Raw genomic sequence first — 143,533 nt, 5'->3', positions numbered from 1 at the left:
GCCCCAGAGGGACCTGCAGCCTAGGCTACATGCCTCCCAGTTGACCCCATCCTTTGCTTTCAGCTGACATTTATATGAGCCCCTTCCTGTGCCCAGACATGATGTCAGCCCCTCCACAGACACGAGCTCATTTCTTCCAGCAGTCAGCCCTGGCAGGTAGAGGTTCACATCCCCACCAGCTGGGGCCTGAAGAGCGTCACAAAGTGCCCAGAGTTAAAAGCCTAAGTATGTGACACAGCTGAGGTTCCAACCCAGACCCGCTTCTCTTCAAAATTGTGACATTACAGAGAAAGCTGGAGTCCTTCTGACTACCCCTTCCCATCCCTTCCCCTAGCAATTCCCCCTGAGGACACCACTGCTACCCAGTTGCCTGTGTGGCGTTCGGGTCAGTTTTGTTTGCTTCTCAACACAAATGTTATACTCTATGTACTGAACTCAGCAATGTGTCTTCAAGGTTCAACCCCATTAGCCCATAAAGGGCTCCTTCATTATTGCTAACCATCAGAGGATGTGCCGTGCTGTCCCCCGAGCCAGGAACATTTGAGCCATTTCTAATTTTTAGCTGTTTAAACAAGACTACGTTGATCATCTGACAATACTTCCTTGTGCACATATGCAAGTGGGTTTTGGTGGTGGTGGCGTGTGAATGTGTTTAGCATACCAACAAGTGTAATTCTGGAACTGGAGTGTACCTGTTGCCCAGCAGCCTTGCAGAGAGGCACAGATCCTCCAGGCTCTCAGCAGCAACCCTGGGGGTGGAGGGCCTGGCTCCCTACAGCCCCACCATCCCTTCTGTGTCTTTTCTATCATGCACTGTGGCTTCTTTCTTCCCCTAGAGGTTAGAATATTCTCCCCCAGAGATGTCCTACCTCAAGTGAGTACAGGACAGGACTTTTAACTAGAAGAAATTCTCAGAACGTTCCTTGGGTTCACCCCAGGCTTTCCATGAGCTCTACGAAGCCTTGCCTTCCTCCTGTGGGTCTCCATGGAAGAAGCCAACCTGTCCAAGTCACACAGCTAGTGAGAGACTGGATTCGATCAAGATGGCCACAGTAATGGTGCATAACAAGCATGCCCAAACTCTCTCAGAAAATGATAGTAAACATTTATTTAGCTCATGAATCTGCAGGCTGGCCAACCCAGGATGGGCTCTGCAGGGTGGCATAGCTTTGTTCCACATGCCTCCCATCCTCCGTCATCTCTTGGGACCAGCAGGCCCACCTAGGCATGTTCTTGTCATGGAAATGGCAGGGACACACAAGACTGTAAGCCCAGTGGTACAAGCACATTTCAAGTTCCTGAGCATCTTGCCCACAAGCACATTAGCCAAAGCGAGTCCCACAGCCAAGTCATGGGTAGAGAGAGTAAATCTACTCCTCCAATGGATTGGAGATCAAACCAAACTTGTCCAGATCTCAAGGGATCAGGATGCCCCAGGTGTCATTTTGGTTATACAGGGGTAACAAAATCTACCTTACAGGTTGAGGTTTAAGATTAAGGAATAAGGGGCGCCTGGGTGGCTCAGTGAGTTAAAGCCTCTGCCTTCGGCTCAGGTCATGATCCCAGGGTCCTGGGATCGAGCCCCACATCGGGCTCTCTGCCTGGCAGGGAGCCTGCTTCCTCCTCTCTCTCTCTGCCTGCCTCTCTGCCTACTTGTGAACTCTGTCAAATAAATAAATAAAATCTTTAAAAAAAAAAAGATTAAGGTTTAAGGTTTAAGAATTAAGGGACATGATCAAAAAAGGCATCTGATGACTACATAGAGACAACAATTATTTGAGTGAATTTTCCTCATGGTTACATCCTCAGAAAATGGCCCTCTCACAAATGCCTCACACAACCTGATAGGTTTTTCCAATGTGAAGATCACGTCTCACACGGCATAAAATGCTAAACACTGGGTGGGTCTAAGCAGGTTTTTCCAACAGTCTGAAACAGTTTTGACTCAGATCACAAATGAGAAGAGGAGGAAATGTATCTTCTCCATTCGCGGAGCTTACAGAGCTTACCTGTCCCTTGAAACATGATACTACAGATAAACTCAGCCCAAGGTAAACTGTGGTTTGAGCCAGCCAGCCAGAGCAGGAGCCCTGAAACAACATGAAGGCAACCACAAATATGTTAACTCAAGTTTCCACAGCCATTCTTCCATCGTAGCTAGCAAATCGTGCATTGACCCCAAACTCTCAACAAAGTAAATGACTCTCCGTTGTGGAATTTTGAAAAATACATTGCTGCGCTGATCCTTCTCTGGATTTTTATTATTATTATTATTAAGGTATAATTCACAGACCATCAAGTCATCCTTTAAAGTACACAATTTTTAGTATATCCACCAGGTCACGCAACCATCAGCACTGTCTGATTCCAGAACATTTCCATCATCCCAGAAAGAAACTTCATACCCATCGGCAATCACTGCCCCGGCCCTCGACAACAGCCAATCTCCTTTCTGTCTCTATGGATTTGACTATTGTGGACATTTTGCTCTATACACATGCCTTCAGAGCAAGCTTGTCGTCCACGGCGACAGCTGCTGAAATTTCAAAACCCAGTCGTTCCTGCTGCTTACCAATAAAAAAAAAAAAAAAAAGTATTATCTAAAATTTCTAAAATTAAAACTCTTTACTATGCCTCCCACTAGTTATTTGATTTGGATCCTCCCAAAGGCAGCCTAAGAAAGGAAAAATAACCACCAAAAAAAACCCACAGAAAATGTTTTGCTAAGTATTTTCAGAACGGAATTGCTGGGACCAGAGACATGAATGCGTGACTTTCTTTCTGTATCTAGTTTTTGTTACAGAAAAATCAGTTTTCCCTTGGTTCTACTGAGTAAGCGTTGAACAGAAATTGAGAGACAGAGACCTGGGGGGCTGCCAAACTGTTTATCTGCTCAGGGACCCACACATCTATATCCAGCCTTGACCCCAGCAAGGACTTGCCCCCAAAAAACCCTTGTCTGTTCTTAAGTAAATCTATCTAAGACTTGGAAATAGGGCTATGGTGATGGCATGTCCTCTGAGCGTCACATGGGAGTGTAACCAGCAGGCCCGACCAGTGTTACATGGTTCTCTAGAGGAAAGTACTTTTATTTTTTTGACTATCTATAATAATAAACAGATCGGGGACCAGACTCTGCAATTACATGTTAATTTGTACAAGATAGATAAGTTGCAGATGATTTTCTTATGGTTCAGTAGAAATGCTAATGATTTCTGTTCAGTGGAAAAGATATTGTCAAAGGTTACAGTTTATTGTCCTGTAGGACACTGACCAGTTTTATTTCTTGACAGTCTCATTTCAAGACTCTTCCTTTCCAGATGTATAGCTGCCTCCAGATCCTTCCTTGAGCCAGATCTACCATCTTTCTTGTTCCCCCACGAACAGGCTCAATTAAACTCCACCACCTGTTGACTATACCTTTGTACAAGTTATGTTTTTAATCTTTTGAAAATCCCACTTGGATAAAAATCTTGTTTTTCTAACCATGGCAGTGGGCAGGGGTGCCCCCTGCTGGCAGGGTTACTCTATCTTTTAGACACTAAACTACATGCTTTTTCATAGACTTCCCGAGCTTCCAAAATATAAGAAAAAGCAAGCTTTAAAAAAAATTAGTAAATGCTTGGTTAAATAACTATAAAATACAGCGTTTTAGAATCCCTCAAGAAAAGAGGAAGGTATATTCTTTTTCTTTTTTTTTATTCATTTGACACAGATCACAAGTAGGCAGAGAGGCAGGCAGAGAGAGAGGAGGGGGGAAGCAGGCTCCCTGCTGAGCAGAGAGCCTGATACAGGGCTCCATCCCAGGACTCCGGGATCATGACCCAAGCTGAAGGCAGAGGCCCTAACCCACTGAGCCACCCAGGTGCCCCAGGAAGTTATATTCTATGTGTCGGTTTCACCAAGTGTAAAATGGAAATAAAAACAGTTATGTACCTGGGGACACTCTCTTGGAGGGGCAGCCTCTCCTGCCTGCCCTATTTCTGAGATGGGATCATTTCTCTGTTACAGAAACCCAGATCCACCCACCAAACCCTTGTAGGCTCCCTCGGATCTGGTGTAAAGGGTGGGCAAAATTCTGGCCCTATAGTCCCAAGACTCTATGCCTCTGTGATCCCTTGTCATGCTTTAGGACCAGTAGACTGGGCTTGGGCCTTGATGCAAGTAGGCTATTGATCTGGCCAACCAGAGACCAATCACTCTTTCTGCACAATCCACCAAACTTCATGGGAAGGCACACTAATAGGAATGTCCTTCTCCCACCTGGTGACAACAGCCACCCAACCACTATGGTTTCATGGACTCCTTGCTGCAGGCTACAAGGACCTGGCACTAAGAAATGCTAAGAATGTTCTGGTTTGAGCTGCCTTTCCGGTAATCAATTCACCGGTTTGTATCCATGGTAACCCCTCCAGGCAAAGAAGAGGTCTCAACAGGGATTTCATGTCTCCATGTCCACAAGATACAAATGATCTTTTTAGCTATCCTAATTTTGATTTTCATGATCTAACAATATCGATTTTGGTCCACCAGGGACAGCAAGGGAGGCTACAAAATGGCATTACTAGCTGTTTCGAGCTCAAGAAACTCAACTCTTAACAGCCATGGGGTGGGGATTGAGCTCCTGTCCTCACTTCTCTGAAACTGTGGTCAGACCCACCACAACCTTGTTGACAAAGCTAGGTTCTATTTCGACCTAAAATAAGAGGAGAAAGCAAATAGGCACCCCGTGGGTCTCAAGGTTTTGAGACTTTTCCTAAGGACCATCATTCCTCTCTTGATCCCGGGACCCTGAGATCTGAATTCTGACTGCAGTCCAAGTTCTAAAGAAGCCTGGTGCTCATTCATTTGTACGTTGGTTTCCCATCTGTAAAATGGGAGTGACCATCAGTAGAAGGATCAAACCAGGATTGAATGAGATAATATATACAAAGTGCCCAGCACCCACTCGATACTTAGTAAATATTTGCTTTAAAAGCCCCACAATTTTAAAATAAATAACTGTTTCACATGTCACCAGATGAAGATAGTTAAGGTTCCAAGTTTTAAAAAAAAAAAATCCATGTAGTTTGAAATTTGATGAAGGTCCTTCCTGTATAGATATACTAATATGGGAGGATTTACCCCATATCTTAACACATTAAAATGTTTTCAGACCCCACCTCAAAGGGCTCTATTAGTGTTGAATTCAGCTGCAATTCACCAGCTGGCATAATATTACTGCTTGCTAAATATGTTTAAATATAAACATTGATTGGTTTTGATTTTGTAGTCTTATTTTTTTATTTTTATATCTGGAAATCAACTTTTTTTTTTCTTTTTGGCACTATGCACGCAACAGCTAAAGGGGGGGGGGGGGAGATGGTGACAACCTCGCAAGAAGAGGGAGGGAGTCCCAAGCTGGAGGTTATAAACTGCAACCACTGCCACAGCGAGCGTTCATTCGCAGGGTTGTTTAAATATTGACCCCAAATCGAAATAGAATATGACTTGCAAAAAAAAAAAAAAATTGCAAGGGATTGAATATCCTGTATTTGGCAAGATCAGATCCCTTCTTCTTCCTCCAACCAGGGCGCTCGGCTCGTTGCCAGGCAGGCAGCTGTCAATCACAGCTGCCCACGCGTGTGAGCGCCCGCCCACTTGTCCAGGGTTTCCTCTCCTGTGAATTCCTCCCACCCGATATAGAACGCAAACATCTGCATTTCCAGCCTCCATCGGCCTTCCGGTACAGACATGTGACTTGGAATTTCCCGATCAAAGGCAACAAGCACCTTCGATGGAAAAATGAGCTCACTGCAGAGAGTGATGGGCTCAGGCACCGGCGCATCAGGCCGGTGGGCAGAACCGGCTTCAGAGGGCTGCCAGTTCTGCCAAGGATCTCTACGCCTCCTAATAAGCCCTAACTAATAAAGCCGTCCTGCTTAATACCCAGCTCCTGGCATGTAGTAGTTACTCGATCCATTATAATTGAATGAAGGCCTGTAAGACAAAAAAAAAACCTCTCCTACGTATTGGTTTTCAAGAACCGGTATGCTTGGGGGAGAAGGACTGGGTCTGGTTTGAGGTATGCGCTCCCCCACTAACTGCAAAGGCCGAGGCTGGGTCTGTCAGATCCTTGGTTGCTAGAGCCTGGAAAGTGTTTGGCGCAGAGTGGGCCCCTGGTGAGCACTGAACTGGTATTATTTAATCCCCTCACCCGTTTCTGTCTCTCCAGAGTCATTTTTGTTCTGCCATGTCCCTAGGAGTACCTCACTCCTGCCTGAGAAGGTTGAAACAAGGGGCCCTCCCAAGGTGACCCTCAGACTCCAGCCAGAAGGGCCCCCGCTGTGGTCCCGGAGCTTCAGAGAGTCCTGCCCAGGACCTCCCAGGACCTCCAGCTGTACCTCACAGAGTCAGGAGTCTGTGGGGCCAAGAGGATGTGTCCTCCAGGACCTCAACCCTTCCTTTGAAACCACACTTGAGAGCCTGGATTTCCTCGGCTAAATACTGCTAAAGCCTAACTCTAGCACCTGCATGGGCCTCTTCCCTAGAGCCAACCTCTTTTTTTAAAGATTTATTTATTTATTTATTTGACAGAGAGAGACAGAGTGAGAGATGGAACACAGACAGAAGGAGTGGGAGAAGGAGAAGCAGGCTTCCTGCCCAGCAGGGAGCCTGGTGTGGGACTGGATCCCAAGACCCTGGTATCAGGACCTGAGCCGAAGGCAGATGCTTAACAACTGAGCCACCCAGGCACCCCTAGAGCCAACTTCTTCAGGCAGACTCTGCCTATGATGTGAGCACGGCGGGGCCAGAATTGGCTAGTTGTTAGGAGGGGCTGGTGTATGGAGTTTTAACCCTCACATGTGTACAAACTCTGGGGTGTACGGGACAGAGCGAAGGTGTGAAGAGAAACGGGGGGGTGGCCTCATACCACGGTCCAGCTCCCCCACTTCCACCATGTTCTGGTGCAGAAAGCCAAGGAGTCCAAAGATTCTAGATTTGAACCTGACCTCTCAGGTTCAAATCTACTTGACAAAGTAGGCTTTGTCAAGTTCAAAGGATAGAACATACTTGATTTAATAGTTTGTCCATGTACCATATACATGTGCTGAATAACAATTTAGACCAAAAATTAGCAGCTTAAGACAGCACACACTGATTTTCTCACAGTTTCTAGGGTCAGGAACCTAGGATCTGCTTCGCTGGGTTTTCCGTTTCATGGTCTCTCAAGAGCTTGTGATCCAGCCCAGGGCCTTGTGTCAGGCCAGGGTCTATGGTCTCATCCGAAGGCTCAGTTAGGGAAGGATTGACTGCTAGGTTCACTCGCTGGTTGTTGACAGAATTCAGTTCCTTCTTGCACTGGCCTCCCCCACACAGCAGCTGACTTCCTCGAAGCAAGCCGGCCAGAGGGAGTAAAGAAGGTCTGCTAGCAAACAGAAGTCACAGCCTTTTGTAACCTATTGTAAAAGTGACACCCATCACCTTTGTCATATTCTACTAGTTAGAAGCAAGTCACTAGGCCAACCCAAGGACAAAGCACCAAGCCCCCACTTGCTGTCCCCTGAATGTCCCACCCCAGCAGTCAGGTAGAACCCAAATGCTTCACTTTGAGGCTGTGTGCACACTGCTCCCAACCAAGAGCCCAGTGCTCCCCCAGAACTCTACCCTGCACCCTGGACAGACGAGCAAAGCTCAATGCAGAGGGAGCTGCCATGAAGGACAGAAATTACCACCTCCTGTTCCAAATACCAGCTGAGCTAATTGCAAAAGTAATTGCAATTGAAAGGTCTAATTACCAGGCTGGGCCAGACTAGGGCCTCCTCCCCGCCTTTGGGGAGCCTCCTGCTGCCTCCTGGGGGCTGCAGACATGATGGGAATTCTGTTCTGGAGGGAACAGGAAGTCTGACCTGTGTTCCAGAGACCAGACTGCCAGAGATAGGCCCCCATTTGCTCCCAACTCCCAGATAAGCCTCCGCCGCCCCACCAGTGGCCTCTCCCCTTGTGTTTCTGCCCAGTCCTGGACTCTTAGCCATGTGACCTACTCCAGAGCTACACACCAAGAGCCAGGAAATAGGAACCGAGGGTCCCTCACATTAGCATTGGGCCTCAGGCCTCTCTCGTGCCCTTCCCTCCCCCGCATATCACTGCATCAGACACACATTGGCCCTGCTGGGGGCCCGGCATTTGTCCTCAGCCTGGCTCCTCGAAGGACACACTCATGCCTGTGTGTGGCCACCAGCCTCTGGATTCCCACACAGAACCATTCCTGGCACCTCCTGCCGGCTGCACGCAGGCCTGCAGAGCACATATGGCTCAGGAAACTACCGGGCCCGACCTGGCAAGCCCAGCACACAGCACAACACAGGTGCTCCTCAGCCTCTGAGGAGGGAACAAAGGCAATGAAGAGAGACCACAGAGGCATGCCCTCCCCTACCCTGCAGCAGCTCCAGCTGCCTGCTGCCCTCCGTCAGGCACCCGCCAGCTCCCTCTCCACACCCCCCAAAACAGCTCTCTTTGGGCCTAGCCACGCACACAGCATGGCCCCCTGCCCAAAGGGGAGGCTGGAGCTGGGGCAGGTCTTGCATAATCCTGGAGTCAGGCCCCAGCCCCACAAGGTGGGCTCTGGGAAAGGGGCTGGTGGTGGTCTCCAGGGGGGCACATCCTCCTGGCCAGGGACTCCTGGGCTGTGCAGAGCAGCATGGCTGGAGAGCCAGGCCAGGGTCTGCCAAAGCACGGGAAGCACAGCAGGGGTCCCTCTGCCTGGGTCTCGGGGTTGCTCTGGGAGAGCTCTCTGTTCTGTCAAAAACTTTCTAAGTCAGGGGTGGCCTGGCCACTATCCTGCTCAGAACCTTTTAACAGGACCCCATTGCCTTCAGGAAGAACTGAATCTCTTATTTGAGCCAACAGGCTACTCCCTGCCTCTTATCATTTTATTCTCTGCAGTCCCCTGCTGCCCCAGGGCCCTCCCCAGGACTCTGGCCACACCACCTGCCGGGCTGACTGGGTCCACCTGCTCCTCAGTCTAGCGTACCCCTGCTTTGGCTCCTCCTTGATCTGGGGGCAAAGCCAGATAAAGTGGAGCCCCAGAAGTCCACGCAGTCTGGGGTGGGTCTCCAGAAGGGAAGGAACACTAAACGACCACTGCAGCACAAAGGCCGAGCTGTTCCCTTCACAGCGGACATACTGCTCTCTCTGTACCATCTTCCCTCGGCTGCCCCTCCAAACTTACCCAACCTGTTACCTTCTCTGAGCAACCTAGCCCTCGCCCCTCCCACCACTCCCCGTTCCTGCCCAGGCTAGGGTTTCCCAGCATGCCCTGTGCATGGCTTCACGGTGCCCACATCACCCCCATCATGGGCATCTACCTGTGGGCCTGACCCTGTCATGGGCGGGGGCCTCCCAGAGGGCAAGGGCGATGCCCAGTTCTCAACTTTGGGGCAGGGTTGTGCAGATATCTCTGGAGACAGGTTGAATGCATTCATAAATAAACAAACAAGCCAATACATAAACATCTGTTATCTCTTCTGGAACGTTTCAGCTGTCCAAAAGCAGAGGCTATTCCACCAGGTTTCCCCAAACCCACCCACAGTAGCTACAATCAGCTCAAACTCCCAGCTCAAACCCTCCAACTGCCTGGAGGCCAGGCTCACGCCGTCCACCAGGGGGCAGTGCAGGGACACGGATGTGCCCGCCGCGGCACCCGCCGGCAACTGCCCTTCCCGAAACCTTCTCCCTGCAGAAATCCTCTCCACACAGCCCCACCACTGCAGCTCCCAGAGTTCCAGCCACTCATCGGCACTGCTCACAGGAGAAAACCGGGGCTGAGGAGCCAGGCAGGTCCAAGACCAAACCCCAGCTCTACTTTTCCCATCTCGCTGTGTGAATTTGGGCAGGCTCCTTCCCGTCTCGGAGCTAGTCTTCTAACCTGCAGGGTGGCTGAGATGCCCACGAGAGCCTCTGAAAATGGTAACCTGCCAAACTCGGCTTGGTTATTGGTTACTTTAGCATAAGCAGTTGTCTCAGTCCACTGTCTGATTCCCAAATGATGTCACATTGATTTGATTTCAGCGTTTGGGGAAAACGTGGAAAATGCCAACCTTATAATAAGGTTATAAAAAGCTCTGATTTGGTCTTTATTAAAGACATTATAAGCAGTTTATTGATTTTTTTTGAGGGAAATGAGGAAGCAGGAGCAAACCCTTCTGGGTGCCAACTGAATTAGCAGCTGGGAGTTTATTACATGGGAGACAGCACAGCAGGGCGTTGACACTGGTTTCTGTCCCTTTGCCGTCCCCTGCCACAAACCACGAGCTCGTCCAGACTGTAAAGGAGATCTGTACCCCTCTGTAGCTCCGGTGCTCAGAACGGGGGCTGGCACAAAACTGGGGCTCAATAAATGCACACTGCTTTGCTCTAAAGAAGGCTTTAGAAAATATTTCCGTTCCTACTATGCACTTGGGTTTCTGTCTGCATCATCAAGAGTCCTTGGCTGCAAGCCCTAAACCCTGATGTGAGGGATTTTAATCTACTGGAAGAGTGTCAGGTAGCTCCCAAAAAGAAGGGAAACCCAGAGGATTGAACTCAGCAAATGCCAGAGCTGCTAGGGGTGGGGGGGGGGGAGGAAGCTCTTCTCTCTGCCAGGTTGCCTCCGCTGTGATGAATGACCTCTGGGGGTCTCTCCCTATCATTCAAAACCACGTCCCTGGCCTGGTCTGGAGAACACAGCCACCTTGATAGACAGCCCCAGGACAACTCCACCCACAGTGCCAGAGGGGAAAATTCCCCAGTGAAGGGGGCAGGGAGGCTGGGGGTGCAAAGGTCCACGACTCAATCCAATACAGCCAGTCCAGGCAGGGACTCCAGCCCCCGGAACTCTCCCTTAGTTCCCAGAGCCCAGCCTTGCAGCCCAGGGCATGGGAAGGTGGCAATGTTGGGGAGCAGGTGAGATTCCTCCTTCAGGGTGTGGGAGTGCCAGTCCAGGAGGCAAAGCCCATGGAGGGCAGGGCAGAGTGAGTGAGTGACACAGAGAGGCCTTCAGTGCAGGTATTAAGTCCTAGGTGCTCATCACAGCTTGTCTGGCTTCTCTGAGCTCAGATATATCATCAGGAAGGATTTTTCTGGGCAAGCATATTTGCCCTCCATGGTCCTTCTGTCCAGCAAAATCCCAGTACATGGGGTCCACGAGGCCTACAGAAATGCAAAGACTCCTTTGCTTCGAACACACACATACAAACACACACACACACACACACACACACACTCTCACCAGGCCTGTGATAAAGATGCCCTTCCACATCTCAGTCATTCAACAGCAAATTTCTAGAGAAGGGAAGCTGGCCTTGAATTAGCTTCCTCACTCATTAGCTGTATGACCCAGGGCAAGTGATTAATCTTGAAGCTTCAGTGTCCTTCCTCTGAAAAATCTAAGTAACACCTTCCTCACCGCTTTGGCACATCGCATGAGATCACAGATGAGGGAGTACTCCGTGAATCACGGAACTAAGCAAATACACGAGATTATTTCCAAGTTGTTAACCTGGCCCTTGCCTTTGGTGACCCAGGAACTAATTCTGGTTTTCAGTGGCAAAAGCCCAGGGCCTTTTATTAGGGGGTAGCAGAGCCCTTTCTGTCTGTCTGTCTGTCTATCTCTCTCTCTCTCTCTCTGCATTTTGCAGACTGGCTCGTTGGGAATCCTGTAGCCCCCTGAGTCCAGCCTCGTGCTGTGGATCCATGCCGGCCTGGGAGAGGAGAGTTCTGTGAGGCCCATTCCGGCCACCAGAGACTCAGCCAAAGTGCACGTTTACACCCAAAGTTGGTAGTTACCAAAGCCACATGTGTAGTTAGGGTCATGCTAACTGCTACAAAAATCACCCCAGAGGACGCCGAACACTTGAACCCAGTAGAAGTGTTATTTCTTGCTCAAGCAATAGTCCCATTCAGGAAAACCCAGCCCATGCAGAGAGGCCCTGCATTTCTTTTTCTTTTCTTTTCTTCTCTTTTTTTAAGATTTTATTTATTTATGTGACAGAGAGAGAGAGAGATCACAAGGAGACAGAGAGGCAGGCAGAAAGAGAGGGGGAAGCAGGCTCCCCGCCAAGTAGAGAGCCTGACGCGGGGCTCAATCCGAGGACCCTGAGATCATGACCTGAGCTGAAGGCAGAGACCTAACCCCTGAATCACCCAGGTGCCCCAGGCCCTGCGTTTCTGAGCTCTGTTGCCCTTCACGGCAGCCCATAGACTGGACAGTTCTTGCCTGAGCATGTGCCTTTCTCACACGGTCTTGCTGTGGGCAGCAAAAAGGAACAAAAAGCACACCAGCTTTCAGGCTCTTTCTCTCTTCCCCACCAAAAGGCTGCTTCCCTGGCCCACTGTAGGCAATGGTTCGTTAGATGTTCTCACCTGCAAAGCAAGAGGGCCCCGCTTTGTTGCCTGGGGCTGCAATGTCCTTCCCACCCCCGGCCCAGCCCCAGGCCACGCCGCGTACATTGTGATGGCAGCACCAACAGTTCAAGGCACCAATCTCCATATTAATCTGAGTAATACACTCTGCCGAAATGTAGCTCCACGATGAATAAGGCCTCAACACGTCTGAATCGGTTCTTCGCGCCATGGCGGTCCCGAGCCTGTACTCCTGCTCAGTGGGACCTCTTCCTCTTCGTCAGGAGCAGGCTGAGGCCTCCACCACTGGTCGTCTTGTCCCCATCTCCTGCCAGCCTTAGCCAGGGAAGAAAATGTGGACGGACACAGCTGAGCCTTAGCTCCAAAAGGGAGCTTATCGTTTCTGGCTGTATCTCCTGCGCCAGAATTCAGTACTCAGCCCATGGCCACCTCCAACTAAAAGGGAGGCAAGAACCAGGAAGAAGAGAAAATGGATTTGGGGGGACCAGCCAGGAGTCAAGTCCAATTCCATCTTTGGGCAGGAGTTCTCCCTGCCCCACCCCGCCTGCCTAGTACACCACCTACTGTCATTCATTCATTCAACAAATGCGTACTTAGCTCCTGCTCTGGGCAGGCCCTGCGAGGGAACAGCGACTGAGGAATCAGACACTGTCCGTGTCCTCAGTGAGCTCACAGCCTGATGGTGGAGAAGAGAAACATACATTCCACCCCGGCATGAGTCAAGCCGATGGAGAGTGTGCAGGGAAGGGGAGCCAATGAGCTGTTGAAGTCACGGAAGACTTCTCGGGGTGGAAGTGGTGTGTAAGCAGAGGCCAAGCCGCTGTGTGCATTCTCCCATGGGAGGAGGAAGGTTCTGAGTAAATCCCAGGCAGCGACAGATCTGTGAGCCCCAGGCAAGCTGCGCAGTGGAGCAGGGCTAGCTGAGGGGGGCAGACCTGACTCCCAGCCCTTCTCCAGCAGGGACCCCGGGGAGATGACTCTTTCTCTGGGGGATGGAGGGAGGGCGGGGCAGAGCAAGACAACCAGAAGGTGAGATGTCAAGTACTAAGGGGTGTGCCAGTTCCCTCTGGCCACGGCAACAAACTTGCCACCAACTTCATGGCTTAAAAACAACACAAATGTATTATTGATCCACCGCGGCTCTCAAGAAAGCTCCAGAGGAGAATCTGTTCCTTGCTTTACCAGCTTCTCAAGGCAGCCTGCATCCCGGGGCTCATGGCATCCCTCCAAACTCCACGTCTGCTCTCGCAGCCCCTCCTCCTGCCTCTCCTGCTCACAAGGATGCTTGTGATTACACAGAGCCCCTTCTGGACAATCCAGGACTGTCCCTTCGTCTCAGAGCTCTTAACTCCATCCCATCTGCAAAGTGCCCTTTGCCACAGAAGCGCACATATTCACAGGCTCTGGGGCTTAGGATGCGGACATCTGGCAGTCAGTCACCAAGACGGTGCTCAGACAAGAAAAGGAGCCTCTGGGCAGAGAGTCCAAGCATCATGACAAGGAAGCCAGGAGGGCTCAGAAGTTAGAAGGAAAGGTGGCAGCAGCTGGCGGCAGGAAACCCATCGGCAGGATCAGCCCCCAGACACAGACACGTTTCGCCTCACCTCCATCCACAGTCCCTCTTCTGGGAGCCTAATTTTCCTTATGGAAATACTTCTATACCGTCTTAACCCAGGAGGTGGGCCATGACCTAGCCGAAGCCAACCACAGTCTTCCATGCCTGGTCCAGGGCTGGGCATGGCCCAAGTCAGGAAGTGAGAGCAATGAGACTGTTCTCTGCAGAGCCAGCGGAGAGGTGCTGCCAGTGAGCATCTTTGGGAGAGCCCCTCTGAGACAGTACATGGGGGCAGCAGATGTGAATAACAGAAAGAGATATGACATTGTTCGAGAATCTGGATCTAGCTATGCCTGAAGCTGCCTCTGGACTTCTCAATTACATGAATCAAAAAAAAAAAAATCCATTTGGGTTTAATTCCATTTCTCTCAATTGCAACCAAACAGGTATTGATGAACCCAGCTTCTGGCTCTAGTCTCAGGTTTAGGGACTGCCTGCAATGTCTCTCCCTCTTTCTCCAGTATTCTCCATCTTTCAAGACTGTCACACCACCTCTGCAAGGAAGCCATCCCTGATTCTCCATGCTCCCAGCTCACCTGCCCCTACCTAAAAGGCTCCCCGTAGGATCCCAGACTGTCCAGATGGCCACCTCACCCAGGTGCCTTCTCATAGCCCCCTTGACCTTCCCTGTCCCTTCAGCCTTAGAGATGAGCTGCCTGTCTGTCCTCTGGTCACTTATATCTACTCAAACATGACCTTCCACCAGTCTGGAAGAACCAGATGCTAAGCTGCAGGATAGTCAACAGCTGCCATCCTGGAGATCAGGGAAAGAAAAGCAATCCTGGGCCCTCGCCAAGGGTTGCTGTGCCCTGCCCTTGACCGGGCCCCCAAAAGCCAGCTCAGAGCTTCTCACCCTGAAGTCTTCTCTGCAAGGCCAAGGTCATCCCCAACACAGGAGCAGTGAGTTCATCAGTCATTTCCCCCAGATAAAGAGAATCAGAGAAGGGTCTTTGGAGGTCTGGTGCCCTAATCCTTCCATATCTTTGCTTGAGTATCTACTTGAATATCTCCAGAGACAGGAGGCTCACCACTTCCTGGAAAATGATTCTCTTGCTGGACAGTGGATCCAAATCTGTCCTCTACACCTACTTTCCCCCAGCTCTCCCCCAGAGCACCTCTCTGCCTGGCCTTGACCCCCTGCTTTCCAGTGCTGCCCACAGCCCCAACACTCACTGGCTGTGCAGTAGGACAGTCTCTGAGGTCCCCCACCACTGGCGTCCCACTCACAAGCCCCTCCCTTCTACCCCAAGTATTTCTAGCTGTCTCCGGAGGGGTCTCTGACATGGAGTCTGTGTCACCTCACGCTGTGCCCCCTCAGCCCTTCCTTGATGGGAACATACTCTATAAATGTTGCAACCATTCTGGGCTGCCCCTGCAGAGAGCATAGGCGGCCACTCCAGCTCCTCCCGCAGAAGGAAGCCGTGCCCACTAAGAGGAAGACGCAGTGAAGGTGTGGAGCGCAGTGAAGGTGGGGTGGCGGAGGGGTGCCACCGGATACGAACATCAGACTTCGTGAGCCCAGATGCTTCTCAGGGAGGCTAGCCAAGACCTCTGTTCTTCCCTCAACCTCCCACCGTCCAGAAGCTGCCCCCAGACCTGGTGTGTAGAGCCCCGCTCTCCTCCCCAGCAAGCCGTGTGGGTACACAGCCCAGCCAAACTTGGCCTTTAACCAGGGCTGGCAGGGTGGACAAGGGGCAGTGTGGTTGGGGCGCCCCACCCCATCATTCCATGAATGTGTATTGTTACTACAGACTTCACTTAGGAGGTCCCTCTATGCAACTCGGGGCAAATCCATGCTTGCCTCTCAGTCTCTTTCTTGTCTGTAAAATGTGCAAGATTCTAGGCTCTGCCTTAAAAGATGGCTGGGAGAAATGAATGAAATGATGAAGTCCTCAAAGAGCAGAAGATTCTGTTGTCACACTATTTCTATCCTGACAACCACACAGCTAGGAGGTGTTCCCATTTCACAGAGGAAAAAACTGAGGCTCAGGGAGGCTCTTAGCACTGCTCAAGGACAGTGGGGAGGATTGCAGTGAAGCCGGAAGCTCCTCATACCAAGCCACTGAGTCCAAATTTACGGGCTACACCGTCAGTCCCAGCAGCACACTGGGGGTGAGGGGCTCTGAGTCACTTCGGGCCAGGTCCATGGTCCAGTGGAAGAAGACAGACACACAGACAGTAGCACCTCCAGGAGGAAGAGCTGTGATGGGGTCCTGGGGAGCTGGGGGAAACCATGGAGGGTCCTAACCCAGGCTAGGGAGTCCTGGGGAGACACACGAGAGGTGACTTCTTGACCAGGCCCTGAGGGATGAAGGCTATATGTGGAAGTAGCCCCCCAGTTCCTCAGGAAAGCAGCTGGAACAGTGGTAAGGACATGGGTTCAAAGCCTGGCTCTGGGGGCACCTGGGCTCAGTCAGATACGGGTCTGCCTTTGGTTCAGGTCATGATCTCGGGGTCCTGGGATTAAGTCCCACATCAGGCTCTGCACTTAGCAGGGAGCCTGCTTCTCCCTCTGCCACTCCCCCTGATTGTGCTCTTGGTCTATCTCTCTCTCTGACCAATAAATGAATAAAATCTTTAAAAAAAAAAAAAAAAAAAAAAAGCCTGACTCTGCCCCTCTGCTGTGTAAGGAGGAAGTTTGCCTTCCTGAGCCTCAGTTTCCTTATCTGAATAGCCAGGGACTTAGTAACAGCAAGGTCTTGTTGGTAAAGATGCCTGACATCCCATAGGAATGTATAGTCCACAAAGTCTTCTCTCCTCTACATCTCCAAATGCTCACAAAGTGCCTCCTGCCTGCCCAACCCTGGATGCGAGATTAGCATCACCTCACTGGGCGGACAGAGATGCTCGGCTCCAATGGTGGACGGACTTGCTTACGGTGGCATGGGTTCCCGACCAACCACGCTCTCATTGAGTGCGTACTAAGTGCTGGTCGCCACAGCACATCCTCCAAACGTCTCTGGGAGGATGGGGTTGTTTGTTTCCATTTCACAGATAAAGGAATGAAGATCCATGATGGGGACCTGCACAAGGTTGTCAGGGACGGGGGTCCGCGACAAGCGGCCATGACAAAGGCCACCTTCAACCTCTTTGAAGAGCACTCCTCGCAAGCTCCTCAGCAACCAGGCCCCGCAGACGGCCCTGGACATCTCTAGAAGTCGACAAAAGCCCTTTGGTTCCACAGTGGTCTTTTAAGTTGACGGTGTGAGAGCAAGGTCCTGTTTTTCTTTTTTATTTCTTTCTTTCTTTTTTTTTTTTAAGATTTTATTCATCCATTTAACAAAGATCACAAGTAGGCAGAGAGAGAGAGAGAAGCAGGCTCCCTGCTGAGCAGAGAGCGATGCGGGACTCAATCCCAGGATCCTGGGATCATGACCTGAGCTGAAGGCAGCAGCTTAACCCACTGAGCCAGCAGGCGCCCCGCAAGGTCCTATCTTTCTGAGGAAATAAGCTTCTTAGAGGGGGTTGAGTTAGCTGCTGCTAGAACAGTGGCAGACATAGGTTGTTTTTTCACCTGCGAGATAGAAATAATGATCCTCACTGATGTCTCCTGCCTCAGAGAGCCGAAACCACCCTGGTTTCCCTGTGGGACACACCCCCTGCCACTCGCAGCCAAGGAGGTTTGGAGGGGACCAAGCCCCCAGCCGTACCTCCAGGCATGGAGCCCAGCAGGGCTGGCCAGTCCTCCAGCTGCAGCATTTGGACCCAAGTCCCAAGATGCTCCGTGCATCTAATGGGAAGGGAAAGTGCTTTCAGTGCCAGGGTTGAGAGGAGACGACAGGAGCAAAGGCTGCCCCAGAGTGAGGGTGACACAGGAGAGCAGAGCCAAGAGCCAGACACCACATGCCTGACCGGCTGTCTGACTGCAGCCTTGTTTTGACTAAAGCAACCCCAACGATATTTAATTCCAGGAACCAGGAAATGTCCCCCTTTTCTGAAGTCTCCCTTCGAATCCGGTTTCTGATACTTGCAACAGCAGAAGGTTGACAAATAAAATAACCCCAAGTGGAGTTAAAATATCACATTTGCCATGAAAAAATACAAGAAAGCATTAACGTTTTAATGGTAGTAATTAAACAAACAGGAAAACAATCAAATTAAATAAGAGAGTTTTCTTTATCTAGAAGGCAGTACTTAAGGAGAAAATGATTTATTTAGAGCAGAATAAGGGAGGAAAAGCGGAGAATTCTAAAGAAGGCAGCTGGGCACTCGGAGGGAGAATCCGTCATGGACTGAGCGCTAGGTGCTGGGTGCTTCTCCAGCGGTGATCTAGTCCATCCTCCAAAATCTAGCCTACTTGGTGGTTTTACACCCACTTCTGCACACAAAGACACACAAAGACGTTCAGAAGAAATGGACACTTTGCCAGGGACACATACAATTTGCATTGAGCTCCATCTCACCCCGAGTCTGAGGCTGTTCATTCATCAAATAGTTCATTCGGCCAACACTTATTAAGCGCCTGTGGAATACCAGAACCTAGGAGAGTTCTGTGATCACAGTCTCTGTCGGCCACCATATGAACATTGTAGAAGGTATCCAGAAGTGGAAATCCATCATGAAAGTCATGGCCAGCTCCCATGAGGATGAGGCCCCAGAGGCTGTCCCCACCTCCACCCACTTCTGGGTCACCAAACACAAGGTGAACATTCAGGACCGTCTGACTGTAGAGTCTGCATGTGTCCCATAGGACAAACACACCCCTGGGCCCCAAGACCAGCACACCCTCTGTCTCCAGGACCCGCACACCTCCTATGCTTAGAACTCACATATCCTCTATTCTTGAGAAAAGCACCAACAGTTTGGCCTAGAAACCCTTCGACTCTTCCTTCTCCAAATAAGAACTCCCTTGCAGATAACCACACCACCTCTACCCCCTGGTTCAAATGAAATGCCTATGCTTTGTAAATCTTTTTTAAAGTTCCATCCAGAAACTCTGCCCCTGATGGGAGACTCCAGAAACTCAGAGCCACACAAGGTCAGGCTGGACCTAGTTGAGCCAGGACAGAGCATGTGAGTGCCTCAGTGATTACCTGCTAGATGCACCCCGTTCGCTGAAGACCCCCAGGCCCCTGGCAGAAGACTAGTGCTGGTCTCCACAGCACAGAGCAGAAAACAGCCTCCCACAGAGGGCGAAGTCTATAGTGACCCAGGGCAGAACAAAACTAGAACCCAGACCCCTCTGTCCCCAGAGGCTGTCCTGACCGGCCCTCATCTCGCCATCCTTGCCAGCACCTTGAGAAGCGGTAACCGAGTAGGAGCAAAACTGAGTTCCAAACCAGTTCTTCTTAGTTGCAAAAAGAAGCTAAGGGCCCCCCTCCCTGGCAGCGGCAGAGTAGGGCTGCAGGGACTGTAAGGAACAAAGTCACTCACATTCGGCCCTGACATCTTCAAAATATATCACAGCACTCCGGGAACGTGTCTCCTTAGGTCCATAAATAATTGAGAACCTGAGCGTCCCGTGGCATTTCTGCTGAAATCATCGCTCACCCACCCTCTCCCGGCTTCCTGCAGTGGCCAAAGATATTCCTCCTGATTTTTTAAAATGCGGGGTTTTGTTGAACTAGTTTTTGAATTTAGCCTCTAGTGAACCCCTACTCAGGCCATGCCCTGTCTTGGGCACTGGAGACATAGAGACAACCTGGACCTGGGCCTTCAAAGGAGCTCAGATCCCGCTGAGAAGGGAGAGGCGGTACAGACCACTGGAATCATCCCGATGTGAAGTATTCGCCAGCAGGAGCCCTCGGGAGCAGGGAAGAGTGGAAGGGGTGTGGTTAACTGCAGACCGGACTGGCAGATCTGTGCCTTGCAGGGGGGGACAGGCGGAGTCAAGGCTGGGCCCGGTGGGGGGGGGCACCCTGGGGAGAAGGGTGTTCTTAGAAAGGGGAGGGCTAAGTGGGGAGCCAACCTAACAGTGGAAGGCTCTGCCAGAGCCATGAGATTCCTCTGTCACCCCACCTCAGGTCTTCAGTCAGGCTATAACACTCACAAAAATCACACGTGTGACGAGATTTTGTGTTGCTGAGATGGCAAGGGTGTCGAGGCGTACACACCAGTGGTCAGCCTGAGGGGACGCACACAGACGGGGAAGCCAAGTGTCCTGCGGAGGAAAGCCAAGGACACGTGGAAATCGGGGAGGGTGTGTACTGACACAGGCTCTGAAACTGGGGAGTCTGGCCAAATTCACCACCATTTTCCAGAAGCAGGTGGCTCCAAGAGACCAGTGTAGCATAGCTCGAGTGATGGGAGGGACCCACTGAGAAAGGAGTGGCTTATCCTATCTTGGGGGAGGTGGGGGCTGAGGGTTCTACAAGAGGGATGGCACTGGAGGTGGAGCTAGGAGGATGAGTGAGGTTTGTCAGCAGAGAAAAGGGAGGCGTTCCAGACAGAGGAACCAGAGGGTGGGGACGTCTGTGGTCTTGGCTCCCCTGTCCTGCTCATTACTTGATTTGGTAACCGCCCCCTGATTCTCCCCCCAAAAATCCCCACTCTGGGTCCCTGTGGTTTAAGTGGAGCCAAGGCCACTCTTCTAGACACTGGAATGGCTAAAGGATCCAGGCCTGGGCAATCAGTACACTCCAGCTCCTGCCGCCATTGTTGGGTGGACGCATGACCCCAGGCAGCCAGTGAGAGTCAGCGCTGGGAACTTCACGGGAGAATCTAGAAAAAAGACTCTCTCCTCCTGAAGCTACTCCTGCAGATCACCACGAGGGGACTTCCTGCCCGGGGAATGGAGTAGATACAGAGGAAAGCGTATTCTAAACAACATGATTGAAGCGCTTCTGCATGGCCAAAGCTCCCTCTGCCATTGGGTATTCAATTATGAGCACCAACAATTTCTCTTTTCTTGTTGAAAAGTAGTCGAGATGCCTTATCACACTGGTGATCTCCAGGACTGTGACTGTGCAAAGGCCAAGAGGTGGAAGATGTCCAGTGAATCTAGAGGCTTATCGTGAGCAGGAAATGCAGTTATGGGCAGCTGTGGCCACATCACAAAGAGCCGTGAAGGGAAGCCAAGCTGGGCCAGGGGAACCAGGAAAGGACTTGAAGCAGGGGAAAGACAGTTTGATCTAGGTTTGTGGACTCACTCGGTTTCCTCAAATGTGTTTAAAACCTAGAAAGAATTCATAAGCAGCATGTGAACCAGACATTTTTCTTCTCCAGTTTCTCAGTGTGAAGGTGCTATTCAAGCTACTGAGATCCCCAAGAGGACTTGTCCAGGAAAGAGAGCTGGTTGAATGTTTGGCTGGAGACTAGCATGTCCCCTGGTACATTCAAAATGCCAGCTCATTGGAGTGTCCGCGCTGTCAGTCTCTCTGATACCGCAGAGGGGGAAGGAAGACCATTTGTGTATTGCTGACCCCAGAAATCAACCTGAGGACACACAGAAGTCTTTTGTCCTTGCCTCTGCCTGGGCTGATGGAACAAGGGACTAACAAAGCTTACAGACAACAGGACCAGATAATGAGTTCTTTGACACTAGAGGTGTGCAAACAGCCAGAATGATTAACACAGTGTAACAGAGTTGGTGAGACATGGCATTGCTGCCCCCATTTCATCACCTCTCCCCATATCCCAGCCCTTGGTCATGTGACATTAGAATCCCTCTCATTAAAAGAACAGAGTCTGTTGTCCTGACTTTGGGCTCAGCCATATGACCTCAGCCAACAGCAGGTGAGAAATGGTGACAATCAGCCCTTTCAGGCATAGACTTTAAGAGACTGTGGTGTTTCCATTTCACTTCTTGCACTTCTGAGAACGTGCTCCAGTGAGACCACTACTGGGCCATAATTTTCCATGTCTCTACACAGCTTAGGAGAAGACAACAGGGCTGGCTATGTAATTTGCAGGTCCCACTGCAAAATGAAAATGCAGGGCCCCTTATTTAAAAATTATCAATATTTTCAAGATGCTTGTAGCAGAGCATTCAACCAAGGTTGGGGGGAGGGGGCTTCTTGGTGTAGGACCACACACAGTCTAGCAGGTCCCACACCTAGGACGCCAGCTCTGGCAGAGGCAGGGATAGCTTCCATTTTAGGTCAGGGTGTACAAACTGTGGTTCTCAGATCAAATCTGGCCTACTGTTTGTTTTTGTATGGCCCTAGAGCTAAGAATGCTTTTGCATTTTTAAATGGTTGAAAAGAGGGTGTCTGAGTGGCACAGTTGGTTAAGCATCCGACTTTAGGCTCCAGTGGTGATCTTGGAGTCATGAGATCGAGCCCTGTGTCAGGCTCCACACTCAGCACAGTCTGCTTGAGATTCTCTTCTCCCCCTCTCCTCCCGCCCCTCTCCCCTGCTTGCTCACTCTCCCTCTCTCTCTCTCTCCCTCCCTCAAATAAATAAATAAATAAATAAATCTTGAAAAAATATTTAATTGGTTGAAAAAAATCAAAAGAAGAACACTATTCGTTGTTGTTTGCAAATTATATGAAATTAAAATTTCAGCATTCCTAAAGTTTTATGAAACACAGCCCTAATTATTCACTTACATCTTGTCTGAGCTACTGTCACACCACAACAGTCACTGCACCCAACACTGCGTGGTCCACAAAGCCTACAACAGTCACTTCCTGACTTGTTCCAGAAAGTCTGCCGACCTTGTTCCTTGTCCTAGACAGACAAGGGTCATCTGGTCAACCCTCACCCAGATTGCCTGAGTGCCAACAAAACCACAGATCTCTGGGAGGCATGCTTACTGCTGTACGCACACCCCTCCCCAAGATTGTGTTGTTATGTGCAATGCAGCAATCACAAAGTATTCAGGCTTAGATCCAAGTTAAGGTTTCTTCAAGAATGTATGTGGGATCATTTCAAGTGGACGTGGAGGAGGCTTACACGGCACCGAATTGCATCATAAGAAAGCCTGACTGCTTTCCCCCTTCTCTGTAAGTCCTTACCTTATCAAGGAGGGGGCTTGGTGCTGGTAAGTCTCTAATGCTTTCCACACTCTTGGTCATTCTTTGCAACAGAGATAGGTCACACGTTGGGTAATAGCATCCCTCTAAAAAGGAGAAGAGGGTTGTTTGCACTGTATTTCTTTTGAGGATTTATCTTCTACTTCTGTCAAGCAAGACTAATTTCCCATTTATGTCAGTGTTTTTGTCCTTTTTAAAAGCAATCGTTGATGCCAAAATCATGAGTTTATTTTAATAAAAATCATAAAGACCATCTTAGCTAAATAAAGTTTTTAGCAAATCGCCATGCAGGTATAAAGTCAATCTGAGGGGGGAAACCACAAAGGCAGCAGACAAATGGCTGAAGTTCGGGAGGCACTGACACAGAAAACTTCTGGAGCCCCTCCCTTCTCCAGTTGAAGAGTGGGAGGAAAAACGGGTTACATCAGGAATGACACCCCCTGGTTCTGGCTCTCTCTCTGCTGCTCACCGGCTGCTGAACCTTCAACAAGTTATTTCACCTCTCTGAGCTTCAATCCCCTCAATGCAAAATGGAGATGATACTTACCTATCAGCATGCTTCCTCTGTGGCCCTTACTAACAGAGTCCCAATTTTATTCAGGTATTTACTACTCCCCTAGGTAGCCACGAGCTTCCTAGAAGCTGATCCCAGCTCCAGAAGTGGCCTAATTGCCCTTCTCCCCTGCCAATGAGTTGTCCAGGAGTAGATGATAAACCAGCGCTGGCCACGGAGGCATGAAGAGACTATTCAGGACATTCTGTGACTTCTAAGAGAGAGTCACTAAAAATAATGCACCACTGTATTTGCCTGAATATTATTGGGTCCAGAGATGGTTCCTGGAACCACTGTAGCCACTTGCCTCTGATGCAACCAACACTAATACAAGAGAAATGATACATGGACAGACCCCAGGTTTGATGATGTCTTCGAGCTGCTGAATCAACCAACCCCAGAGCTAACCCCACCTCTGTAAGTGAAATATGTGGGATTATAAACATCCTTATTGTGCAAGCCAGTCAAAGATGTGGTTTCTATCACATGCCATCAAAAGAATCCTAACTGATACAGATACTGGTATTTTATGTTAAATAGCTAGATTAATACATCCACAAAATGGTCTACTTGGCTTGTGATTATGTATACAATCCTTGGCACATAAGCACCTGCAGTAGAGACTGCACTGGCTGGCCAGTGTTCCTCCCCCATTCTCCTTGCCAACAAAACCCACACTTCATCCAGGGAAGCCATGTGCCCGGTTAAAATACTGCATTTCCCACCTTCCCCTTCAGTTCTGGCCAGTGATGTGCAAATGGAAGCAGATTGTAAACATTCCGGGAAGACTGCCTAAGGGGGTTGACTCAGCCCTTCCTCTCTTCCTCTTGGGCCCCCAGTGGAATTGTGGAGTCTGGATGGGATTCCTGGAACCACTGGAGCCAGGGGCCTGTGATGAAGCCAATGTTCATAGAAGAGAATCGGAGCTCCAGGAGTCTTCTCGGGCCATGTGGTGAACTTGAGGACAGAAGCTAGAGCAGCAGAGCATAAAGATGGAAGAAGCCTGGATCCTTATTGAATTTGGGGAGCATCCATGCCAGCACTGAACTATTTTTATGCAGTAAAGTAAACCCTGTGTGTTCAAGCCTCTGTTACTTTGGGAATTCCATTACACACAGCAACATCTAATCCTGATAGTGTTTCTAATTGGAAATCCCTTGTTCTTTATTGAAAAGCTGATGTCTGTAAATACATAAAAGTGTGCCTGGAATAACTTTCAGAGACACAAAAGCCCTAAGATTTAATATGATCTTTATTGACGCTTGGATTCTCAAAAAAAAACTTAGAGTTGGGGAGAGAAGAAAAACAGGTCACTTATATGATATGCTTAATCAGAAACTAGTCCATGCAAAGCACCCAAATAACACTGACTTCCAGATTATTCTGATCAATTAGTCCAACCCTGTGATTTGACATGTGCAGAAATGGAGGCCCAGAGAAGAGAAGTCATGTAGCCACTCAGCAGTGCAGGCAAGACTAGAACTCTCATTTCTTCACTTTTGCCTGTGATCAAAATTTCCCATCTTCTGATCCCTTCTGCAAGGCAGTGAGGAAATGCTCAGGGAGCCCCTGGCTGACCACACCCCCTCCAGGACACCCTCATACCACCCCCTCCCGCCCCAGCAGTGATCCTTTGTCTTAGTCCATCTGGGCTGCTGTAACCAGATACCACAGACTGGGTGGCTTATAAACAACACAAATTTAATCCTCACAGTTCTGGTGCCTGAAAGTCCAAGTTCAGGGTGCCAGCATGGTCCACTGAGGACCCTTTTCTTGGTCACAGTGTTCTTGCTGTGTCCTCACTTGTCAGAAGAGAAGGAGGGAGCCCTCCGAGATCTCTTTTGCAAGAGCACTAATCCCCCAATCATGACAGCTGGGCCCTCACTGACCGAAACACTTTCCAGAGGCCCTCACCTTCCAGTAGGATCACATCGGGAATTAAGATTTCCCCCAAGACTTTAGGGTGGACCCACACCTTCAAACCATAGCATCCCTGTCCTGGGCAGTCAGCTCAGTCGAACAGTCTCTCAGTTCTCTTCCAAGTTCAGGATTCCCTAACTTGTTCAGGACCAGAGTGAAGGGAAAGGATTGAGAGTCCTATCCTTTTCCATCTGTGTGTCCCCCTGTCTCCGTTCCTGTGATGCCTGGGAGCATAATAATGTTTAATAGAAAGAAGGACAAAAGTGGGGAGAGGAAACAGGCTGAGCCTCTAAATAGTATTAAAACCTGGAACAGGAGTAGGGGGTGTACAGCTTCCTTCCTTCCTTCCTTCCTTCCTTCCTCCTTAAGGGTCTTCACAGTGCTTTCAGCTGCCCTATCTCCCATAGGGAAGGTGGGAGCTGTAAGACATCACGGTGACTAACACAACCATGGAAGAGGGTCTAGAGGGGTCTGACCCCACTGGAAGAGCAAAATGGAAGATTGGAAGTCTCCAGAAGCTGTTTTGATGCTGTTTCTCTGCCAGGGAAATATCTGTTATTGAAAGAATCTTATCAACATTTTCTTAGTGCTGTTATTAAAACAGCCAACTTGCCCTAAGCTGATGAATTTTGAAAGAAGCATAAGAAATTTTAAGAATTTAAAAAAAAAAAAAACACCCTTTGAAGCAGAAGGGTAATGAATGTTTAAAATCTTGGCTCATTTAAAGCTTCTCTCTGGAGCAGATTAACCCATTCACTGATCACAGTCCAAAAAAAAAAAAGATTATTAGCAGATTCCAAGAACCATGTTAGGTATTAAAATATCTCTGACCCTTTAATCCTTAGAAGAATCCCATGATACAGATCCTGGTGTCCCACCCCCAACCCAGCCACAACCAGAGGAGCTGGCCTGGGAGACGGCGGCAGCTCACACGCTGGTCTCCATGATGTGCCCTGGTCACGCTCTTATCCTCCATCACGGTCCACCCTGGGACTCGGCCAGAACAGATGGCCCACTTAACCTACCCAAGCACAACCTCTCATGCCTGCCTGCCAGCCTTCAAACCTTCCGGCCTGGCCAAAAAGGTCAAAAAGCTCTTTGTGGGGGGGAGCAGAGGGAGGGGATGCTGTTTGGGTCACCTCCTCCGTTCTGGTTCTCCTTGGCTCAGAGGAACAGGCTGCTAAGCAAGAAAGTGGAGGGGAAGCTGCTGCTGGTGGCCCTGAGGTAGACTTGGAGCACTCCAGGGAGGAAACCCACACTGAGAGAGGCAAGTGTGAGCTCCACAGAAGATCAGCAGCTCACAGAGCTTCCAACTCAACAGGAATGAGCTTCCTGTCACTAGAGGTATACAAGCTGAAGCCAAGCCACCACCTTCCAGGAATGCGGTGTGAAGAATACCTGCCTTGGGTGGTTCTGGCTCTCAGTGGCATGGAAATAACCCTTATTCCAGAAGTAGTTATCACAACTGACATCATGTCATCATGTCACCCCGCTCTAGGTGCCCACACAACCCCAACAGTTCTGCAGGTGGGGAACATTAGCTCCATTTTCCAGATGCTCAGAGAAGGTCAGTGGCCTTTCCCAGGGCCACACAGCTTGACCACATCCAGCTGCTCCCACACCTATGCTTTTGCCACTCTGAATCTTGCCTGAAGTCAATACAATTTTTGGAAAGCAATCTTTCCAGAAAGGATGATGTTCTCCTCTGCATAATACTGACAGTCACTAGGTACTGCAAGTTTGCTCTGTGCCAGGCACTCCTTTATCCACTTTTTTGCAGGTATTATCGAATTTAATCCATCCAGAGCAACTTTCCCCTTCACTGTATGAAGAAACTGACCTGCAAAGGGGAAGTCACTTATCCAGGGTAGCAGAACTGGTCAGAGGTGGGGGAAGCTTGCCCCCCTCCTTTGAGATGCTAACTGTCAGCAGGGGGCAGACCCAGCCTCAGTGCCTGTGGGAGAAGAGGACAATGAGAAAGGAGGCGGGTAGGGGGTGGGGGGAGTATAGGACAGCATCCATAAAGCTGATGGGAAGCTGAGGAGGACCCTTCTGGCAAAGGGGCCTGATGGCAGACGAGGGAGTCTATCCTAAGCCCCGGGGGGTTTCTATGGGCGTCTGTATGGCCTTAGTCAAGTCACTGCCCCTCTCTGAGCTTAGGATAGACCCTGGCTTAAAGCAGAGCTCTAAGTCCAGCAGGGATAAGAGGACAGTTGGGGAAACCGAGGCAAAAAGAGTTGGTCAAATCTATGATTCCTTAAGCCCAGACCCTGCAGGCCTACTCACCAGTTTCCCTGCTGGAAGTGCTCATTCCTGCTCTGGGGGCAACTGAGAATGGAGATCCCCCCAACTTACAAATTATTAGGTCCTTGCCGTTCAGAGAAGAAGCAGAGGTAGCCCTTGGCAGCTGCCAACCCAGCCTCTTGCGCTCTCAGATCCCATTCGCACCCTTTCCCTCTGCCAACCAGGACCTGCAAGGGGCCTGTCTCCAGCCAGCTTCCAGGGAGCTGACCCTATAGGTCTCCTTCATTCATTTGTTTATTCACTCAGCAAACGTTTATGGGGCACCAGCAATGTCCGATCCCAGAGCTGGGCACTTTCAGGCCCACACCCTTGCTGCTCTGCGGTGGGGCTAATGACCCACCGTGGGCTGGGAGAAAGGAAGAAGGTCAGCCGTAGTCACACAGCTAAGAAGGAGTCGGTCCATACTCCAGCCTACAGCCTTGCTGCCACGCCAGCCAGGCTTGGCCCACTGTGTCTGAGATAAACCTACAGCTCGGGCCCTGCTGCCTGCGCCATGTGTGTGCTTGTCTGAAGGTCCCGGATTTCCCACCGTCCTGGCACCTGTCACAGTTTAGCAGGTTACCATGGTATCGCTCCCTAGCACCCCGGGCAGCAGGGACCACCATCTGTTTACACGGCTGTCAGAGGAATTGATGTCATGCGAAATTGTCAGCTCAGCAGGATGGGAGGAGGAAGAGTGGGCGGCTCTGAAAGCTTCCAAGCCATCAACACTCATCTCGATCAAAGCCTGAGCAAGTCGCTGCTCCCCTGAGAGGAACGGAGAAGGGGGATAGGGAAAAGAATACCTCCCAAGAGGAAGAAGCAGGTGGCAATAGTAATAGTATTATTATTTCCATTTTTATCATCATTTACGAGTCACAGGCTCATTTCAGCCTCTCTCAGCCTGGAAGGTCAGCGTCACCATTCGCTCCATTTTACAGATGTTCCAAACTGTGAAACTGAGGCTCGGAAATGTGAAGAGCCTGTTCAAGTCAGAGGCAAACAAGATGGCAGGTCCTGCAGGAAGCAGTGGCTGGTCCTCAGGCTAGGAGGCAGGGAGCTGCTTTTGGCCAGAATGGGAGGCAGGTGTGCCCCCAGTGGCCGTCCCAGGGACGCCAGCACAGGGCAGTTTGCCCGCTGACCATGCCCACAGAAAGTGGGAGGGAAAGGATGTGAAGAGCACCAGGCTGAGAGCAGGGAGCCGTGGGTTCTAAATTACAGCTCTGACACAAACACTGAAGGGCCAAGCAGCTGGGCAAGAAGGGACAAGCCGCTGGCGTCTGCCATGGCCAGGGCACAACTAAGGGACACTTAAATATGCCTGGAACTGGAACTGGAATTACTTGTCAGCTCAGCACCCATCCCCTTTTCCGATAAGAGCCTAAACCCCTCTTGCCTCACTCCACTGGGGATTGGAGTCACCCAAAGACCGGTCATCCCCACTGGTCACCGCCAGATCACCAGGATCTAATCCAACCAGTGTATCTCAACTCCCAGCCATGATGATCGGCTCAGGCATGGGCACATGACCCAAAAGCAGCCAATGAGTCAGGAAAGAGAATCTCAGGGCGCCTGGGTGGCTCAGTCGGTTGAGTGTCTCAGGTCATGATCCCAGGGTCCAAGGATGGAGCCTCCACATGGGGCTCCCTGCTCAGTGGGGAGCTTACTTCTCCCTTTCCCTCTACCACTCTTTTGTTCTCTCTCTCTCTCTTCTCAAATAAATAAATAAATAAGCAAAAAGGAAAGAGAATGTTTCCTGCTGGTCTCATAATAGGAGACAATACAGGTCAGAATTTGGCCACTATCTTGTACCATGAGGGCAGAGCCTGCTGAGAAGGGAGCTGGTGGATCAGGGAAAGCAAGGCCAGGAAAGAGAGAACAAAAGATTTCCCCTGGATCCAGCCAGTCCTGAATCTATTGAACTCACATCAACCAATAGATTTCTCTTTTTGCTGAGGTAACTGAATTTTGTGTCAGTGCCACTTAAAATAGTCCCGGTTGGTTCACCCCCACTCATCTCAGCCAAAGAACCCCATGGGGTTGGGAGGAATCATTGAAGAAGATGCCTGGGTTAAAAGTGAGACACACACACCCAAGGGCAAACTGAATGACAACAGATGGTTGCCGAACTGCCCTCAAAGGAGAGTGGGTGGGCTAACTGCACGAGTTGTGCAAGTTGGGAACAGAACAGAATTTTGAGAATAGGGGCCAGGCTGAGACCGCCACAAGGGTCTCTTCTCTTCATTCTTCCCCCCGCAGTACCCATTTCACCTCTAAATAAACGTCGGCCAACTATTTAGAAAATACTGACTCAAGAGGACCCAGAGTATTAGCCTGCCTCAGTGACTCACTTGTCTCCAGCCAGCCCGTACACTATAAAACCTCATAACCTTGGACAAATCCTGCTCCTCTCTGGGCCTCAGTTTTCTCATCTCTGAAGTGGGGATCCCATTTGCATTAGCCATGAAGAAAGGGAAGCCGTGAGGGACCAAGCTTGCTTGACATCTGCCATGGAAGGGCCAGGAAGAGCTTGGATTCTCTCATCCCACGTTGTAAAGCCACAGTTCCCCCATTTTCAAATAAGCCAAAGTTTTCTCCATTCAAGAATCTGTCTCTCCTTACTTCTTAAAGACACAAACTGAAATATTTATGGATGAAGTGCTACGATGCCTGGGATTTGCTTCAAGATAATATGGAAGGGAGAGAGTAGGTGGAGGTATAGATTAAACAGAATTGGCTGGGAGCTGTCAGAACAGGGATCAGGGACACAGGAGGGTTTATTATATGATTTCTCCACTTCTGCATAAGTTTGAAATTTCCATCATAAAATGTTAAAAACAAGAAAACAAGACCCCTGGCTTGCTATCAGTGTGGGCTGCTCTGACATGTTTCAGTGCGCTACACCCACAGCCTGGGACCGTCTCAGCCCCAGGGCGGGTGAAGTGTTCCACGGTAATTGAGGAAGATAATATATTTGAGCTTTGCACTTGTTGGTTTTGTTTTGTTGTTGTTGTTGTTGTTTTCCTCTTCCTGCAGCTCAAACAAGATGGCAGCTTCATGCTCCCTGACTTGCAGGAAGGCTGAGGCCGGGCAGGAAGACAAAGATGCCTAAGTCTCCAGTAAGAGCTGGGAGAACTGAGAATAGGGTGGAAACCGCCAGTTCTACCAGAGCTGGGACTGGGAGCATCGCTGTGGTGACCAGAAGGCATGGCCCACGTCCAGCGACGGAGGGAACATCTCCGAGCCTTTGGGGAGGCCTGAGAACGAGCGGCCTTCGCCTTAAACCAGAGGGGAGGCTACTTCCATCATGGCTGACACTGCCCTTCTGGTCTGTCAGGTGTGGATTTTAATTTCAGCCAATTTAGAGAAATTGAAGAAACTGATACAGGTGGCCATGTGACAGGGATAGCAAGATAATGTCGGAGGTTCTAGAGTCCAAAGAGCCACAACCTGGGCCTAGTTTCGGTCCTTCCAAGGTGTGAGACCCTGGACATGTCATTTCCTCTCCTCAGACTCAGCTTCTCCGTTGGTCAGTTGAGGATGATGGAACATACCTGAGGGGCTCGCGGGGAGAGCGGGACGAGGGAATGTCCTGCAGGCGCGTGGCCCTTTGCGTCCTCCTCTCTCTTCCTCTCACCCACCCGCCACCACCCTGCCTTTTGGAAAAAGCTGTTTACATAGAACTGTAATTGATATGCAGTCAGCAGAGGCTAATTAAGAATTTATTTTTGCTCCTTGATTAAATGACAGTTTCAAGTCGGGTTTCTTATTTTCTTGGTTGGCTACACAGAGCCCCCTGGAGTCTTCTGCACGGAGCGAGGAGGCCCGTGTTAGAGCTACGGACAGGAGTAGGTCATCTCTGGAGCAGACAGCCCAGCACGGGCTCACCTGGCACGCCGGCCCCCTCTGGGCAGAGAGGCTGAGACTCCCACCCGCAGGTCTTGATGTCATCCACACTCGCTCCTCTCCTGGTCTACTCCAAACCGAGAAAGGGAGCCCCAACCCCCTGGACTATCCTTCATGGTCTCCATTCTTCACATCTCCCAGCCCATCCATCACCGAGGCTGCTGGCTCCCTCCCTACCCCCGCCCTCTGCCCACTTCCTCCACTTCCACAGGACCACCCAATTCAGAGCGCCATTTTCTCTTGCCTGGAGCTTCCTCCCTGGTCTCCCTGATTTCTTTGCCCCCCACTCCTCCCCTCTCCATGTGACGGCCTGAGATTTTCCAAATATAAACCAGAATATTTAAAATATTAATCAAAATCCTCCAATGGTTTTGTAATGGGCTCAGAAGAGAAATCCACTCCTTATCCTGGCATTGCGGTGTCATCCAGCCCGGCACCCACCGTGCCTCACCAATCCAGTCCCAGCTTTGCTCACTCCGCTCCAGCCCCTCTGGCCTCCTTCTGTCTCATGAACACACATGCTAAGCTTTCCTCACTGCCAAAGCCTTGATACTTTCCCACAGCTGCCCTCTTGTCATTCCTCAGGTGTCAGCTCAACTGTCGCCTCTTCAGAGAAGCTCTCCCTGATGGCTCCATCTAAAGTAGTTCCCTCCTGAACCCCCACAATTCTTTGTTATATCAATGACCCAATAATGCCCCTGTATATTGGCCCCTAGGTCATTTCTTCTGGGCAGGCTGAGATGCATTAGCCCCAAACCCTGCCAGAGTCAAACTTAGATTTTATAGTAGTCCCAACAGGCAGATTTCTTAAGTCACGTGGGGCCTGCCTGCTTTGCAAACCCCACAAAACTGCATGCAACATTTGCAGGACCTCCCTCTTTTGTGCAATCCTGGCACCACCCAATAAAACTTAAAAGTTATCACCTCTCGTGGTCATATTTTGTCCTTTGATAAACCCCAAATCCCTTGGTCCCCCTATACTCTAACCCACTGCTTTGTTTTATTTTCTTCAGAATACTTATCATTCTTTAAAATTCCTTGGCTAATTTATTCTCTTGGTTTTTGCCCCCTCTTCCTCATTAGAATGTAAAATCCATGCCATCAGTCAATAAGTCCATGGAAAGAATATTTGTCCTCACTGGCAATCAAAGAAATGGCAGCATTAAGCAATGAAATGTTATTTTTTTATTAAGTTGGTAAATTTTTTAAAATTTGACAATGGTACATATTCAAGAGTATGGTGAGGGGGAAGACTCACACATACCCTGCTAGTGGGAGTATAAACTGGCATTTTGGAGGGTAATTCAAAACTTAAAATACACATAGCCTGTGCCAGGGACATCACTGTTCAGTCTCTACCTTAGAGATCATTTCTAGGTCTGCCCAAGAAGGAATGTTCAATCAATCAGTAGAAGAGGATTTGCATCTCCAGGAAGATGAAGAACAAGCACTTTTCCCTTGGTGTCATATATATTTGTAAGATAACATACATTATATATATAATATATGTGTGTATATATACATTATATATGTGTGTGTTTTGTATATATATATATAACATATATAACATATGTTATATATAACATACAAGAAAAGATTCTGAAAGGTGGAGAGAAGAAAGCAGACTGGTGAGAGATCTCAGGACCAAGAAACAACAGAGTGGTGAGTTCCCAGGTTTTCTTTTAGCCTCGTATATCCCAGAGTTGGAGGTGAAGAACCCACCAAACCAAAATAAAAAATGTCCAACAAAAGCTTGCTTTTTCTATCCAAAGGATCGGGAAATGGAAATCCTAGAAAAACAGAGAACTTTTAGATAACAACCAGTCTATTCCAAAAACACTGTAGACCTACCCTCATCCACACCAGCAAAGGCCAAGTGGGGAGCCTGGATATCCATCTTACCAGTTTAGGAAAATGTGCTCAATTCTCCACCCCCCATCAACTCCACTTGCTGTCAGAGAAGGCCACACAGGGAGCAGATAGGAGCCCCTGTCTACCCATGGTTTGGTGGAGGTGTCAGAGGAGACCACATCAGGAGCCAGCAATCTCATACCCACCCAGCAGTAATGGGGAGTTGCCCCCACCTTGGGTATCAAGGGAAGCTGGAGGGGGAGTCTGAATTTCTACTCCCATCTGACAATAACAAGGCAGCACCCACTTCCCTTGCCAGAGAATCTTCAGAAGCCAGCTAAAATAGAAGGTTTAAATAAGATGCGGAGTCTCATAACATGATACCCAAAATTTCTAGGTTTCAATCAAATTATTTGTCACACCAAAAACCAGGAAGATCTAAAATTGAGAGGAAAGGCATCACAGATGCCAACACTAACATGGCATAGATGTTAAATCATATGGCAAGGATTTTAAAGCAGCTATCCTAAAAATGCTTCAACAAGCAATCATGAACGTGCTTGAAGCAAATGAAAAAAATAGAAAGTTGAGCAAAGAAATAGAAAGGCTTAGCAAAGAGATTAAAAGTACAAAAAAACACAATCAAGTGGAAATTTTAGAACCAAAAATATAATAACTGAAATTTTAAAACTCAGAGAATGGGTTAACAGAATTTAAAATACAGAGGAAAGAGTCAGAAAACTTAAAAATAGAATATAAATTACCCAATCCGGACAATGTAGAGAAAATAGATGGAATAATAATTAATGGAACCTCAGGAACATACAGGACTAAACACAAAGATTGAATATTTATATCATCAGTGTCCCAGAAGATGAAGAAAAAGAGGGCAGGGCTGAAAAAATGTGCTAGGAGAAATAAGGACTAAAAACTTAAGCAAACTTGGCAAGACATGAAAACCTACAGTTTCAAGAAGCTGACCAAACCCCAAATAAGACACAGGAAAGAAATCAGGGATATCACTTTACCTATACAGGAAAAGTAATTTTAAGGACAGTATATTTCTCATCAGAAACCAGAAAGAATTCTGGCTTCTGAATTCCAGAAAGAAGTAGCACAATAGTGCTGAAAGAAAACTATATACAACAAAGATATTCTTCAGGAATGAAAGGGAAATCAAGACATTCTCAGGTAAAGAAAAACTAAGGGAAACTGCCTCCACCAAAACTACCCTAAAAGAATGGCTAAGGGTAGTTCCCTAAACAGATAGGAAATGATAAAAGAAATCTTGAAATATCAGGAAGGAAGAACAGGGTAAGCATGAAAATGGATAAATACAATATTCCTTCTCAAGTCAGGCTTTCAAAGTTAAGCAAGAGGGGTGGTAGTAATAACAGAAGTGTCTTGGGAACAAAGAAGATTACCAGAGACTGAGACGGAAAGTCTAGGACAATACAAGAGTAAATCCACCAAGAAGACAGCAATTTTAAGATAGATTTATTTATTTATTTATTTATTTATTTATTTATTTATTTGACAGACGGAGATCACAAGTAGGCAGAGAGGCAGACAGAGAGAGAGAGAGGAGGAAGCAGGCTCCCTGGTGAGCAGAGAGCCCGATGTGGGGTTCGATCCCAGGACCCTGGGATCATGACCTGAGCCGAAGGCAGAGGCTTTAACCCACTGAGCCACCCAGACACCCTGAAGACAGCAATTTTAAATGTGATGTAACAAAAAACACAACAGCAAAGCAAAACACAATAGAACCAAAGGGAAAAAAGAATAAATTGGCAATTATATTTGGAGACTTTAACATACCCTCTTAATAACTGATAGAAGAACTAGACAGAAAAGCAGCAAGGACATTAAAGAACATCACCAACAGTAAAGACCTAATCTGCATTTATCGAACACTCTACTCAGTAACAGCAGAATACACATTTAACTGCCCACGAAACATATACCAATGTAGCCCATATTCTGTGCCATTTTAAAAAATAACAACAGATTTTAGGGGCGCCTGGGTGGCTCAGTGGGTTGAGCCGCTGCCTTCAGCTCAGGTCATGATCTCAGAGTCCTGGGATCGAGTCCCGCATCGGGCTCTCTGCTCAGCAGAGAGCCTGCTTCCCTCTCTCTCTATCTGCCTGCCTCTCCATCTACTTGTGATTTCTCTCTGTCAAATAAATAAATAAAATCTTAAAAAAAAAAAAGTTTAAAAAATAACAACAGATTTTAAACAATTGAGATCATACAGAGTATGTACTCCAAACATAATGGAGTAATAATAGAAATCAGTAACAGAAAGTTAGCAGAAAAATCTCTAAACATTTGGTAACTAAGCAGCACACTTCTAAATAATCCGTGGATCAAACAGATAATCTCAAGGGATATTAAAAAAAAAAAATGCTCCAAGCTGAGTGAAGTTCAAAATACATAAAATTTGTGGACACAACAAAGGCAGTGCTAAGAGAAAAATTTATAGCACAAATGCATACATTAGGAAAGAAAAAAGTCTCAAATCAATAACCGAAACTCCTACCCCAAGAACTTAGAAAAAGAAGAACAAAATAAACCCAAAGCATGGAAATAAAAAGAGATAATAAGCATAAGAGCAAGAATCAATGTATTTGAAAACAGGAAAACAATGAATAAGAATCAGTGAAATAAAGAATAGGTTCCTTGGAAAGATCAATAAAATTGACAAACCTCTGGCAAGATAAAGGAAAAATGAAAAAAATGCACATTACTAATGACAGGATATCCCAGATCCTGTAGATATCAAAAGGATAATAAGAGAAGACTACAGCAACTCAACACACATGTTAGACAACTTAGATAAAATGGATCAACTCCTTAAGAAACACAAACTCCCCCAACTCAACCGAGATGAAATAGGCCATTTGAATGCCCCTAAAACTACCCTAAGGACATTTATTTCACAATTTTGAAACTTTCAAAAAATAAATCTTCATGCCCAGATAGCCACCTAATGTTTGAAGAATAAACACAAATCTTGCACAATGTCCTCCAGAAAATAGAATTTTGTTTTACGAAGTCAGTATTACCCTGATACCAACATACAGACCAGAAAGGAATAAATAACACTGTTAGCATTTATAGATGATATGACTACACATGTAAAAAATTCTAAGTAACTTACAAAATCATAACAAATAAAAAACCCGAGACCTAATATGTGAGCTCAGCAGATCATAGGACATGAGGTAAACATAAACATACAGAATTTAATTGTATTTCTATATACTAGCAATGCACACATGGATGATGAAATTGAAAATACAGCAGTACTTACAAGCACTCAAAAAAAGAAATACTTAGGTATAAATCTTACAAAACATGTATGGGATTTGCATGCTGAAAACCACAAATTACTGATGATAGACATCAAAGACAATCTAACTAAATGAAAAGATATGCTCCTGGTCTCTTCATGTATTTACTCAGCTTAGTAAAGAAGTCAATTTGACCCCAAATTAATATATAGATTTAACACTACTGCTCTCAAAATCCAAGCAATGCTTTCTGTAAATATAGACAAGATTACCCTAAATTTTATATGGAAGGGCAAAATAACTAGAATAAATGATGCAATTTTGAAAAAAAAGAAGAAGAAAGCGAGATGAATCAGTCTATCTGGTTTCAAGAATTATTATAGAGCTACAGTAATCAAGACTGTGTGGGATTGGTGGAGGAACAGATATACAGATCTATGGAGCAGAATAAAGAATCCAGAAATAGACCCACACAAATCCACCCAGGTGATTTTTGACAAAGGTGCAAAAGCAATTCATTGAATTTCAACATATGGTGCTAAAGCAATTGAACATCCATAGGCAAAGAAAGAAAGAGAGTGGGGAGGGAGAGAGGGGGGAAGAAAGATCATGGACTTAAATATAAAATGTAAAACTGACACTGTTTGGAAAAAAAACAGAAGAAAAACCTTTAGGGTCTAGAGCCAGCCAAGCATTCTTAGACTTAATGCAAAAATCCAATCCATAAAAGGGAAATTTGCTTAATTGGGCCTCATTAAAATTTTAAAAGTTTTTCTCCATGGAAGACCCCGCTACTAGGATGAAAAGACAAGTATAGCCTAGAAGTAAATATTGTGAAGCACGTATCCAACAATGTACATGTGGTATATGTACATTCTAGTATGTGTGTGTGTGTGTTTTCTTAGAACTTCTCAAATTCATTATGCTAAGTGAAAGAAACCAGACTCAAAAGGTTGCATACTCTATGATTCCACTTACATGACTTTTAAGAAAAGGCAAAAGCAAAATTATATGGGTAGAAAATGGATCAGTGGTTGCTGGGAGTGGGGTTAACTAAAAAAGGGAATTGGGGGGACGATGGAACTGTTTTATATATTGATTGTGGTAGTGATGGTTACATAATTGTATGCATTTGTCAAAGTTCATTAACCATACACCTAAAAAGAGAATTTTTATAATCTGTAAATTTAATCTCAGTAAACCTAAGCAAAAAACCCTCTCAGAACTTACCAATAAAATAAAATTTTAAAAAGAAACTACCAGTAAAAAAATAAACAATCCCGCTAGAAAATAGGCAAAAGAGAAGAAGAGTGGTTCCACTAAAGAGGACATGCAGGTAGCCAACATGAAACAATGTTTCATGACATGAAAATGAAATGTTTCATCACATGAAACAATGAAACAATGTTTGACATTAGCCATCAGGGAAATACAAATGAAATCCACAATGAGATATCACTAGACACCTATCAGAATGGCTAAAATAAAAAAGGTGACAATACCAAATGCTGAGGAGGACACAAAGACACCAGATCACTCATTCACTGATAGTGGCAATGTAAGATGGCTCGGCCACTCTGCAAAACCGGTCGGGCAATTTCTTTTAATAAATGAAACATACAACTACCGCATCAGTAATCATGCTCCTGAGCATCTACCCTGCAGAAATTGAAACTTACACTTGGACACAAACCCATACAGGAATGTTGATGGCAGCTTTGTTCCTAAGAGTCAACACTTGAAAACAACCCAGATTCCCTTCCATAGGTGAATGGTTAAGCAAACTGTGGTCCATGTATTCCCTGCAAAACTATCGGCGATACAGATACACTGACGGATCTCCCGAGTATTTTGTGGAGTGCAAAAGGTTAGTCCCAAAAGACTTCATCGTTTGTGTTCCCATTTATATCACATCTTTGGAATGAGAAATGTTATAAACAGGGAACAGTTTCTTGAAGGCCAAGGTTTGTTAAAGTAGGGTGGGGGTAGCAAGGAAGTGGATATAGCCATAAAAGGATAATGTGAAGGAATGTTCTGTGTGTGACTATATCAGTGTCAACATCCTGGTTTTTATACTGTACTGTAATTTTGCAAGATTGTTACCATTGCGGGAACTGGGCAAAGGATACAGGTTCTCTGAATCTGCGATTACCTTAAAACAAATTAAGTTAAAAAAATAATGTAATTGTTTGCAACATTGTTCATATTCAGGGGGGAAACTTGGAAACAGCCTACATGTTCTTAAGTAGGGGAATTGTTGATTATAATGCCAGTGGCATAACACGGGATAGTGTGCAGAACCAAACGAAAAAAGGAAAAAAACTACCTCTGACTTACAAAGCCATGTTGCAGAACCCTTCATGCAATGCATACACACACAGTGTGGTTCCTGGGTAAGGGCCCACACCCAATATTCTTGGGGGTGGTGATATGTCCTCCAAGTGGTAGAAAATTGATTCTTCAAGGCCTGAGAAATCTTGCCCTTCTTGTGTATAAAACACTGGTATCCACAGAGTGAATAAGCAAATAAACAATATATCTATAGTATTCAAATACCTTCGGGGGAGTATGTTTAGGAAAAAAATTACCTGAAAAACTCTTTAGGAAGGCACTATTGAGGGAAAAGAAGTTAAGAACTCCTAGTCTCCACTAAAATTTCTCCATTTCTGCACCATTAGCATTTGGGGCTAGATAACTCTTTGCTGCGGGGTGGGGGGGAGGAGCTGAACTTTGCCGGGTGGGATGTTCAGCATCATCCCAGGTCTCTACCTCCTGGATGCCAGTAGCACCAGCTCCCAACTGTGACCATCAAAAATGTCTCAAGTCATTGCTAAATGTCCCTGGAAGGCGAACTCCCTCCAGTTGTGAACCACCAGACAAAGGACTAGAAGAAACATCCCAGACCCCAGCCATGGGATGGGTTTCACAGCAGGAGTGATAGATCCCTAGTGCTTCCGTTTTTGACAAGGAGAATATATTCAGGGCTTACTTGTGTCATTAAAAATTAATTTTTCCCAAATTGCTCTAGCTGGGAAATTCACTCCTAGAATGGGAAAGAGACCAGCCCCAGGGACTAGGGTCTAATCCCCGCCCTTTTCCTGTCCCCTGCCTGCTCTGGGACCACCAGCAAGCCTCCTCCACCCCTCAATGGGCCTTTGTTTTTCTCCTTCCTCTCCCTCTATCCCCACACTGACACTCCCCCATCACCTCCATTCTCCACGCTTTGCTCCCAAACCTTTGTGCTCAAGCAGCTCTCTGTCAGGAAAGTTGCCTCTCCTCTGCCTGGACAACTCTTACTCATCCCTGAACACCAAAGTCCCTTCCTCCAGAAAGCCCTCACCAGCCCCACCAGCATTTAAAGGGCCCTCCACTGGAGGAGTGTGGTGGCGTGTGGACACCACACTCACCTGGCTCCCAGACCTGGTGAATAGTCTGCATTTACCACCCCTCCTCAACCGACTCTCCCTTGCTCTCAGCTGCACTCCTTCGCCCTCTGGCACCAGCAAAGGATGGAACAGCAGGGAGAGCGAGGTGGGTGTGGAGTCCCGGCTTCCATGCTGCTGGGTGCCCCTCAGGCATCGCCTCACTTGCCTTTCCAAATGCTACAGGTACTGTGGGCAGCCTCTCTTGCAACCACAGGCTCCTACGGGGCTCCCATAATGGCCTGTCCTTTGTCCTCAGAGGGTAGGAAGAGCTTCCCTGTTGCTACACCACCTCTTGTTGGTGCCTTGACCTGGAAATGCTGTGTTAGCCCTGCCCTCCTCCGTTCTTCCTGAGAGTCTCCCGATAGGGCCCTGACCTGATACACAGACTGGTCCCGACCACTCAAATACGAGATCCTTGAGTGCCACAGCTGTGTGTTTTCATGTTGTTTGGTTTTGTTTTTCATCTCAGAACCCCAGGGGTCAGCGCTGATCGGACCTAGAGCCCGAATGGGCAGGGCTGAGCGAAAGCTCACTGAGTACATGGGTGAATGAACAAAGAGTAGATAGATGGAAAGACAGATGGCAGACGGACAGATGGATGAACACGTGGACGGCGTGATGATGGGTAGACGTTCAGACTCTAATTTGCAAAGATCGGAAACAGCTGAAATTGCTTGAGTGCTATCTGCTCGTCAGGGGACCAAGCCCTTCATTTATCTAGTCACCAACTTCCGTGACCAGTCCAGGAGGCAGGAATGTCATTGTGAGGAAAGGAAAGCTCAGAAGGGCTAACTCACTTGCTCCAGGCCACATTTTGGACGGGACAGGCCAGGACTCAATCCCAAGGTTACTTGCCTCTAGAGCCTGCAGTCCTGATAATATTGGGGTGTGGCTGGATGAGTCCAGAACCCCAAGGTCCACACTGCCATGAGAGATGCTCTGCTGGGGCCTCTCCTATCCTACCCCCCACACCCCCAAGGTCCTGGGTGGCCCTTGCTCTTTCCACCGTGGGCCTAGCTTCTGCACACTTCCCTCCAAAGCCACCCCCGCCCCCCATCTACCCCGAGTGTCTCTGAGGAAGTCTGCTTTACACGTGGGAGGCTCAGGGAGGAACAAGGCTCCTCCCGTTCCAAATCCAGAAAACCTTGTTTATCTCAAGAGCTGGTAGGAGTTTTGCAGGTCTGCGGGTTTCTGTTCACAAGGAAAAGCTCCTCCCTAAGGGAATAGCTGGGCTTGGGAAGAACAGCCTCGGGGACCAGCACTGCGTGGGTTTCCCCCACACGGAAAAGAGCATTGAGGTATGGCCCACAATCCCAGCTCTGGGATGTCCCTGGGCCGCATCTCCTCTGAGCCCCAGTGGATGGACTGCTAGTGCTTCTGTGTTCTGGTGTGGAGCAGCCATGACGTCACCTAGCGAAGCTGCAGGTGGTCACCAGTCCCCATGGCACCTGCCTGCTTCACCTCCTCACATTCTCCTCTGCATTGGCTCTGGCCATCTCTGCGCCCACTGTCAACCACTTTTCTCCTCCTCTGGCAAATTAGGAAATCGGAGCGCTTAAGAAGCCTTTCAGGGGTCACGCAGCAGGACAGAAGCAGGGCTGGACTCAAACCCTGGGAAATCTCAGCCCCTTCCCAGCCCCTGCGTCCCCTGTGCCTGGTCCCGTCCCCATCCCCTACTGCACTGCCCCGGGCTCCAGCTTTGTTGTGGGAGCTGTAGGCAGTTATTCAGTTCCTTCCGTTATTTATGCACAGCACGTTTGGAACAGGGCCCTTGGTGATTAAAGCGCCTGGGGACAGAAAAGCAGAGCTGAAACAGACAGAAAGGAAAACAAAGCAACAGCATCAACAGGGACATCCAGGCGGGAGCGCAGGAGTGCCGCTGAGGACACAAACTCAGCCCAGTGCCCAGCCGGCGACTACTTCCTCATGGGCCCTGCTGTATTCCGCGTACCCCGGGACTAGCCCATTCGCCGTGGTTATCAACAGTAGAAGCGTCATCCCTAGAGTTTGAGGGTCAAGCACACCTGGTTTACATGCCTGCGCTGTGAGTTCTGGCTGTGTGACCTCGGGCGGGTAACTAGCCTCTCTGGGCCGCCGTGTGCTGGACACTGGTTTCCTAGGCAGCTGGGGAATATATGGAGTGATGTGTGTGAAGCCACAGCGGGAGACCTGGCACCTTATAGTCCTAATAAGCAATAGATTTCTGTTCTTCCATAACATTCTACAAAGCCTTTCTATACACATTTTATGGTTGGGTGAGCTTTCGGAGTCTGGAGCAGACTGTTGTCAACACAGCCCGGCTCTAACCGTGACTACCTGTGATTGGGGAGAGAGTTATAGGACATCCTAAAGCCTCATTTCCACATCTTTCAGAGGGGGCTAAACATAATCCCAATTCCTAGGTGGGCATGAAGTTTAAATGGGGTATTACATGCAGGGACCTATCACAGTAACTAACACAGGACAAGTGCTCCCTAACTGTCATTATTAATATTTGTCATCTTCCCAACAATGCCTCCTTGGTAGTTAGGATATGTGTCATTGTCTGGTTGTACAGATGCTGGAAGTGAGTCTCAGGAGGTAAAATGGCTTGATCAAGGTCACTCAGCCAAGCAATGGCAGGGCTGGGACCTCTGTGCTGGGCTCCTGACTCAGGGCTTTTTTCATCCCAAGAGTCCTAAGGTTGTTCATTCAATAGGACCCTGTGGTCTTGGTAGCTCGGCCCAAAAAGAAGGGACTGGAGGACTTCTTGTGAAAAAGCTTCAGGCTGATCTGGTTTCCAATCCAACCCTCTTCCTAGCTGTGTGACCTTGGCTGGAATTCAGCCTCTCTGGGCTTCAGTTTCTCATACATAACCTGGCAGCACATCACTGGCTTCCTGCTCCAGATCATCACAAGCAGGAAATGAGGATGGGTGTGAAAGTGCCCAGCACCGAGCCCAAAACACGGCAAGTGCTCAGAAAATGCCACCGTTCCCTCCCCTGCCCAGTCAGTGCATCTGTCATTGCCTCCCCTAGGGATCCTGGCACCAGCTTCCTTCCCAGCCAGAGAGAGCTGAGTGACTGATGGCCCCTGACATTCTGGCTGACAGAGCAGCTTTGTCTCCATCAGCCTGCCCCAGCCTCCCAAGCACCTGACACTGAGAGCTAATAAGGCCACCAGAGGGTGGGACAGGCCCAGGCCACTCCCGCCAGTTCCTGCCTTTGTTCCTTGCTCTCCCCCAACCTTCTTCCAACTTTGCCTCCTACTCTCTCCTTCCCCTCCTCACCCCTGGCACTTTCAAGGAAGCAATCCCAAGGCCTCTGACCATGATCTGAAAAGTACCAGCATCAGAAAAGTACAAGAACTCCTCGTGCATTCTTATACACAGTTGAACAAGATGTGGTCCTGCCCTGGAGGCTCTCCAGGTGATAATGAGGCATCAACAGAAATGTACCAAATAAAGGGTGTTTCATAGTAAATAAGAATGACAACAGCTGCCATTTATTTGTTAGACACTTTACATGTGCTCCTGTTGAAGGTCATAGCTCAGGTTCAGAGAGGTCATGCGTCTTGCCCAAGGTCACACAGTCAAAACAGGAGATAGCAGGGTGCCTGGGTGACTCAGTGGGTTAAAGCCTTTGCCTTCAGCACAGGTCGTGGTCCCAGGGTCCTGGGATCGAGCCCCACATCGGGCTCTCTGCTAAGTGGGGAGCCTGCTTCCCTTCCTCTCTCTCTGCCTGCCTCTCTGACTACTTGTGATCTCTGTCAAATAAATAAATAAATAAATCTTAAAAAAAAAAAAAACAGGAGATAGCTGAGCTTCAAACCCAAGGCTGTCTGGTCTCAACACTTGGGCTCCTTCTATTCATCAAGTTTATCTCTATTGGGAAAGTCCAAAACTTTAAAAAAAAAAATTTACTACGCAATGTGAAAAGTGAAATAAAAAAACACAAATAAATGACAGAGTGAATGACTTTGCCTGTGGAAGGGGCAGGAAAAATTTCACAGAGAATTCTCGTGAGCTGGATAGGGAAGGATAGTGATTATGTATGTAGTGACCCATACCTATACTTCTACTTCTCACTCTGTCTCTGCATACCTATGTCTGCGACCTTCTCTTGGTCTCCCCACTCCCAGACTCCCCAAACAAAACTGTCGCCCACTCTGCACTATGTATGGTGATTATAATGGAATTCATACTGTTGGGGTTGACAGTTAATCAAAAAAGTCAGGGGGCGCCCGGTGGCTCAGTCGGTTAAGTGTCTGCCTTCAGCTCAGGTCATGACCCCAGAATCCTGGGATTGAGCCCGGCATCAGGCTCCCTGCTCAGTGGGACATCTGCTTCTCCCTCTCCCTCTGCAGCTCCACACCACTTGTGCTCTCGCTCTCTCTCTCAAATAAATAAATAAAATCTTAAAAAAAAAAAAAGTCAGTTAAAATAGGAAGTGATTTCAATAATGAAATTTATACAGGCTGTCTTAGTCCATCCGGGCTACTAAAACAAAATACCACAGACTGGGTAGCTTATAAAGAACAGAAATTTATTCATTACAGTCTGGATGCTGGAAAGTCCAAGACCAGGGTACCAGTGAGGTCAGCTCCATGAGGCCCTCCCCGTGAGGGCCCACTTCCTGATTCAGAGCCAGTGCCCTTTTTCCTGTGTCCTCATGGTGGAAGGGGGCAAAGGAGCTCTCCAGATCTCTCTCTCTTTTTTTAAAAAGCATTTTTTATTTATTAATTTGGCAGACAGAGATCACAAGTAGGCAGAGAGGCATGCAGAGAGAGAGGGAGAAGCAGGCTCCCCACTGAACAGAGAGCCCGATGTGGGGCTCGATCCCAAGACCCTGGGATCATGACCTGAGCCGAAGGCACGGGCTTTAACCCACTGAGCCACCCAGGCGCTACCTGGATCTCTTTTATAAGAACACAGGTCCCATTCACGAAGACTCACTTCCACGCACTAACATTCCCCCAAACGCCCCGTCTTCTAACACCATTACCTTGGGTATGAGGTTTTGGTGGAGACACAGATGTTCAGAACATAGCATTGCCTAAACATTGTACTCTAACATAAAGCACATAAATGTTCATGTATCTGATTAATATTTAGACGGAGGCCTCTGAGGCCTTTAAAAATGGGTCTGTTGATGGAATTCTGCCTTCTCTTTTTTCTATAAACCATAGCCCTAAGATGTCTAACATTTACACTTCAGGCATCCTCAAAGTAGAGCAAGAAAATGCAGCCAGAGTGCAGAATCATTCTGGATTTTTATGCTCATTTTCCTAATACTTCACAGGTCTTTTATCCACACATAATTGGACAGAATTTTTTAACATTGACCTTTATGGAGTGTCTTCAAAGCATTCAACTCGGTTCTTATAGAAACAGAACTTTCTTTCCTGTATGTCACTTGTATTGAACTCATTGTAATTACATTATTTAGTTAAATACAACGTGAACTGTTGAAACACGGGCATTAAAAAAAGAGAAGGTGGGTTTTTCTGCTGAAAGCTCAGTTGAGTGCTTTGGAAATATTCCATACAAAGGAGTTCTTGCAAGGTAACAAACATAACAAACATAACTGACAGCTGTCAACCGCAACCCAGGTGACAGGACTCAACGAGAGAGTTATGGGCCAGCCATTGTCTTCCACTGGCTCCCGGCAGCAGGAAATATCAGGACAGGCAGGTAAGTGGAGGCCACACAGAGACAATCTAATCCTTCTGAGCCCCCTCCCACAGCGTGCGTGAGGGGTGGGGACCTGTCCATGTTCTAGCGCCTTCTTGTTCTCCCTAAAGGCAAGAAGGAATTAGCTAGATCCTAGGACGCCAAACAGCCTGTTTTTACTAGTGGGCAGTGTCGCTGTGCCAGAAAGGGACAGCTCGTTTTCACAGCCCCTGGCTCTCTTCTCTTGTGTCCAGTGCTCTGAGCTCTTGTCTCGTATCTCATACCGGTGGCAGGAGGTTGTAAGAACATTCGCTATGAGCGAATGGCAAGAGAGGAGAGCCCCATAGGCGATGTGGCTGGGCAGGCGTCAGTGTGTGAAGATCCTGGGCACCGGGCTATGGCAATCAGACTTTATCCTACAGGCAAGGAGGAGAGGTTGAAGTTGGATCTGTGCTACGGAAAGCTCACTCGGACAGCTGACATCGAGAACAGATGCAGGGAGACCACAGGGAGGCTGCTGCGGTCACCTGCGCACCAAGGTGGGGAGGGGGTGAGGACCAGACCTCACAGTGGAGTAGACACGAAGAGGGAGGAAGAAGGGGTCTTTCATGACGCTTAGTTTCCAGGGAATACTGGAGTGCGAGCAGGCTGGAGGCCAGGAAACTGATGTCCTCGGCGTTGGCCATTTGAGTTTGTGTCATCTGAGAGGCAGCCAGAAGGAGAATTCCAGGAGCCCAGAGACATTCAGACCTACACAGGGGATGGCATCTTGGAAACGGAGCTGTTCCCCACTGCTTGTATCAGGTGAAAGGCACCCTCTGCCCTGAGGATGTCTGATGGCTCTTGATCGATTCAAGAACTGGCAGCCGAACAGGTCGAGTGGAAAAAGCCAGGGCTTTGAGATCATCCCAGTCTGGGCAGAAATTCCTAACTCTGCTGGGATGCATTCTGTGTGGCTCTGGATGTGTGACTTAACATCTGAGAGCCTCTGTTTCTTTACCCGTGAAGTGGAAATACATAAGAACACATTCCTCGTGCACTACACCAAGAATCCAGAGACAGGTGCCTGGCACATAGCAGGTGCTCAGTAAACGGTACTAACCAGAAGGAGCCGTGGTGTCTGCTGTGTAATTTATATAATACCAGATAGTATTTTATTAATCCTACAGAAATCAAAGAATTATAATTCGAGAGTGGAAAACTCTTGTGATCTGAGAGACGATAGTTCCTGATCTCACATCGACAAGAGCGTTCTGGGCTCTCCTGGGTGCCCAGGCCTGTGACAAGTGCTGGGAATTTAGAAGGAGCTGCCAGTTTGCCATCCTTTTCCCCTCCCCAACCTCAAGCAGAGAGTCACGATCACCAAGTGGGGGTGGTTCCCCCCAATTGCGTAGGAACTCTGAAGAGCCGACTTAAACAGACATTCCACACTGGGCTCTGGGCACATAGGGAAAAGTCGCGCCAATTCTGCACCCTGGGGGCTTAGAGCCCAGTGCTGGGCATCAGTGAGTCTTGAATGAGCTTTTGCTCCAGGAACCAGTGTCCACCCCCGCCTCAGGCTCCCTGCCCAGGCCCAAGGCTGCCAGCCCATCTGTGTCCTTGAGAACATGCTGGGCTCCTGACCCAGGCAGCAGCTGGTCCACTACCCGCTATCCCCAAACCGGCACCTGTCCAACTGTGGGGCAGAGGGGAGAGAGAGAATCTGAGAACTGGGAAGGAACGTGGCCCTCAGCCAGGACATGGAATGTGCAACTCGCTGAACCTGGAGCCAGAGCAAGGCTTGATTTTCCGCGAGCTTGGCCCTCCGCCAGCTGTTCGTGTTGCAGCCGCTTTTCCCTCTGAACCTCAGTTTACGATATGTACAACCTCGATACTTAATGTCTGCTTCAAGGGTTTATTGTAAGGATCCAATAGGAGATACATGATTAGGACCCTTTGGATTGAAAATGACAGACATATTCTGAATGCCAGCTTAATGGGAAAAAATTTAGGGGCCATTTATTGGTTCAAGGTGTGACTGAAAAGTTATGAGTGGACCTACCTTCAGAAACCAGGGGCTCAAACATTGTCAGAAATCTGCCCCCCTTCCTTCTCCCTCTCCCACTGTCCCACTCTCTTCCGCTGTCTTCCAAAATTGCTTGATTTTCAGGTAAACCTTTCTCTGAAGCAGCCCTCAGTTTATGTTCTACCTCAGCAGAAAGAGGAGCCTTCTTTACCAATGGTCTGCCTCAAACACTGCCTCGAAGTGGACTTTGCTTGGCCCCCTTTAAGTTAAACGTCCTTTCCTCAGCCAGTCACTACGGTCAGTGAGATACCGCATTCCACTGGCCAAGCTGGACTACGTGTCTGTGTTTAGAATCCTGTGATTCCAGTTGGCTCACCCCCACCTAGATAACAAGGACTGACTGGGGAGAAAGAAGTACCCAAAGGAAAATGCAGATGCTAGTACAGATAAAAAGGGGCATGGGTACCGGGCATGTCGAAACAATACTCAGAGCACTATCCACACCACTGTCATGGCCATCATCCTCACAGGGGAGGAATAAATTTCACCTGTGTGTTCCTGTGAGTCATGGCTCCCGTGTGGTTCCTTCTACAACCACTGTTGGCACTCAGATGGGGTCTCCAAGAGCCTGAGGCTCCCCTGCTTACCTGCTCCCAGAAATTGTCCAGCCCCTGCCTTCATCCTCTCCCTGTGTCCCAAGATGAACCTGCCCCAGTCGTGGTCTCTACTCTCACCCAGCATCAGACCCAGCCTTGACTCTCCTCATCCTTCATAGTTGAGGCGCCCTGACTAGCACTCTCTGGACCCAGCTCTGCACCCACTCTGAACAAAATCAGGAAATCTGAAACAACTCCAGATCCATTCTTTAAAGCCCATCATAGAGTACCAAGCTTCTGCCCCCAAACTTAAGGACCTGTTTTCATCTCTGGAATTTATCCATAGCCCTAGAGCCTGAGTTCCTATCTGGCTTTCTGCATTGGATGAGTAGATCAGCAAACTTTGGGTTGCAAATAACACAGAACATCACTCAAATTGACATTTAAAAACAAAAGAAATGTATTGGCTGATGGATGCAGAAAAAAAAAGAAGAAGTATTTCAGCTTCAGGCAAAGCTAGATCTTCATCAAAGCTAGATGTCCCAATGACATCTCCAAGGATCTGGTTTCTTCCCCGTCAACTCTGTCTTCTCAATGTTGACCTCATCCCAAGGCTGTTTCCCTAGTGTCCCCAAGATAGATCCAAGTAGCTCCCAGGCTATATGTTTCCACTTCTATAGCCAGCAGGAAAGACTAGCTCTTTGTCCCAGAATTCCTAGCATAATTCTAACAGATTAATTCTGATTGAACCAGCTTAAGTTTTGGAGTGGTCTATTATGAACCAAAAGTAACTGGAACACCATGCAAATGGATGCAAAGGCACTTCAAAAGAGAATGATTTTGATATCAAAGTATTAAGATATCCCCCTGGGGAAAATTTTTTAATCCATGGATATTTGTTCAAAAGAAGCCTCTTGATAAATGTACTGCAAAAGTCAAATGAAAAATAACAAATGTTGTAATGAGCTGTCCAATTTTACTGGGGAAAAAATATACCCTTAAAGAATTAAATACTTCATTCAATTCCTGTTTGTCCTTAAAATCAGTACATAGTTTCAATTATGACCTATGTTTTGTTAAATATAGGTTATCAACTTTATTTCATTTTAAAACTCTGGACAAAGTCCAAATCAAAGCTATTAACTTGCATTTATGACAAAATTATAGTCCCTCCTTGAAGTGGTTCATATCGAGTGGGTTTTTTTTTTTTCCTGATCCCCAATTAGTCTTAGGAAACTAAGATGCTCTTCTGTATGTCTGAACCATAACATGTCAACGTTGTATCCTTTGGCTGCCTGTATGGCTTTTTCTTCAGCACCAGAAGAAAGGAATGTTCCTGAACCTTGGAGAATCTCCCCCCACCCCATTCGGCCCCTCCTACGGTAAATTCCCATCGTCTCGCTGCACCCACTGAGAAAGGGCATCAAGGGCCACTGCCTCTTTCCACTGCCCCAGCAGGCCTGGACCACCTCATTCTCCCTCCAACTGTGCTTTTCCAGTCTCTCCACCTCCTCGCTTTTCATCTTCATCTTCTTCCCTTTGCTGTCCTCGGCTCTCCTCTTCTTCCCAGATGAATACTTGGATTATCTCAGCCTCTTCTGGGAAATAACCCAAACCAATTCTTTTTTTTTTTTTTAATTTATTTATTTGATAGAGAGAGAGAGAGAGAGAGCACAAGCAGAGGGAGAAGCAGGCACCCCCACTAAGCAAGGGACCTCGATGCAGGGCACAATCCCAGAACCCTGAGACCATGACCTGAGCCGAAGGCAGATGCTTAATGACTGAGCCACCCAGGCGTCCCTCCCAGACCAATTCTATTCAGTCCCTGACACCAGCTCATAATGCTGACATTTCTGCCAGACTGGCCTCATTTGTCGCCAAGAGAACGAAGCAGCAGCTAACCATCCATTCTCAAAGAAAACTGAGACTGGCAAACTTCACATGGCTTTGGCACGGCATCTCGGGGAAGAAAGCTTGGGGATGGGACTTCACATCAGGAAATTTCAAATCCAACCTTTTTTTCATCAAACTTTGGGCCTTAGAAACCACTCTATAGTGGTTAGAATTCCTTTTGCTGAAAGTATCAGAACATAACTCAAACCGGTTTAAGCACTAAAGGGAATTTGTTACCTCACATAACTGAAAAGGGCAGAGGCAGGCCTCGCTTCAGGTAAAGTTTGGTTCAGACACTCAACGATGCCACCAAGAATCCAATTTCATTCCATCCCTCCTCTCTGCCTACCTCTCCTCATTCTAAAGCTGGCTCCTCTCTTGGTCTCAAGACATCTGTCAGAATCTCCAAACGTTACTGGAGCCCCCTCACCAACAGCTCAATGTAAGTCTCATCAATGAGTTATTATCATTATATTGGTCTTGTCAGAGGAGCCATGATCCTTCCCCTAATACTCTCTGCTCCCCTGCCCTGCCCCCCAGCGTAACTGCACACATTCCCTGAAAAGCAAAATATAAGCATTTGTCCCACCCTTCAGACAATCCTGACATATTGGTATGTTTTTTCAGCCTTTTAAACAAGAATCTATATGTGTATATCTATATGTGCTAGATCTGGAGAAAGACTGTTTATATGTATATATGTTTATACGTAAAGATGTCATTTGTAGTTTATACTTTTATAATTGAAGTACAGTTGGCACACAATGTTACATTAGTTTTGAGTGATTACATAGTTTGCACTTGACAAAATGGTGACCACACACACTCTCTTTGAACTTTTCCCCATATGAATTAACACTCTTTTACAATATAATTTCTAATGGTAGCCTGGAAGAACAACCTAAGGCTACATCAGCATTCAGGCTTCCCAAACTCCATTGTTTTTATTTGGAATTCCTAGCCAACACTTCAGTCTGCTATTGTCAAAACAAAACAAAACAAAACAAAACACAAAAAAGAAAACTTTATAAAATTATTGTTAATTTAATAAGTTGTAATAATGGCATTATGGTTATATTTAAAAGGAAGAAAAAGCCCTTATTGGTTAAGATGTACTTACTGACAAGTCAAATGTGAAGATATTTGGGACTTGCTTTAAAATATTCCAGGAATAGGGGCGCCTGGGTGGCTCAGTCAGTGAAGTGTCTGCCTGGGGCTCAGTCATGACCCGAGGGTCCTGGATCGAGCCCCACATCGGGCTCCCTGCTCAGCAGAGAGCCTTACTTCTCCCTCTCCCCGCTACTTACTTCTCCCCCTGCTCGTGCTCTCTCTATCTCTGTCAAATAAATAAGTAAAAATAAATCTAAAAATTTTAAATAAAATATTCCAGGAATAAATAAAAGTAGGGAGCAGGGGGGTGAATGCTGAACAAGAAAAACAAAAAAGAATTGAGTCTAGGGGTGGCGCCCGGCTGGCTCAGTTGGTGAAGTATGCGACTCCTGATCTCGGGGTAGTGAAAAATAAAATAGCTAAAAAAAAAAAAAAAACAAAACAAAAAACCAACAACTGAGTCTAATTGGCCCTGATTAGCTGGCTTGGATTGCATCATTGACTGAGCCTCATGTAATCTCTGTGGCGGGAGAAATGAGAGACACTGTCTGGTTTAAGTTAGTAGGGCCTGCTCTTTGGGGTTGAAGTCAATGTCAACTAAGACACACAGAGGAGAAATGCAAGCACCTTAGGAAGGCAGACATGGATGTTGAAAGTCTAAAAATTAACTCCTAAGTCCCACATCTGTGGTGGATGGAGGGCATGTTGAAGTACTTAATTGTCCCCAAGCCGGCAATAACATTATGTACCCGCATACCTTTTCACAATCTGCCAAGTTCCTTTCCATCCATTACCTCTTTCAAGCCTCATATCTTCTCTGAAAGATAAATACTAGTAACCCTGATGTCCAGATAAGCAAACTGAGATTCAGGCCAAGAACACATAACTGGTCAGTGGCAGAGATGTGACTTGAACTCCTAAACTCTGTATTTCTTCATAATAATGCCACTGACTTCTTGAGAGATGATTTCCTAGAATACCACATTCAAAGATGCACCCAAATGACAAAACATGGTTTGAGCCCCAGCTCTTGATCCCCGGCTCAGTACACAAATAGGCTCACCAGGACAGCCTGTTTTATGATGTTCCTGGTTGGGGAAATCCGGAATTCCACCATCTGTGAGCCTAAGGGATGACACAGTCCACCCTCAGGCCCTGTGACGGCACTACTGTTTCCCACAGGGCAGAGTCCCGGGTTGTAGCCAAGCCACTTCTATGGGACTCAAAGTCCTTTCCTCTTGGACTCTCTTCATCCAATATGTATCAAATATCTACTAAAGCCCAAAGTCCTCACCGTAGCAGTCAAGCTTCCGTACCTATTTCTCTGACCTCCCCCTCTAACCACTCTCCCCTCCCTCACTCTGCCTCCTTCAAATTTCTGCTTAAATATCACCTTATTGTGAGGTCTTTGCTGACCCTTCAGAAAAAAATATCAGCGTCCCCAGCACTTGTCAGTCCCATCTCTGCTTCAGCTGTTTCCATAATAAGTATCACAACAAATGTCTTACACATTTACATCTGGATCATGTGTCTCCCTTTCCACGAGAAGGTGAGCGCCTCACTTAACTGGTTTTGTTCACTGATGAATTCTGAGTATCTGGTACTGTTCTTGGCACATAGCAGGTGTTCAGTAAATCTTCGTGACATAAGGAATGCTAGCAACACAGCCAACTAGCCATACTCTCTTGCCTTTAGAGTTTTCCAAACATGGGTAAAACCAGCGTAAATGCCCCCCAACATCAGAAGACTCAGATGAGGTTTTCCAGGGGAATGTCCTCAGAGCCCTTCTCATTCTTAAAGTGTTCCTCTCCCCCAACTCACCATGACAGTGGGGTGCTGGGTGATGACCAGAACACCAGGAACTTCAAAGAAACTCTCTCCCCTTCTCTTTAACTTTGACCATTTAGGCCCTCAGGGCTGGCCAAACTTACTTCAAAATTGATTAGTATATCCTTCATGGATGGAATGGAGCCTCACTTGGCACCCATATTTGATTTCTGACTTCTGTGACCGTAGCCGACACTGAGATAGAAACGATCCATTTGAACACTCGGCTACACATAAGTCATATCACTGAGTGCTCACCGTGCCCTTGCAACACAGATGTCGTTATCTCCATCGTGCAGATAGGGAAACTAAGTCTCAGAGAGTCCTTCCTCTCCGGCCTCTGAGACTGGAGAAAGGCTCATGAAGTACTTGTCTCTCAGGTGCCCCAGAGAGCTATGGGTATTGCTGTTCTCTGCCCCCAGAAGCCACCCCTAGGTACCGAGTCAGGGTCCAGTCATCTGCTGTTTGCTCTGTAGGACTCTGCTTCCCACCCAGTTGTTAGAACACGCTCTACTGGCAACCAGGCGGCGCCCGGAGAAGCTGCTGACCCTGATCAGCCAGACCTCTGGTCTCCCGCTGTGATAAGCAGCTTGGTGGGGAGATAAATGGACGTGATGATTAGCCTCAAATGAGGTTTAGGGATTATCTGTGGATTTTCTCTATCCTTGTGGCAGACACAATGGAGAGGGGAGGGGCTATGGTTTCAGAACCCGGGGAAAGGAACCAAGCACATCCGTGACTTGCATGGCACCAAATCTAAAGAGTCAAATGGGTTCCGGTTTGGATCTATGCTCTGTGACCTTAGACAAGTCACTTTACCTCTCTGAACCTGTTATCGCTCTCTGTACAAGGAACTGGACACATGCTAAGAATGTTCTTCCACTTCAGAAGAGGATCACTCTCCAAAGTTCTGGTTTGAAGGATTCTACATACAACTGCAAGGCTCTATGTCAGTTCCCTCTAAGACCTTATCTCCTGTTGCATCTCCTCAGCAACGTCTTAAAGGAGCAAACTGAACTGCCGTCTGAAACAACACGGATCCTAGCCCCCAACATTTGCCGAGCTTCTTCTCTGCAAGCACTTCAACGGCATGGGATGATTTAATCCTCTTGAGAATCCCAAAAAATAGGTCCTACTTCCTTCTCACTTTCCAGATGAGTGAATTGGGCCTCATGCGGCTTGCCCCGTGTCACAAAGTCAGTGAGGGCTAAGACCTGGCCCAGAACCCAAGTTCTATTCCCCAAAGCCAGTACTGAACCTTCACTAAATGCCTCAATTGCATGTGCCGAGATTTCTGCAGACTCTTCTGCTGGAGGCTCGAACTGGCTTCATGAGAGTGATCTTTCTGCAATCTGTCTGAACCACTTGGATGAACCCATACCATCCTTGCCTCTCTGCATTCCTGTTTTTTCACCTGTAACCTGGGGATGATAACACTCCCTTCAAATGGCTGTTTTGAGGATTGAATGAGATATCATGAAAGTTCAAGAACTATCAGTTTTCCTTCTCTTCCCCTCCAAAATTAATATAAATCGATTTTTGCTGAAATAATGACAGCTGGGATTTGAAGAATATCAAAAAAATAAAAACAGGAAAATAACTCAGGTATGAAATTGATAGTGCTGGAGTATCTACCTGCCCATCCAGCATGTCACCTAATGCTGCAAGTCTTGAGATAATGTGCACATGGATGCGAGAGCTGGATGACACAGAAAACAGGGTGGAGGTGTCATTCTCGCTGATTCCCTTCCTTTTCCCAGCCCTGCCGTTTCACAGAAAAACACAGTCGACATAGTCCTTGCTTTAACGGAGATTACATTCTGGTGAGAGAAGCAGAGAATAAGAAGTAAATAAGATGTTTTGAAGAGCACCGGGGTTATCAGAAATAAAGCAAAGTAATCATGTAGAATGCAACTTGGGAAGAGAAGGGGCCAAATTGGCCTTCTGTGAGAACACGTTTGCACAAAAGCCTGAAAGCACAGAGCTGAGGCTTGTGCTTTCATTTAAGGAATGAAAAGAAACTTTGTGGCTGGTGTGGAAGGAGCAAAAGGCTAAGTGGTAGAATAAGACCATCAGATGGATAGGTGGGGGGCAGCCCAGGCAAAACTGTAAGGAAATTTGACTTTTTTTCTGAATTCTGTGGAAAAGATGCCATGATTGATAAATGGATCTATTTTCTACTTTGAAAAGTCAAATTGGACCCAAACAAATAGGGACACTTGGTTTATAACAAAAATAGCGTGCAGAACAGTGCAGGGGGTGGGGGAGATGGCTTTTCTTTCAATAAATGGTGCTGTGTCCGTATGGCCAAAAATTATTTAATTTTAACCCCTGTTTCACACCATACGCTGAAATCAATTCTATGTGGAATGTAAGTCTAAATATAAAAGGCAAAACAATAGAGGTTCTGAGAGATAACAAGAAGGATGTTTTCTTGAACTTGGATGGACACACATTTCTCAAACAGAGCACAAAAGCATTAACTGTAAAGGAAAAAAATGGTAAATTGAACGATGATAAAATCAGCAACTTTTGTCCATCAAATGACACTAACAACAAAGGAAAAGGGCAAGCCGCAGGCTGGGGGAAGATATTTACAACATATACGGTTACACGGGGCCTGCGTGGTTCAGTCAGCTAAGTGTCTGACTCTTGTTTTCACCTCAGGTCATGATCTCAGGGTCGTGGAATCAAGCCCCACACGTTGGGCTCCCCACTTAGCAAGGAGTTTGCTTGAGATTCTCTCCCTCTGTCCCTCCCCATGCTTGGCCACCTGTGCATACTTTCTCTCTATATATAGGAGATATCTATCTATCTATCTAGGCACCTGGATGGCTCAGTTGTTAGGCATCTGCCTTCGGCTCAGGTCATGATCCCAGGGTCCTGGAATCAAGCCCCACATCAGGCTCCCTGCTTGGCAGGAAGCCTGCTTCTCCCTCTCCTACCCTCCCTGTTTGTGTTCGTCTCTCACTGTCTCTCCCTCTGCCAAATAAATAAATAAAATCTTAAAATATATATATTATATGCATATGTTATATATATATATATATATATATATATATATATATATATATATAGTTTCAAGGGAGTCCTACATAGAATATATAAAGAACTCCCACAAATCAATAAGAAGGTAACAGTCATCAAAATAAAAAAATTAATAAAAGGCATCAGCAGACACTTCACAAAAGAAGTTTTCCAAATAGTCATTAGACCTGTGGAAAAGTACTTCATTAGCCATCAGTTAAAACCAGTATGTACTCACTACATACATAGAATGGCTAGAAGTAAAAATTGACAATACCAAGTGTTGATGAGGCCATAGAGCAACGAGAACTCTCATACCCAGCTGATGAGTTTGCAAAATGAAGAACTGATTGAAAGTGTCTCCTAAAGCTGGATGTATGCCCACCTTACCCATTTATTCCACTCCCAGGAATGCACCCAACACAAATCCTTATATATATGTATCAAAAGATCGATACAAAATTTAGAAACAACCCCAAAACCCATCAGTAAATTGAGAGATAGTCATAGAGTAGAATACTAGACAGTGATGAAAAGTAAGACACCACAAACACAGGCAATAGCATGAATGAATCTCACCAACATGATATCAAGCAAATGAAGCTAAACACAAAAGAATACATACCATATGATTTCATAAGTCAGTAGCATTTCTCTATAGTGGCAGAAGTCAGAGCCGCATTTGCCTTTGGGGAGGAGTAAGGGGCTAACAAATGGGATGCCATGGGAACTCATAACGTTCCGTTTCACTATCTGGGTGCTGATTGCATAGTCGTGCTCACTTTGTGATCATTAATTGAACAGTTTACATGATTTGTGTTCTTTTCTGTATAAGATACATATTTTAAAAATCACCTTGGAGAGCAAGAATGGAAGCAAAGAGATCTTTTAAGAAATTGTAGTAGTTCAGATAGGAAATAATGATGGCATGGAGGAGAGGGATGTGGTGAAGAGGGAGAGAAGTAGACTAAATTGGGATGTATTTTGGTGGAAGAGCTTCAATGATTTGTTGATGGATTGGATGCGGAAAGAAGGGAAGAATTCTACACTGGCCCCTAGGTTTGTGGCCCACGCATCTGGGCAGATGTAGAACCACTGGTCCAGATGAGGAAGACCAGGAAAAGAAGAAACACCAGATAGACACATTCACATATGACCTCATCTATTTCCCCCAGCAACATTCCTGGGTAGCTATTTTTATCTCATTTTACAGAAAAAGAAACAGAGGCTCTCAGAGATTAAGTTATTTCTCCAGGCTTACACAGGTCTGAGAGGAAGCAGAATGGGAAGATTTTATCCAGGTGGTAGTCAGGGATAGTATTGAAGCCTGCAGCCTCAAGTTGAACAGTCAAGGTTTAAACCTGCCTCTGTCAGCATGCAACCTTGGGAAAGTCTCTTCTTTTGTCTTTATTTGTAAAGCAGGGATAAGAGTCATACCCTCTTCATAGAGTTAATATATGTCAAGAGCTTTAAAAGAGCCTGATGCAAGTCAGGCATCTGTAAGTTAGCCATATCAGGGTCCATGTGGACTTCCCGGAGGGGTGGAGAAACAGAAGGTGGATTTTGGTTCTTGAGCCAAGACTGAGTTTCATTAGCATGGTGATTGCCCCTAAAAACACTGAAACAAATGATGGCATACAATGTTATTGCCACATAATAGAGACCATTGGGACAAAAATCCAGGAGCCAAAAGACATGAAGTCTTTTGGAAAGCTTGGCTTGGCTGGGTGTTGGCCACCTGGGTGCCAAAATGCTTTTCTGTATGTGAGAGAGAAAAATTGTTGCAATTATTCAGGACCATTTTGGAGGGCTAAAATCCAGCTTCCCCAAGGTGCTCCAATGTAGAGGGCCAAAGGTGTTGATTTTCCAGAGTCAGGAGTCAAAGAATTCTGCACTCTTGGTTTCAGTGATGCTTCTCATCACTTCTCTCTTATTTGAATTATTGAAGCAGGCTTTAAACCAAGCTCTAAACTCCTCCAACTTGTCCCCCAACAACAAATACTTACTGAGCACCCACATTGTTCCAGGGTCATTACTAGGTGCTAGGGAACAATACCAATGAACACACAGGTATGATGCCTTCATGAAGATTTGGGTCTACATGACTCCAGAGTGATACTTCCGTGAGTAGAAAGGACTTTACAAATTGTAAAGAACTGATCCAATGGTGCTACTGGAGGAAGATCAAGATAATGATGGCAAGTATGATGCATTTCTCTAGCCTGTCGATGTGGCTCTCTGCTGCCTACAGGATAAAGGCATAAGCCAAGGCCAGCCTGGATTCCAGCCTCTCTTCCCAGGCCTTTTCCCTTCTATCGGCCTTAAACTCCATCCACATCCAAAACACTAGCATTCCCCTTATTTCCACAACCCAAAGCCCTTGAATATTCCTCTGTCTGAAACATTCTTCATCTACTGTCTGCCTGGAAACTCCCACTTTCTCCTTCAAGAGCCAATCTCGACTTCCTATAACTCTACCCCACAGGTAGGTTCATCCCTCCCTCATGTCCTTTTGCAGCATTCTCTATATGGTTGTTTCTCAGTAGGCCTTAAGATGTAACTGAATAGCCTAAGAATCATCTTTGAATCTTGGGCCAACGCTGTTCACCAGTCATGGCGATTCAGTATGTCCTGGGTGCATAATTGCTAAGAACTCAGGGCTCAAGTCAAGCAAACTCAGGTTAAGTCCAAGCTTCACTCTTTACCCACCTCATGACCTTGGCCATGTTACTTAAGCTTCTTAAGGTTTTGTTAACTGCATAAAGCTAGATAGAAATAGGCAGGAATGGTCCATTGTGACAAAGTACATAAAACAGTACAGTACCTGGCACCTAGGCAGTGTTGAACAAATTGTAATGGTCATTGAAAGAATTTTGGTTTATTCTGCCCCAGGAAACAAACCCATTTCTTCCCCACCCCCACCCCATCTCTGAGTTGGAGAATCAAATTGTATTATGAAGCATTGTTTATGGGCCTGTGTCTCTCACTAATGTGAAACCCTGGAAGGCAGGAGGCATGTCTTAGTTTAGATGCTCTGCACATTGCACAGTTCTGGGAAAAGCATCATCATTTGCAATCTGTGCGGTCTTGGTCAAGTCTGTCTGCCTCATGTGGCCTCAGATTTTCAGTGTTGGGGAGAATAGTTCTTACCAGACAAGGCTGTTATGAATACCAAATGAGATTATGGATGTGAAAGTGTTCTGTGTGCTGTGAGCTGAGTTGTCATTATAGTTATGTCATCCAGGACAAGAAGGGGCTGTCATCTCACAGTAAAAGTGTCTGTGACCCTCCATTTCCTCTTCTTTCTCATCCCATGGAGTATCAGTGTGATCCTTTATCCTGAAACATTCTTACTCAATTTATACTGAACAGAAGATCCCACAAAGACCTGCACAGTAGCTCCAGTCTTTCCAAGGAGAGAGGGACTATGGATCCCCTGGTGGGAGGTGAGTTCCTCCCAGAGTGCCAGCCACTGAGAACACTGCAGCAAGCCAGACGGATGTGAACCTTGCCCCAGTAGAGTTCTAATGCTAGTTGAGGGAAAGCTGATGATAAACAAGTAAATCTATAAATAAAAATCATTTCAGAGAATAATAATTACTAAGAAAAATGAAATAGAAAATGTTATAGAGCATTTGGGGGAGTGAACACTGTATAAAGTGGCCGAAGGTCTTTTGCAGAGGTGATATTTGAGCCCAAATCCCAAAGACAAGAAGGATTCAGCCATGTGAAGATCAAGATTAAAAGAGTTCCAAGCAGAGAAACAGAAAAAAAAATGTTTAAAGCAACTTGGTACGAAATGGAGGTTACTGAAGGTGGAATCATTGAGTTAGGAGAGAGTTGGTGGTGTGAGGCAGGAGGGGTAGAAAGGGAGGCCACCATGTGAGCCTTTACAGGCTGTGATTAAAGGAGAGAGAGAATGACAGAAATGATCAAGGGAAAGGAAGTTACTTTGAATTGTACTTCTCATATGTGCATACATTCAGCAGACACAATTCAACAGTTCTTGTGAGGAGATACCTGGGTGGCTCAGTAGGTCAAATGCCTACCTTCAGCTCTGGTCATGATCCCAGGATCCCAGAGTCCGGCATCAGGCTCTTTGCTCAGTAGGGAAACATGCTTCTCCCTCTGCCTGCTGCTTTCCCTGCTTGTGCACTCTCTCTTGCTCTCTCTAGCTTTCTCTGCAAATAAATAAATAAAAGCTTTTTTAAACAAACAAACAAACAAACCTCTTGTGTGTCAGTCATTGTGCTAGGAGATGGAGATACAAAGAAAAATAAAATATGGAACCAGTTTTTATGAGCCTGGTAACTGAGAATATAGATGCATAAGTAATTATAATACAATATGAGAAAAAGTCTAGAGGGATGTAAAGGCTGAGGGAGCTTAAGGAGGGAGTGATTGACCGTGCCTTAGGGATCAGGAAGTTCTCACTGAGAATGAGGACACTTTAACTTGCAAATAAAGTGTAAATAGTAAAGGGAAAGAATGTTCCAGCCAAAGGGAGCAGCAGATGCTAAGGCACTGGGGTGAACCTGTTCAGAATGAGTGGTTATCTATTCCCGTGGGAACACACCCAGAAAGGAGACCCTGAGTCTTGCTGGTGAAGGACTTTCAGTGCCACACACAAGAGTTTGCATTTTATTATGGATACACTGTATATATGGAAGGGTTTGAAAGCTCTCTTTAGGGCATAGTAGATAATAGACTTGAATGAGATTTAAGAGGCACTCAACAGTGCAAGTCAAAGACCTGCATGTGGTTGTTGGTCATGGAATTGAGGGTTGGGGTGAGAGAGTAGACTTCCAAGGCAGGCTGCCCTTTGTCCTCTAAGTAACAGGACACTGTGTTCCCAAACTTCAGGGCAGAACTGACTCTACGGGGAGCTCCCCCCTTGTCTCCTCTTGGTTTCACTGCTGGCGCCCTCTCCCGTCCCCGTCGCCAGCCCCCGCCTCCTATCTCAGGAAGCTTGGGTCTCCCTGGGAGCGGGTCTGCCCTTGGGGGAGGCCTCTCAGCTTTGTGCCCTGCAGCTTGGCTGACACTCGGGGCGGACCAAAGAGGGGCTGGGCGCCCCCTGCGCGCACGTGTGCTAGCCCAGGCAGGAGGGAGCGCCTCCGCGGAGGAGTGCAGAAAAGGGGAAGGAGACGCGCGCCAGAATCTCGGTCCCGGGCGCCCTGGTCGGCCGCGGAGGAGCTGCAGCCTCCAACAGGTTCGTAGAACGCACGCTCGCTCGCTGTTGCTGAGCCGCCACCTCCTCCGCTGGAGCAGGTTCGCCGGAGAGACCCTAGCCATAGGCCCCGCGCCGCCGAGCTCCCCGAGGGTGGCTTCCTCCGGCCCTCCTTCCTTCTCCCGGTAGCTCTCAGCCGCCACCGGCTCTTCCGGGGAGAGGCGGAGGGCGCCACGGGCTCCTTCTCGCTTCAGCACCACCTCGGGGACAGCTCCCGCGCCCGGCAGGCTCCTCTCTCCGGGTCAGAACTGCACTGGCAGACAGCGGCCGTCCGCCGGCTCCTCTCCTCGTTGGGTCCGGGTTCAGTGCCACGGCCTCCGAGGACAGTCCCTCGTCCCCGCGGACTCCGCTCCCGGCGTCAACACCGCGGCGGCAGGCAGCTGTTGCCTGCCGCCTGCTTTCTGGCGAGCCGCGAACAAAGCCGAGGGGCTGGGGCCTCCCGCGTTCTTCGGGGGTGGGTGGTTGCATCGATCGGGGATGTCGGCTTCCCCAGAGCAGTGTCTGGGGCGAGCTGGGGAGGGGAGCCCAGTCACAATCGTGCGTCTCTGGCTTGGGTCTGCAGTTTACCAAGGCCTGGCCATGCAATGGCGGGTCCCAGCTGGAAGTCAGAAAGAGAAAGGAAGGGGAGACAGGCACAGAAGGGTCTTGGAGTCCAGTGGGGCGCGCTGGGCCTAGGCTAGAAGGGAGGAGTGCTCTGCCCCCTCTTCCCTCCAGGCCCCCACTTCCACCCCAGCTCAGGACCACGGACTTCCTTCGGAGAGCCTAACACAGATGCCCGAGGCTGACAGCTGCAATCACTGACTCAGGCTGTCCCTGGAACATCCCTAGAAAGTGTGAGGCTGAGTTTCCGTGGGGGGAGGGGGCCGAGAAACCGCCGGGAAGCCTCAGGAACCGGGCAGCTACTTGCTTTCCCCTCCCTCCCGCCCAGGGTTCCGCCCCCACCTCCGGAGCGTTGCCGAAGAGGAAGGAAGGGGGAAGGGAGGAACCCCGGCAGCAGGTTGTGAACGGCGACTTGGCTGGGGAGGCTGCAATTAGTAAGAAAAGAGGTTGAAGGAGCATGAGAAGCTGGGAGGTTCCCAAATTGGGAAGCCAGCTCCGCAGCAGAAAACCAAATGTGTAAGAGGAAACCTTTTCTCTTCGAGCGAAGCTAGGAGGGCCCTTGCCTCACGTGACCCTCTCAATCACTGGTAGTCTCTACCGGGGAGTTGGCATAGGGGGCAGAGATGATTTGCCCAAGGTCACTCAGCAATTTAGTAGCAGAAACGGGTCTGAAGCTCAGGCACCCCAAAGCCTGGGCCTGTTATGGTATTCACAGAGAAGTGTTTTAAAGCCCCAGATGCAGGGAGAAGAGCAGAGTTGTTTCCATTCTGAGGCCAAATCTCAGCTCTGTCACTTACTAGCATGTAACCTTGGGAGAGTGATGAGAAGACAGGTTAATAGTACCCACTTGTGGTGAGGATTTAATGAAATGTCTATATAATGAGCTTAGGGCAGGGTCTGGCACACAATAAGTGCTCAAAACAATGAGCTATCATTTCTGCTATTATTCCCTCTGTAAACATGCACTAAAGATCTCTTATGTGCACTGGCTGTGCACTGGGGAGACAGAGAAGTGTCCTGGGGAGGGCACAGTCCAGCAGAGGAAGCAGAAAAGAGATCGTTGTGATACGATGTGACAAGTGCTATAATCAAGGTGAGTACACAAGGTGATGGGATCGCAGAGGCAGGAGTGGTGAGCCGTGGGGGGAGAAGGGGAAAGGTACCTCAAACAGATGGAACTGTGTGAAAAGGCCAAAAAGTGTGAGATCAGAGCCACCAGGGTGATGTCACTATGCTGGAGAGTCCACAAGATGTGGGCTGTGAAATGAGAGTAGAGGGAAAAGCTGGAGCCAGTCTCCAAAGGGCCTTCTATGATGAAATATTTCAATCCTGTTTAAAAAAAAAAAAAATAGAAAGAATAGTATAATAAACCCCCCACATACCCATCATCAAGCTTCAACAGTTGGCCAATTTTGTTTCATCTATACCCACACCCACTCTCATCACACTCACACACACACAAACACACACAGACTTATTTTGAAGCAAACCCAAGACATCATATCATTTAGTGCAGAAAGATTTTAACATCAACAACAACACCCTGCCATTCAAATGCTGTTCTACCTTAGAAGTCTTTAACTCAAACTATGACTTTCCTTCCACAATCTGTTCTGAACATTCCTGTCCTTAGCGGAAAGTTTTGAGAGAGTTTGACCCTATGGTAATGAGCCATGTGCATTATTAGAGAATCAGAAAAAATGGAGGATACATCAGCCTCAACAGATTTTATCAAGCCAGAATTGTTTATCTCCACAACCTACACTGTGGCCAGAGGCCAGTAACTATTTGCAAGGCTGACCAAAACACAAATAAGCCCTCATCAAGAAAAAAACAAAAGTAAGAGCTTCCCTTTCAAACTAATCTGAACCATTAGCTTATATAGTCAGAAGGCTTGAAGTCATGGAAATCCTTGAACTGGAAATCGCCAAACCCAAGAGCCACATTTTACAGATGAGGAAGAAAAAGGTCAGAACAGAGGAATTTACACAGAGTGCCACAGTGCTGAGACCAGAGCCATGACCTTTGAACTCATAATCAAGAGTTCTTGTCAGTTCACCATTCTGCCTGATAGATCAGGTCTCAGAGTTTCTCAGCCCGTAAACTTGGGATGTCATTTCCTTCCCAAACTCAAAGAGCTAGAAGGAGAGGGGGGAAAGTAGGGCAAGAAATGCCCTTTCTGGTTCTCAAGAGGATGACAATGTATAGTAGTTGGTCTTTGAGACACCTTGACACATTTCCCTTCCATTTCATTCTGAAGAAAGTCTATGATGGGGGGGTACCTATATTCTGACCACTGTGTGTATCTCCTGCCTTGTCCCTTGGTTCTCATTAGCAAATATCTGTGATCAAACACCCAGACCTCATTTCGGCCACTTTTGCCCTCTCTGTTCGTCTTAACCAGATGCATGTGAAGCTTCGCTTTTTCCATTTGCTCCAAATTGGACTGCACATCCCTCTCGGCTACAGACTGCCATTTCTCAGAGGTACGAGATGTGTCTGGCCCAGGTCCTGGAAGGACTCAGAGCTCTTGTCCCTTTCTGGAGCATGAAGTCTCTCCCATTAACTGATGAAATGCGATGTATGTAATGGGTATGTGTGCTCCCATTAGGTTCTAGGCACTTCACAAGTCAGCATTTTGCTTTTTCAAGAACATCCCTGCTGCAACATAGGGAAGGCAGAATCTCACAAGTCTCCCTGAGTCTTGGGTGGACAAATTAAAGCATGTGTCAGGGTTTCTAGGCATCCCTGGTGAAGAGAAGTCAGCAGAGAATGGTTAATAAAATTGCCTCACTTCTGGGAGTATGACTGCAGGCGAGACATAGAAGGATGATAAAGATAGTGAATTCCAGCTTTCATTCCAGTGAAATTATCCCAGCTTTTAGCCTGAGATGAGACCAATTCAGATATATTATAATACATATATTACATTATTATATTATATTTTATTATGATGATACAGGTTTTCCCCACTATACAAAAGTTTGCTTTTTGTCACATCACTTTTACAGAAGACCTACATTAGTAGGTCATTTCACTAACCAAAAGAAATTTTAAGAGGATTTCACTTTTACCAAATGGTAATTGCTTCTTTGCTTTGCACCATCTTGATTTACAAAAGGTTTCATAAGAACACTCTACTTTCAGAGATAAGGGGAAAGCTGTATTATGTTATACTACCCAGGCCTTAGTTGAATTGCAGTAGGTAGGACTGAATCCGAAGGGACCTTGGTGAGCTTTTATTCTTCCTCCAACATTTACTCACTGAGTGGCCATTCTGTGTCAGGTATGTTCCCAGCTACAGAATAAGAAATCTCAGATCCCTGCTCCCTGCTCCCTGCTTACAAACTTGCAAGAGACACAGTCATTAATAACAACTAAAAAGTAAATATGAAAACATGTAGGCAGACAGACAGACAAATAAGGGGAGTCTGTCTGAAATGGCAACGTGACACTCAGACCCCAATAACAAGAGGTCAGTCATGGGAAGATGTGGGGTCACACGTTGCAGACAAAGGAAAGAGCTCGGGAGAAGGCCCTAAATGTGAGCCTGGTCTCTTTGGGGATAGACAGGAGGCCAGTGTGGCTGGAGCAGGGATCAAAGGGAAAAGTAGCAGCGGAGGAGGGTGGAGAGGGTGCAGGGACCAGTCCCTCACGCAGAGCCTTCTAAGCCACAGTCAAGATTTGGGATTTTATTCTAAATGCAATAGATTGTCACTGGATGATTTTAAGCAGGAGAGTGATACAAACGGATTTTGCTTTAAAAACATGCCTCTGGTCGTTGCATGGAGAATGGATTCTAGGAACACACTGGGCCAGGTACAGAGCAGAAAGAGAAGGCCCCTGCATCTAGTAGAGGTGACAGGACACGAAACTGTGGGAAGAGCTGCCATGGTGAGGGATGTGCAAGGCATTGTGGGGACACAGAGCTAAGAAGAACCCATTCAGCCTGGGAGGCATCAGGGAGGGCTTTGTGAAAGTGGGCAATGGCTGTTGGAGTGCACCTAGGGAAGGAGAGAGTAGGACTGGTGCTGAGGACAGAGGAAGGTCACCTAGCAGCAGTGGAGTGCACGAGCTGGGAGCCAGGCTGCCGGGGCTCCAATCCCAGCCACACCATTTAGTAGCTCTGTGGACACACTCAACTTAACTACTCTGTGTCCCGGGGTCCTCATCTTGAAAATGGCGATGGCAAGAATCACAAAGGAGTTCTGTGAGGATAGAGCAAGTTGAATGCTGTGAAGCATTTAGACAGTGCCTGCAAAGCACCTAGAAAGTGAAATATCAGTGTTGGTTAAATAAAAACAGAGCAAATGGAAGCTGGCAAGCAGGAGCCTGTGCTGGAAAAGGTCAAATAGAGCCTAGCTCTCAGGGACCTTGAAGGCTGGGCCAGAGATGCCCACCTTCTCTGTAAGCAACAGGGGACCATCAGAAGCCTTTAAGCAGGGGTGGGGGGGGGGAGAGAAAGCTAAACCCAATGGTCTTGAGAGGGAGAGAGACCTATCCACAGTCACACAGCCAGTTACGGGCCGGACAGTCTTCGGTCTCCCCTGCTGGTTCAGTACCATAGAAGGGTAAGGGCAGTATATATTTTGTCCCCCTGTTGCACGCTCAGGGTGAGAAGGATACCTAGGAAACTCAGTAAGGATTTGTGGAAAATGCTTTTAAATCAACAGCCAAATCACGCAGAGAAAGTCAGAATCCTTGAATCCTCAAGAAGGTCAGTGCATTTCCGTCAGTGGAGAAACTGCTCTCGGGAAAATCAACCAAACTCTTAGAGATGTTGACTCGGGGGCCTTGAGCCCTCTAAACCCCAGCTCCTCCTATGACAGAAGACACTGCCGCCCGCACTGCCCCAGACACCCACTCAAGTTGCAACAAGCATTGCTGCATAGGTTTAGAAGTTAATCTTGGTGAAGTGCCTGCAAGATGAAAAACGTTCCCCAGACATCCAGCGTCGTAATTGCCAATGCGGAGAAAATGTATCTCCACATTTGCAAGAGGCAGGCCTTTGTGTTCCGCAAGAAAACTGCCATTAGAATTCCTGTCTCTGACTCGTCAGGAAGCTGTGACAGCCTGGCCGGCAAGGCGGGTCTTGCAGTTCAAGCAGCAGATGGCAAGAGACTCTGAGGAACTCAGATCCAGCCATCCCGTTTCTGAATGCCTGCTCCAGGCGGGGCTTGCGGCCAGGCGCTTCTCCAAACTGGAGAGAGCCCCAGCCCACGCATTTCCTGGCCAGTGACTTGGGACAAGTCCCATCTTTCTCTGAGCTTCAAGTTCATCAGCTAAACTCAGGGAGGGATAGTATCACTGGCCCCAAACTGGGTCATTTTGCTTTTGATCCTGACCAGGGGGGTTCGGGTTAGCATCTCATTTCTCAGGTGTGGAAACTCCAGCCCAGGGTATGGCTCACTGATGCCTCAATGCTCACTGAACACCTACAACAAGCCAATAACTGTTTGAGATCTGGAAAGACAATGAAGAATAAGACAGACAAGACAAGGTCCATGCTCTCCCGGAGCTCACGTTCTAGAGGGGAAAAAGCAAGTAAACACTAAAATAATTTCACCAAGTTACATAAGTGCTAGCAAAGAAATAAAAGAAGGGTGTGTCAAGGAGGTTGGGGCTGTTTGTGTAAGACAGGTAGGACTTAAAGGAGCAGGCATTGAAGCTGACATCTGGACTGGGAGAAGCAGCTGGCCATGGGACAAGTATGCAGGTAGAAAGTGCAAAGGTCCTAAGGAAGAAACCTGACAAAGTTGCATGACAAGAGCTGCAGCGAAGGAAGGAGGGAAGGAGGGAGGGGATGGCAGAGATAAGGACAGACTGGTTAACAGGAGCCAGAGCAGGCAAGGCCTTGAATACTGGGTGAAGCAGACAGATGGCATAATTTAAATTGCAGTAAAGTCCCTTCTCTCCCTCTCCTCACTGGTAAGGGCAAAGCCCACATCAGAGTGATCACCCAGGCCCACAGTTCCTGCTGCCATCGCTAGAGCAGGTCAGCCAAAAGGCAAGCCAAGTGATGGATTCCCCTGCTGGGAAATAAATGCATTGGCTGGCCGGCTGCTGGGTGGGCACCGCAGTGCCTTGCAGGCACCATCCTAATGCCATGAAGCAGGAGGGGCAGGAGAAGACATAGGGCTGGGCCAAGACTGGGGCAAGGTGAGGGCAAAAAGCACCCTTCTCAGGTGCAAAATGTAAAGGGAGGCTAAAAATCTCAGGCATCAAAGTCAATAACATGTTGTGCAATATTTAAAAAAAAACAAAATTAGTGTCCCCAAGATCCATGATGAATAAGGACAGGATTCCAAAAGAGCCAGGCCAAGGGTAGGACCAATGGGTGAGTCACACATATGTAGGATCTCATCCTGATCCTGAGATGTCCACTCAATGGCAAAGACACACCCTGGGCCAGGGCCCTGTTCCCACTGGAAGGCAGCACCCAAAACTGGTCTACTTGTGGCAAACTGAAAATAAAAAACGGGTCCTAATAGGCACCTCAGGGACTCTCTGCCTTGGCTGTGGAGACAGAAGCCCAAGCAGGGACCACACAACCAGGAAGTAGGGCTTAGCACATAACCCCTGGCACTGCATACTCCCAGGCAGACCGAAGTTCAAAATCACCCCTTATATGCGCTGGGACCCTGAGTTAGGTACATTGCATCCCGAGCCTCAGTTGCCCCATCTGTGACTCTGGGCTAAAAAGACTTAGTCCCCAGGATTCAAGAAGATAATATTTGAAATCCTCTAGCACCTGGTTACTCAAAGTGTGGTCTCTGGACCAGCAACATCAGCATCTCCTAGGAATGCATTAGAAATGTCCAGTCTCAAATGCATCTCAGACCCACAGAATCAGAATCTGCATTTTAATGAGACACGTCCCATTCCCCCCACAACACTCCCGCACCATCCCCCTGCAAGGGACTGACATGCAGGGAAAAGCCTGAGAAGCTGGTCAATTCTTAGCACTTTGAAGAGATGCTCAATAAATGAGAGAGCTGCCCCTTTGCCCACCAAACCCTGAGTGAGAGCCTGACTTTGGGCAAGAGGAAAAACCTGAGACACAGAGAGGAGATCTGAGGAGGCTACCTCATTAAATTTTAAACGGTCAAGTTTTAAAGCCAGGGAATCTGGCTGAGCTCCTTCTATACAAAAGCATATCGGCCCTTCTTTGTTCATCTGGAAAATGGGAATAATAGTAGCAAATACCTTACATGGTTGCGGTGAAAATAAAATAACCGTGAGTAAAACCTCAGTACAATGCTTGGCACATAGTAAGTGTTCAATAAAGGCTTGCTGCTGCTGTTTCTGGTGAGAGGGGAAGAGCGCATTCAGTAAATGGTTACTGAGCACAGCCCCTGTGATGAAATAGGTTACGCTCCCATAGCTCTTTACCACTTATAAAGCACTTTCATGTATACCATTTCAACTGACTGTTCTCATACCCCTGGGTGAGATGGCATGAAATACATTCATTTTACAAAGAGGAAAAAAAAAACCTAGGCTCTGAGACGTAGAGTGATTTGGCCAAGCAAAGCAGGACTTTTTAAAATTAATTTGAGAGAGAGAGAGAGAAAACATGAGTGGGGGTAGGGAGGAGCAGAAGGAGAGGGAGGGAGGGGGAGGGAGAGAGGGGGAGTGAAGCAGACTTCCCATTGAGCGCAGAGCCTCATGCAAAGCTTGATCTCAGGACCCTGAGATCACGACCTGAGCAGAAATCAAGAGTTTCTTGGATGCTTACCTGACTTACCCAGGTGCCCTGCAAACTAGGATTTAAATTCCTAGAGTCTGACACTAAAATCCATACCAGCAACAGAGCATCCAACCAATAACCATGGGAAAAGGTCAAAAATGGAATAAGGTAATATTAGACTCCAGAGATGGTGTTATTCAACCTCCCTATTTTATAAAAGGGAACACCTGAGGCCCAGGGAGGGGAAGAGACTTGTCCAAGGTCACTCAGACAAAGCTCAGCCCTGGGTCAGAACCCAGCTCACAAGGCTGCGAGTCCAGACTCCTGTCCTGCATCCAGACCCCATGTTCTGCATCTGACTGGCCAGACTCCACCTGATGAACCCAGAGCTGCAGGCTGTAGGTGGCCCAGGCTGGTTCTCTGAGCAGGTCTAGTAGACAGGAGGCATTCTAGCTCCACCTTCCTTTCCAGCCCAATCAGGAAGAGAGTGCAGAAGCTGGCGTTGCCAAGGTGAGGGCTGTGAGGTTGCTAGGACACAGTTTGGGAGCAGCCAGGTGGCAGAGGAGGGCTTTGCTGGGGCTGGAGCTGGGGCAGAGACTAGGACCTGCCACAGTGATCTTCTTGGCTGGGGGGAGAACTCCAGCTCCACAGGGCGGCTCAGCCAATGGCTGACCCTCAGGGACTCTCCATCGCCACGCATCACCCAGGTCAGGAGGCAGAGTCCGAATATCCCTCTACCCCCTACCTCATCAAGCACAGGTCCTGCTACCTAGCCTCCCATTTCCCCCAGTCCTGCCCCTGCCCCTGGAAGGAGCTCGAAGCCAAGCCCTGCAATGGCTCTCCGTCATCCTCCAGCCTCAATGAAGCTCCATATAACTGGCCCCAACCACCTCCCAGCTTCATCTTTCTGGTCAAGGGTCTGGCCCAACCACATTCCTCCAAGTGGGACCACGCTCCGTCCACAGCTTTGCAGATGCTGCTCCCTCTGCCTGCATAGCCCTTCCTTCTCCTCTGTCCTCTAAGCCTCAGCTCTTAGGCTCATTTTCTCAGGGAAGCCCTCCCTGATGCCTCCCGGCAGAGAGGCATCTCTGACAAACGTGCATTTCTGGGGGTGTCACGCTGGATTTTAATTATCCTCTTTACTGTTGGGGTTCCCATTTGACTATGAGCTTTGTACATCTCACTCCTAGAGAGAGACCTAGTTTCCAACTGTGCAAAATCAAGCCTCCTCTGGGCATCCGTGCTGTCCTGTGTGTGATGGGGATGGTGACGCTGGCCTTGCCAGGCAGTGTGGACATGAGGTTCCCAGCACATCACAGATACCCCGTAAGTGCTGCTGTTGCCCCATAGCTTATATGAATGCCGCTGGTGCCCAGCCTAGCATGCTCACTAACACGTGTGTGTGCGGTGTCCTCACGGCATAGGGGGAATAGTAACAGCCATGTAAGTGGGCTCCGAGTACAGTGGAGCCACATTCAAGTGGATGTCATAATAATTCTGAGAGTTAGCACTCTGGAGTCCCGCCAGCCCCAGACCTGAGTCATCCCAACACACTTGGCCCACCCATTGAACAAATGGCTTCCTTCACAGAACAAAAGTTAAAGTATCCGCTCTGTGCCGGGCAGAGTGCTAGCTGTGGACCCAGCAGTAGGTAGGCGTTAAATACATAATTGCACCGGTGTTCTTCCCTGGCCTTTAAAGGTCAGCTTCCCCACTCGGGGCACAGATGGCCCTGCCTGAGGCCAGGGAGGCCACCTTCGGCTCCAAGGTACTCCCCGGGCAGTCAGCGGGCTTGCCAACTCTCCATTCCCACTTCCCCACGTAGCCTGTCAGGGAACAGTAACATCTGCCCTCTTTCCAATCCAGTTGTTGGTTTTAAATTCAAATACTGTCAGCTCCCTGAGAGCTGGAGCAGGCTTGCCCTCTTCCCTGCGGCGTCCCCAGCATTTAGAACACGGCCGACACAGTCATTCAGCCACTGTTTACTTGTTCATTCACTCACCCAACAGATATTTATCAAGTCTTGCTAAGTGCCGGGCTCTGGGGAATTGGCCTGTGCCTCGCTCAGCTCCGAGTCCAGTGGCAGGCCTGGGGCGGGAGGAGGTTGCAGGAGGAGGTAAGAGTGCCTTGGAGGCGCAGAGGCCGTGGGGTGAGGTACCGTGATCCCAGGATGGTCCCAGAAGACTGCCAGTCCCAGAAAGGCGCTTAAGTCAGCAGATCGATTGGAAACGGTGTCTATCATCCAGGGCACTTCCTCCGTTCTCATCTCTGGAAAGGGGACACCGGAATGTCCCCTTTCTTGAGTGGCAGTAGGACGGTGGTTACAGGAGGAAGGAAAACATGGAGGAGGTGGCACCAGCTTGGACGCGGGCGTGTGAAGTTGTGGGGCTTTGGTGTCCAGCCAGGAGAGGCCCTGACTACAGGGCTGGGGTGGGGGCAGGAGGCAGAGTGGGGACTGTGGGTTTTCATCTGGTTCACACTTGCCCCTGTGGGAAGCAGAGCAGGTGACCTACCCTGTCTGCACCTGTGCTCTCCTCTGTTAAATGGGAGAAAATCAACCTCACTAACCCTAACTTTGTGAAGGCAAACCCAACAAACTTGTGGAGCATTGTTTAGTCAATAGAGGTTTACTGGGTGGCCACTTTCTGTCAGGACTTGTGCACGGCTCCAGAGACAAAGTCATAGAATGAGCCCTTGCCTTTTCAGGAATGCCTTGCACTTGCTAGGAGAAAGCAGGAGAAGGTAACTAAAATTTGAGGGGCCACAAGATAATAGACATCATCACAGATAGTCAACACGAACAACAACAGGGCTTGTTGTCATCATTAATCAGGGCTGAGATCGGGGCTGTTAGTAGCCTCATTTTACACATAAGGAAACTGAGGCTTGGGGAGACGACATGGATTTTCCCAAAGTCAGAATTCAAATCCAGGTATGAGTGACAGTAAACCATGCCCATTGATATGGGTCAGAAATCACATTTAAGCCAGAAAGCAGTATGGTCAGTGATACCACACAAGCTTTGCCCACGCCAGCTGCCAAGAAGGTAGCTGGTATCAGGGAAGTGGGTGAGGTGGGGCTAGGGGTTGGGTCTGATGCCAGGTAGGGTCCCTTGCTGCCCAGTCCCTTGCTGGAACCCCGAGGATCCGTGGTGGCCTCAGGAGAAGCAAGGGCATGTCCTCAGGTCCAGTGCCCTTTCAGGCCACTCCACTGAACTACCCCAGAAGTTGTCTCTCCTCACCCCTGAACACCCTGTCTCCTCCTCCAGGAAGCTGTACATCCCTGGCATACCTGCTCTGCTCATTGACTGAAGTTCCCTACATCTCAGCTCAGCCAAGAAGCAAAGGTAAGGGTACTGCCCAGGGTCATTCCCATGGGTGATGTTCTAGGCCCCCTCTGTTGGGGCCCTGGTGAAGCGGGTCATAGGACAATCCCCCTCCGTGAGTCCCCAGAACACTCCTAAGTGGAGAGGAGATGGATCAACTGGGCAATGTGGTGGAGTGAGTCCAGCTTGCATTGTCGGAGCCATTTACAGCAGAGAAGCACTTTCTTGTGCATTAAACCTTAGGGGGTATTATGCCCAGTTTACAGACAAGGAAGCTGAAGCACAGAGTTGGGGAAGCACTTATAGCTGGCAGGTGGCTACGCCTGAATTCCAACCTACATTTTCTTGTCTGTATCCCCCTGTGGCTTGTGCATATTGTTTGTGCTTGGTACATACTTGATGAATGAATGCGTGAATTAATGAACTGTTCAAGATCAATGGCAGGGCAGAACAGGGCTGGAACCCGGCTCTCCTGTCACCCCAGTTCCTATGTTCTTTCTGCTAACTGTGGTTTCCTGCACCGATGAGCTCAAGAGTACCCCCTCCCTGTAGCCCGACCCCAGGATCTCAAGCATCCATGTGTGGTGTCCATTACCCCTCCTGCTGCAGACAGAAGGCTGAAGGTGGAGTGGTCGGCCTCAGTGGCCCCCAAGCTTGGATCACACCCAGCGTCCCTTCATCCACATCGCCTTTTCCCCACCACCCACTACCAGTAATCCAATGTGCATAGTTGTAAACTTGTTTCTTTAAATAAACAGTCTCGAGTTTCATACCAAATAGTCTTTTAAGAGGAGGAACGTCTCCAGGCCACCTCGTATTTAGCATACAGTGAGCCACATATTTGCACAGAGAGAGTGTGTGTGGATATAGAGATCGCTCGATCGCTATAGATATCGTTGCTCATCCAGATGGGAGCTATTTATGACGCTGAGTCACTCGCAATGAATGCCACTGAGGGATTCCAGGCTGGGCTCTGCGCCCCGGCATCACAGACCTCATGGCTCTCTGCCTCATCCTCACTGTTCACAAATAAGAGAGACAGAAGGAGAGTGGTCCCCCATCTCAGTGCAGGCACAGAAGGAGACATTTTGGCCACAGGAAATAAAGACTTTCTCATAATCAGGTTCTATTTGAAATCCTTGTCCACCATCCAGAACACCACACCCTTACATCTAGTCCAATGCTTTTCTTGTACAGGAGGGAAAACTGGGACCCAGAGAGGGAAGGACCTTGCCCAGTGTCACACAGCAAATGAGTAACAGATGGGTCCTAGAGCTCAGATCTTTTGCTTGCTGCTTGGGGCTGTTTCCCCTTTCCTGGCCACTCTCTTCTGGTTTATCTCCAATGTCTTTGCATTTCGGCCTCTCCAGAGCTGCCTGTCCTCTGAGAACTTGGAGGTGTCGCTGAGCACTTCTTTCTCTGGGCTTCTCCAGGAGGGGAGCTGAGTCTGGTTTGGGTGTGTAATACCCCCTATACTTACTGCAGGAAATGCACATATTGGACACTCAATGCTTGTGCCTTGGGTGTTACATAAGACCAAACTCAGCACCAATTCCTGGGGAACCCTAGTTCTTCATTTGAAAAAGCACCCATTTATCCCTACCCTCTCTTTTTTGTCTCTAAGCCAGTTCTCTATCCATGCAAAAATAGACTCCCTCCTACTCACCACCCACCTCTGCCCAATTCTATAATGAATCAATTTTATTAATAGGCTTTGGGATGGAAATTTGACAAAGACTTTTTGTGAAAGTCACCCTTTATCTCCCTATATAGTTCGTTTCTCAAGAATTCTAATAAACTGGTCAGGTGAGATTTTGCTTTACATAAAATATTCATTAATCCACTCTTTCCCTCCATATGGAATGTATTTGTTTAAATATCCTTTATTATGGATTCTATCCAATTGTTCTAAGAGACAGTGGGATAAGATGGAAAGAACATGGGCTTTGGAATTAGGGTTGGGTTAAATTTTAACTGACCAGGTACTGGTTCTGTATCCCCACTGGTTGCTGGGGAAATTAAATGAGGTAATGTCTGTAAAGTGTCTAGCACATAGTAAGTGCTCAGTGCAAGTCTGTGAATACATGAATGACTCAGGACCCATATGAATCATATCCTAAAAGGGTAAGGGACCAACTGACTTTGCATTCTGGAGTCTTAAAGTCATACAATCCCAGGCAGGCAGTTTGAGAAGTCTAGGGGAGTGGACCCCAGGAATACACTGCTGGTTGGAATGTCTCCAGGCCAGAAAAGGGAGCTCTTTTCTCTAAGAGAAAGAGGTGGCTTTTTCTCCAAGAGAAAACTCCTTGAGAGTAAACATTATGTCTTATTAATTGTTGGATTCCCTCTCTCCTAAAACTAGACCTAGGTCAGGGTAAGCAAAAAGATACACAGGAAGTATGGATTGAGTTGAAATGAGTTGAGTTAAGCTGAGTAGAGTTCAGCTGAGTTGACTTGAGTTGACTCATTTTGAGTTTGCTAATAGACCCAGTTCTAGGACCTACCAAGGGAGAATCTTCCAAGAACTCAAGGGGTTCTTGGGGAACCCCCAAGAGTGATGTTCTGGAGACACTCAGATCAGTGATGTTCTGGAGAACTCAGTGCCCTCCAAAGATGGGGGCATCTTGGAGAGAACCAGGGCTGTAGCCAGGGCTGAGGAAAAAGGGTAGAAATCTTGGCTTTTTTTGCGGGGGCGGGGGGTGCATCATAAGGTTGAATGTCTTTTAGAAATCTTTAAAACTTATTGGAACTCTCACAGGATCTTCCCATAATTTCAGAGTGACATATTTCTTCTCTTCATGGCAGAGAGTCTCCTTTTGGTGTACCCATTTCAGTGGGAGATCTCTAGGTTGGGGCAGGGGGCAGCCATAGGCAGCCTTGAGGGGGAGAAGGCAGGCTGAGGTCAGGAGCCAGTCAGAGGTCCAAATTGCTGGTGGCGGCACAACTGTAAATTGGTCCTCCCGTTGGAGTGAGGGTTGGGAGGTCTCAGTAAGGTATGATTCCAAGTCCAGACTTAAATCAGACATTGGTTTTTGAAGGGAACAGTGACCCAGGAACCACAGTGGGGAGTCAGAGAAGAACTCTGTCACCCCTGGGGTCCCTTCACTGGTTCCATCTCAGGAGTTGCTCCATACAGGATGCAACCAGCCACCTAAAAGAGGCAGGAACTGAGGCGACAATGAGACTCGGGTGAACAGGGGCTCCTCCAACACTTACTGTATTTGGCTGTGTCTATCTGTCTTCCACACGGGCTTGGGAAGCCATCAAAGATACTACATCTATTCCTCTTGTGTCATCAAAAAATCTGGGTACAGGTTAGACATCAGTGTTTGATGAATGAATAATTAGGTCAGAGGAAGGCTTACAATGCCAGTGGAAGATTTCAAGATAGTAAGATGGAAAATTTCAAGATTTCAAAATGGCGAAGGTCCAAGGTAGAGATGCCCAGCCAGGAAAGATAACATAGACCCAGATGTTGCCCCTCAGGAGTTTGGCTCATGGGGAAAATGGAACTAAATGAACTTGAGAGATAGGGTCATTCAGATTAACATTCCTCAGAGTCCTGGGCTTCTGAGACAGGTTCTCAGGGGCCATCGTAGGATAGCTTGGGGCAAGAGAAGTTTCAAAAAAACTAAAAATAAAAGAACCTCTGCACCCAACAATCTCATTTAAATAATTTGTAAAAGCTCCAACTTTATCTGCTTTTTATATTGGATTTCCAAACACATATTCATTTTTAACAAATTCTTTGGATTTAAAAAAAAAATCCATTTGGAAAGCACTAGTGTTGAAAGCCTTGGCATTTGGAGTTAGACTGTCTGGATTCAAATCTCGGCCCCAAGCCTTTCCGCCTGTGGGACTTCAGGAACGGAATCCTTTGAGCCTCCACGTTCTTACCTATAAACCATCCTCCCAGAAACGTGTGAGAATTAACTAAGGAGTTACAGTATTTCCCAAGGGCTGGTACATGGGTGATTGATGGTGTGCGCAGGATGATTTTAGGTGGTAGATGGATGAACACGTATTACTTTAATACCTCACAATCGATGCATGATAGAAAAACGTAACTGGCACACCAAACTCTCTGATTTATGGGGAAAATATGGCATTTCCTTTTAAAATAAAATGCTGAGCCTTTTAAAAGACAAATCAATTTGAAGAAAACTGCAAGGTAAATGAATAGCACTGATATGGCAGAAATCATGAAGGTGGTGGATGAATGACTGAAATGTGGGGAAAACTCAGATAATCTGAGTAAAATACCTATCATGTCTGTCACTTAAGAAGGGCTCTAAGGACTTCATTCTTGTATTCTCTCAATTCCCTGAGATGGCTGGACCTAGAACAAGCTCATCCACTGGGACAAGCTAGGCCCCCAGGCCTGGTCAGCCTGGAATACGGTGAGGTCCGTACAAGTGGGGAGCCGCGGTCAAGGGCAAGTGGGCAGCCAGGTCAAGTCAGGACAGGCAGCTAGCCACAGGATCTGGAAACAGGTCAAGGCTACGGAAGCAATGCTTTCCCCAGAGTGGGCACCAACCATCACTGGTCCATGAGGCCATGTTAAGAGTAATGCAGGCACAAAAAAAAAAAAGAGTAATGCAGGCACAAGTTAAGTAGAACTGGGAGAGAGTTACCTCCTTTCCTGTTGATTATATTAAGGAGGAATTCTCAATTGGAAGTCAGCATCTTCTTAACGCCTCTGTAACACTTTCTGATCTTCCTTTTGGACAAGGAGCTTTCCAGCAACAGTATCTAGTTGAAATTAAATAACAATGTTGTATTTTCCATGTCCTTATTTTTACCATTACTTTCCATTTATAGAATACGATGCAGGTTTCTTGCTTATGGGAATGATCTCATGTTCCCTTTAGAAATATACGTATTAAAGATTAAAAAGTGAGTGTGTTCTTTTTGTTTGGTGTAAAGTACTGAGGAATAGTACAGGAGGATATATGCATGGGAAAAGATAAAGGTGGTCTTTACCAAGAGAAAAGCCAGTCTGGCAGAAGTACCACAAGGACTGCCACGCCCCAAAGCCCGTGCTGGGCCCATAGGCAAGATGTCTCCAAACTCATCCACAGCTTAGGTCAAGTCTCATCCTGGGGAGGCAAAGGAGTCCCCAACCTAAGGAGCCAGACTACTTGGACAGGTGACACCAAGCCTCCAGGCTAAGCGAGGAGTCCAGGGATCACGACTGGCCCAGCAGCAGTCAGGATGGTCAAGGCTACCCCCAGAGGGTGTGTCTGGAAGAAATTCCAGTGCTCTGGTTTCTGGCGATGCTGGGACTGCAAAGGGTGACCCAGTGGCTCCAGAAGAGGGGAAAGAAGGAACTGAGGGTGAGGAAAAGGCAAAGCCTGCCTCTGCTGCCCGTGCAAGCTTGGCTCGGCATTCAGAGAAATCCAGTGTGAACCCAAACAGTTCACACCTCCCTTTGAGGAGGGCTGTGTATGGGTGTAGGCAGCAAACAACAGAAACCAAATCTGCCCCAATCAAACAGAAACAGAGGTTACTGAGAGGTTACCAGCACCTAGAAGCCAAAGGAAGGCTGATGATCAAGCCCAGGAAAGGGCAAGAGCCACAACAGACCAGGGGACTGGTAGCAGAAACTGAGGCCAATTTTTCCAAGATCCCCCTATGGGATGTATCAGCCACAACGTCTGTTCCTCCTTGTATCACTCTGCTTATGACCCACAGCCCCAGGAGGGGCACCAGCTGGCCTGGCTTGGGGCCTGTGTCCTCCTCTCAGCCAGCAGAGAGCATGAAGCTTCATCAGACTACCTCCAAGATTTGAATACTGAGGAAGGGGTGATTCTCAAAAAGAAAATCAAGGGACTGTTGCTAAAGCCAGGAGAAGTGGATTCTGGGCAACCAAAAGCAGCGAATGTCTACCACGAGGAGCCAAGGCAGGAGCAGGCAACATGGTCTGCTGGGGGACCTGGGGACCATGTCATCCCTGGGGCTTCCTTTCTCCCATACTGGCTGGACCAGAGTCACTGTCCTGATGTAGGGACAGTAGTCAGCCATAGTCAAGACAGGAGGCCCTCAGACTTCCAGCAAGGGGCTCCCAGATCCTCTAATGAGCTGAGGGAGGGAGAAAGCTGGATAAGCCTGTTCCCTGGCCCCATATCTGAAAAGGATCTCTGGGTGGAGGAAGTCTACTAAGGATTACTCACTCAAGGGCTGCAAATCCCAGATGTCTGCAGGGCTAGCCAGAATCAAGCCCACAAAAGGGACTATGGTGATCTGTTGAAGGGGGCAGTCACTGCCAGCTCCAGACCATTGTTGCTACACAGACTCATGGTCTCAGTGTTTGTTGATCAATATCTTGATTTTTTTTTGTTTAAGATTTTATTTATTTACTTGAGAGAGAGACAGTGAGAGAGAGCATGAGCGAGGAGAAGGTCAGAGGGAGAAGCAGACTCCCCATGGAGCCAGGAGCCCGATGCGGGACTCGATCCCGGGACCCCAGGATCATGACCTGAGCCGAAGGCAGTCATCCAACCAACTGAGCCACCCAGGCGTCCCAATATCTTGATTTTTTTTTTAAGTAAATCCCCACATCCAGATTTTTTGTGAGACTCCTCCATTTTAAGTATGGTTAACTACCAGAAAAACAGTTCAAATATTCTGTTGCCCAAATAATACAAACCACCAGTTTGTGACCCCTGAACTAACTTCTCTTCATCCACCACAACCCAGCGAAGAAATCACCTCTTCTGAGAAGCCTTCTGTGACTTGTCCCTCCTTCTGCCTTGCCACCCTTTCTTTGGATTCCCACAGACCCTCTCTTTCCTCCCATCATAGCACTGACACTCTGCATTATAAAAACTCAGCTGTTTCCATCTGCTCTTTAACTGTGCTTCCTAGAGGGTAAGGGTGCCCACCACACCTTCCACCAATGCCCCGCCTAGAGCCTGACACATTCAAGGCACCCTGGCATCGATGGAAGGGGAGCTGAGGGACTGCTGTTGTCAAGATGGCCAGGAATTAATCCAGAAACCTCTGACTTAATACAACAAAGGGGTGTGTCGCCCTCCCATGACATCTGCTGTGAAGCCAAGCAGATCTTCTGGTAGCTTCCTTCCAAGTGGTGACTCAGAGACCCAGGTTGGCTGCACCATTAGGTGGCCAGGGAGGAGAGCGAGCAGAGACCCCAACCACTCCAACACTTCAGCCTACACATGGCATTTGTCAGGTCCCTTCATGGTGCCTTGATCAGACCTGGTCCCGCGAGCTGTCTTCCTACAAGAGGCTAGAAACCTGGCTGGAGCCCATGGGAATCCCTGAGTCCATGTCTCCGCAGCACAGACCCTGGGCTGCAGTTGGTCATACAGAGGAGCCCCGGGGTCCAACAGTTAGATAGACTCCAGCTGCTGGAGGAAGAAGCAGACAGGGCCCATCATTCATGGGAAGCCATGGGACTCTCCATGGTCAGCGCATGGAAGCACCTCTTAATTTGTACGTTTAACTCAAGACATCTGGAAAAATGGGAAGGGAGTGAGGAGAGATTTCCATTCACTTGAGCTTTCCACCTCTCCTTATTTTTCCAATCAGTAAACATTAGGAAATGAAAATCAAGTTGATGGAAAATAGAGGTCAAATGCCAATGAGCAAACCATTTAGAGTGAAATCGCCACCTGGCCTTTTAGCATCTCATCTGAGGTCCGTGATGACCTGGGAGGGACTGCAGCTGTTCACAGGGCCTGTCTCTTCTGTGATCAAATGCCAGTGCACTCAGAGATCCTGACCCTTGCTGTCAGCCTGGCCCAGAGCCTCAGCCAATGGCACATCCATGGTCCCCCACCCAAACCCTAATGCCTGGGTTGGGGGTGGGGGTGGCTCTGGGGCATTTGCCAGGACTTCATCATGAGTCCATGTTGCATGTTGCCATGCAACAGCAGATGTTCCCTCGGAATGGAATCACAGAATCTTAGAGATGCTCTAGAAAGAGCGCCATCTTGGAAGCCAGGAAGACCTGGGTTCAATTTTCTGTTCTTTCCTACTAACTCAAATTCCTAGCCAGACCCTTCACTCCTCTGAGTCTCAGTTTCCTCATCTCTAAAATAGGCACAATGATAACACTTTCCTCCCAGACTGTGCAAAGTCTAGGAGATTACATATGTAAAGGGCCCGGTACACAGAACCTCAGCTGATGTCCTTTTCCTTCTTTTTCCCCATTGGGCTGGAAGGACTAAGTCTAAACTCCCACCAGCAGCACCTCCAACTGCAGTCAGCCAGTTTCCACTTGCATGCTTCTGGTGACAAGAATCTCACCACTGCACGCTCACCCCCCCACCCCCAGCCCCAAGCATCCCACTCTACTTTCAGACCACTCCCATGGTGTTTGTGGTGAGAGGATCTGACGTCCCCAGGGTCTAAGGTTTGAGGGAAAGCTGCCTGGCCCACTTCTTCCCTCTGGCTGAGCAGTCACCACCTTGGCCCCCAGGAGTTGTCTGGGGAACTGTGTGCAGTAAGAATGAAGAAATGAGGCATTCAGGGTAAGAGAATATGTGTCCAATTCTGGTTCTCAGAGAGAAGACAGAGAAACCCATCCCAGGGGAGGTAGGATCACAAGTGGAGACATTTATCCTGGAGAAGAGAAATCTCTGAGAGACTGTCACAAAACAGTGATGGAGGTCCAGCCTGATTAAATGAGGGGAGCACCAGAGAGGCACATAAGACCCCCAAGTGAGAATGTCTGTCCCTTCATTCATTCTGCAAACATTCAGTTTGTCTCCATGCCAGGCCCCATGCTGAGCACTGGGCACAGAGGGATTAATGAGCCACAGGCCCTCATCTTGCAGGAGTGGGGATGTAGGTCCATCTTTAGGGGATACTGTCAAATTTTTTTCCCCAAAATGGGAGTCCTGATTCACACTCTCTCTGGTATTGTATGAAAGTTCTAGTACTTCCTTGGCCTCACCAATATTTGGCATTTTCTGTCCTTTCCACATTAACCATTCTGGTGAGTACATAGTGGTAAGAGTTATAATCTGCATTTCCCTGATGCCTAGTGAGGTTGCCCACGTTTTCATATGTTTACTGGAAATTTGGGCATCCTCTTTCCTAAAGTGCTTGTTCGTGTCCCTGGAATTTGAGGAACAAGGTCTACGCTTCATTTTAGAAAGTCATCTTAGGCAGCCACATAAGGTGCTGGGGAGTATAGCAGCAGATTTTCTGGAACCCCGGCTAACACCGATGGCAGCTCACTTAGGCACTGAGCTTTAGCTACTTTCTCTTTAAATTCTTACAGCTTCCTTGAGAGGTCACAATTGTTATCAACATCTCAAAGATGAGGTGATCAGGCTGAGAGGGGGAAATGACTTGCCCAAGGTCTCATAGTTGGAACAAAGTGTAGAGCCCTAGCATGGAGCTATGTTCATTTCCTCAACAATCTTGGGCAGGAGCAGGAAGCCTAGTCCTGGGAAGGAAGAAAAGAGAAAGGAACAGATAGAAAGGTAGAGGGGTGCCTGGGTGGCTCAGTTGGTTAAGTGTCTGACTCTTGACTTGGGCTCAGGTCATGATCTCAGGGATTGAACCCCATGTCAGTCTCCACACTCAGTGCTCCACACTCCACACTCCACACTCGAGATTCTCTCTCCTTCCCCTCCCTCTCCCTCTGCCCTGCCCATACTCTCTCTTTCTCTCTCAAGTAAAATAAATCTTTAGAAAGAAAGAAAGGGAGGGAGGGAGGAAGAAATAGGGCGCCTGGGAGGCTCAGTTGGTTAAGAAACTGCCTTCAGCTCAGGTCATGATCCCAGAGTCCCTGGATCAAGTCCCACATGGGGTTCCCAGCTCTGCAGGGAGTCTGCTTCTCCCTCTGACGTTCTTACTCAAGCTCTCTCTCAAATAAATAAATAAAATATTTAAAAAAAAAAAGAATAGTTATAAGGACATCTATCTCACTACTTTACACAAGAGGAAACTTCCCCTCCCTTTCCTCTCTTCCTCCCTCCTCTTTCCCCTTTCCCTGCATCTCACCAAAAGCCTCAGCGGAGGTGAGCAGCCATCAGAAGCCTAGTGACCCCCAATTCCATTACCGTGTTGGATGCCCAATGATGTGAAGGGAGGAACTGGACCAACCTGAGTTGCCTGGCCTTGCCACCACTCACTCTGTGGCCCAGTAACAGTCACTTTACCTCCCTGGCCCTTGGCCTCTTCATCTGCCTCAACAGCCCCCTCCTCGGAGCCTTATGGAGAAAAGCCCACGAGCCAGCCTGGTGCCTGGCCCAAAGCTGCCTCTGGTGCAGTGGGCACGTGCTCCTTCCTTCCCTGGCTGCTTCCAGGACGGCTGCAGCTCCACATCCTGCCCCCAGCCCAGTACTTTGGCTCTCGTCTCCCTGAGTGGCCTTCTGTCTCAGCATCCTTCTGTCTCATGCAGCTACAGCAGCACTCCCTCCCCCTGCCGCATGGTCTCCTCCCTGCCAGAGAGTGTGGCAGGGGCAGGAAGAGCCCCCTCCCCGGGGACGTCCCCAAAGCTGCCTGCGTGCTGGCAGCAGGCCAGGCAATTAGCCCCAGAAGGGCCTTTCTCTTCTCAAGGGCTCTCATCTCAGAGCCCAGACGCCTTTATTTTGGGAGCCTTGCCTGGTAAAGTGCTTTGTCAAGGCTACCTCCAAGCAACAGCCCCACCCCCACCGCACACACACCCCCCACACTGCCATCCTGCCTGTTCTTCCATTCACTAATCCCTACAGCCTTTGGTGAGCCTTCCAGCCACCCTGCTAGGTGCCAGAAGACCCACAAGGTCCCTGTCCTTTTGGTGATCCCCATGAAGGGGGAGAGATGGATGAGTGGATGAGAAGAAAGCAGATGGATAGAACAGATCAGATCACTTCTGGGTGAGGCTCAGGACCATGGATGGTGAAGGCCAGAGCTGTGAGGGAGAGAGGGGCAGCTGGAGGACCACCCAGTCCCAAAACACAGTGGAGAAACTCACAGGCCTGCTGCCTATAGGGCTGGGTCCAGAGAAGGACTCAGCCCTGACTTTGGGGTCCAAAGTCAGCTCCTGGAAGGAAGAGTCACAGCATGGCCACCACTGGTGGGGGGGTCCCAGGAGGTGGTATGAAGAGGTTCTAGGTGCCCCTGACCCCCAGCTAGCTTGTCCCCCCCCCCCATTGTGGCACCCTGTCAGCTCCTTCAGGTCCAGCAGCTCTCACAACTGGCTTGTCTCTCCCACTTCTTGTGGCAAGGCGAGGGGTCACAGGGACTCATCCTTGACTCACCAGCGACTCTCCACCCATCCCGTAGGGTTTATCCCTCCAACCCTCCCGGAATCTGGGCCAACCAAGTCCTTTCCAGATGGTTCCCTTACAAAAGACCAGGAGTAAGGTCATCTGCCTCCCAGTCAAGGCTGGCAGGCCCTCCCAGATCTTCACACCCAGAACACTCCGACTCTCCTTCTCAGGCCTCCCCCGTCCCTCTGTCTTTCACTTCCTCACTGACTCATTCTCCCTTTCTCTGTGTGTCTCTCTCTGTCTCTGTGTCTCATCTCAACTTCCCTCTGTCTCCCTGTCACTCTGATTCACATCCTAAATGTACGTCTTATAGGGACATGAATTTACTTCAAATACTTATTTTTTTTTTAATGCATTGAACCCCTACTGGGTGGCAGGCATGGGGCAAGGAGCTTGGGTCTAATCAAAGATAAGTAAAGCACATACCTCCCTGAAAGGGAGATGACTCATGCACTGACAGAAGTGAAATGGAGAGGTGAAAGTGACTGACGCTGTAAAACAGACATCGACAGGGCTGAAGGGCATCAAGGAGGGGCGTTCCTGGGGGGCTTCATGGAGGAGGTGACTTTTCAATCAGACCTTGAAACATGGTCATGTAATGGAACGTGCGTGGGCTGACCGTGGGGAGGAAGGTCCTCTCCTGTAGACCAGTTCTTCGGTGCCTGCTCCGCTCAAAGCTAAATCCTACTCTACATCCTTCTTGTTTAATCTCCAAAGTATTCTTAATAAAACATGGGCTTTGGTGTCTGACAGACCTGGAGTGCATCCCACTGACTCAACTCTCTGAGCTTTCATTTCACCATCTGTAAACAGACTCCTAGGGCTGTTGTGAAAATCAAATAAGACAAAGGATGTGCAAATGCTTTCCTATGGTTAATGAGACTCTTTACTGTTAATGAGGGTGCTTTCAACTGCAAGTGACAGAAACCTAACACAAAATGACTTCAAATAAAAAGAAAAGCCTGACGTTGCTGGCATCATGCACACCTGGATCCAGGGGTTCCAAAGACGGCCTCAAGACTCTCTGTGTCTCTCAGATTCTGCTCTCCATGACATTGGCATTGCTCTCAGGCAGGATCTACCCCTCAGGGAAGCAACACAGCAACTACCCTTCCCCAAGCTGAGCAAGTCCAGTGGAAATTGGATTCCCCAACCCCAACGGTTCTAGCAAAGTTCTGGGGTTGAATTTTAGGAGACAGATGCCTAATCCATCCCTATAGCCAGGCCTGGGTCACACGCCCACCCCTGGAGGTGGTAATAACGTGACCCTCCCACCCAATCCATAAGAACCATGAGTAGGAAAGAGGTAGGTGCTCCCGGAGAAGTACTGTTACACTGTTACAAAAAGGAACTGCCACTGGGTGTCAATCCCCTTGGGTAATGAAGAAAAGGAACACAGAGAAGAAGGTTCTCTTTTTTACCTTTCAGGTCCAAAAACATCTCCAATTTCTCTCCCGAAAAAAGTCTCTGATCCACCAAGGCTGGGTCGGGTACCCCCTTTTGCGCTTCTGCAGCATCTTACACTTCCCTTATCATCATTCTCATCACCTTTATTATCATCTTCTGTTTACCTGTCTGTCTCATTCAGTATTGGGAGGGCAAACACGGTGCCAGCTTGCGTGTTACTGTGCCTCCAAAGTTGAAAAACGCTAGACACTTAGGAAATGATGGATGGAAGGATGGATGGATGGATGGATGGATGGATGGATGGATGGATGACTGGGTTGAATGGATGGATAATGAATGGATGATTAGATCGTTAGATGGATGGATGAATGAATGAGTGGATGGATGGATGGATAGATAATGGACAGATGGGTGGATAGACACTCTGGGAGAAAACTGATGAGATCAGTTTGAGACACGCTAGGCCTAGGCTGCCTGTGAACACACAAACAGAGTGAAGCCATGGAGAGGTGGACCTGGAGTTCAGGAGAGAGGTCTGGGCTGGAAACAGAGGTTTGGGAGCTATTAGCACAGAGACTGTAATGGAGGCCAGGGGAGAGAATCACGATCACCAAGGAGGGAGCCAAGTTGTATACCCAAGGTCACACATCATGGAAGTGACCCTTGAACCCAGGGCTGTGCAGGGTCAAAGTCTGATCTCATTCCTTCATTCCAAGGCAACCTGGCCACTACCTGAGGTGGCAGAACACGGTTAAAGTCTCTCCCTTCCCTCCACCCTCCCCCTCCTCAAACCACTCAGCCAGAAGGGAGCAGCTGCCTGGGAGGACAGAGAGACAGATTATGTAAACTGTGATTGCCACCCACAGGAGGAGGAGGAGAGTGAATAGGTATTGAAATGCGCTTTCAATAATGCATGTCCTCCCCCGCAGAGGCCTGGGGCTTGGTTGCAGGGAGAAGAGCCTTAAAGGGACCAAGCTTCCCATCCCTAGTGGCAACACCCACAGTCCCCTGGCCACACAGGTCTTTTGTTCACAACTGGAAGGCTCCAAGGACATTGACCATGTGGCAGGAGGGAGGCGAAGTCAGGGGGGTGATCTCCAACCTCTCTCCATCAAGGACATCTTTTTTTTTACCCCCTCCTGGTCCCAGTGGATTTGAGTTTTTAAAGATTCTGTTTCCCAAACACACTGCATTTAAGTCATGATTAATTCATTTTCCCCATTTTTTATTAATCAAAGACACTTAACTGCCAGTCAGAGCTTTGATCAGCAAGAGGTAAGCCATGAGGTAATATCACTCCAACCCAAAGCTAAAAAATATGACAACACCGTTAGCCAGGCCCATCTTGCTACTGGAAAACACCCTCTTCTCCCTATCTCCCCACCCATTACTGTCTTTGGAAGACTCCAGGTTGGGGAAGAGTGATCCTGCCCCCAATCTCATTTCCCAGAGAAGAAAACTGAGACCCAGAAAGGTGAATGGACCTGCCTGGGGTCACAGGATCAGTGGGATCTGAAGGGTGAGACCTGACCTCTCCAGTTTCAACAAACTTAAAACTTGACACTGTGATAAGTCATCCAAGGGATCGCAAAGTCCAGAGCAGGGCAGGGAAAAAGTCATCGCAGCCAGTACCTTCACTGCAACCCAGCTATGAGCCAGATGCAGTAGACGTGTTCTCCTACTTTGTTCTCACATGAGGGCCATGACAGCTGGGACTGTCATTCCCTCAGAGCATATGAGGAAACTGAGCATCAGAGAGCCTTCATGGTTTACATAATCCCCTGGGCCAGAAAGTGGAGGATCAGGATTCCAGCAGGTTCTCATAGACTGACTGTTTCACCCTACCGGTCTGGCTAGAATGAAGGGAACATTGTCATTTAGACCAGATTTGAGGTTCTGCTCACCTCTTATGAGCTCTGTGAATTTGGCTAATGACCTCACCCCACAGAGCCTCCAGTCGCTCACCTGGGAAATGGGGATAGCACCTTGTTCCTTGCGTGGTCGTGGAGCACAAGAAGAGAGGATGGGGTTCAAGCCCGCAGCCTAGAGCGTGGCGATGGCATCCTCTCCCTCCCTTCACCCCCTTCCTCGTTAAAAAGCCTATAAGCTGACAGGAGCCAGGCTAAGAGATTTGATGGCTTCTGCTTTGGGACATCTCCTGGGCTGGGGATTAGGAAAATATTGCCCTGTTCTCCCTCTGTTATTAATTAAAGGGACTGTCCTCTTCTGGTCCAGTAATTTCTAAGACAAGAGCCAAGGGTGGGATGAGGCTCCCTCCCTCCAGCAGGAAAGTGCTCTTGGTCATCACCATCTGCTTCCACATCTGTTTCTGTTGGCACTGGGACCGGGATACCTTGAAAATTCCCATCCCCCTCCTGGAAACCCCATTGATTTCTTCAAGGCAGCCTATGAAGGTAGAGTAGAAATCTCAGCTCCCAGCAGCGAGAGAGGTTGACCTCCTGGACTTGCCACAAGGTAGAGGTTGAATAGCTAACACTCTGTGCACACACACACACACACCCCAAGTGGTTTTAAAGGAATGAGTGCAAAACAAAAACAAAACAAAAACCCCATGGCAAGTGGGCAACTCCCTAGACAATGTATGATGTATTGGAGGTCCGTGAGGCACTTCCCTGCGTCAGGCACTAGGAACTCAGAATGACTGGGGTCTGGCTCGGCCCTCAAGCAGCTTCCAGCGCCTGGGGTAGAAATGGACACTAAGACAGCTTAGGACCACTGAGCAAGGTGGAGACTGTGATGGAGAAATGTGCAGGGGGGCTGCAGGGCTCCAGGTGCAGGTGGGACTGATTGAGTGGGGAGAGAAGCATGAGGAAGCTTCACAGAAGAAGGACTTTTATGCTGAACCTGGTGAGAAAAGGTCTTTTCTGATAGTGGGACAGATGGAAAGACGGGCCCCTGCGATAGCACTTTAAGGAGGGTGAATGGACTGAATTTGGTGGCCGATTGGATGTGTGGATGAGAGACCGTTAGAAATCTTCCCGGGATGGCACCTTGTTTTGGGGGGGGCCTTATCGGCCCCTCTACTCTCCGTGGGTGAGAAGAGAGAAGGCACAGGTGTGCAACCCCACCCAGGTGCTCAGAGAAGCCTGGAAGAGGGTGGGCTTCCTATTAGCTCTCTCGCGCGCTCTCAGAACCGAAGAGGAACTTTGCCTCTTGTACTCCGCTACCAGTTAACATACTTTCAGTCGCAAGTGAAAGAAACTCGACCCATGTAGCAAAAGGGACAATTTAGTGGCATACATGATGAGTGGCTCAAGGATGACAGGTTTCCGCCACAGCTCAAGTGATGAGAGCAGATCTCAGTTTCTCTCCATGTCTTAGCTTTGCTTTCCTATGTTGGCTTCCGGTGCAGGCAAGTTCTCTTCTCACTGTAACCCCTGAGGCGCCAGACTTAGATCCCACACGCTTAGCGACCTGCCACAAAAGGAGGCTTCCCCACAGCTCCCGCACAGGTTCCAGAACGAGTCTCATTGGCCTCATTTGGGTTACCCACCCATCCCTGAGCCAATCTCTGTAGCCAGAGGAATGGACTGCACTGATTGGTGAAAACGCTGGTCACGTGCCCCCTGTTGGAGCCCTGGGCTGGGGGTTCAGTACCACTTAAACCGCTTGAAAGGAGACAGGGAAGGAGCAGTTCCCCCAAAGGAAATTGGATGCTCTTGTTAAAAGAAAGGGAAATGGATGCTTGGAAGGCAAAACCACCAGCTATCCTCTCAACTTCTTTCCACAGCAGCTTGGGGCAGTCCAGAGCGGCTGCCATTGCTTCCAGCATTAGGCATCCCTGTCACGGTCCTAAACCCAACACTGCTTAGGGTGCCTGGGTGGCTCAGTCCTGAAGTGTCTGCCTTTGGTTCAGGTCATGATCCCAGGGTCATGGGATCGAATCCCCCTGCAGAGAGTCTGCTTCTCCCTCTCCCACTCCCCCTGCTTGTGTTTCTTCTTTCATTGTCTCTTTCTGTCTCTCTCTCTCAAATAAATATATAAAATCTTAAAAAAAAAAAAAAGCAAAAAACAAAACAAACAAACAAAAAAAAACCAGGATGGCTCAACACAGCTCTAAGGCCCAGGAGATGAATGAGCTCAAAAATGCACTTGACCTTTTGCACATTCAAAATAACAACCCAACTGACTAAACCAATTCATTTCTGTACTCATTCGCCTCCTGTGTGTCCTAGCCAGCTCTGGCTGCTGTGGGTGATAGAAAGACCCAGACTCTGCCCCAAGGGGTTCACAGTCAGTAGAATCTATTTTAGGTATAATTCTCTGATAATTTAGTAGAGTCAGACTTACGCTCAAAAAAAAAAAAAAAAAATACATTTCACTGCATCTTTTTTTCTGGCACTCAGACGCTTTTATTTGCTTTTAGATTAACTGCCTCACATGAAAATCACAAATTGAAAAGGCCGTTAAAATTCCCCTTCTACCTCCGAGTCAATTTTGCCTTCACTAATAGAAATTCCTAATTGTTATTAGAGTTATTGAACACCCTCAATGAGGCAGTCTCTGGTGTTTTCATGATTTAGTCTTTGGAAGTCTGGATCTGAGTCCTGAGAAGGTATGGTGGTCCCTTCACCAACCAAAAGGGTGAGGCTCTGGGATCCATCGTGTTAGCACAGGGAGCTGCCAAATTGGGGGTCCGGACAACGGATGACCTGGGGCACGTGATGTATTGATGACTAGCTATCTGGGGAAGCAAGGCATATTGATTTGAGGGGCCGAGGTTGGAGGAGGTTGGAGCATTTGGGGATAGATTTGCAATTCAGTGTGAAAAAGAAATATCCAAGAACCAGAGCTATTACACATGAATAACCTGCCACAGTAGGTGGTGAGCTCCTTTTCCCTGCAGGTGTGTAAGTAGGCACTCTTGGGTGGGAGATTGGGCCAAATGATTTCAGCCTCTTCCATCCAAGAGATACTTGAACTATAGGTTGTAATTCTGGCTCAGTTGCTCTCCTGCTGGGAGAACAAGTCACTGTCTTGCTTGGGTAAGCCCTGTCCCTCTCTGAGCTTCAGTGACCTAGATAACCCCAGAGCTCCCACCTTTTCTAAATGCCTCTCCTCGGACATTTACACCCACCTCTGCACACTCAGACGATTTCTGTCCCATGCACATGTCAAGACTTCCATGCCTGAGTACAGAAGCCTAGCCAACCCTGAGGTGTGAGGCACCTTCTGTTCCTAGAGACACTGTGATTCATATCCATGGGGATGCCTCCCCCATCTGACAGGTGGAGACAGTGAGTTCTAGGGAAAGAAACCAGCCGATGCACCCACACGCACCTGACAGGGCCTCTCGGCCTGCGTCATCTCCCAGCCCCGGGAGGGGCCCTCAGTCCACAGATGATCTTGAGAACTGACTTTGCCTTGCCGGGTCAGGTGAAGGGCAGCAAAGGTGGATGCATACACTGAGATCCAGAAGGTGGAATGTTTGCATCTTGCCGGTCCTTCATGAGTGGCCTTAAGACTTCTCTCGTCTGATTTCTACAACAGCCCTACAAGGGGAGCATTCCCATCCCCAGCTTGTCAGGGATCTGAAGCTCAGAGAGGGCCAGCCAGCAAACAAACAACGGAGAGGATAATGGACCAGGCCCATCTGCCCACCCTGTGGGCCCTTGCCACGATGCTCAGAAGCCCATCTTCTGGAAGGTGGCATCAGCTCCTTCTAGGAAGGTCCCCTATTGCCAGGACGGTTGGCCAGAGCCAGATCAGACCCTCAAGTCCCTCTGTCAGTGTTTGCTGAAGGACAAAGAGGATGAGCTGGGCCTGGAGCTCCACCTGCCCTCTGAACCCTGCTGGGGCTTTCAGAGACAGACCACAGCACCTCCACTTTCATCTGGGCGGGGATGATGCCTTTAGGCCCTACCCAGCCTGACAAAGCATCTCCCACCACCTGTCCCCCCGAGACAGGAAAAACAGTGGTCCAACTCTACAGTTGAAGAAATGAGAGGCCACATCTTGTGCCCAAAGGTACACGGTCAATAAGTCACAGAACCAGGGACGAGGCTCAGACCTTTAACAACCTGAGGGGAACTGTCCAGAACCTGAGGGGAACTGTCCAGAACAACCAGAGACTTAGCCCAGGGCCCGAGGCTAAGGCTCGGCTTCACAGATGTAAGGTTCAGCCAGTGATGCTTATCAGTCCTGGATCCCACCAGCTGCCAGCTCCCCCATCCCAGAGCTGTCCCGACCATGAGAGCTGCTAAGCTACTACCATGTCACTGCCTATGACCTCTCTTCCAACACACACACACACACACACACACACACACACACACCCTGTATACTGTATTGTGCTTTCTGGGGTTCTGAATGCAGAAATACAGAAGAGAAGCAATGTGGGCAGTGGAGGCCAAGAAAGAAGGACAATAAGGCAAAGCAGGCATGGCAATGCCTATGTGAACCAGGGCCCTCCTTACTCAGGGGGCCATGGGGTCTGCAGGAGGCCCACAGCCCAGCAGGAAAGAGATGTATGTGCCTACCTTATGCGGCTTAATTTTCACAACTCAAGAGAGAGAGGTGATTAGCCCCATTCTTCAGTTGAAAACACTGATGCTCAGAGACATTAAGCAACCTGTCCCAGGTTCCAAAGCCAGGGAGTGGCACAGCCCATGTATAAACCACTAAGTAGGTCATGCTGCCTCCAGGAGGTATGTGAGGCTCCCACCCAGGGCCGCTGAGCCAGCAGCCTTCCTCTGGGAGGGGAAGGTTCAGCCATGAAGCAACCCCTGCCCACCGCCCACTTCCACCATCCAGCCACCTTAAGGACCATCCCCCAGCCACAGGTGACATGGCCCAACCAGGGAGTCAGGGCGGCGCCCGTGGCCCCTTGGGGGGACCTGTGCACACAGCTCCACGGGCAGGCAAGGAACAAGCAAAACCCAATCTCTGGAGCCCTCATTCCCCAGAGCTTTCCTGGAAGCAGCAGGAAGCTATTTTTAAAAAAGCAGCATCTGGGGCGCCTGGGTGGCTCAGTGGGTTAAGCCGCTGCCTTCGGCTCAGGTCATGATCTCACGGTCCTGGGATCGAGTCCCACATCGGGCTCTCTGCTCAGCAGGGAGCCTGCTTCCTCCTCTCTCTCTCTCTCTCTGCCTGCCTCTCTGCCTACTTGTGATCTCTCTGTCAAATAAATAAATAAAATCTTTAAAAAAAAAAAAAAAAAAAAAAAAGCAGCATCTGTGGGCAGGAAGCTGGAAGATGTGTTCCCAGCCCCATCCTCACCCCTGCAAGACCCAGGGTGAGCTTCACTCTGCTGAGCTCTCAGCCAAGAGGCCAAACAGCTACTCTGCCCAGCCCCAGCCTGGGAGAGAGGCCAGAGAGACAGGTCACTTGCCGGAGCAGGGATCTAGGTCTGCTTCAAATGCCCCCTACCAAGGTGGCAGCTCCGCTCCCCAAAGGGAACGTGTGTGCTTGTGCTCACATGCCTGCAGATATCCATGAGACTGTGTATCTACATAAGTACTGAGAAGTCCAGTCCTGTGTATCTGTGGGGATGTATGTACACAGTGGCCCGAGTGTCTCCATATCCTGTGCAGGTGTGACATGTGGGCACGTGTGTTTTTCTGTGTCTCTGAAAGTCCGTATGTTGATGTGAATCCATGTGTGTGTGCATGTGTATCTTGGTAAGCTGTGTGTGGGTGTGTGTACACAGGAGAGTTTACGTGTGTCTGTCGGTCTCTAAGAAATCCTGGAAATCAATGGATAGAACTTTAGAAGTAGGAGGAGCACCAGCCATCTCTAGAGGACAGTCTCTTTTCTCCCCCAGCCTCGAGTCACAGAGAAGTCAAAGCTCAGAGAGGGGAGGGGATTTCCCCAAGGCTAGGCAGTGGCAGAGAGAACTGGAAGCTAGTGTGAGTCTTAGCTGTCAGAGCACCTGTCTACCCACTCACCCCACACCAGCTCACTGCCAAGGTCAGCAGCTACAGCCTCCCTGCCACCCTTCCAGGAAAGCCAACTGGGCCCATCATCTCCCAAGGGCTTTGAATTGGCTGTGGAGAAGGAGGAATTATCCAGGCACAAGAGCATCTGTTCTGGGCTGTGAGTAGAACATTCATTAGTTCAACAAAACTTTGCTGCAGGGAAGAGCATGAGCAGGGCCTGCTAGTTGAGCCATGGAGATCTCAAGAGAGGCCAGACAGGTGGTCCATGCCCTCAGGGAACCCATAGTCTGGTGGGAGGTCAGTCAGATAAACCAAAAACTCTGACATGAGGTTAAAAGTGCACAACAGAGGCATGAACTGCACCATCCTGAAGGGCACCTGCTTCTTCCCAAGACTAGTGAGAAGGTGACATTTGAATTGAGATTTAAGAGACAAGTAAGTATGTCAGACATTGACGTGAAAGAGAATTCCAAGCTGGGGCATGGCTTCATCATAAGGCACCTTATCCACTTCCTGATACCTTGTTCTAAAGAAATCCAGTCTTCCCTGGTCTTCCCACAACATGCTACTTAGTCTGCCTTTCATATCTGTTGTCTGTGCTCCTGTTCTTTCCACTGTCTGGAATTTACTCATTCCTACAGCAAATGTGTCTTAGAGGCCAAAATGGCACCTTGCCCCAAAAGTAGTACAGGAGGTACAGATGGCAATTGGGCACAGGCTCTGTCTGTGGGCTGGGGAGGGTAGGGTGTAATAGCCAGCCACCCACAGCTTCTGGTATTTCATGGGCCTGGCCCTGTGCTCAGTGCAGTGAGGAACAAGAAGACTGTGGGGGGGAGGAGGGAGCTCTTCAGCGCTTTGCTGTGCAGGTACCAGTCCTCACAATACAGAAAGGTGGGTCCTGATGGCCCTGTTTCTGGAAAAGAAAGTTGAGGCTCAGACAGATGTGTAGGCCTCCAGAGTCTGGGTCTTACTGCAGGGCGTGGCTGCCGATCTGCGTGATCAGAAACATGGACTCATAAACTGCCATTTTTGCTGTTCATTTGCCCATGGCTTTGTATTTACTGGGGTCCTAAGCGTTGGGTTATGGTCCTTCTGGAAATGTCAGCTAAGCTGGGGGACCCTAGGCAGCCGAAAGGCTCAAAGAAAGTAGGGTCCAACCTCCCCTCTCTAAGGAGCCAGTGTGGACCCAGCAGGTTTGAGTCTGAGTGTGGGGGGATTAACGGGACATGGCTAGACCCCTCAGTCTTCCACATTTTCCAGGTAAGCTTCTCTGTCCAGAACTCCTCGCCACTCAGACATGTACTGAGAGGATCCAGTGAGGTCACACACAGGAAACCTCTGGCACTCCTTAACATTAGCTAAGAAAAAATGACTAGACTACATTGCACATCAGCTGTAACATTTTAGAGATTTTTGAAATCGTACTTAAGACTGAATCTTCACAATCCAGCCTGTGATTAGAAATTGCCACATCCAGTTTACAGATGAGAAGCATTGCCTGCTAGAGATGTGGAGATGAATGAAATGGTCCTTGTTCTCAAAGAGTCAGAGTCAAGAAATATGAAAACATGGTAAGCCTCTAGGGCACGCAAGTCTGTGATAAAAAGAAGCATGGAGAGGAAGGTAGGACTCCCTTTCTGATGTAGAATCAGGGAAGGCTTCCTGGAGGAGGGGACATCTAAGCTGAGACCTGAGAATGAGTCAAAGTTAGGCAGGCAAACAGAAAGAGGAAGGATTGGAAAGCAACATAGCAAAGCTTTGAGCCCAAAGCTCAGATCTCATTTGGTGGGTTCTTAGAGGTCTTGGTTTAACACATGCATTCAATCAGTATGGTTGGGAAAGGTTTGGCAACAAGGATTTGGGGTGGGGATGGGAGGGCTGGAGAGGGAGAGCTTAACCCACATCCAAAGTCAGTTGGTCCCCAGACTGGAGGGGCCTCTCTCCATTCCTCCCTGCCATAGTCAGCTCCTGTTTTGGAAACCCCACCCAGACCTTGGGCAGGGCTATCATCTGCCTTCTGTTGCCTTCCGCTGCCCGGTCCAGTTCCCCTGCCTCCTGTCTCCTTTTCTGGTAAGATGTAAACCCATCTAACCTGGAAGCCCAGGCTTCCGCGGGGCACTTGGCTCTAGCCCTCATCATGGCCCAGCCCTCCTCCCTAGAACACAGTTTAGGCACCAGAATTCACTGAGGGATTAATCCTAAAATGTTTTTCAGATAGCATCCTGGCATGTAACTGGGCAGGAGGGGAGTCGCCGGATTTGGAGTCAGGAAGACTCACCTTTGCATGTCAGCTCTGCCGTTTGTATAGCTTGGCAAGTCACTATGCTCTTCCACGCCCCAGCATCCACACAAATAGATAATCAGGTGGTGACAGCAACTACACAGAATTGTTGCGAAGGCTCAGATGAGACGAAGCACGTGACAATGCGCATAAACCATTCTGAGGTGTGCGTATGCGCAGGTGCTTATTGTTGCTGTGGCTGTGGGCATTAACAGCAATAGATGTCCATTCACTCAATGAGGGTCTGTCAAGGGGCCCACGGGCCAGACTCTGTGCTCAGATCTGGAATCTAATGATGAACGGAGTAGATCCGGCATGTGTCCCCAAGAACTCCACAGTCTGGGACACAGGCAAACACAGACAAGTTCACTATAGGATGACTCAAGCGTGGGTTGGGGGAAGCCCAGGGAGTGGGACGAGTTAGGAAAGGCAACTAGGCCAGCCTGGGAAGCCAGGGAACTTTAGTAGAAGTGGTATCCCAGTGGAGTAAGCCAGGGCAGGGCCAGGGAAGAGGGCTCTGAGTAGAGCAGAAGTAAGGATGGGCCTGGAAGGTGGGATTGAGGTGGGATTTGAGAGATGAAGCTGAAAATTAAACAGGGCACATCAGCTTGAAGATTAGATAAATATTAACTGTATTACATCTATTTTTTAAAATATTGCAAACAACTTGATTTTTTTTTTTTTAAAGTAAGAACCACAAAACCATGATACATTAATTTAGATAGGATGGTAGTTATCAGAGGCTGAAGCAGCTCAAAACAAGAATTCAGGTCACAAAATGTTGGGAAATAGTCCAGTCAACACATAAGACAGAAATCGTGAACAAAACAGATCTTCGGTTTTTAAAGGTAATTTATGGCATCACAAATCTGTGTCGTGCTTCCCTAGCGAATGCCACCAAGCATTTAAGGAAGAAATAATACAAACTCTGCACAAAAGCTTTCCAAAAACAGGAACGGTCCTTCCCAAGTCATTTTACACAGCCAGCATTAGCTTGATCCCAAAACAAAACAAGGCATCACAAGACCCATACGCCTCAAGACAACACAGAAATTTTCACAAAATATTAGCATATTAAATCTAAATAAACATCTTCAGCTTATTCCCAGATGCTCAAGTCTGCGATATCCCCATTGTCAAAATCAAAGGTTGTGTTAAGATCAAATTATTTATTGAAGGTGAGTCAGTAAAAAAAAAAAGAGAGAGAGAGAGAGAGAGAGAGAAAAGTTGCCAGTGGGTTTTGGTTTTTAAAAGCTCAAACTGAGTTTAGGTAAAAAGAAAAAGGTAATGTAGTTGTTTAGGCCGCCGACAGCGCATGCGCAACTGGGGCCCGGTTCTTCATAACACCGTCAGAATGCTAGTTCTCTCTCCCTCTCTCTCAGCCTTACCCGCCCTCCTCTGGGTCGTCCCATTCTCAGGCCAGCTCTGCCCACAGGGTGGCAAGATGTTTCCATTAACACCGGTTGTTTGTCCAACTGCTCCCAGACACCTAGAAAGGCAGGATCTCTCTTCCGGGAGCACCCCAGAGGTCTTAGGTTTCACTCTGATTGGTTTGGTTTAGGTCACGTGGCCTCCCTAAACTAGAGGAGGGCCCTGATCCCCACCCCCGGCCTAGTGACAGTGGTTCCCCAAACAATAGAACAGATATAGATGATCCACCAAATGGGTAGTCATTTCACTTTTTATTCTCCTTTGAGAAAGTTCAAAGTCATCCCTGGAGGCTCAGGCGCATTACAGCTTTGAGTTCAAAATTTTCTCTCATCTAATTTGATCCTGGCTATGGCCCTTCTAGAAGGGTATTATCATTCCCATTGTACAGATGAGAAAACTGAGGCTTAGAGAGAGGCAAAGCCCTGTGCCCAGGATCCCATAGATGAAAAGGGTCAGGTTCCAGATCTGAGCCCAGGTCAGCCTGACTCCGAAGCCCATTCTCTGCAGGTCACCCTCCTGTCCCATTGGTCCCTCTGCTCCCCTCGGTCTTTCTGGCATCTGAGGCCTTTTCCCAGCCCCACAGTAAGTTTGAGTGGTAGAGCCTTATTGGCTGCACTCCTCTTGCCAGCTCAGGCTAACTCCTTGTTCCTTAGAATCCAGAGCCCACTTGTGAATGTTTGTGTTCTGGGTTCTGGTCCCCTAACTGAATGGGGGCAGGAGGAGAGACATGGATGGAGCCCAGAATGGGGATAAGGCCAGACTGGGTTACACGTGGATTTTGTCTCAGCCTCCTACCATCTCCATGCTACCCCACGCCCTACCCCGTCCACAGCCCAAAAGACACTGTGGGGCAGCAAAAGGAAGGAAACAGAAGCAGTCATTCCCGTGAGTACCGCCCTCTACAGTTTCCAAAGCCGGTCTCCACCCCACAAGGCAGGCAGAGTGGATGCCACTACTGTCATGCCCATTTTGCAGATAAGAAACATGAAAAGTGAAGGAGCTCATGCCAGTGGTGGAGCCATGGCTGTGTTCAAATCTGCCAGATTCCACCTCCCAGCGTGTTTTCAGTTCTCAGACGGCCTCTCCAGAGGAAACCAGACCCAATATTGGGTGTCTTAAAGGACTCAGGGGTTAGGAGTCATGTTCACTGAGCACTGACCATGGCCAAGACACCGGGCCCAGTGCTTTGTCCATTGGGTCTTGTGTCCTCCCCACTCCAACCTGCAGGGCAGATCTCCTTGAGCTAAGACTTTGAGAGGAGCCATGCCCTGCTCAAGGTCACACAGCCCGGAAGGGGTATTCAGCCCCCAAGCTGTGCTTTCCCCTGACCTTCACTTGGCTTTTAGGAGAAAGACTTCTCTCCATAGTCCCACAGCGACTGGCCCTGGGCTCCCGCATCAGGCAGGGGCTAATTGGAAGCCAGAGTGCTGAAAACTTCCTGCTGGTGCCGAGTGCCCCGCCCTCCCCTTCTCCACCTGGAGCCAGGGCCATCTGTTCCCTTTTGTTGGGATGCAGGGGAAGAAGAAACTAAATTTAAATACTAATAATACTTAACATTTGTCTGGAAAGTGTTTTGCACACTAATTGCTGATTAATCCTCCCCAGGCCCCAGAGAGATCCTGTCTTTGTATCCCCATTCTGCAGACAGACTGATGGGGCCTGGATGGGCTGGAGAGCGGATTTGAGGCTTACTGGGCAAGAGTCTGGACCATCCCCATCTCTACTCGGCAGGATTGGGGTGGGTGAATAAATGCACCCAATTCATTGCTGCTGCTCCACAGCTAATAACAAAGCCAGAAGCTAGATCTGAATTGTGGCTTGGCTGTCTACCAGCTGCTTAATAGTGAGCCTTGGTTTCCTGATCTGTAAAATGGGAATGATGTCCCCTTTTGTTCTGGTCAGTCACTTGCCAGTGTATACTGAGCCGCCCACCTTGTGTCTGCCTCTGAGCCAGGCCTGGGGAATGCTGCACTGAATATGACAGTCAAGGTTCCTGCTCCCTCGGGGCCCACAGTCTAAGTTGGGAAAACGACGGGTCAGACAAGACAATTGCAGCTGGTGATCATGAGGTTGTTGGCAAACAACTTGTAAGCGTAGTTTTTTTGGTTGGTTTTTTTTTTTTTTTTTTTTAGATTTTATTTGTTTATTTGAGAAAGAGAGCGAGAGAGAGCATGAGAGGGGAGAGGGTCAGAGGGAGAAGCAGATTCCCCACTGAGCAGGGAGCCTGATGCCGGGACTCCAAACTGGGATTCCAGGATATGACCTGAGCCAAAGGCAGTCGTTCAACCAACTAAGTCACCCAAGCGCCCTAAACATATTTTTTAAACCACAGTACCCTTCAAAAATACTTCTGGGTAATAGAAGTAACTTTCTTGCAGTGCTCATCTAGAAATCAGAGATATATTCCCAAAGTGGAGGGAATGGCTGCAGCCCACAGAATCCCAGGTCCTGGAATTTTGTTGGGGCACTCTCCCTCTCCCATGCAGGAGTGAGCTACTTCTCACCCCTTTCTTATCCCCCTCTTCTCAGTCCTTTCAGCTTCCCCAGGGCTTCCAGGGCCATCCACCCACGCCCACCCCCAGGCCGCAGAGGTGGGCCTCTCCTGTGGAGTGGGAGGCTGGGGCCATGTGGTTTTCCAGCCTTGTGCTGTGAAGCCCCGAGGTTCCCCCTCAGGGGTGAGAGGGACCACAATCAGGGGTCTCCAGGCCCAGCACCCCTATGCCAGCCAGCACAGCTACCTTCCAACCTTCTTAGATACCATTTCTTTAAAGGGTGGGAAAACAGCGGTCTTGGTGGAGGTGACCTGTGGTTAGAAGGACAAGATTCAAATCCGTCTCCGTCGCGAGTGGCCCTGAGCGGGCTGGACGCCTAGTCTGTAACATGGGGCTGCCGTCCAACCAGATGAAGTGAGTCCACATGGGGACAAACCCAGTGCCACTCTTGAGCGGCAGGAAGCACTGGGTCGTTTTTTTTTTTAATCTGAATCTTTATTGTGGTGTTCAACAAAATAGAGCTGGGTTGCAATGTCCAACTTCACCACCAGGTGGACCCTGCCCAGGAAAACCGTAAGATGTGCAAAACAAACTCATACCTTCCTTCAGAAAGCCCACCCCTTCAAGAAATTCTGTGCCTTCCATTCATTTTAAAATAGGAGATGCCTCCCTTTTTAGTTTAAGAGCTTAATGTCTAGCCTTCTGCAGAGGGTGAAAAATCAGCACAATTCATCTCAAGGCAAAGTCTAGAAAGCCCACACAAGCCACCCTGTCCCGATGCCAAGGTGGGCAGTTACTCTGAGTCACGCAGCAGGTCTGAGAGGATCTCGCCTCTTCGGCATTAGCTGGTGCCAGAGAAGAGGATACACATGGCCAGGAAGGAATGAGACAGTCTTGCAAGGAGCAAGGAGCTATTCCCTGCCTGCAGCCATGGCTTGACAAGTCTGTAGCACGTTCAGCTCAGAGGACCTCCCGTGCGCAGGGGGCACAGGTGTCATCTCCGGTCATTACAATAGTCTGACAGAGGAACCCTGGGAAAGTGGGTAACTCAACAGCCTCCCGCACAGCAGATGGCAAAGCTAGGATCCGAGTTGAGAATTCTCTAACGACGAAGTCTGTGCCAGAAATGTTTTTAAGGTAGAGACGAGGAAAGCATTGAATTTCCTTACATGAATGATTCTGGAAGCAGAGATCTCGAGGGGGACGGTGAGGCTCAGTGGCTGCTGGAGCCCCCTGTCCCCATATGTCCCCTCTGGCAGCTTCTCACCTTACACCCCAACCCCCCACCCCCACACAGCCGCACACCACCACCCCCCAAGCTGCAAACTTGTGCACGGATACAAACATTGAGATGTGTAGCCAGGACTCACGGTGGCACAGGTGCACACTATGTGAAAGCCCCAGCAGGTGCACACGTAGGCTTATACACGTGCCTCAGTGGGTACACACACGGTGACGCACAGAACCCCCCACCCTGGGAGCAGTTACACACGTGGCATCTGCACACTCCTGATGCAGTGGGAAAACACAAGCTAACCTGTTGGAGGGGAGGATCTCAACAGAGAGCTGCGGTGGTCCTGCTCCGTGCTCCGGGCTCTGCAGGCCCAGGCTCCTGCTGCTGACCGAAATCCCATTTCTGATCCTTAGATTCTAGGGCTCCCCAAGCCACCTCCACACTGCAGGCTCCAGAGAATCAAGGTCCTGCCCCATAGGGACTCAAGAGTACTTCTATGCAAAGATGTCCTCTGAAGTATCTCTCAGACATGTGGGAGCTCCTTGGGGTTCAGGCCTGGGGGCCAGGGCGGTGGTCTCCCTTCTTTGCCTCAGACCAGAATGGGACAGTGACTAGAAATACAGAGTAGGTGGCACTTCTGCCCAGCTGTGAGTGAGCGCGAACCAGTCCCTCTTCTCTCTGAGCCTCAGTTTTCTCATCAGCAGAACGGGGCTATGATGCCTACCTTGCCAGATTTTATTTAGTGAGACCTGGGATAGAATATGTAGAACATCTAGTAAGAGTTAAGTATTAGTTCCCCTTGACCTTGACCTTCCACTGCTCACTGCTCCGTGCAGCAGACAGACTGACTGATAGCATTCAATCAGCCCCGATCATTCCTTCCTGGGTCCCTCCTCTCCAGGAACTCTTGAGAATTATGGAGCAGACAGAGGTAGGGATACATGACTGTCTAGGAGACAGCTCTGTGAAAGAGGGCACAGGGGCACTTTGAGAGCCCGGAGCAAAAGTGGCAGAGCAGGCTGCCCAAGCGGGGGGTTGGGCTGGAGCTGGCCTTGCTGGATGGGGCCATGAGGCCACATTTCCTTGCAGAAGTGCAGTCTCTTAGCGCCCTTCGTCATCACGTCCTGAACCACGCCCAATGTTGACGCTTTCTGAACACCCACTATGTGCCAGACACTTCATGTAGCCGTTGCTGTGGGATGAATCACTGCTCCCAACAACACAGCCCAGAAGTGCGTACTATCTCACCTACAGGAAAGGAAGCTCAGAGAAGGGGCACGACCTGCTCAAGGTCACAGAGATCAGAGTCGAGTCCGACTCCAAACTCCATATTCGTCCCCCATGTTCCCCGCTCTAGGCCACGGCAACAAACAGCCCCCAGGACCTGACTGTGCTTCCTCCCCCAGTTCACTGAGAGCCACCCTGTATCCCCCCCAACAGACATCTCTTCAGATTCTCAATGCCTGGAGAAGGATGGCATTGTAGGCACTGTAGTCAGTGTTCCCCTCCCTCCCAAGCCCTCACCCTCTGGCCCTGCCTGGCCTCAGGGGCCCTGCTTCTCTCCTGCAACTTCAAGATGGCTCTGTGCCGGCCCCAGGCTTGCATCTCCGGGTGCTGAAGTTGCCTTTCCAGAGTCTAAGCACCTGCTAGCCCCATCCTTCTATCTCATCTCATCTCATCTTCAGTGTTCCAAGATTCATTGTTTATGTGCCACACCCAGTACTCCATGCAGTGCCCTCCTTAATAAGCCCTGTCCTCCTTAAAATCACACTGCTCATTGGCCCTAGGACAACCATTTCATGGAAGCACAGAGAAAGTAAGACCAGAGGCCCCCCAAGAGGAAGGTCAGAGGCTCCGAGGAAGCAGGGAGTCTGAAGCCGGGAGATCCTTCCCACTGCATATAGGAAATCAGGAGTCTTGGTTCTCTCCAGCTAATAGCCCCTACGCTGAGAGAGCATTTAGGCAGGCTCTCCAGAGAACAGGGAGAGAGATGAGTCACCCAGCCTCAAGGGGTCAGCCGGCCAAGGATGGGGAGGGTCAGCCAGCCGGGAAGACATCATTAGCTACCCAGTGTCCAGCGGGCAGCCTGAGTCAGCAAGGCAGGGTCAGTTGGTCAGGCTATGAGCTGGCCCTGGCTCACACCCTTCTCCAGGGCTCACCCCAACACCACCGCTGCCCACCTCTGCCTCCCTGGGAGCCTCGGGGGAACACACCCAGCTCAGAGGCATCACTGTGAGGGCCTGCCCTTCTGCAACACACATGGGCGCTCAAAGAAGTGGCCAGAAAGCCCTGAGATGGAAACAGTGAAACAGTGAAACAGAAGCCCCTCAGAGCACACACCTTGTTCTCCCTCTCTCTCACTTTGTCTCTCTCTCTCTCTCTCTCTCACACACACACACACACACACACACACACACACGTGCTTATTATTACCTAATGTCGAACACATGCACATACTCAGACTCACCATTTCCTGCACAGGAGTCCCTGTTCTACTGTGTTGGTTTTACTCTGAGGCTGTCCCTGTGTGGCACAGATTTGAGGGCGGTGGACCTGTGTGCCCTCCGCCTTGAAACGACTCTCACCAGCCTCCTGACCTCAGGTGCACTCAGCATGTCTCTTGACCTTGGTTTCCACGTCTACAGGACAAGGTTAAGGAGTCTTCTTAAAAGGAGGTGTGGGGTTATAAAGCTGTCTAGGGAGCAGTTTGCAGGTTTCTCACGAAGCCACCAGCCAGGGAAAGAAAAAGAACAGCCCAGGCATAGCAAATGCAAAGGCCCTGAGGCGGAATGAACTTGTCATCCCCAGAGCAAGAGAACAACCCCCCACCCCCACCCCTGCAGAGCTGAAAGAACAGGAAAGAATGAAAAAGGAGGGAGAGAGTAGAAAAGTGCCTTTGCAGAGGGAAGAAGTGAGCAGATTAGGTAGGACATTTAAAGAGGACTGAATGGTTGTTTGCCCCTGCAGGGGCTGGGAAGATGAGCCTCTTTTGGGGGGCTGGACTGTACTTTAGGAAAGCATGTTTCAATCAGAAGCCCCTAGGAGGGAGGGAAGAAACAGAACCCTGGAGACTTGTGTCGGTGGGCTTCCAGCCCCTACTCTGCCGAGAGCATCCCCTGACGAGGATCAGCTCTTAGGGATGCCCCAGGCAGAGCCAAATGGCAACTCTAGGGTATGTCTGCATACCCAATGCCCCTGGCAGGGTACATCTGCAGTTCCACAGCCAACAGCCCGCTCTCCTGTAGGTTTTCCCACTTGATCCTCACAACCATCCAGTGTGAGAGCCCACAGAGGACCCCTTTTCCAGAACACAGAGTTTAAGCTCCAAGATGTTAAGAGACTGAACACTTCTTTTTTTTTTTTTAAAGATTTTATTTATTTATTTGTCAGAGAGACAGCAAGCGAGAGCGAGCACAGGCAGACAGAGTGGCAGGCAGAGTCAGAGGGAGAAGCAGGCTCCCTGCAGAGCAAGGAGCCCGATGTGGGACTCGATCCCATGACGCTGGGATGATGACCTGAGCTGAAGGCAGCTGCTTAACCAACTGAGCCACCCAGGCGTCCCGAGACTGAACACTTCTTGATGTCTCTATTGTCTGATCCACACCAGCACCTCTCACTGGGGAGATGCTACAGCCTTCTAGCCCATGCCCTGCTTTCAGCCCTCTCCCCTAATCGGTCCTCCATACAGCAGCTGGAGAAATCTCCTTAAAAGACAACTGAACTTGCTCTTTGGCTGCTTATAGAGATCTACTGTTCTCACACTGAGATCCAGAGTCTACTCTGGGAACCTCAAGGCCCTGGGTAACTTGGCCCCCACTAGCCTCTCTCAGCTCATTTCCCCAACTCTCCCCAAGCTCTCCCAGCTCCAACCACAAAGGCCTTCTCACTACTGCTCCAAACCACCAAGCTCATTCCTGCCCCAGGGCCTTTGCACCTGCCTCTCCCTCTCCTTGGCAGATTGTACCATCATGCCAACTCCACCTACCTGTGGGGCTGCTCCCTCTAGAGTAACCCCTCCCCATGTCTCCTCCTCCAAACACCTCCCCCTGTGTTATTTTCTTCGGCATATTTACTGACATCTGAAACTATTTTGTCTTTTGCTTGCTTAAGTATTGTCTATAGCCCATTCTAGACTGAAAGCTTCCTAAGGGCAGGGTCCTTAGGGCCCAGCACACTGCCTGGCACAGAGTGAGAGCCCAGAGGATATTTGTGGAATGAATGGACAGGTGATGTGCCCAAGGTCATGTGACTGTTAGATAACAGAGGCCTGATTTCCACCAAGGCCTTAAGCCTTCTAGAGCTGGATACCGTGGGACTCCTGTCATGCAAGAGAACCCAGGATGGTGGTCTTGGTACCAAGAGAAGGGAGTCACTTCTGAGTTCATCCTCAGCAGCCTGACTAGTAGGATGGCCTGTCTCCTCACCCACCCGTCTCCCTCTTGAAATCAGGGGGCCAGACTGAGACAATCACTCCTGCCACATGGCCCTCATGGCTCTTTCTTCCCTTATTCTGATGTCCGGCTTGCAGCCATTCACCACTGACCATGCAATCACACACACCAACATCCGGATGGGTGCCTGGCCTATCCTCCTTGGGGGTAAGCACAGGGCCACTGGAATCCCAGCCTATGACTCCTTGGGACAAGTACAACACACCAGCTGGCCATGTCCATTGGTGTCTAGGAGCTAAAGGGCACATGTGGTCAGCGGGCCTGCAGCGGAGTGAAGAAAGACCCTGAGAGCAGAATGAGGAAGCCCGAGACACAGGCCCCAGGCCTCTCCACCTGCCTCAAGCGGTATGACCTTGCGCCCAGCGTCCCCCTCTAAGGCTCAGTTCCTCATCTGCAAACAGAAAGCAGGGTGGATTTAATGATCTCTGAGGACTCTTCCAGCTCTGAAGAGAAAGAAGAAGACTTTGTAGATGCTAGACATTTATTAAACACCTGCTGTATACCACCATCATGTTTTATTCTCACACAAACTGATGGCCACACTCAGGCGTGTAGGGGAGCCAGAGGCCTGCCCTCACAGCCCATGGCTAGCACAGCTGGGGCCAGGGCCCCACAATCCCCCTCACCAGCCACTCTAAGAGCCTCCTCAGCCTCAGGCCCCTCTGGATGCCTGTAAACTGGGTCTTCTGCCTTCTCCCTCTGAAAGGTTCACTTCTATGCTGAATCCCTCCAGGGCTGCTGGGGGTCCTCCAAGCAGCAAGCCAATTCCATCCTGCAGGCCTAGCTGAGCTCAGGGGCCCCCAAAGTTCAGGGGTCTTTGGGTGCAGTTAGACTCCACCTGGGTGACCTTGGGCAAGTCGATCAAGCTCTCTGAACCCATCTTCATCACACATAACACACAAAGCCTACTTCTTATCTATGGGTGACATTGAGATGACTCAGTGAGGTGCCAGAGCCAACAAGACAAAAGGGACACTCTGGACTGGACCCTGAGCACGTAAACAGACAGATGTGGGGCGTGGGAGGGCTTGGGGGCCAGCAAAGGAACCAGGCTCATCCCAGGCAATGTGAGGTCACTGCAGGAAGTTTCTGAGCAGGGGAGTGGTATGATGTGAGGAGTATTTTAGGAAGATTCTTCTGGCAGTGCAGTACAGGTTGGCTGGGAGGAGCTGTGTGGAGGAGTGTGGGCAGCATTTATGCCTGGAAAACACTTGCAAATGAGGCCCCCTCTCCCAGCCCTCCAGCATCTGAGACAATCTGAGAAGCGGGAGCTGCGTCTGGAGGTCCGTCTCACCCTACTCACATTGCATCCACCACCCCAGGCCCATCAGCAGGCTCCAGGGCCACGAAAGCTTACTTCCTCCCCCGAGCTGCACAGCCCCTTTGCCGTCAGAAAGTGTCTTCTTGCATGTCCCATTTTGCTACACCCATCCAGCTCAGAGCGGCAGTGAGAACAGGAAGCTGGGACTTCAACAAGGTCTGCAGGGACACCAAGTCCAGTGCCCCTCCACTTGGAGGCACAGATACACTGGGAGGTAACAGGCTGTCACCAGGAACCCTGTTTGAGCCTCAGGGGGCACCTTCTGCCCCACCTCGGTCGACGGCAGGATCAGAGAGAGGCTCAGCCTTGCTCAGCCTGAGCCCTCTACCCAGGAGGGGCCTGAGAAGGAGCTACAGAACTTTCCATACACAGATAGGGCCCAGTACTTGGAACCAGTCACAAAGGAGTCAACCCCTGGCTTCACCAGGCCTCATGAAACAGCAGAGGGAAGAGAAGGCCATAGGCAACCACCTCTTGGGCAGAGGATTCCACTAGCCCCATGAAGTCCCTGGTCCCCACCAGGTCCCTGCCTGTGAGGCTCAAGGCGTCTCACTGGCAGAGAGCTTTCTGGCCACTGGTACTAGCAACATCACTCTAGTCCCCATCTGACAGCTGCCTTGCAGGGTTGATTATCACTTCCTCTTCCTTCCACAAATTCTCTTCCATGCTTGCTTTTTGCCAGGCCTGGACCTTCAGACATGGCCCTGCCCTCAAACAGCCCAAAAGCCTGGTGGTGGAGGCCAGGACCTTGTAGGGCAGTAAATCCTGCAAGCAATGCAGGCAAAGCTAGCCAGATGCAGGAGATGGAGGGGTCGGGAGGGCCCAGTTGGGATAGGCAAGGACAAGACAATAATAGGGATAGGCAAGGAGAGACAATAACAAATGGACAGATTGCTATCAATTGGGCCAACATAGCTGCTAGGGTCAGGATATGCATGAACCAAGTGGTGCTGAGCTGAGTCTTGCCAGGGATGTAGGAGTTAACCAGGTGACAAGAGTAAGTCAAGGTGCTCTAGGCCAAGGGGGTGGGAGGGTGCAGGTGCACAGGCACAGAGGCAAGAAGTAATAGGCTACCTCCAGGAAATTGCAGGTAGTTCAGTATGTCTAAAGGAGAGGGCTGGAAGGTGGCTTAGAGGTGGTAACAGAGATCCTTGTCCATTGTGTTGAGGAGGTAGGGTTTGTGAGTACTTTGTGTCCCATTGGGTGACCTTGGGCAGGTTTACTCCACCTCCTGGTGCCTTAGTTCTTTCATCTGTAAAGTGGAATGTCATTCACCAATAAGCAGAAGGGTTGGGATCTAAACCCTGGCCATCAGCTTGAGTGTGCATTTTAAAGCGCCTCCTTGTTTTTCTACTCAAGAGCAAGTTCCCTGATTGTCCTCTTTGGGTCACAGTGGGTGTCAGAGGCAGCAGGACAAGCCAGTAAACAGGGCAGATGAGGTTCTCCTCTTCACGGAGATTTTCTTCTACTCTAGAGATAAGCCGCAAACACATAAGCAAATATATTTAAACAAATAAAATAATTTCAGACACTGCCAGTGTTATGAAGGCCATTAAACAGAGTAATGACATAAGATGGGACATCCTCACTTAAAGAGAATTTAGATAAAAGAGGGACAGTCTCTTTGAGGAGGGGACATTCAAGCCCACAAATAAACACCAAGAAGGAACCAGGCAAGTAAGGATGTGGGGGGAAAGTGTTCTAGATGGAGGCAATAGCCAGTGCAAATGTCCTGAGGCAGGAAGAAGGTTGGCAGCTTGAGAAAGGCAAAGAGTCCTTGTGGCTGGAGGAGAGCAAGGACGGGGAGGAAGGAGGGCCAAGGGAAAAGAGGGCTCAGCTCATGTGGAGACTTGGAGACCGAGGAAATGACTGGATTTCATTCTAAGTGTGGTGGTTTTATTCTAAACTAATAGAGGGTTTGAACAGAGGTGTGACATGATCTACTTTGCATTTTTTCAGGATTCCTCTGCATACCACAGGGAAACTGTGTTGGTGTGTGTTTAATGCCAACTAGTATTGCTCTGCAGCTATAATGACGTACACATTGCAACAGTTAGTAAGTTTGCTTGTTTGGGTAGTGCTGACCGGTCCATTGTCACCAGCCATCTCCTGTTGGGTGTTTGTGGCTCAAAATAATGCTTAGTCATCTAACAGACCATTCACCCTTGAACAAGAAGAGAAGGAGAGGATTTATTGATTCCATAGGAATGCATTACAGTGGGTTTCAAAGCCCTGGATCACAGTCCATATCTTCCTAGGGCTGCTCCCACAAGGACCTAGAATCTCACTCATGCTAAGAAACATTTATGCCTCACCTCATACACACAGCCTGAGGCATGCAGACAAACTCCATGCTAGATACTCTAGGTGCAAAGACAAATAAGATTTGACCTTGAGGTCAAATCTTGAGGCCTAATGGGGACGATAACTCACAAGCAGAGTGTGATTTGCTTGGGAGTGCCACACTGGATGGGGGCAAGGCTTCACAAGCAAGGCCTATGCAGAGGTGAAGAGGACTCCCAGAGGAGAAGTCCTCTGACCTGGGTCCTGACTGGGGTCCAGTAGGAGAGGTGGACTTTAGCACAGAACTCAGCTGAGTTCCTGTCTTGGTGTTACCACTTTCCAGCTGTGTGAGTTTGAGCAGGTGCCTTGAGCCCTCCAAGACTCCAACTACTCCCTGAAGCTCCCATCTTTCGGGCCATCAGGTGGCATGAAATGTGCAAAAAGGCTCAAATATAGTGTCCTGCACCTAGTATCACATTCAGAATGACCTAAACATTGGCCAGATTGGGACCCAAGGGGCAAAAGAAGGCAAGAGGTCTCCCATGCTATCACTTGGGGAGGCTTGAGGAAGGGTGATACTGGGGTGGGTCCTGGAAGGAAAGGCGGCTTTGGATGGAGGGAAAGAGTGGGTCTGGCAGGAGGATGAGTGGGCAGCAGACAGAGGCAGGAAAGCCACAGCAGGCACAGGGAGCAACCAGAGGTTCCTTTTGTCGGACCTTTCTGAATGTTAGCAGACTGGCCAGACCGGCCGTTGGAAAGGTAGGCTCGACCATGCTGTAAAGGACCTTGTCACCAACCAAGGTAAGGAGTTTAGGCTCTGGCCAACATGCCAGCATTTCCCAAATTGCACTCTTCAGAACACCCCTTCCCTTGATGCTCTACATTGAAAGGTTCCCTGATCAGGTAAGTTCTAGAAAAGCCACATGCTGTGTCACCTCTCTGAGAATCATCATCCAATAGCACATTAAAGGCCCCAAAAATTCCTGAAGAGAAAAATCCATTTGACTTCATTTAGCCTAGCAATCCCCACTACCTGACCAAGGGGCCCCCTATTCACAGTGCACCGTTATAGCTACACAATCCACTTTGAACAATGCTAGCAGAGAAAGGGGCGAGCTGCCGATTGTTTCTTGTTTTGAGCAGGTCAGAACTGGTGGTCAGAGCTGAGCTCACAAAGGATCTATGAGTCAGCCCCATATGAAGCATGCGAATAGAGATGGGGCCCAGGGCGCAGGTGGAGGTGGGGAGACACAATGAGGAGGCCGGGCCTCGGTACAGGGATGAGCTGGTAAGGCCTGAGGAACCCACAGGCAGTGGGGAGGGAGGCAGGAGATGGTTGGGGCAAGTAGTCTGAAGTTGGACCTGGACATCCACACTGACCTGGGCTTTGGACTTGAGCAACCAGGGAGAGAGCAGAGCCCACCTGTGACAGCTCTGGTGGGAGAAAAATGAGTCGGCTTCAGGGCATCTTGTATGAAAGAGGCCTGGGAGCAGATGGTTGTACCACTTGAGAGCCACAAGCCTGTTTTTCTGGCCTCCCTGGGGCTGCCCTCCAGTTAGGGAGCCTGAAAGAGGCCTTACATCCTCTCTTCCCTGACTGAGCGCTGAAACAATCCCTGCGGTTTGAGCTGGGGAGCCCCTCCATGAAACACTCCAGTGCCACTCACCCCTTTAGTAAACATTTGTCAGGTCCTCACCAGGTGGGCCCACACTTGGCCTTGCACTAAGAGATGACTCTGCCCTCTCTGACCAGCAGCTGTGCCAGGTTACTGGGCAGGCAAATAAGGGCCATCATGAAGTCCACACGAAGTCCCAATGAGGCCAGGACTGACTCTGCCCAGAGGAAGAGACATGTGTTCTGCGTTGGGAATAATTAGAAAAGGAATGAAGAACATCCCAGGCAGAGGCCACAGGAGCTCAAAGATGCGGAGGAGGGCTTGGGGAAGAGAAACATGTGGCTGGGATGAGATCTCATCAGCAGAGATCACTTCATGGACTGGGCCTCCGCTTTCCACCTGTGAAATGGGTATCACAACCCCCACTGGAGCCTCCTCTGCAAGTTCCCCAGATGAAGGGCTGTGGACACTCCCCCTTCCACTTGTTAGACCCTGCCAGGCCCTGGGCCAGCCCTGGGGGACCACAGAGAAGGTGGCTCCTTTGTGCCACCAACACAGGACATCTATTTTTCGCCCTCTAGTGCTTGGAAGGTGGTTATTGTTAGAATCCAAGCCAGGGCGGTCCTCAGCTCCCAGGGGCCAGGCTCCAGATGTGCACATCTGGCAGCCAGCCTCTGGTCCTGGCAAGAGTCGGAGGATCTGTGGGCCGCTCAAGAAGAGGCAGATGTATTTTGACAAGGCTGCCACGGCTTCTGCAGCTTCCTGAGTCAAAATAAGCCCTTCTCTTGGGCAGCCCCTGGGACGGGCTATTTCTGCACCACATTCCTTTTTTCCACATGGGGGGCTGAGCTGCAATGATTCCAGCTAAAAACAGAAGCTGCCTCAGCTGGAGCCCACGACATCCCCCTCAACGACAGAGACACCAGCATGCAGCCTGTCGTGAACTCGGGAAGCCTTTTCTGTGGACTCAGACTCAGATAATTTCCCCTGAGGGCACAGGCGGTCCAACCAAGGAACACTCCCATCACCCTCCCGTCCCAGAGGATTACAAATCAAGAAAATAAGTCCATACATGTGTACAAAACTTTAGTAATGACAAAGTATCTCCTTGTCCTGACGGGAACTTGTGGAGGTGGCTGCTATTGTTTCCATTTTAAAGATGAGCAAACTGAGGCTCAGAGACGTGATTTGACCCTGGAGGGGATGGAGGAGAGAAGATTGGAGGCCAAGGCTGTCAGACTCTCTAGGTGAAAAAAATGAGCCTGCAAGAATGCGGCCATGAGAGGAATTTCTAAATTTGAGCCGATCAGTATCAAAGGGCAGGAAGGCTTGCGGCCGAGTGCCGCTCCCTGAGCCAAACACCATGCAAAGTCCCTTTGACACATAGCGTCTCATTCTAATCTTCCAAACAGCCCTGGCAAGAGGACTCATAATCCCTGTTTTCTAGGTGGGAAAACTGAGGATCAGAGAGATGAAGGCTTTTTGCTTCCCTGGTGCTGGTGGAGCTGAGGCCCAGGAGAGTTCAGGCAGGAGGGTAAGTGAGGCTGGCCCCAGAGAGAGCAGGGTGGGTAGGACAGGTGTGTACCGGCATTTTCCAGAGCATGGAAGCCTCGGTACCTCAGCGAGGTGGTTTGGCAAGTGCTGCTTTCAATGGCAAGTTCAACACTGACCCAGATAGCCCTCTTTCCCAGTCCTTCTACAGCGCCCCAGGGCACCTGTAAGAAAGTCTCAGGCTGCTGCCAGGAGGCCCTTCCCCCCTCTTAAATATTAGCCCCCTCCCTTTCCATGACCAGAGGGCTAGCCTTGGACACAGTGCAGGAGCCAGGGCCCAGAGCGCTGAGCTCCTTTTCACCACGTTTATGTGCATTGTCACCCTCCATTCTAGCAAATGACACTGGTTTTCCGGTGTGAAGTGGCAAGATGAGGTTTCCTTTTTAAGTAAACGCAATGAAGGGTTTTATCTTTGCAAGTGAGTGAAATTAGAGGGCAATGTTAAGTAAATAGCAGAGGTGGTATGTAGATGTGGCAAAAACAGCAGAGGAGCAACTTCAGTCCCTGCGGCAAGCCCCTGCAGGCCTCCCTCTCCCCCAGGCCAGGTCTGGCACCAGCCTCCTGCACTGCACCACCACAGTGAAACCTGAGGTCTCCTGCCGGCCAGGCTGCGCCCCACGGCCAGCCCGCCCAGGCCACCACAGGCTTGCTGACACAGGTCTGACCGGTGCCCCCTGAGATAGGTTAGGGCAAAGGGGAATTGTCCCTTGAAGGTAAAACCATGGGTACAGAGACTTGCCCAAAGAGGCAGGAGTACAAAGTGAGCATCTGCCTCCCCCAGCACCTTCTCACTGAGATTCAAGTTCAAACCTTGAGAAGACCAGAATGACAAAGCAGAAGTTCTGGCCCTGTGGTTCCAGCTGCCTTGCACGTGCTGAGTGACCCTGAGCAAATGGCTGCCTGGCTTACCCAGGCTCCTCCTTCGAAGAATGGAATCATCCCGGGGCTCTCTTCCTCAGGCAGCCGAGAGGACGAGCCAAGATCATGCAGCTGAGGCACGACAGCAGCCTTGCCTGTAGACTCCACCACGAACACAGTTCCTGTTACTCTCTGTCAGGCACTGGTGAGACAGTTGCCAGGTGTTATGTCAAGCCTCACCTCAGTGCTGCAGTGGGCTCAGAGAGGCACAGTGCCTTGCAGCAGGTCACACAGCAAGGAAGTACTAAAGCCAGGGTAGGAGCTCAGACTCTCCAGCTTCATGCCTGGGGCCCTTTCTCCAACACCCGGGGCACTCTCCTCTCTCCCCCCTCGCTCTCTCATTCTGAAAGCTCCCCTCAGTCCTAACTACTTGTCCCTCCTTTGACCCTCACCACAAAGACTCTTCCTCTCAGCAGGGCACAGCCAGGCCTCCACCAGTTGGGTCAACCTTTTAGCTCCCCTTCAGCCTTTATGCTATTCTTGCTGCATTCCAACATGGCCTGGAAGTCCCCCCATTAAAGTCACTGGAAAAACAAGTTCTCTTTTGATTGCATAAAGGCAGACCCCCTTTGAAGCAAAAGAAACCACAGAAGCTCTCTGAGCCTTAGTTTGCCTATAAGTATAATGGGGTCATAAGAGTCCATTTCCACACAGTTGAGATCAAGATTCACTAAGGTAATACATGTAAAGCCCTTAGGGCTGTGCCTGGAAGATGGTAAGTGCTCCTAATTAGTATTATTAGTAGTAGTTGTATCATTGTTGTTGGTATTATTACTACTATCAAGGGATGATGGTCAGAGACCCTGGCCCAGTCTTCAAAGAACTCTCTGCCTAGTTGGGAAGACCATCTGTCCATATTTCCACAAAGATGAGAAGCATCCAAAATCACAATACAGCAGAACACAAGTGAATTCTGCAGTGTCAGAATGACACAACACTGCAGTCACACAGGTGTACAAAGATGCAGGGCCACGGTGGGAGCGAAAAATCTGCACACTTCATTTATTCAGCAAACATTTACCAGGTGCCCACCATGGTCCAGGCACTGTGCCAGGCTCCAATGCTGCAACAATGAGCAAACAGACGTCATCTTTGCCCCTGTGGGACTCCCACCCGGCGGAAGGGATAAACCTGGAACAAATCATTATTGAAGTTCAGTCGAGCTAAGAAGAAAAGTACCTTGTGCCATAAAAATGTTTACCAGGAAACAGAGCTTAGCCTGAGGGTATAGCCAGAGAAGGTTTCTGAGGAAGGGGGATTAAAAGGGATGAGAGCAGAATCAGGGGGTGGAGTTGGATATGACCTGGAGAAAAGATATCACAAGAGGTACTGGGGAGGGGGAAGGGAATAAAACCACCCTCCTACCGTACAGCAGAGTGATCCAGCTGTAGTCTAAAGTCAAAGTGCCTGGGGTCTAATCCTCGCTCTGTCATGTACTGTCATGTCACACCTTAACCAAGAGAAGTCTTTCAGAACCGCAGTTCCCTCATCTGCCTAATGGGCACTATATCAGCTAACTCGATGGATTAAATGTAATAACATAAATGGAGTAGTTAGCCCGATGCCAGCCAACCCTATTTTAGAAGCAGATGATAGGAAAAGCAATCAAAATGCCTTAAGGGCAAAAGAGGGTTGTATTAATTAGCATAACTAAAAAGTTCAAGGGCAGATTGTGGATTTCAGGAAGAGCTTGATCCAGGAATCGTGCAATATCCTCAGGAATCAGTGTCTATCAGTTCTGTTTCTGTCTGGCTTGGCTTCCCCCTTATACAGATTCCTTTCACACTGTGACCTTGCAGCTTCAGGCTCACACTTTCTTAGCTCAATAACTACAACAGAAGAAGAATTTTTCTAAAATTTCCAGAACAATTTCCAGGCTGAGTCTTACTGGACCATCTCAAGTCACATGTCCATACCTTCATCTTAGGTCTGGGTTATGCATCAATTCCTAGAGTCTGAACAAAAGAGGATTGGAAACTCCATCCAAACCACATGGCCAGAGAATAAGGGAAGGGTAGATTGTCAAAGGAATATGAAGCTGCTGTACAGAAGAGAGGCTATAGGGCAAGCTAAGATAATGCATGTCCACCATAGCAAGTACATAGGGACCCAGGGTGACCATGCCACATCAGTTGGTGAAACACTGAGAGTGCTGAATGTTCACTTAGGGTCTCCTTAGCCTACACCAGCCGAGGAGTGAGCCCCATTCCCATTCTGACCTCCTAGTCCCAGAAGATCAGAGAGGCAAGTGCAGACCCCAGCCCAGACAAATCCTCAATGGCACCTTCTAGCTGAGTGACCTTGACAAGATTCCTTGTCCTCTCTCTACCTCTTTCCTCATCTGTGAAATGGGCATAATACTAATTCCTCACCTCGTAAGGTTGTTGGCAGCTTAAACAAGCTGATATATAGAAAGCACATTGCACAAAGTAACTCAGTGAAATGAGCTCCTGTTACTATCATCATTCCACAGGCTCTGGACATCAGGGGTCACATTGATTCACCTCTCCCCACAGGTAAAGCCCTTTCCCATTCCTTCCAGAAGATCTACCAAAAGCCAGGGAAAGGCATTTGACTTCTCCCTTCCTTTTGTAAAATGAAATGTAAATATGAAAGTCAGGTTCAACAGGATATCTAAGTAAGTGGGTCCTGCAATCTGGGGGAGCTCTTAGGAGGAGGCATCAGAGACCCCTGGACAACCCAGGCCACATCCTCCCTGGGACCGACCTCCCTCAGTTTACAGGCTCTGTGAAGGTCTTCTCTGAAACCTGGCTTCTTCCCCATGCCCTTACCAAAGATCCAGCAGCGACACCTCTCTGTTACCTGCCTGACCCTGCAGACAACCCAGTGTGTGAACCCCAACCTCCCCTCAAAACATTTAGGAAGCAGAATAGATTAGGGAAGGAAAAGAGGGAAAGGAGAACAAGAGAAGGAAGAAAAGAGGAATCATTTTCATTAGGCACTGAGAGCGCTTCACACTCAGCCAGGCACCTGTGTACAAGTCCTCATGGAATCTCCATCACGGAAGTGAGCTACTATCCCCCTGCACTTCCGGGGAGGAAAATGAGGCTCAGATTGGTGAAGTGACCTACCAAAGGTCACCCAGCTAGTGAACGAAGGCGCCTGCCCGCCCAGGCCTTCAGAGGAACGTTGCCGCCAGGCTCCTCACTGAGCCAAGCGGGGAATCTCACAGCCCTGCAGCCGGAGTCCAAAGAGAAAGCAGGTTTCCAAGGAGAAGGAGGAGAGGTGTTGGGAACATGCAGTTATTTACAGGGTGCCGTGTGGGCTGCTGCGGGAGGAGGGAGCCACGTCCTGAGGTGAGCAGGGAGTGGGAGATGCTGGGTCCTCAGTTTCCTCATCTACAGAACCGAGATGCTAACAGCAGCCTCGGGGAGATGGAGCCTGGGAAAGAAGACAGCGCATGCGCAGAGCCCAAGGCGCCAGGAGCACAACAGGTTGCAGGGTGGGAGGGGGTGGCTGTGGTCTCCCTCGGGTGGATTAGGGTGGGACCCCTGGGGCAGTGGGCCCCGGTTTCCCTAGAAATGATGGAAGAACATGCCTGGATCTTTGAAAGAGGCCCTTAGTTCTCCAAAAACGGTAATTTTTAAAAGAAATTGTTGGGGTGCCTAGGTGGCTCATTTAAGTGTCCCACTCTTGATCTCAGCTCAAGTTATGATCTCAAGGTGGTGAGTTCAGGCTCCATGTTGGGCTCCAGTGTGGAGCCTACTTAAAAGGAAAAAACAAAAACAAACAAACAAACAAACAAAAAAAGGAAGAAAAGCAAGGGGGTTAAAAAGAGAGAAAAGACAGGAGAAGAAAAGAAAAGAAGTTGTTTAGGCAAATGAGGTCAGAGGAAGAGGACGTGGGACTGGAGACAGGAGAATTCAACCAGAGACTCACTTGTGGCAGGGTGTACCTGCTCCTTAAAACCTCCTGAACCCCCATTCCAGTTCAATAACATCCAGCCCCCTCCCCTTGTCAGACAGGACCTAGACAGCCACCTCTCTGTTCTCAGGTACTACCATTACCGCTCCCTCATCACTTCCCACACTCCCCCATCCTGGGCTCCGTTCTGTCCCAGGAATGGGCCAAGTTCTCATTAAGCTTTGGGGAGAGTCCTTGAGGCCAAACCTTCTGCTCCAGCTCTTCCCACAGGCCTCTTCCACTCTTTCAGGTCAAGCTCAAATGTCATCTCCATGAGGCTTTCCCAGATACCCTGCCCCATTTTTCTTTCCCACATCCCCCAGTTTTATTTCTTCAGAGCACTCGCCACTAAATGATCTCTCAATTTGTTTGTTGCCTGTCCATTCCCACCAGAAACACGGCACAAGGCAGGGACCTCCTGTCTTGTCCACTCTGTCTTCCAGCACCGAGACATGCCTGGCCCAGAGCTGGTGCTCAGGGAACCGTGTTAAATGAGTGTATGAATGCTGATCTGTCCAAGGCATGGCATAATGGTTCATTCTAGCTGCCATTTCCTGTAAGCCTCCTGTGTTCCAGGGCCTGTCCACACCATCTAAGCCCTGCAGGGTGTCTGCCACAGAAGTGCAATATCCTTTTGCAAATGAGGAAACATAGGCTCAGAGAGGGAGGTTGGCTTGCCCAAAGTCACGCAGTGAAAACCCAGCCAAGTTGGTGTAGGAGCTCCTTGCCTTCTGCCATGCCTCGGGAGAGCTCTGAAGAGCAGTCTGCCATGGGGAAGAACTTCGCGGGTCCCCAGAGGGCTCCATGCCCATGAATGGGAGCTGTCTGCCTGTGGTGGAGATGGCCAGGGCACGCCCACACCTGTCCTAACTCTCTCCCTGAGCACAAGCAGCTCCGCACTCCCCAGCCCCTTGTCATCAGCTGGCCCGAGGCACTAGATCTGGCCAGTGAATGGTGAGCAGAAGTGTCAAGATCAGTGTGACTCCTGGCAGGAAACATGGAATATTCCACGTGGGCCATTTGGGCAGAACTTCATGAAGGGGTGGGCAGAACAGGCAGACTTCACAAGCGATGGTACAGTTCTCCAGGGCCAGCCTTAGTGCGGAACCATCACTACCTATAAGCCTGAAGGACAAGGAGGGAGTTGTTGCCAGCCAGCAGAGGGGACCTATGCAGGATGGACCACTGCCAAGAGCAGTGGCCTTCAGCCGAGGGACATTCTGATCCTGTTGTCCTCCTGCCTCCAAACGCTGCCAGGACCTCCCATTGATAGAACCCAACCAGAAGCCAACCAGAGGACAAAGGGAACCTGTTGAGTGGTCCACACAGGCCAGCCTCCTGGGCACAGATATGGTAGGGGGAATGGATCTGGAGGAGCAAACAGAGGCAAGCCAGCAAGATCACCTCCCACACCTCCAACAATCCCTTCCTACCACAGTGACCCTGGAATCTCCATGTTGAGATGGTGGCATCCCACAATAGCACAGAACATCCTCTCTCCAACCTCAGCCCAACAGAGTCTAACCAGAGGAGTGAGAAACAAAACAAAACAACAAGCTAAGGAGAGGCCATTGCAAAGAGAGGAATCTTTTGGGAAATGTTTAAAAAGTGACGACAGAATCAGAAAGCCTACCTGGAGCTGTGAGGCCTTTAAAGGATGCAGTCCCAGGACACCCTGAAAAGTCACCTTGAGGAGGACTCTAGGGCCCAGGATTAGAGATCCTTCAAATCCATCACATGGAAAGCCGGTCAGATAAAGGACCGTCGAGATGCTTGATGATCACAGCTCTGGGAGAGAGCTCCAAGATGGGGAAAAAAAAAAAAAAAGATATCCGGAACATCTAAGAGCCTCGGCCTCAGCCTCCACTGTGACTGAGGAGGACCTCAGGGCAATTCCTGCTCCCAAACTGACTTTTGGAAGTAGGGGTGCCAAAGGCACTGCTCTGGCGGGCAAATGTTCCAACTCCAATTGACAAACAAGATGCAGACAAATTGCCAGGAATGGATGGCACCCGCCCAAGAATGCTGATGCCACTCAAGGGTGAAACTGCAGAGCTGCTGGCAAAAAAAAAAAAAAAAAAAAAAAGCATGCATTTTTATGGGGCTATGGATACATGAACTGGGATCTGTGGATATGAAATTTGAACTTGGGCAAAGCTTTGAGTAGGGACCCACAGTGTGAGCCCTCTGTCCCCCTTAAATCAGCACCACTGTGGGACTGTGCTGTGCAATGAGGAGGCAGCTTCGAGACAGAGAACCGGGACCAGGGGGATCGGCTCCTTCTTGGAACGTGAGAATGTTCAATGAAGGATCCTTCTGGAGTCAGGTCCTGCTTGATGAGAAGTTTTCTGCAGGAAGGGACACAGAGATTCCATCAGGTTTCTCTGAGGTGGCAGAGACAGAAACCTCATTCAAAACAACTTAAGTAGAAAGGCAACCTTTATTGATCACACAACGGAAAAGTACAGGAGAAGATGACGCTTAAAGGCACATTAGAAACTGGGCACTCACACACGCTGTCATCAGAAATTTGTCTCCTCTCCTCCCCTTGGCTCTGTTCTTCTTTGTGTTGGCATCACCCTCTGGCAGGCGGTCCCTGGGTGATGGCAACACAGCCCAGCTGCTCAGCCCCACATTCTGCCAGCTCTGCAAATCCTTATAGAAATAGAAAGCCTCTTTCCCACTGGTTTCTAGCTAAAATCCCAGGGCTGGCTCTCATTGGCTTGGCTGTGTTGCTTACCATCCCTGAGTCAAGCCCTGTGGCCACAGCTAATACTGTTCTAATTGGCTGTCATAGATCTAATGCTCACCTGTGGAAGCGGGGTGTGAAGTGAGGTCCACCCAGACCACAAAGCCTTAAGAGTAGGGAAGGACAGGGGCTCCAAAGAAAGAGCAAACAGGCCAAAAATGTATGTCAACATAGCAAAGGACACCAAAAACATCCCAATGACAAAATGCCACAGTGATGAGGCCAAAACACAGAAGGAAATCATGAGGCTATGTGTATGGACTAAGAATGCAAGGGTTGGGGGGGACAAGTACAAGATTTAAACAAGGATGCCTGAAATACTACTGTGGCCTATAGCCCAATAGGGGACTAAGTCTGCCCCGGAGAGGGGGACCGCAAGACTGATGGGGCAGGACAAGCCATTTCAATCTCCAGGAGGTGGAGCCATGCCAGACACACAGATTTTACCTCCTGCAAGGTTCATGGAGCGTTCACAGTGGGCAAGGCTTTGAGTGTGATGTTGGAGACTTGGGAATGAGCAGGACATGATCTTTGCCCTCAAACAGCTTACGATCCAGTGCGAGGAAAAAAACAAGGATGTGTAAATTAATAGAGGAATAAAATGAACATCAGAGGTGCTGAGTGCTCTGTAGCAATGAGCACCATGTAGGAGAGCAGTCGTGGTAAACAGGCTGCCAGGGAGGCGGAAGTCAGATCAAGGGAAGCCCTTGCAGGTCTGGACTTGATGCTGTAGGCAATAGTGAGTCATCGAAAGCTTTTGAGCATGGGAGTGACACAAGCAGGAGGAAGCTTCATCATCTTAATGGAGCCAGATAAAGCTCAGAAGAGAGTCACAGAGATGATCAAAGGGCTGGCAACAGGCCTGTGGAGGAGACAGACGAGTGAGGACTGGAAAGATGAAGGCCAGTGGGAGCCTTGATCAAAGTGAGGCAGAGGAGCATAGAGCTTCCCGAGGCTGGACCAAGGCAAGGATGGAGCCGCACCATGAAGTCAAAGAGAATGTGGCTCTTATTCAACTCCCATCAGGAAAGGTGAGTGTTGCACACATTTAAAAAAAATGTCTTTTATATAACTACACCCCAAGAGGGGGTGCAGGCAGCAAACAGGGAATAAATGACTATCAAAGAGGTTCTGATAGAGTGTGGAGTTACTGGTAGAGTCATAAAGGAAAGCTGAGGGCCACCAGCGGTGTCTGGGGATGTTTCTTATTCATTCATTAAATGGTAAGTTCCTGAGGGCCTCTTTTGAGTGTGACCCTCCTTGAGGCTCCAGGACCACAGACAGGAAGCACGCATCCCCTTGTCTCATTATGTCACAGGCCTACCACCCTCTGAAATGACCCAGATCCCATGTGATTTCTTCACTCAGCATCTGCTCCCCCTGCCAGAAAAGAGATGGAAATTTGTGTATTTTTTTCACTGCTGTATCCCCAGCACATAGAGAGGTCTCTGGCATGTAGTAGATGCTCACTACGTATTTTCTGAATGAATATACACCTCATACTCAAGGAGTCTCCATCCTCAAAGAGTCCATAACCTAGGGAAGAAGACAGACAAGGAAACCAACCTTAAGTGTCACGCTGAGTTTTGTTGGTGCTACGAGGTAAAGGGCCACGTGCAAACACACAGGAAACTTACGTTCCAATCCTGTGTCCCAGGAGGGATTTCTTTATGCTTTTGCTGAACCATGATGGTCATGGTTACCAAATGTAGTAGAGGCTAACTACATTTGGTAAAAGGAGAGCAGACAAGGCCATTCCTCCAGGAGCAAACAGCGTGGGTAAAAGCTCAGAAACACCAGGTGGCAGCATGTCCAGGAGCGATGTGGAACACAGGTGGCTAGAGACATAGGTCAGGGTCAGATCATAGATGACCTTAAAAGCCAATTTAAAGGACCTGAACTTTCTCCTGAAGGAAACAGGAAGACATCAAAGAATTTTTTCATCAAAAATAGTTAAGATCCTTCTGGTTGCATGTAAAGAAAAAAGAAAGGTAGCTTTAAAAAGAACCAAGGGGAAAAGGTAGTTATCGGCTCCTAAAAATGACTAGACCTAGGAGAGTGGCAGGGACGGCTTGATCCAAGGTGTAAACCATGCCACCTGGCTAAGGTTCTCCGCCCTCCTTTTCTGGACTCTTCTGGCTCTAGGCTGGTTCCCATCCTGAGGCTCCACGTGGTGGCTCCTGAGAACTTCAGGTCTCTCAAGGAGATTCCATTTCCCTTAGCTCAAACAAAGTCCCAGAATTGAGTCTCTCTGGCTCTGACTGATCTGATTTTGGTCCTGCACCTATGGCTGAACTGATCTGGGGGACTTGGGGGACCATCTGTGCTGATTGTCTTGGTCCAGGTCATGTGATCCACCCATGGGTTCAAATGAAATACACACCTTGGCTCTTCCAAAGCTGATGCCGCATGAGGGAGGAGTGGGTGTTAGGTAGCAAGATAAGCTGTGACCATCATGTGTTTGAAGCATGGGAATGATACAGTCAGACCCCTGTTTTGACAGCTATGATTCTCCTCCAGATCTGCAAGCCAACTAGAAATTCTATCAGAAGGCAGAAGCAGAGGCAGGAGCAGTGGTTACACAGCCCGTGTTACTGGCTACATGGCACCGAACTGAGAAGTGAGCAAAGGGCTGCCACAGAAGGAGATTTCTTATATAAATCCACACAGCGTAATTTAGGGGTCCTGAGCTAGATCCCCATCACTTTTGATCAACTTCAGACCTGGAACACTCAGTCCCATTAAGGACCAGCCTGTGGCAAGGTCCCCATATAGGTGTCCTAGCAGGGTCATCCAAACTCTGGGATCAGTAGCCTGGAAACTGCAGACCTAGACTCAATTTCCAGAAACCCATTTAATCACCCTCTAGAAACTCAGCCAGCTGTGGAGACACACCAAGTTCAAACGCTGATGCCCCTACTTCTCCGCTGTGTTACCCCAAACAAGGTGTCTAATCTCTCTCAGTCTGAATATCCCTATACGAATATGAAGTCTAGGTGATGACATTTCAGGTAATGGAGGCACGGGTGTGGGGATTAAATTAGATAAATGTTATGAATCACCTACAGCGGTTAGAAGCTTGGTGAATGAAAATTTCTTCCTTTTCATACCTTTCCTCTTTTCCCCGGCTGCATCTGCCCAAGACCTCTCTAACTCTTTGTTTGCCAAATAAAAGGTGGTTTGGTTTTATTTTGTTTTCCTGCCAGAAAAAAAAACAACTGGAGGTTGAGTGGCACAGAGCTGCCGTTTTCAGATTTGTGGGTGGAAAATTCCTCCTGTTCTTAGGCCTAAAGTCAAAGCCCCCTCTGGACTTCCTTCAGGTGGTTCCTATTTGGGAACACCTTATCCCAGTCCCTGGTGTGCCACACAAGAGGGGAAGAAGCCCAGAGAAGGGGTGAAGAGGTAGAAGAAACATCTCCCCGATTTTCCTCTAAGCTTCAAATTCTGTTCTTTCTCATTGCAACTTAAACTCAAGGAAATCGTGAGGCAGAGTTCTCTGACCAAGATCAGAAAAGGGAGGTTTTGTCTAATGGTCCCACTGCCCCAAACGCCAGAGGTAAACCCCCACCTTACTAAGGTGCCAGAGGGGAAGAGAATCAATGCTTGCTGAGGCTCAGCTGATGTTTCATAATCCGTGTCTTTATGTGAGCCTCTCAATCGCCCTGGGAGGGCGGGATCATCCTCCCACTTTCACAGAGGAGAAAACTGAGTCTCAAAGAAAAATCACACCATCTGGCTTAGGGGGTGGGGCAGGGCAGAGGGCTGCTGAGCTTGAACCCCGTCTCTGTGTGGCTGGAGCCTGAAATGACTTGCCCCCCACCCCCGCCCAGGAGGCAGCCACCTTGTCCTTTCCTTGCTTTGGGCTTCCAATCCCATCTGCCTTGCAAGCTGTGTGTTTCATTCTGCTCCCCAGAGCTGCCTGTTCCCTAAGACAGCACTTAGCGTGTTGTATTGTCGTCAACTGTTTACGGCCATGTCTCTCCTGCGTCTGCTTCTGAGCGCTTCCCATCGGAGGCTCCAATCTGAAAGGCTCTTGAGTGTGTGAATGGTCTGCACGATATCCCTCTATGGAGTAGATGCATCCCGCGCTGTGGACTGAAGAGGGGAAGAGAAACTCTGAAACGTCCTATACATCTTTGTCTGCCTGGGAGAATGCGTGGCGTGGCGTGGGCTCTCCACACGTTTGATGAATGAATGAATGAGCAAAAAAATACCTGCTGCGCAGGGCCGTGGTGCAGCTGGGAGGGCTGACGTCCCTAACATCCCTACAACAATGCTTGGCACGCGCACATGTTGTAAGAAGTGTGGAGCTGTATTCTGAGTTGTGACTAAGAAGGAATACTTGCCTCAGAGTTAGGAGTTTCCTTAACCAGCTGTGTGGCATTTAAAAAAGTCCTCTCCTTTTTCTAGGTCTCTGTTTCCCGCTTATAAATTAGGAACGCTGGGGTAGATGCATGGAAAGGTACCTTCCATTGCTGATTTCTTATGCTTGTTTCATTTCCTCCCTTCACTCCACTCCTCTACACACACACACACACACACGCCCATCAATCTCCAAATAGCTTTCTGCTATCTTTCGGCATTCTCTCTCTCTCTTTCATTTCCTTGACCAGAAGCTCCATGAGCTTATTAACCTCTGTTGTCTTGTCCACGTTCCTCAAATATGAAACAGTAATAATGTCCCCTCCGATTCATTTTATCAAAGACCAAGATCTGTTTTGTGGGCCAGGGTGTGCTGGTCCTAAATGGAAAGCAGAAGTCATTTCCAACTCACTTGCTCCATAAATGCAGGGGTTCTGCCAGCTGCCTTTGCACCAAGATGGAAAGAACATTTATCTTCACAAATGTAGGCGACACCGTGGAGGCAGCCCTGCAAGGGACAGGGGAAAAAGCCTTGCATTCCAAAAGAAGTGATGAGGCTGAAAAGGAAAAGTTCCTCCTAGAACAGAACAAAATCACACTCTAGGGTCACTTCCAACTCCCTGATTTCTAGGTGTTAAGATTCATGGAATTTAAAATCCTAGAGTTGTGAGTGAATGTGTGTAATTATTTGAATCTAAGCTTCTGTGAATCCTAAAATATTCTATGATTTCATGATTCAGTATTTTTTTTTCTATAAGACCACGGCCCAGAATCACATGAGTCTCAGATTTCAGTGGCCCAAAGGGTTTTTCAACTAGCAAGTGTATCCAAATCACCTGGGGGCTTTACTGATGCAAAGCCCTGGGATCCCATCTCAAAGATTTCGGTTCAGTTCACATGGGAAGAGGTCCCCAAAATCTTTTTTAACAAATCTCCCACCCTAGAGGCTCTGAGGAAGAGTAGGCCACTCTTGGCTATACAGTGTTTAGAGAGCTTGTCATTCTAGAGCCTGTGTTTCTAAATGTTATCCTAGAAAGGTCTTTGCTTATGATTCTAGTATTCTGGCACTCTGTTATTCTGTTTTCATGTGCCTAAGAAAAGGATTCTAAGATATAAAAACTATCTTTCTGAGCACGGGCTTCATATGGGTAAGGGGAAAAGGGACCGAGTGTCACAAGGATGGAGGGACATTCCGGAGGGGGACTTCCTGAGGACATGGGGCAAACTCTGATGCTCCCCCTATTGTCCCTGAGCAAGTCCAGGGCTAGGACTCAGATGAGGAGGCTTGATGGGAGGCACTGTCTCGATCTGGGTTGACGTAAGCATCTAGGATCATCAGGAAGAATTCCTGATGGAAAGGGTGATCCAACCACACCCTAGAGTGACAGAAAGGCTTAGAGGAGGGGAGGCAGAAGTCCCAGCAGAGAGTTAGAAAAAGAACTAGGCAAAGGAGGAATGATTTATCCCCAAAGCATCCTCCCTGGTGCCGGATGGTAGGGGAACCACAGACTGGTGTGGCAGACATGAAAATGTAAGGTTTCAGGAAAGCTCAAGATGAGAGGGAGCTAACTGTGTGGGGATATCCCAGGGTACACCGCGTGGGCTGCAAGAGGACTGCTTTGACATGCTAATGAGTGCCTGGATCTGGGAGGGTGGGGATGGGATGAAGGGTGGCAGAGGACCTCTGCAGAGCTGGTAGGAGGATGCTGGGCTGGGGAGGGGCTCCAAGTTGGAGGCAGGGCTCTGGGATAGAGAGGGGCTCCTAAAGGGATTCCCATACACACACTCTGTGCCACACCAGTGAGTCAGGGTTCTGATGGGGAGCCGGGAACTCTCTTTCTGGGAAACAAAAGTGGATAACAGAGAATCCAAAAGTTTACACAGCTTCCCAGGTGGGGCTGAGCTAGCAGGTTGGGTTGCCAAGGGCCTTTCTAGTAGGAGGGAAAAAATGGAAAAGGAGGGATCAGTCACACTCAGTGACACATTTATGCCTGTGCAGTGGTGATGACACTCCTGGCTGCACACACACATGCATCCCTTCTGTCCCAGCAATGACAGTGACACATGTGCCAGTCCACTGTGACACATACCTGCACCCTTGGCGCCGATGATGGCCCCATGTCATACTGATGGTAATACCCTATCCCCTGTGTTATCTCTCGTTGACAGTGACACTTAGACATACACCATCACACAGAAATGGTGACATGACTTGAGCCTTGGCATTTGCCATAGTTAATGCCACTCTGTGTGCTTGTACCCTGCACAAGCTGCCCAGCTGTCAGCGATAACTATGCCAGACACCTAACCCACCATACCACGCCAGTAACACATTCCACCGTACCGACAGCCTGATTGGCTTTACACCTGGTGATACATCCATGTCAGGGATGCTCTGCATCGGGAGGGAGACATCCCGCATGCTGAGAATCACACAGCAAAAGACTTATACCTGCCCAATGAGCACCTGCGTCCCTCCATGTGGACCTGACTGCCCCTGCATGGCCCTGCCCCAGTGGGCACACACACACACGCCCCACTGCACACCGATGGGTTTACCGTCACACTGCCACTCATGGTGAAGGAGACAGACTCACATCCTGACTGTGGCACCTTAGCCATTATCAGTGACAAGAAGGGAGGCACTCATCAGATGAGCAAGGTAGCCAGAAGCCCTTTCCTGTGCACCACCCCCACAGTTCTGTTTCTGCCTCTGGCACACAGGCCACCCCCTCAAACCAAGACCAACTCTGCCCCTCCAGGCTCAAGGTAGAATGGCAGGTTGTGGAGTCCGTGTCAGGAGCATTCTGAGGCGTCCCTGCATCCCCCAGCGTCACTCCCAGCTGAGGTCAGCCCAGCCAGAAGCTCTTCTTCACATCCCGCATTGCATCCAGAGTGCCCTCTGGACCAAGGCAACTGCAGCGCAGAAATAGTCTGACCTTTAGACAAACGCCATTCTCACTGATCACCGCATTTATGGGCTCTGACAGTTGTCATTCTTCACACACTGTTCCTCGATCCTCACACAAAGTATTGACATTAGCTCTCTTGATTGGTTTCCTAGTGAACATTCAAGGCATGTACATATAATTTTAAAAATCTGTTCAAATCTGGCCCCTGGTCCCAGACCACAGAGCTTATAAATAAAAGTGGAGATTCAGCCCGAGCCAGGGTAAGACATCTTTAGCAGAGCCACATCTATATTTTACCAGGTGACTCTTACAAGCTGTCTACACAGCAGGCTGGCTAGGGGAGGGGGGACTCACAGCCACTGGATTAGAGATGCAGGAGATGAAGGAGATGCTGACAACCCACATGACATGAGGACCCCAATCTGGGTGTGAATTCAAGGCAGGTTTTTGGTTTTGGCTTTTTTTTTTTTTTTTTTTTTTTAGAATCTGGAGAACAGGGAACATGATAAATGTCAACGTAGAAAAAAAAAAAATCTGCAGAGCAAAAGTTACATTTTCATAGGCTGTGGGATGTGTCAGAAGAGAAGCAGCCCAGGGGGGTGAAAGGACCCCAGAGCTCAGCATCAGGCAGGCCTGGGCTGGAATTCTGGCTATGCCAAAGACTCACTGTATCTCCCAGGGGATCGACTTCCCCATCGTGGAAACAGAGGTTTGTGTGAACTAAAGGAGAGAATTTAATTTATGCAAAGCACCAAACTAAGCACCTTAGACATAATGGGGGCCTAATGGTTGCTATGATTAGTAGTATTATAATCACTAGGAAATGGCTAAAATATTTAGTGACTTTTCTACATGGACATTATTTAGGAACCATGCCTAGGCTGGCAAGAGTGAACAGGGAGCAAGTACTCAGGTCTCCACCATCTTTCTTCAAAGGAAAGCATCAGTGGCTACAGTACCCTGATTTACCCCTAATCATTCAACAGGATGAAGCCAACAAGGCTTGACAGAGTTGTCCTTTTATTCACCAGTAAGATTTTCTGCAGCTAAACATGATTCATGTCAGCTCATACAATTTTTTATAGACTCACAGAAGGTTGAGTTCAAAGGGGGCATTAGCTGTCACTTGCCACCCAGCTGTCATTTTTCCAGGGGATGGGGAACTCACTACCTAATATGAGGCAGTCCATTCTATGGCTGGACAACTCCAATTGAGAGAAGATTCTTTCTCATAGAGTTTCTGTCTGCCTCCCTTTACCTTTCCCCTGTTGCTCCAATTCTATCTTCAGGGCTGGTAAAAACAAGAGTACTCCTCTTTCCTTGCAGCGGTCATTCATTCATCCAACAAGCATTTCCTTAGCACCAGCTCTGTCAGGCATCATGCTAAGTGCTGGAATTACAAACTGAGCAAGACCTGCCCCTTCAGCATCTTCTCCTCCAGATGAAACATCTTCAAATCCTTCAACTCTCCCTCATTTGACCTGATTTTCAGACACCCACCGTCAAACCACCCTTTTCTTCTAAACATACACAAGCTTATCAAATCCATCTTAAAGTACGTTATCCAGAACTGAGCTCAGTATTTTTCTGAAAGATGGCTGGATTTTTAGCCCAGCTTGGTTGATGTTCATGTTAAAGATAATGCCCATTGTGGAAAAACCCCAATTGTAACTAGAGTGCTGCCAGCCAGGTCCCATTCACTGAGCTTCTGTTCTAGAAGAACAGGGAGAAAGGAGGGAGAAGGAGAGAGAGAGGAGGAGGACTGTGAGTCTTGAAATGGCATGATGTCAGATCTCCCTGCCCAGATCTCCCCTCAGGCATTAGTGGCAAGTCTAAGTCACTCTAATCAAACAGCCTCCCCTCTGCCCCTCCTCCATGAGTGTCTGCCTCAGGAAAGGGAAGAAAAATTAAAAACAAGCATGCTCCTGGCCCAACACAGTGTTAAACAGAACTCAGCCATAAATAAAGGGTCTTCCCTATACCAAGCCCCATAGCCTGTAAGGGGAGAACAGAGATGAGCCATAGAAGAGGACAGGCAAGGAGGGTGGTTCTACCAATGGCCTCTGACCTGTGGAGGTCCCTCACTTTGAGGTCTCTGCTGTGAACTTGTGCAAAGAACAGTCCCCTCCTTTTGGAACAAAATCATACCTCCTTCCTCTCCCAATCTTGTCCCTCTGCAGCTCTTGCAGCTCCCTCCTTGGAAGGAAGCCATCCCCTTACAGAAGCAGAAGTCATCTTCACTCTGACATAACCTTGACTGATGCATAAACTCCTGCAAATCTTTCAAAGGCCCCTCCTTTCCTAAGCCATTTTCTTACACATTGGTCTGGATTAAAGGAAGCGTTTTAGAGCCAAAAGATGGCAGGCAGAATAGAGAGGCTCATGAGGAGACAGTAATAAAATGAGAAATGAATGTGAAAGGAGGAGGAAGGTCCTGGGGGTGGGGACAGATGTTGCCCTGCCTCTTGGAGGACCCTTTTCTTACCTGGCCATACAAGAGAAAGACATAGGCTTCTAGAATAAAGTTGGCCAAAGGGTTCCTGATTCTTCACAGGATATCAGATCTACAAGGCATTGGCAAGTGAATTTTACACTGAATTCTGCAACAGCCTTCTTCCTCTGGGTCCACATGAAGGATTCCTTATCCCCTGCTGGGGCTTTACCCACATGATCCATCAGTGTTTCTTGAGTACTCCTGTGCCAGGACATGGTGCTAAGGGGCTATAAAGATGTTCTGAGGGTGGACCTGTCCTACAGGAGCTCACAGGCAAGGACAAGCAAATAGAGGAAGAAAAGCCTCTGAAACAGGAGTGTGTTTAGGGGTGACAAAAGTCCCGAGAAGAGAGTGACGAATTCTTTCTCCAAATCAGGGCTTTACTGAGCAGGTGATCTTTGAGCTTTGCTAAAGAACCCTCCATCCTCCCCTCAGCGCACTGATGCAAGAAGCTTGTGGTTTTAAGAGCTCTGGCCAGGACAGGTGGCTGCAGGGGGTGTGGGGGGGGGTAGTGGCAGAGGGATGGGGGGGGCGGGGACAGCGAAAGGTGGAGGGGGAAGGGGACTGGAGAGAGAAAAGAGATGGGCTAAGGAGGAAGAATGGGAAAGGGAGAGGGGAAGGGGGAGGAGGAAGAGAGAAGAGAAAGGGAGGAGGTAGGGGGGAGAAGAAAAGAAGAGGGAAGGAGAGGGAGAGGCAGAGGAAAGAGGGAGAGCGAGAGGGAGAGCGAGAGAGAGAGAGAGAGAGAGAGAGATTTGAATTTCCCATCTGGAAGGGGAGCGGTAGCACGTCAGGGCCTGGCTGAGGGGTGTGATTGGAGGGCGCCTCCGGCAGCCGCCCGCGGCAGGAGCCGCGGCCCCAGCTCGCCTGGTGGAGTTGCACGAGGCGGCGGCGGGAGCTGGAATAGCAGAAGAACTGCCTCGCTGAGTACGCCCGGAGCCCTGCAGTGGCTCAGACGGTTTCGTGGACCGCCAGGTCGGTGCTGACCACGGGCCGGGAGGGCGGAGCCGGGCTGTGGGCAACAGGGTCCCGGCTGTCCCGGCTCTGCAGCTGTGAGGCTGCAGGGCAGCCTGGGAGGCTGGGGAGTACGGCTTTCGAGGGGACAGCTCCCCAAGACTGGCCGGGAACCGGAAAGGGCGGCTGCACCGCAGCATTTGAGACCCTCCTGGGCGCGCTCGCCGTGGTGCTGAAAGGACAGCTCCCCGCGAGGGTGAAAGCTAGCAGGCAGAGGAATGGGAGTGAAGCCGGAGCAAACTGGGAAGGAGGAGTGGGCCCCGACCCGGAGACCTCCCGGCAGAAGCCCGAAACAGCCTGGCTCGCGGGGAGCCAGGACCGCCTCGAGGGCGGCGGGACACTCAAGTCTGAACCTAGAGAACAACTTCGAGTTCACGGGGTTGAGGGTGGGGGGACGTCTATCTAAGCTACTTCAGGCTGTGCTTAACCTGGAACCCTCCAGAGCCCTCTTCGCCCGGGAGGAGGGAGCCTCCCCCGAAGGGGTTCCGGCTCCTCGAGTGAGTCAGAGGGCGCCAGCAAGGGGGAGGGCAGCCGAAGGTGGAGGGGAGGAAAGCCTCAAACGTCGATTGGAGGTGAGGGACCAAGGGGACCATTTGTCCTCGGAGGAGGAGGAGCCGAGGTCTGGCCAGCGCACGTTCTCTGCCCGGGGTCATTAGTTACCGTCCCATCTGAGGCCCTCACGGGCCCCACTCTGCCCCCTACCCCATCAAAGTTTGATACCAGGCTGGGTCTTGGGGTTGGAGCTTTGTGTGTTGGGGGAGGGGCGCTCTCAGTGGCCAACCGCGAGCTCCAGGGCAGAGCTGCTGGCTGTGCTGGTCTCCGCAGGAGACCGGGAGAGGGGTGCCTGGACTCCTATCCTTTACTGCGGGGGAACCAAGAAGCCCCCGCCACTTCTGCTTTTCTGAGGAAGCCGGTTCCCTACCCCCTCCCATCCCCCACTGCTCCTTCCCCTCCCCCAGGGCTTCTCCTTTCCAGGGCGTAGAGTGGGGGTGGGGTGGAGGATAAAGGGACATCCCCTGTCTGTGCCACCGCCATTAGCGTTAGGGTCCCCTGTGAAAAGGAAATGAGTGTTGGGCTGAGTTGCGGTGAATATAGCCTGGACTTGAGCCATAAGAACAGAAAAACAGCTACAAGGACAAACACTGCAGGTGCCCGAATCTGCTTGTCGGATGGCGGGGCCCAGTCCCGAAACCGCTTGGGGCTCAGAAGGCCAAGCCTGAAGGAGGTACCTCCGCTGCCTTCAGGTTGGGACAGGCTGGAGGAAGTCGGGGAGGGAAAGCTGAAGATGTATCCTAGGTTCTGGATGCGCTAATGGCAGAGAAACGTGCTGCAGCAGCACCCCTCTCTCTTCCCCTTTTTGTCTCCCCTCCCCCAGCCCAGCATCACAACCACCACCACCCCACAACCATCACCACCACCACCACCACCACCCTTCCCGCGCAGGAATAGACCAAGGTTTCCCGCAGAACCGCTGAGGAGCGCCTCCTGGCGGTCTGGCCCAAATCCTCAACAGCATGCAACCTGCCCGACCTCAGCACTCCTACAGGCATATGGCAAAATATCTACACACACGCCTGCACACACGCTCACGCAGACTCACACGATGCCGAAGTTCAGAGCTAGACACGCAGGATCACACTCTGAATGCATATACTCACATACTCGCTGGCACACATTAAATTCAACACAGCAAATATGTCATGAGGCTCTACCATGAGCCAGAAGACGTTATGGACTCTGGGATAAGGGAAATGAACAAGATATAGGCCCTGCCCTGAAAGGAACTCAGAGTGATCAGGAAGGGAAAGACACATAGCTAGACAGAGTGCATGAGCTGCAGGCAGGCCAGGCTGCTCTAGAAAGTACCATGGGTCTCAGAAAAGGAAGACACCAGCACATCTCACCCAGGAGATCTGGGATATTTTACAGAGGGAGTGATGTTTGAGAGGGAGCTTTGAAAATTAATATTGCTGTTGCTGCTTTAACAGTGATGATGATGATGATGATGACAGCTAATATGTACTGCGCACCTACTGTGTGCCAAGCACTCAGCAGAGCACTTTATTTATCTCATTTAATGCTCACAACATGCCTTGGGTATTATCGTCTCCATTTTACAGATGAGAAAAGATTAAACCACTTGCTCAAGGTCGCTTAGTAAGTAGTGAAGCTAGGATTTGAACTGGCAGAGAGGAGGTTAAGAGGCTCCCAGGCTGTAAAAACAGGAGGAACAAATGCCCAGTAGTTTTCAAATAGAATATGTGTTCAGATATAGCTGAAGCAGAACCACATGCAAGGGATGGGAAAGGAACAGCAAGGCAGGCAGGTGCTAGACTGTGCAGGACTTGAAGGTCAGCACAAGGACTGTGGTCAGTTTAACAAGGCCATGGCAAGCCACTGCAGGGTGTGTTTGATGAACAGATCTGCCAGTCAGAAAGACTAATTGGACAGCCATGTGGAGGATGGATGAGAGCTGAGGGAGGGACAGACGTAGAGATTATGCACCAATCCAGAACCTCGAGGCCCTGAAGTAGCCATAGCAGAAGCCATAGCAGAAGAGGGTGCAGATGCAGAAGGCCTCCAGACTTTTTTCTCAGCACTCCATCCCAGTTTTAATTCACCAATTCCTTGTGTAGTTTTTGTCCAGTGTCTACCTCCCCAGCTCACTGAATACTGTGAGAGCAAACATGACTCCCATTTCCCTACCACAGCTCAGCCTCCAGAACAGCACCTGGCAGAGTAGATGCTCAGAGACTCACTCAGATGAGTGAGTGAGTGAGGGAATAAAGAAATCACTGACTCCAGAGTTTTCAGCTGAGGCAACTGGAACAAGGCACACTAGAAGAAAAAAATGGTTGAATAAGGGAAACAAGGGTGAGATTGATCTTTGGACAGATTGAATCTGAGATTACCCTTGTGACAATATCCAGCAGAGATTTAAATGTGCAAGTGGTGTAGAGAGTGTCTGTGAATAAAGAGGGGCACAAATCAAAGGGTTAGGTGATATTCCCAAGGGAAACAGTGGGGGAAGGAGGCACAGCAGGAGAAGGAAGAGGGAGAGAGATAACTTGGGGAACATCTACATTTTAAAGGAAAGAGAGAGAAGACTTGTCTGAGAAGGAGGCTTGAAGACCACAGGAGTGCTCTGTCATAGAATTCAGGAGATCCAAGAAGAGGGCTGAAAAATAGAGGGATGGGGAAAGAAAAGAGGTCATCATCAACATCTGATGCTACAGAGGGATGGGAAATCGCTCCAGGATCTGGCATCTGGGAGGCCTCTGGTGGCTCTGATGAGGGCAATTTTGGTGGCAGTGTAGAGGCAGTGGATCTCTGCTCTCACAGAGCCGCAGGGCTGACCCGGAGGTGAAGGAGTGGAGAAACCAAGTGGAGACCCCTTCATCACAAAGGTAGAGGGCAGAGAGGAAGGGAAAAGTGGTTCAGAGCAGGAGTTGGAGAAGCAAGGGGATAAAGAGACCCATAGAGAAGGACTGAGGATGTGAAGAAGAGGGAACATGAAAGCCTGAAGGAGAGAAGATCTGCGGCTCAGGCAGATAGATTAATTTCAGGAGGAAGGAGGGGGACCTCATCTTCAGAAACTAGGAAAGAAGGCTGCAGGAGCTCATACCACCTGGGATCAATCATTCTGATAACAGTCACCATTTACCAAGCCCCCCTACCATGTGCCAAAGGCATAGTATACACTATTTCTAACCTTTCAAAGGGGTATTGTATTCCTCATTGCATGAGGGAGGGAGGTTAAGACAATTACTCACCATCACAGAGCTAAAAAGTAGCAGATTCAGGATCAGAGTCAGGTATGCCTGACCCAGAGCCGACCAGCCTTCCAATGCACCACCTGAAGTGGGAGGAAAGTCATCTGTTTAAAGGGATAGGGGAGGAGGACATTGGGCATTGAGAAATTGGTTAAGGAAGCCTCAACAAGATGAACAAGAAATTACTTGAGAGCTGAGAGAGCCATGCTGGGAGTGGGCAGCAGGACTCTGGGGTGGACCCAGGAAGCTACTAAATCCCAGCAGGCTACAAGGGGGGCACCTCGAGCAACAGGGATATAAGTATCCAGAAGACTCAGCCCTCACTGAGTAGATGTACTTTGCATATTGCAGGGTGGGGAGGGGTGGTAATCAAAGTTCCTTGAATGGATGCTTAGAAGCAGAAGAGTCCAAAGAAGGAGATGATGCGGTGATACAGAGATGGCATGTTGACTTTGAATGGTGCCATGGGATATCCAGAGGGAGGTGTTCAAGAGGAAGGCAAGTGTACTTCTTGACTCATTTATTGCCTATTTCCCTACACACACACACACACACACACACACACACACACACTCGCTCACTGAGTTCACACACTCCGAAATGTAATCTGCATGGGGGCAGGACTTTGTCTGTCTTGTTCACTCTTAAAACCCCAGTACCTAACACACTGCCTAGTACATAGTAGATGCGCAACTGAAACTTGGATAAATGAATATAGGGGTCTGAGAGCCCATAGATGTCTAGGTATCATTAAAGGATGAGTTCTCCTATGGAAACTTTAGAGAGGAAAAAGAGGCACGGGCTAAAGTCAGGGTCCTAGGGAAAACACTTACTGAAAAAAGGAAAGGAACAACAGGAGGCAGCAAAACTGGGGTGGGGAGGGAAGAGGGAGCAGTAGGAGAGGAGTGAGTGCAGTAGGAGATGGAAGAGAGGAAAGAACTAAGTCACAGAACCAAGACAGAAGAAGGATTTGGGGACACAGTTGGGTGGTTGGCAGTTCAAATGTTGCAGAATTGCTCCAACAGAACCACTGGGAAGGAGGCCCAGAAGATCATCTGGTCCAGGAGAGAGACTTGCCAGAGCCGCAAGTTAGGGATGAGGCTGGACCTAAAGCCCAGGTGCCCTGTGGACCAATTTGAGGCATCTCAAATTAGAGTCCCGTGTCCTCCAGCACCACCTGCCAATTCTTTAAGCTGCATGGAAACAGAGAGGAGGAACCCAGTAGTTCCTGAAATCATTTGATTATTAAAATTGTTCATTTCCTGTTGTTAGAAATGTAGTCTCTTCGAAATGTTTTTGAATCAAGTGAAAACATCTTAATTGACTGAGCTGAGCTGCCTTTCAAACTCAGAATTCTGGATCAGGATGGGTTCTTTGCATTTCCTAGAAATCCCACTCTTTTTTTGCATGTCCTTATAAACATGCAGTCAGCAATGGCCCACACTAACTAGCAGCTGCTACACACCAGGCACTTGACCAGGATCTCCTCTTCTTCAAATATCAGTACAAGGGTAGGCTTAATACTCCTGTCACTGGTAGGGAGCACACTGCTTTCCCAGGGGGCCAACCCAGGATTGATCAGAGCCTGGTTTGTCTAACCAGGTGTGTCTAACCAGTGGTCTAACCAGGTGTGTCTGATGCTAAAGCCCCTGGCAATGTTTTTCTACTCCATCATGACTTGCCCTCCTCCAAACAACCTGTCGGGTGGTATGATCATGTAGAAGTCCTCAAATAAACTCTCGGGCCCCATTTGATGGAAAGATCTCAGTCTGCTGATATGTTTTCTCATTTTGAAAGAAATGAGGAAAATCCATCATCAACAAAAAGCCAGTGACCTTGAACTCAACCTGGTTGTGATATCCAGGCTGCTTCTCTGCCACTGTTTCCCTTTTTTCTCCTAGCAAATCATAAAGACCCCAAGGCTGTGCAGGCTCCCAGGCCCGGGGGAGGAGGCCTGGCCCCAGGTGACTACATCACACTTTGGATAGCTCATGGATGCTCCCCTCCACACACAAAAAGGGATTTGTGGTGGCTTTGTCTATGGGAAAAAAACCATGAAACTGAATGGTGGAACTAGAAAGGAGACCTAAGAGTTACATCAGGGTTGAAATTTTCAAGGATTTGAAGGGAACAAGGTAGAAGGAGGTCAATGGAGGAGGGAAGCTCCACCTCTCCCCACTAACATTCGAATAGTTCCACTTCTATGTATTTTGCATATTGAGATTCCCACTATGATTTTATTTGGAGGAGGCACCTGGGGGCTCAGTGGGTTAAGCCTCTGCCTTTGGCTCAGGTCATGATCTCAGGGTCCTGGGATCAAGCCCCACATCGGGCTCTCTGTTCGGCTGGGAGCCTGTTTTTCCCTCTCTCTCTGCCTGCCTCTTTGCCTACTTGTGATCTCTCTCTCTCTCTCTCTCTCTCTGTCAAATAAATACATAAAATCTTAAAAAAAAAAAAGATTTTATTTGGAGAAAACCTTCTCATGCCAAAAAAAAAAAAAAGAACAATTAAAAATATAATAAAAACTGAAAATTGGTAATTGAGAGAGAAGGGGAGGATTAACATAAGCTGAGTGCTTATAAGGCCTGTGCTTGGTACTTTAAAGGTCCTAAGCCCCAAGATTATCATGTCTCCAACCTCCCATGTGTAATTCAAAATAAAAATCAATATTAAGCTATAAAACGCAAAAACTTACATGTTTGTTGCAGTAAAAGTAACTTATTTCTCCATTTGTCTAATTTCAGAAGTCTGGATATGCTCATCCAAGCTGACTATTCTTTTTTTAACTGGCCTCTGATTTGCTGGGGCCCTAAGTATGCTCATTCCATCTAGGGGTTGATCCAGTGGGCCAGGCAGAAATTTTCTCCAGTCTCCACAGTAGCGCTGGGAAAAGAGGCACCACCATTCTTTCATATAGTCGAGGAAACTGGGATTCAAGGGGGCCCAGTAACTGGCTGAATGTCACATGGCAAACAAGAAATGAGGGAGGTATAAGAACAGAGCTCTGTCTGTCTGACTCCAAATTCCAGGTTCTTTCTAGCACTCCTGGGTTCCTTCTAGCACTCTTGGCTTCAACCAAATTAAAGCAATATGGTCAAGATGAAGGGTTTAGAATCCAAAGACATGTGACCACACATATGTGCCTGGCCTGCAGCAAGTACTCAGGAAATAGCCCCTTTCCATCTCCTTCCCATGGGTGCCAGGGCATCCGGTCCTGGCCTCAGCTGATGGAGCCTGGGGCCTGAACCAGGGCGAGGCTGCCATTTGTGTGACCTGAGGCCTCTCACATCTGATCTCCGACTCTACTCTACAGGTTGACACATCTCCCTGAGCCAGGCCTTGCCAGAAGCACTGCATGCAAACTTGACTGCGCACTAGGGCACGCTAACTGGAACTGGCGTCATGGACTTCGTCATGAAGCAGGCCCTTGGAGGTGAGGCCCCGAGTCCAGCATTCCTCACTCCCCGACCTGAGTCCCAACCCAGCTGGGAGGGACCCGCAGAGCACTAGGCCCCTCCATCCCCAGCCCTGACCCCCCGACCCTACTTTCTCCCTCCCCAACCCATCCACTCTAGGGGCCACCAAGGATATGGGGAAGATGCTGGGGGGAGAGGAGGAGAAGGACCCAGACGCACAGAAGAAGGAGGAGGAGCGACAGGAGGCTCTGCGACAGCAGGAAGAGGAGCGTAAGGCCAAGCATGCACGCATGGAGGCTGAGCGGGAGAAGGTCCGGCAGCAGATCCGAGACAAGGTCAGCACCTCCCAACTGCCTGGAGAGTAGAAGGCATGGAGGTCAAGCCGCCCCCCTGCACTACCCCACCCTCCCCACAACTCTCCGCAAACCGCAGCTCCAACTTTAGACCTAGCTCTGAGCGCTGCTCTCCTAAGAGGGTAAAGTGAGTGTCACAGGCACAGCTCCCTGGAAGGAGTGTTATGGGACTTGAATAAGATAATGCCCATGAGACGTGCTCCCTAATGTTTGCGGCTGTGGTCCACAATCTTGTACCTGAGACATTGGAGACCGAATGTTTGCAATCCAGAATTTGGGAATTTTAGGAAAATACCGTAGTGCCTGAGGACCTGTTACCTTTGCACCTCACTCTCAGTGGATTTGCAGCTGTCACCCTCGGCCAAACAGTTCAGTATATGAGTCTAGTCTCACCACTGCAAAAAATCAAGGCTGTAAGTAGCCTCCCATGAGCTCAGATCAAGTTTTGTCATCCAAACATAAGGAAGGACATTCAGATGTCAAATCTTGGGGGATTTCAGAAGAGCAGAGAAGTTACTAGGGGCAGGTATTAATTTTAAAGGAAACCCCATGCACGGACGCTTATGGAGCACCAGTTAAGGACAGGCACAACCCCATAAGGAAGGCATCCTTATCCCTATTTTATAGATGAGAGGACTGAGGTTTGGGGAGTTTCCAGGAGCAGCCCAGCTGAACCTGCATGACCTTGAGACCCACCCAGCCCTCTCCTTGCCCCATTCATGCTCATGTCTGCCCTCCTCCTCCCCAGTATGGGCTGAAGAAGAAGGAAGAGAAGGAGGCAGAGGAGAAGGCCGCCCTGGAGCAGCCCTGTGAGGGGAGCCTGACCCGGCCCAAGAAGGCTATCCCTGCAGGCTGTGGGGATGAAGAGGAGGAAGAGGAGGAGAGCATCCTGGACACGGTGCTCAAATATCTCCCGGGGCCACTGCAGGACATGTTCAAGAAGTAACCGGCCCTCCTGCCCTGTTCCCACTCCACTTGTTCCTTTTTTTTTTTTTTTTGTTCTTTCTTTTCTTTTTATTCAGTTAAGTCTCAGTTCTGAAGGGGAAAACCTCAATTGACCTCTGCCCCCCTTCCCCGGCCAGGGACTCCTCCCTCTCAGCACTCTCTCACACCCCCTTCATCCTGGGGTATCCAGCCCCCGCCTCACTTCAAATTGCTTGAAAAAGGGAACACAGCTTCCCCTCCCCAGAAGGGGGCATTGAACCCAGTGTCAGAGGTACTGAGGGCCCCTCCGGAAGGAAGCCTAAGGTCTATGCTAGTGTGGTAACCCCCATACATTCCTTCATGCACCCCACTGCCAGGAGGACCATTGTCCCCAGCCAGCCAAAGTAATAACACATTCCAACCCTGCCCAGCATGCCGACCTTTGGCCTCTGACCCACAGTGGGCCTCCAGGTCAGGGCAGGGGTGTTGAGTGGCCTGGCTCTGAGGAAGGGAGTCAGGATAAGCCTGCCCTGTGAGGGCCCAGCCTGAGAGGCCCTGCTGTATTCTGGCCAGGCCTAGGTCTTGGCAGAAGGCTGGGGCCCTCCTTCTCTCCTTCCCCTGAGATGGCACCCAACCCAGGATTACTCCTCTCCCAACCCCACCTGAAGAGGCATAGCCCCTGCCAAGCCAGTCCCTCCAAATGGATCCTCTTTGGACTTTAACTCATCTCTGGAGAGGACCCAGGGTAGAGCAGCCCCTTGTTTCCCCCCTTCCACTTGGGTCCTGGCGCCCCACTGCCAGGCTGGGTCCAGTTTTCCCAGCCAAGGGGCTACCCAGGCCCCCCCAGAAAATACTTGGAGCCATTGGGCAGCGGTGGCCCATGCCATGGGACCCCACCATTGGTATAGCCAAGCTGCCCCCAGTCCTATTCACCCCTCTTCCCACCCTATCCTGTCCATGTGCTTCCAGAGCCCCATGGTCCCCAGGAGGACCTTTCCTGGCCAAAGCCCCAAGGCTTTGGGGAGAAGCCAGTTCCCACTTGACAGAAGGCATCTGTCCATTCATTTCATTGGCCAAGAACAAACTCTCCTCTGGGATGTGTGAAAATGACATTTGTTCCCCACCCCACCCCAAACTGTCAAGGCCTCCTGCTCAGTCAGTTGTATAAGAACGGGGGGGCCAAGGAGCAAATGAGAGAGGAAAGTGTGTGTCCATGCACACATAAGTGTGTGTGGCAGGGACTGCATCAGCAACTGTGTGTCCTAAGATTGTACCTATAGGTGTGTTGTTACAGTGTACGTATGTCTTAAGATTGTGTGTGTCTGTTAATCACATCCCTGTGTTAGATAAGGATCGTGTGTGGGAGGCAGCCTTGTGTACGTGGGCTTGTTTGAGGGGGTGTGTATGGATGGAGACTGTGTCGTATCTGTTTTCTAGCCATCTTGTATGTGTGGTAGGGTTTGCACATGTCAGCTTGGCATGTGTTTGGGGAGAAGGGTATGTGTTAGATGTGGTGGAAGTATGTGTTTGAGAGAATGTCAGATGTGCTGATACTGTCGTGTGCACGTGTGTAGCTCTGAATAGGCAGTTGGATGCAGAATGAGTGCTGGGGGAGAAAAAAACATTTTGGGGCATCTTAGCCCCAAAACCAGGTGGCCACATCCAACAGGAGACCTTGTCCTTGGCCTAGAGTCCTCCCACCCTTGGGGGGCTCCTGCCTGAGGTCCTCAGAAGCCCACTGGGACTGACCCTGGCAGAGCCCCAAGAAGCCATGCTGGGCCCCCACCAGGGCCAACCCCAAAAGCAGGGCCCAGGGAGGGGGCGACTTGCCTGCCCCTGAAGCTCTTGCCCCATTGACCCCCGTTTGCATTCTGCAGATTTTCCATGTTAGTGGATTTATGCTTTTATTTCAGAGAGAGACACGTGTCTTCTCTGTCCGTTTCCAATAGTTAAAGCCATATCAGTTAGACTGCAATACTTTAAAGACGAGACAAAACAATCCATATGTTTAGGGAACCAGAAAAATCCCCTGGTCTGTCCCTTCTCCAGGGAGCAGGGCTCCAGCAGCTCCAGCTCCCTGGATTTGCCCTTCTCCCCCGCCCCCGGCCCCTCCCCTGTGCCCCTGTGTCCTGCCCCCCATCCAGGGGGCCTGTGTCTGTGCCTGTGTCTGTGATGGGGAGCCACCTCGCACCCCTATTGTCTGCTTGTCTGTGTCTCTTTTCCTGGGCAGGATGGTCATTCTCTAGAGCCCTCGGGGTCCTGGGACAGAAATAGGCAGGGCCCAGTCCAGGGGCCCCAGGCCTCCCCAGACCCTGTCTGTGAGCCCCACCTAGACACAGATGTGGATTCCAAGTGTTCAAAAACGTCCCCTCCTTGACAGGGGCCCATCGATCTCAAAGGTAGTGCCAGGACACAGAGAGTGCCAGATGGGCAGCAGAGACCAAGGCTCAGGAAGCTTCAGGTAAGCAGAGGAACCCAGTCATGTCAGATATTCTGGGACCCTCAGAGGATGTCCCTGGTGGTCTCCACAGCCCCTCTGTACCTCCAGAGCTGGCTCAGGGTTTTCTCCATATAAGAGTGCCCTCCAGGGTGGCTGGATTAGTCTGAGGTATGGCCTAGACTCCTCCAGACTCCTCAGGTCTACTCCTGAGAAGCAGGACTAGGAGGACTTCCTGGAGGTGATAGCAAGGGAGGAGTTCAGCATGGGGCACACCTGCCTCCAACCACTGCCAGGAGATCACTGTCCGATCCAGGGGGCATGATGACTATCATTCCTCATAGAGACCTAACTGTGGGAAGAAGCTAACGTGTGACCCAGTGAAGATGTTGTGTGCAACACACACATGTGGAGGGAGAAAGGGAACAAGATATGTGTGGGGTGTGCTCTGGCAGGGAAGGGATGTTCACCTGAGGTACCTGGGGTGGGAGGTGTGTGTGATCCACCGGATGGGAGGGGGATGGGTGTGCCACACATAAGTGGGACAGAGGTGCCTGTGATACACTTAGGAGGCGGGGATGCGGAGGGAGAAGTCCCAGAATTCAGTGCACACTTACAACATATCAGGGAGACACTCTCCAGCTAGGAAACTAAGAAGGAGTGATCATTTGTATATGGTGAAAACAATGAGGTGCAAGGGAGTGGGCAGCACCTGCGGTGGGCAGGCATGGTTGCCAGGGAAGACCACGGCCAGACTTGCATGCCTGGGAGCTCACCAGCAGAGATGAGGGAGAATTCTTCTCTGGATCACCCATGCTGGGTACAGGCAGTGAGCCAGGACTTGCACACATGGGCAGCCTCGGCTCCTGGAAGGTATCTTTACCAGCAAAACCATATAGGGTCCCCCCAAAGGCAAGCAGGAAGTCAACAGACTTTCTTAAGTAGGGGTATGTGTGTGAGAGAGAGAAAGACAGAGAGGGAAGGAAGCAGCAGGGGAAGAGGGAGAGAGAGACAGGGAACAGAAGTATTTCAGCAACCCAGGTCGCTCTCAGGTGGGACAGCTGGTGGGCAAAGAAGCTGTCTTACAGGCTCTGGCTAGAGGATATGGGCAGAACCGCAGCCCTGAGAGCTCCCAGCACCTAGCTGGCAGAGTTTCCCGCCCCACCACCCAGCTGCTCCAACCTAGGGTCCTGCATGCCCTTGATGGGACAGGCAGCTGGGGATCAGATGGCTCAGGTGATGTATGTCTCCCAGGCCTGAGGACATACCTTCCACACGTGTCCCCTACTCCCCTCCCTGCTCCGGCTGCCCTACTTCTTCCCTGGGGAGAGAATGGGAGGTGTTTGTGCTGGTTCTGGGGTGGGGGTTCTAGTGAGACTCAGGTGAGGACGACCATCCTGCTCTCGCGGGGGAATCCCTTTCCCACATCTGTGCTGTGTCCTTGTTGCTCTGCTTTCTTTAAATGTGTCAGTGCCTGGGGGGAGGGGAGGGGCACCCCCTCATGCCCCCTGAATCTGACCAAAAGCCATGGCTGTTGCTCCCCCCTTTGTATGACGCAGATGCTAAGATGTACCAAACCAACCACGACAACAAAGAAAAGACCTTGTACAGCAACTCTTGGTCTGTCTGTCTTCTTCTGTCTGTTGGCATCACCAGGGCAACACAAGGCACCAGCTGAGGTGAGAGGGAGCTGAGCCACAGTGCTCAAGAGGCCCCAGAAACCCTTCCATTTTACCCACACTGCTAGCCGGGACACTGGAAATGACCCCAGAAATCAACTGAGGCTGGAGTCAAGGCTGGCCCGAGAGATTCAGGGCCACTCACCTCCTGCCCTTCAAAGTCAGCTGTTCAACAAAGCCCTGGAGCTGGTGTCCCAACCTGGTCACAGCACCCCACAGCCCATCTCTGGTCATCCCTCTCCGAACGCTCCTCAGGAACTGGCATACCAACATGAAGCCAAGTCCCACAG

The 143,533-nt window shown here is 49.2% G+C and overlaps 1 protein-coding gene across 3 annotated transcripts; it reads left to right on the top strand.

The window, feature by feature from the left end:
- Window positions 1-61,191: 61,191 nt before the first annotated feature.
- On the top strand, window positions 61,192-143,178 carry CPLX2 (complexin 2). Of its 3 annotated transcripts, XM_004737562.3 has the most exons (5): window positions 61,192-61,459; window positions 73,036-73,113; window positions 137,748-137,867; window positions 138,010-138,185; window positions 138,952-143,178. In XM_004737562.3, the coding sequence occupies exons 3-5, from the start codon at window positions 137,837-137,839 to the stop codon at window positions 139,147-139,149; spliced, it is 405 nt and encodes a 134-aa protein (XP_004737619.1). In that variant the 5' UTR covers window positions 61,192-61,459; window positions 73,036-73,113; window positions 137,748-137,836; the 3' UTR covers window positions 139,150-143,178. The 3 variants fall into 3 exon arrangements, with proteins under 3 accessions (XP_004737619.1, XP_044931526.1, XP_004737620.1); XM_045075591.1 differs by lacking the exon at window positions 73,036-73,113; XM_004737563.3 differs by lacking the exons at window positions 61,192-61,459; window positions 73,036-73,113 and adding an exon at window positions 130,342-130,622.
- The last annotated feature ends 355 nt before the right edge of the window (window positions 143,179-143,533 follow it).

The sequence above is a fragment of the Mustela putorius genome, unplaced genomic scaffold, assembly GCF_011764305.1.
Source record: "Mustela putorius furo isolate JIRA1106 unplaced genomic scaffold, ASM1176430v1.1 tig00000145_pilon_pilon_pilon, whole genome shotgun sequence".
NCBI lineage: Eukaryota > Metazoa > Chordata > Mammalia > Carnivora > Mustelidae > Mustela > Mustela putorius.
Note: the sequence above shows the minus strand (reverse complement) of the source record. Positions and strands in the feature narration are given on the sequence as shown.

Excerpts from the sequence above, each read along its gene's own strand:
- CPLX2 (XM_045075591.1), top strand. The coding sequence starts at position 137,837 with ATGGACTTCGTCATGAAGCAGGCCCTTGGAG. Across the intron at positions 137,868-138,009 it reads CATGAAGCAGGCCCTTGGAG|GGGCCACCAAGGATATGGGG; the intron begins GTGAGGCCCCGA and ends CATCCACTCTAG. Across the intron at positions 138,186-138,951 it reads GGCAGCAGATCCGAGACAAG|TATGGGCTGAAGAAGAAGGA; the intron begins GTCAGCACCTCC and ends CCTCCTCCCCAG.